At 43.7% G+C, this 144,179-nt stretch overlaps 2 protein-coding genes and 1 pseudogene across 4 annotated transcripts; 2 read left to right on the plus strand and 1 right to left on the minus strand.

The window, feature by feature from the left end:
- Positions 1-11,599: 11,599 nt before the first annotated feature.
- On the minus strand, positions 11,600-54,740 carry LOC101177327 (septin-7-like). The gene is made up of 14 exons (XM_030808404.1): positions 54,654-54,740; positions 54,382-54,586; positions 51,404-51,512; positions 50,672-50,686; positions 49,663-49,797; positions 43,478-43,595; positions 40,560-40,652; positions 38,149-38,245; positions 35,929-35,980; positions 24,748-25,058; positions 23,495-23,683; positions 21,955-22,052; positions 12,933-13,539; positions 11,600-12,669 (listed from the first exon to the last, which is right to left on the minus strand). Exons 1-10 carry the CDS (start codon positions 54,738-54,740, stop codon positions 25,034-25,036), a joined length of 936 nt encoding a protein of 311 aa, XP_030664264.1. The 3' UTR covers positions 11,600-12,669; positions 12,933-13,539; positions 21,955-22,052; positions 23,495-23,683; positions 24,748-25,033.
- On the plus strand, positions 18,657-20,403 carry LOC100579932 (annotated as a pseudogene).
- Positions 54,741-54,863: 123 nt separating the features above from the next.
- Positions 54,864-89,011, plus strand: LOC115833684 (general transcription factor II-I-like). 3 transcript variants are annotated; one of them, XM_030808401.1, is made up of 4 exons: positions 54,864-55,116; positions 61,464-61,522; positions 71,925-72,108; positions 88,681-89,011. In XM_030808401.1, exons 1-4 carry the CDS (start codon positions 55,073-55,075, stop codon positions 88,895-88,897), a joined length of 504 nt encoding a protein of 167 aa, XP_030664261.1. In that variant the 5' UTR covers positions 54,864-55,072; the 3' UTR covers positions 88,898-89,011. The 3 variants fall into 3 exon arrangements, with proteins under 3 accessions (XP_030664261.1, XP_030664263.1, XP_030664262.1); XM_030808403.1 differs by lacking the exon at positions 88,681-89,011 and adding an exon at positions 76,583-76,607; XM_030808402.1 differs by lacking the exons at positions 54,864-55,116; positions 61,464-61,522 and adding an exon at positions 62,965-63,036.
- Positions 89,012-144,179: the final 55,168 nt, after the last annotated feature.

Genomic DNA, 144,179 nt, shown 5'->3' on the forward strand with positions numbered 1-144,179 from the left:
TATCTATCATGCTTCCTCTTTTTTTCAAGGGATGCTCCCAGATAGTAACTTTCTAAACCTCTACGATTCAGTTACATGACTGCCTAGCTAGTTCCTATAGAGGTCCCTTACCATGGTACAAAGAAGATCCAAGGAGGGGACCCAGGAAGAGATGCATGGTGCTGGTGGATGGTGAGGCCCTATCTCATTGCCCCTGCACAAAGTTGGTTGAAGCCTGCCTAGAACTGGTCATGTCCACTGTGGCTGGAGTAAAAGCTAAAGCTAAGGAGATATTGAAATGGTGTCTGAAAGCTATCGGCTATAGCCTATATCTTGTTCACTGAGATCAACTCATGCCGTACAGTAAGTCCAATCAATCACAGACTCATTTTTAAGGGTAGGTCTGCTATAATTTCTGCAATGTCTTAGTACAAACAGCTATAGTCCTGGCTGCTGCAGCTGGTCTTAACACCATCATACTTAACCATCTCCCTCTTCCCTGATTCCTTCGTGTTTCCCCTCATGATTGGTCAGCATTTTAATCTAAGTGTTAAGCAGGTGTACTGGTTACCAACTTGTTTGAGTCTTATGGAGAACACCCCCACACACAAATTACATGAAGCACATTTATTATTTAGAGGCAGGCAGCAAGGAACAATAGAAGCCTAATATTCCTTGTGAGCTGATTCCCCACAGCTCAGGAAAGCTGCCCGGGGAGGATGGAGTCTTATTTACAAAGGGTCCGAGGGCTTCCAGAAAGCAGCCTGTCCAGGGACTTATAGCCCAGGGGTCATAGGGATTGCTGGGCTAATGCAGTGAAAGACATCTTGTTTCTAGGGTAGCTGGGGGATAAAGGTGAACAGAGCCTAGGTTGTTCTGGCCAGTCCTATACTATCTTAGGATATTGCATTTCCAGCACATTCCACTGTTAATTTTACGCCTGTAATCCCAGCACTTTGGGAGGCCGAGGCAGGTGAATTGAGGTCAGGAGTTCGAGACCAGCCTGGCCAACATGGCGAAACCTTATCTCTACTAAAAATACAAATATTGGTTGGGAGTGGTGGCATGCGCCTGTACTCCCAGCTACTTGGGAGGCTGAGGCAAAGGATAGCTTAAACTCGTGAGGCAGAGGTTGCAGTGAGCCAAGATTGCCCCACTGCACTCCAGCCTGGACAACACAGTAAGACTCCATCTCAAAAAAAGAAGAAAAAAAAAAGAGGAGAGAACTTGGTTGGTCCACTACCACCTGCAGAACTATTCTGCACTAAGTTTCTTCTTAGAGAGACGACCCAGACATTCATTAGTTAGGGTCTATGCCCTGATAAATTTGTTCCTTCCCTAAAATCCAGATCCTCTCACCTAATAAAGTCTGAGGTTGTGAAGATGGGAAGAAGAAATTCTAGAAGGGAGCTATTGAAAGTGATGGTGAGAGGGCTTTCTGCCACATAGTTCCTCCTGGCTTCTTTTTTCTCCAGGATTCCAAAATAGTTAAGAAAAAAATAGGCAACGCTACAGCCTTTTTAATTATAATTACTCTCATATGTTTTAAGAGACAGAGATACCACATAACCCAATGTTTCAACTTCTACCTATATCTATTTTACAATCCACGAATCTGCAATCTTAGTATTTGTGATGCTGAATATGCCAGGAATTCACAGCACTCACTTAACACTAGCAGAAGAGTTGTTATTCACATCTGATTGGTGGGTCACTTAACTCCGAAATCTATTCTAAGGGTCTGCTTTCTGGGAACAATTCAAATATCCATTTTTTTTTAGCCTGAGTTTTCCCAAACAATGAAGGCACAAGTAGCTTTTGTAGGTAATGGGATTCCTGGGAACAAGCATGCAGAGCAGGAGAAATAAAAGGGAAAGAATGAAAACCAACACAAGATTAAATGGGCCTGGTGGCACAGGCCTGCAGTCCCAGCTACTCAGGAGGCTGAACTGAGAGGATGGCTTGAGCCCCAGGAACTTGAGGCTGCAATGAGCTGTGATCATGCCACCGCACTCTAGCATGTGCAACAGAGCAAGACCCCGTCTCAAAAAAGAAAAAAAAATCACAAAAAAAACAATGAAAGCCAACACAAGAATGTATTATCAAGTTGGCTACCATTAATGCCAATTGTGCTTCATCCACAGGAACCTTCTGAAGAGACTTACGATGTGTGTTGTAGAACTGTTCACTGGGGATCAAACTCATGTAGGAAGCATTTAACCATGGATTCTCATTAATCCCTTGGTGAAGGGTGGCTTCCAGGGCAGTGAGTTCCCCATATTTTCCAGTGTAATCATTGGTGACTGTAAAAGAGTTTCATGTGGATATCTTCAGCAGTGGAATTTAAATAGTATACCATTATAGTATACTATATAAAGACATACTATACCATTTTTAGTATACTTTATATAGTATATACTATATAGTATACTATACAGTATACATTATATATACATACTACATATGCATACATAGTAGTATATAGTATATTGTATATATACTATATATTATATATACATATATAGTATGTTATATATTATATAATGTATAGGTGTATATAATATATATTATACTATATGGTATATATTATATAGTATATATTGATATATAAATATACTAAATATAATACATAGTATATATTATATTACTATATATAGTCTATAAGAATACTATATAATATATGCTATATATACTATAGTATATAGTATATATAATACTATATATACTATTATATAGTATATATTATACTATATATACTATTATATATTATACTATATATACTATTATATATTATATATATAATATATAGTATACTATATAGTTTATATAATATATAAATATACTATAAAATATACAATATAGGATATATTATATATAATATAGTATATATTATATATACTATATAGTATATATAATATATACTATAATATATAATATATAATATATACCATATAGTATATATAATATACAATATATACTATATTATATATTATATATAATATATAATATAGTATATATAGTAAATATATTATATATAGTATATATATAGTATATAAGGATATACTATATATATACTATATAAAGATGTATACTATATATTATACTCATACTTGGTGTTCCAATACGATGATTTTCTACTACTTCTACAGAGCTCAAAAGCATGGCTTTCCAACTCTGGTATACATAATAATCCTTTGAGGGAGTTTGTGAGAAGTTCCTGAGCCCCATTCTCCAAGGTTTTATTAGTTCATTCGGTTTGCATTCTGAGAAGCGCTTCACATGCTTCTGATGAAGGTTACTTTCAGCCTCACCTTGTTTTTAGAAACACTGTCTATGAGAATAATACAACTAGTGCCAAGCGATATCATGCTGTAATCTTCTGATCAGTCACTTGATAACTGATTTTTGCTTTTTCCCTTTCTTCCAGAATCTTTATATATCTAGGTTACTAGTTCCTTCTAATCTGGGATACACCAACTTCTTTCATATATAGAAGGCACAAAAATAACTTTGGAGCTTTTAAAATTTTCCCTAGATTGAGCTTACATTTTCAGCATACATCATTAGTGATATTCAGAGTTTTGAAAACCACCAAAAATAGGCAGAAAACAATAACTACAAGTATTTCATGAGGAAACACGCAGGAGAATTGATTGAAAAAAAAAAAAAACATTAAAAAGCGGCTAGATCCCCATATCTTCTCTCCCACCCAATCCACCCACCATCTACCCTCCACCATCTTTTCTCTCATGGCAACATGCACTGAAAATTGCTGCTGAACCATTTAATAGCAACAATGATTATTATTATTGCTAGGTTGCAAACATTCCCCACTATCTGGCCATGGCTATCAATCACTCTTCTACTTCAATCACATTCCTTCTGTATCCTCTCAAACCTCTCATGTTTTATAGAGGGACAAGTCACATATTAAAAAGCAATTCTTCATTCTCAGCGTATGTTATACATGGTCTTTGCTCTCGGATAAAATCTTTTGTTACAACTCTTTCTTCCAAGAGCTGAAGTTTGATTACCAGAAGTATCAAGGAATGATGTTATTAGTTTCTGTTTGAGATTAAAAGAATGTCTATTTTTAAAGTAGAGTGACCAAGTAATTTATTGTCCAAACTGCAAAGGCATAGAGAGTCAAAAAACACTATTAAAAATTGTACCAGCCGGTGCAATGGCTCACGCCTGTAATCCCAGCACACTGGGAGGCTGAAGCTGGCAGATTGCTTGAGCTCAGGATTTCGAGACCAGCCGGGCAACACAGTGAAATCCCATCTCTACCAAAAATTCAAAAAATTAGTTGCCTGTGGTGGTGCACTCCTGTAATCTCACCTACTTGGGGGGCTGAGGTGGGAGGATCCCTTGAGCCCAGGAGGTCAACACTGCAGAGAGCTGAGATTGTGCCACTACACTCCAGCCTGCGTGACAAAGTGAGACCCTGTCTCACACACACACACACACAAAATTGTACCATCATCACAGGTATAAACTGAGACTGTTTCAGGCAAACCAGAATGCATGTTCACCTAGTGGTAAAAGAAAACAACAAATTTGAAATGAGAAAATGTGAAATTCAACTATAAACTTGTTCCATTATGTTAATGAGAAGGCATCAATTAAAAAGTTTAAATAAAGGCTAAAATTTTCAAAGTATTTTCTTTTCTATAAGTGAAAATATCAGAGAAAGGCAGGGCTGTCACCATCAGAAACATATTCTTCTAGATAAAGATACTCAAACACATGTCAAATCTTTTACCAATAATGGAGATTGGATGAGTGTTCATTGTAGTCTACAAGTGACAGATTTACTGTAAATTCTTGCACGTTGAAAATATCAGAAGAAGAAAAATTGGTGAAATAAGCTATGTTAAACCCATCACATGATTCTGTCTGCAACTAAAATCTAGAGAATTTGGAAATGTAAGATTATTTAGAATATTCACACCAAACGTTATCTCTCCAACTATTTAAACGTATTGAAGTATAAGATAATGACTCATTTTATTAAGTGGTAACAACCTCTATGGTCATCAAACTGAACTACTTTATTATTATTATGGAATATAGAGTTTTTTAACAATTAAATTTTATATTTGTATCACTAATTGGTTGTGGTTATAGAATTAGCTTTTCCACATAACCTACTAGATATTGTAGAAAGTGTCATTGAACATCTATAATATTACAAATAATTCAATTAGAAAAATAATGAGGAGAAATTTAAAAATAATTATCAACATTTTCCACTTCCTTAAATATAATTTTAGAGGCTAAGTTTAACAGATACTTGTCACCAGTATTTTTGGTGTCAGTATTCTTATGTCAATAATCTGATATTCTGCCATATTTTGTTTTAATATTATTCTATTTTTCTCTTATTTCTATGTTTTGCTATAAGAAATATATTTTCTAAAGGCTTTAGTTTTCTCTTGTAAATTAAAACATTTATGCACATTTTAATGTTTTACCAGAATAAATGATACCTGTGTTTAGGACAAAATATCCAGAATTCTTTTACTTCTTTACCCTCATGACACATGCAACTTTTTTTCTAAGGATGACAATGAAAGGCTATATTTATTTTCTAGGAAATGTGTTTATGTTTATGATACACCAATATAGCCTCAAAATTTGGCAGTCTGCTTTAAATATATACCTATATAACCCCAACATATGCGTGGATATATACATACATCTTTTGAGTTATGAACTAAAACACAAGATGTACACCTGCCACCGTCTTTAATTCCAGCTCCTCAGAGGCAATCACTTTTATTCAACTCTTTCAGTTAATATGCTTATAATTCTGTTACTTGATTATTCAGTTTTAGCTATTATCACAATGAGATACCATCTCACACCAGTTAGAATGGCCATCATTAAAATGTCAGGAAACAACAGGTGCTGGAGAGGATGTGGAGAAGTAGGAACGCTTTCACACTGTTGGTGGGAGTTTAAACTAGTTCAACCATTGTGGAAGACAGTGTGGCGATTCCTCAAGGATCTAGAACTAGAAATACCATTTGACCCAGTGATCCCATTACTGGGTATATACCCAAAGGATTATAAATCATGCTACTATAAAGACACATGCACACGTGTGTTTATTGCGGTGCTATTCACAATAGCAAAGACTTGGAACCAACCCAAATGTCCATCAATGACAAACTGGATTAAGGAAACCTGGCATATATACACCATGTAATACTATGCAGCCATAAAAAAGGATGAATTCATGTCCTTTGTAGGGACATGGATGAAGCCGGAAACCATCATTCTCAGCAAACTATCACAAGGACAGAAAACCAAACACCGCATATTCTCACTTACAGATGGGAATTGAACAATGAGAACACTTGGACACAGGGCAGGGAACATCACACGCTGGGGCCTATCATGGGGTGGGGGGATAGGGGAGGGATAACATTAGGAGAAATACCTAATGTAAATGATGAGTTAATAATGGGTGCAGCACACCAACATGGCACATGTATACCTATGTAACAAACCTGCACATTGTGCACATATACCCTAGAACTTAAAGTATATATAAAAAAAGGTTTTAGCTATTATCTGTTATTTCTTTTTTTAAAAAAAAGATCAGGCTTTTTACGGCCACACACACACAAACATACACACAAACACATACATTTTCCCTCTCTCCTCTGACTCTTAAAGCAATTGAAATACACATTTTTGTTAGGTCAGTATTTATCACTTACATTAGTATAACATTGTGCATATTATACATAGTACAGTGTCCTGCAGTGAACCAATACATTATAATTATCTTTTTGTGTAAAACTTTTTCATTTCAGAGGAGGCAATATGGTCTTTTCCTTTATATTCCTCTATGTCTCTACCACTTATCCATCTTTAGTTACTCTTTGAGTAACTAAATCTCCTTCAGGTACATTTAAAGATTAGAAGTTTTTTCAGTGTTACTTTTTAAAAATTGGGTGTTTCTCATTGGAATCTCCTTACTTCAATTCACCTCTGGATTGACTGCTCTCCAAGCCTGTGTTATTTTCATTAGGGTTTCTTTTTCACCTCTCTGTTAGATCCCATCTATGGTATTTTCATGTTTCCTAACATTTCTTTAATCTGTTCACCCCTTTTTCCCTTTTCCTGTAATTTCTGAGATGATCACTTAATTTCATCTTTCACTTTACCACTTTAGATTTCAGCAGTATTCAAAGTGTTGTTTATTGTCTCCATTATAAATATTTAAACTGGGGCCAGGCACGGTGACTCAAACCTGCAATCCCAGCACTTTGGGAAGCCAAGGTGGGTGGATCACTTGAGGTCAGGAGTTCAAGACCAGCCTGGCCAACATGGTGAAACTCCCATCTCTACTAAAAATACAAAAATTAACCAGGCATGATGGCGGGTGCCTGTAATCCCAGCTACTAAGGAGGCTGAGGCAGGAGAATCACTTGAACCTGGAGGCGGAGGTTGCAGTGAGCCAAGATAAGACCCTGTCTCAAAAAAAAAAAAAAAATGAAAAATTTAAATTGTAAATGATATTTACACCTTAAGTTTTTCAATCTTTATGGTTACCTGTTTTTGTATTATAGAAGTAATAATTATATTGATTTTCTTTTTTTCTGGCAATAACTGTTTCTTAGAAATAAATTCCTTTTATTCATCAACTAAGTCCTCTTCATTAGGACTGTAGTGCCTCCCAAATGCTTGGTGCTGTTTCTCATATTATCACGCATATGTAGAAAGACCTGTGTTATGTACTTTATGGGAGATAAAATGGGTTATCTCAGAGTTAGAGAATCTCTGCTCTAACCTTCTAGGAACATTTTAAATGATACTAAACCAATGTTTCCCTATAGCAGACCTGGGCCTACTAACACATTCAGGAACTGTTGGGAGTGGCAGGAGCCATAGTCATTTGCAGCCTAGGAAGCTGCAGTTATGCAAGTGTCCTTGTCATATGTGACAAGGCAGCCAGAAGCTACCCAGGAGAAGGCCTGTGTTCCTTGAATGACTCAACCATTCCCTCTTATGAGACAGCTGTAGTAATGACTCCATTACTCATTAGCATGGCTTTCCCTCCAGAGTGACACTGTGAGATCTTTGGCATGGCTGTGCTGCTGTTGTTGTCTTTGGCACATCTTTGAGGTAGAGGAGGAAGCCAAACATGGTCCAGAACCATTTTTACCTTCAGCTCTGTGAGTTAAAGGACTTCCCAGTCCTTTCCTTCTTGCCTCACCCCATTATATTTTTAAAGGAATTCCTCTAAGTTGTCAGCATGGGCTGTTACCTTAGCAGATGTAAGTGCTGACATAAGCCTTTTTCCACATTTCTTTTTTATTCTTTTTTTTTTTTTTGAGATAGAATCTTGCTCTGTTGCCCAGGCTGGAGTGCAGTGGTGCAATCTTGGCTCACTGCAACCTCTGCCCCGCAGGTTCAAGCAATTCCCCTGCCTCAGCCTCCTGAGTAGCTGGGATTACAGGCACACGCCACAATATCTGGGTAATTTTTTTTTGTATTTTTAGTAGAGATGGGATTTCACCATGTTGGCCAGGCTGGTCTTGAACTCCTGACCTCAAGTGATCTACTTGCTATGGCCTCCCAAAGTGCTGGGATTACAGATGTGAGTCACCGCGCCTGCCTTTCCCACATTTCTACATCCAAATTATTTTCACAGAGAGCTGCAAGAAGGATAATTTAGAGCTGTGGACTTACTTGTTCCCATTCCTAATGGAAACCTAAAATAATTTCTATGGCAAGTATTCAGCTTAAAGTGGGTTTGAGTCGTGAGCAGATAAATTTATGGGAAGAGGGATAAGCATCAACATTTTAAACTGGCTGAGATTACTGTGTGATTTTTAAGGAAAGTATTCCTGTTCACTTTGGTGAATAAGGAAGACTAAAATTACAAAGTGTGTGTGGTTATCAACATGAGGATGCATTTTTGTTGAGCTAAAATAGCTCAGTCCATTGAAGACTTCTATCCACAGAGCCAAAAGTCACTGACAAGGCAATGGAAACTTGAGAGGCTTAACTTGTTTTTGAAGAGTTTGCAATAAAGGAGATAAAGAGAATTTTAGTAACTAACAATGGAATCCTTAAAATGATCCAAAACATGTAAGTTATTTTAGCAGTCTGCAGCATAAACTTTCAATTGTCATCCCATAAACTATTTTCTAAAGGTTGAAGAAAGGATTACAGCATTGCCATTGGTAGGTTATGTTTTCAATTCATCCAGAAAGAACTATATTGAGAATTGCTCTAAATCAACATTTGGCAAGAAATGTGGCCCATTAATCATAACAGGCTCCAAATGGTTTTGATGGCAAAACATTTGAGATGTCTATTCAGGTTACTTACTTGAGGAAGAATTATTAAGTTCCTGACTGTTAGTCGAGTACCTACAGTCTGTCGTAGTTGTTAATGGTTCTGGTGCTATAAATCTAAGAGAATTAGACTTAACTGTCACCTGGAAACTGCTTCTGAGAACTTCCTTACTAAAGTCATACCATGGAAAATTATGACCCAAATCCCCCACCATTACCATTTCTAACAGTCAAGCTCAGAATCTTTAGAAACTTTTAATAGGTTTTGAATTTCAATATGATAATATTATTCATTTTCAATTGAGCCATGCCAAGCTTACTTTTTGCAATTTAGCAGTAGGTAACCATACATGAATTGGAAGATTGCTATCTGTAATTACCCTAAATGCTCAATCTCTGCTTAAGTAAGACAGGCGTTCTATTTTGTAGTCAACTGATTTTACTCAGTATTTCAGAGAAGGTTTCCTTCACTGTCTTGCTTAGGATTTTATTTGGGGTAAATAAATTTTTTTTTATGAAATATCAAAAAAACTTCCTTGATAAAATATTAAGGGAAAACACTACTTAAAATGCGAACATAAACAATTTATCATTAAAATATACATTCTCAATAAATGTTTAATCTAAAAATTATCTTTATTTTTCATAAGCAAGAAATTTATATACTTCCCCTGGAAGAATACCATCATTAATCCAACAGAGGTTTTCAACCAGTGATTAGACCACCATAGGTACTGAGCTAAATTTCTGTTAGAGTAGGGATTGAACGGAGCAGGGTGGTCCAGGTATCAGCAGCAATCAGTCACTTGTGAGAGAAGTAGTGAGTGTCCTGATGCCAATTCAGCTTGTGCTGTGAGTCTTGGCTGCCCATATTAGTTTTCTGGGGCTGTCACAACAAAATGCCACCAACTGAGTGGCATAAGCAGCAGAAATTCTCTCACAATTCTGGAGTCCAGGAGTCCAGGATGAAGACGTTGACAGTAGGCTTCTTCTGTCATCAGAGGGCCACGAGAGAATATGTCATCCTTTTCTTATAGCCTCTGGCAGTTTGCTGCAATGCTTGGCATTCCTTGGCTTGTAGAAACTCTGCTTTCAGGTTCACAGGGCATTCTCCCCGCACACGTGTCTCTGAATTTTCCTCTTTTTATAAGGACACCAGTCCTCTTAGAGTAAGAGCCTTTCCTACTACACTGTAACCCATATTAACGTTACATCTGCAATGACCCTATTTCCAAAGAGTCATATTCTGAAGTACCAAGGGTTAGGACTTCCACATATAAATTTTGGTGGGACACAATTCAACTCATAATACTGCCCCCCAAGTTCATCCTGTGAACTTGGGCAGGTCACTTCATTCTAAGTCTCAGCTTCCTTGTTGGTAAATATAGTAAAACTAATAAATAGTACCAATGTCATTGGCGTATTTAAGAATTTATCTAGGCTACATCATGATTTAGTAAGAGATAGGGCCTTTAAGAAGATTAAGCCATGAGGGTTCCTTCCTCATGAATAATATTAGGTACCCTTATAATAAGACTTGACAAAGGAAGTTCATCTCTCTATTGCCCTCAGTTTTCTGCCATGTGAGGACACAACAAAAAGGCCATTCCCAGACACCAGAGCCTGTGCCTTGATTTTGGACTTCTCAGCCTCCAGAACTGTAAGAAAATAAGTTTCTGGGCCAGGTGCCATGGCCCTCTCCTGTAATCACAGTATTTTGGGAGGCCATGATGGATGGATCACCTGAGGTCAGGAGTTCAAGACCAGCCTGGCAAACATGGTGAAACCCCATCTCTACCAAAAATACAGAAAAATTAGCCAGGCATGGTGGCACTCGCTTGTAATCTCAGCTACCCAGGAGGCTGAGACAGGAGAATTGCTTGAACCCAGGAGGCAGAGGTTGCAGTGAGCCAAGATCACGCCACTGTACTCCAGCCTGGGCAACAAGAGTGAAAGTCTGTCAAGAAGAAGGAAAGAAAGAAAGAAAGAGAGAGAGAGAGAAAGAGAGAGAGAGAGAGAAAAAGAGAGAGAGAAGAAGGAAGGAAGGAAGAAAGAAAGGAAGGAAGGAAGGAAACAAGTTTTTGTTCGTTACAATATACCAGTCTTGAGTGATTTTGTAGCAGCCCCAAATAGACTACCATCATTTGATATGATCCATTTAAAACATAAGAAAAATAATCTGTGGAGGTGGAGGTCAGAGTTAGGATAATTGAAATGGGCAAAAGGCAGCTGTTGGTTGCTGAAAAATTCAGTATCTTGGTCTGAGTTTTGGTTATATATATAATAAGCCATAAGTTGAATAGGTTTCATGCGTTTTATTTTATATAAATGAAGGCTTAAACTTAAATACAAGAAAAAAAAAGAAGGTTCTCCTAGATACTTCCTATCCTCCAGTACATTCTCTCTCTTCCTTAGGGTTGTTTTGTTTTGTTTTGTTTTTGAGACGGAGTCTCGCTCTGTTGCATCCTGAAGATTATCAGGACTTCTATGGACTGGATGGTAGAGTGAGTCTAAGCGCCACATCCCTCCGTTGCTTCCTGTGGGTATGAGGGAAGAGAGGTACGTTTCTTGTCCCTAGGGAGGTAGGCTCGACCAGGAGGGGACCTGGTTCATTTCGGCCAGGCTGTCATGGCTTCCAGAGCACCTCGCCGCTATTTCCGTCGCTCAACAGACAGGCTGAGCTCTTTGGAGGAGTACGTGATGTTGGGTTTTGCTTTGCACTTCAGGAACTGCTGATACTGTAGCTTCTGAGGGAGCTGCAGGGATTTCCCGATTTCCTGAGTGCCTGTGTTAAAAGTTAGAAGTGGGATCTGCTGGCAGCTTTGAGACTGAGCATGACGGTGGAAACATCTAATTTTATTAGTTTTTGCTTGAAATGCAAAAGATGAGAAAAAAAAGTTCCCGTTTGCTCCACATATTTCTCTTAGAATGAAGCCAATTGAAAGTTAAGTTAACCCTGAAGAAATTCCCCCTGGCGTTTGCAAAGAGCTCCTTTATGCCTCACGTCCAGCTTGGCTCTAAAGGTCTCTAAAGAGCCTGAGAGCTGCTTCGGAAAGGCGGAGTCACAGTACAATCGGTGTTAACTACGTGTGCAGCCACCGTCGTCTCCTTACTCATATTACAGGTGCAGAGGCAGTATAGGTGGATCCCTCACAAGTCGAGTGGGTTGACCTCAGATTGACTTTAGAGATGGTTTGTGACCACCTGATAGATGGTAGCCATTACAGCATTTAGAAAGTGAGTAAAAGAAAGGATGCATACGGAGGCCCACACGCTTGCTTGGCTTCTGCAGATGGAGAGAGAGAGGTCGCTTTTCTGCCTTCTGAGTGTTGAGTAACTTTTTTTTTTCCTTTGCTGGCATGAAATAGAGCTGAAAATAAAAGCAGACTTTCTTTTAACAAGATAGTATTAACATGCTTGCAGAGTATTTCCCTGTGGATTTCTGCTTATCACAGTGATACCACAAAGAGCTCTAATCTGGAGGTATGGGTTGTTCCCTAGCTTAGAAGGAGGTCAATCCTGGAGAGTAAGTACAGTGAGGTACAAAAGGATCCTTTGGGATTGGAAGAATAAGCGTTCATTACTTTTATTTATTTAAAACAACAAAATGAACTTTCTCCAATACTGACTGACCTTGACCCCTGGAGTTCAGAGTGTTTGCATCTCACACCAGAAGCTTCCTCAGAGGACCCAAAGAAGTACTTTTTACTTCCACCAAATTTCAGCTGAGGTGACTGCTATCTTTTCATCATTTGCTGTGTGTTTGTAGTTAAATCGTTTAAGTTTCAGAGTTTGCGGATCTCCAATGGAAAAAGTGACCACCAGCACATCAAATAGTCAACCCCTGGCAGTGTAATCTTTTAGTGAAAGCTTGTAGGGCTTCTGCAACCTGGTTAGGGGGAGTTAGAAAAGGAAACAGAAAAGGACTTAAGCCTTTTAGCTTCTGATCTGAAATCAGACTTGGGCCACACAGTTCTATGGTTTCTGATGACTTCATTTACAGCTAGAAATAGGCTGGATGGCCAGGAATACTACTTGTTTGCCCCATGCGTGTTCCATGTTAGTGATTGATGGGACTGCTTAGAAAGAATAGGTGGATAATCCTAAGCAGCAAATAACCTCAAGTGAGTAAACATGAGTCACCTCTGTGTATGAGAGAGAAATGCAGAGGCCAGCACAATTCACCTTGACAGAAAATTCCAAAGTTGGGGAATATCATGGACCGCTTCTTCCTGGCGTCCTGGGGAAGAAAACAAAACCTGGAGGTACTGGGGATTGAGCCCAGGGCCTCATGCATGCTCTACCAATGAGTTCTACCCCCTCGGCAACCTAGATCCTTCAGAAAACCCTTTGGTGACCGCCAATATCTGAGCCTGCCCTCTGTGTCAGGATAATCATGATGTTTCCAATTCTGCGGTTAATTCCCTACATGAAGCGCTTCCTCTTTTAGGCACGGTTATACCAAAAGAAAGGTAGCTTAGCCTGGCATGGTGGTTTATGCCTGTAATCAGAACTTTAGGAGGCTGAGGCGGGTGGATCACAAGGTCAGGAGTTCAAGACGAGCCTGGACAAGATGGTGAAACCCTGTCTCTACAGAAAATATGAAAATTAGCCAGGCGTGGTGGCAGGCGCCTGTAATCCCAGCTACTCGGGAGGCTGAAGTACAGAATTGCTTAAACCCAGGAGGCGGAGGTTGCAGTGAGCCGAGATCATGCCAGTGCACTCCAGCCTGGGTGACAGAGTGAGACTCCGTCTCAAAAACAACAAGAACAACAACAAAATGTAGCTTAGTGGTAAAAATAAAGGCACTGTTCCTGATTTGTCGTCAGCCCAAGATCAACTCACCCCAAGGTGGGCTCTCCATCATGTTAGACTTCCTGGAGCATACTTCCATTCTATCATTTGAATGTGTCCTGGTATACGACATTCTCTTGCAAATTTTCTGATCACAATTTTCTGTAATCTTTTGACTCTTGGAAGCATGTTGGTGTCTCATATAGTCAAAAAATAAACCTGACTCAAGTGTGTGTGAAAATACCCTAAAATTGAATACAAATAGAGGCAAACTAAAATTGCATTGTGAAACAATAACATAATCCAACTGAAAAGTAACGAACTGATCTATGAAAATGGTTTATACAGTTTGTTGTTCTAATTGTAAGATTAAAAAGAATTGCAAACAAATCTTGAACTCTGTATCAGGGTTATTTTTGTAGAGCTAGGGCTGTAAGAATTCTGAGATTTTGTGTGAATTTCAGGATTGGGAAAATGAGTGTGTGTGAGCAGGTGTGTTGTTGGAACCAGACTGTCACTGTAAGAGAAAGAAGGTAAAGAATAGTCCTGTTGGTGTTGATGGGAATTGGAGGCATCAGTATGAAATTATACATATGTAATTTTACAGGCTGGGCACGGTGGCTCACGCTTGTAATCCCAACACTTTGGGAGGCTGAGACGGGCAGCTCCCTTGAGGTCAGGAGTTCGAGAACAGCCTGGCCAACATGGTGAAACCCCGTCTCTACTAAAAATACAAAAATTAGCCAGATGTGGTGGTGTGTGCCTGTAGTCCCAGCTACTCGGAAGCCTGAGGCAGGAGAATCACTTGAACTTGGGAGGCGGACATTGCAGTGAGCCAAGATCCCACCATTGAACGCCGGCCTGGGCAACTTAGCCTTTTCTCAAAAAACAAAAAAAAAAGTAAAATTTTCCTGCAGATCTGTCTGCTAACTAGGTCTAGAAGAAATACCTCAGAAACAATGAACAAAGATAATAATATTTTGATTTTCAAATACCATTCCCTACTAAAAGGCACCAGAGATACTAATAGAAAGTAGCTACTAGTGTCAACTACACTGACTCCAGGACTGGGCCAGGGAAACTACAAGGTAAACCTAAGATATCTTGCTGTGCCAGAATGATGGGGATGATTAAAAAGAACACAGAAGTGGGCTTGAAGGGAATCTCATTGACCAAATCTGACACACTTTGAGCATTAATGATGACAATAAATGATTATCAATCTTGGGAACTTAAATAAATAAATATGGAAGATGGGAAGATTTTCCTTACAGTGGTATGCCAGCTAATAAATGTGGAAGGAAGGATAAAATTTGAAAATCCCCATTAGAAAATTAGAAAATCTGGACACCATCAGAATGCTGATAAGTGCAGACATAATTTATAAGTCAATACTAAAAGTATAGGTAAAATTTTCATGAGGATCAGGATATTTATATAGTCTCAGAGTATTTCCCTAGAGCTTACTTATTGATTACAATGGGGAAGATGATACTTTTGCAGGGAAGAAATAGCAGCTACAAACTTAACCAAATGATCAAAGCTAACTTCACTAATAATGGGGAAAACTGACATCACATGCCTCTTGGTGTGATAGAGGATAACATGATTTTTGTGACATTTCTCCCAGTTTCCATAACCTTAATCTTATCATAAGTAGCACAAATTAAGAAACATTCCATAAAACCACTGGCATATACTCTTCAAAAACATCAATGTTGTGAAAGACACGATTGAGCAACTGTTCTAAATTAAAGGAGACTAAAGAGTCAAGACAATTAGATTCATATGTGTCTGTGAAATGGCTCCTAGCTTGAGAGAGAAATTTCTATAAAAGATTGTATTGATACAATTAGTTAAATTTTTAAAGATTGTATATTAGATAATACTATTTTATCAACGTTAAGTTTACTGAATTTGATATTGTTCTGTGTTAAGGAATTGATCTTGTTTTAAGAAATACACAATGATGAATGTAGGGATTAAAAAGATATAATGTCTGAAAATCATTATCAAATAGTTTATAGAAATAATCTTTGAGATATATATATCTCAAAGTATGTATATATATATATACTTATATATATGTGTATGTGTGTGTGTGGGTGTATATATATATGTGTGTGTGTGTGTATATTCCTGTTGGGAGCAAGCCCCCCAAAATCTGGCCATAAACTGGCCCCAAAACTGGCCATAAACCAAACCTCTGCAGCACTGTAACATGTTCATAATGGCCCTAATGCCCAAGCTGGAGGGTTGTAGGTTTACGGGAATGAGGGCAAGGAACACCTGGCCCACCCAGGGTGGAAAATCGCTTAAAGGCATTCTTAAGCCACAAACAATAGCATGAGCTATCTGTACCTTAAGGACATGCTCCTGCTGCAGTTAACTAGCCCAACCTATTCCTTTAATTCAGCCCATCCCTTCATTGCCCATAAGGTATACTTTTAGTTAATTTAATATCTATAGAAACAATGCTAATGACTGGTTTGCTGTTAATAAATATGTAGGTAAATCTCTGTTCAGGGCTCTCAGCTCTGAAGGCTGTGAGACCCCTGATTTCCCACTTCACACCTCTATATTTCTGTGTGTGTCTTTAATTCCTGTATTGCCCCTGGGTTAGGGTCTCCCTGACTGAGCTGGTCTCGGCATATTCCACTGTTGCTGATTGTTTGGTTGAAGAGGCAACATGTTCGGAAATGATCCCAAGATGTGGACAATATGTGCTTCTCAGGTGGTTCCCATTCCATTTTAAATGTTTCCAGGCGGGGACAAAGATACAAATTTCTCAGTATGTATTCAAATCTAACAGGTGTTTTATTCTATTTTCCTGGTTACACTCCCTGTTTGTGAGTCAATCAACTAAGGACATCTGAAGGAAACAGAATTTAATTCTCAGAGTCAGGAAGTGATGAGAGACTGCCTTGGTAGGGAAAGTAATAGGAAATTTGTTCTTTCTTGCATAAATAAAGAAGAAAAAGAAAGAAGAGACAGAGACAGGGAAAGAAATAGAAGGCATAACAATCCTAAATATGTATCCACCAAACAGCAGAGCTGCAACATATGTAAAGAGAAAAAAACAGTTAACTTTAAAAAAAATAGACAAATCCACAATTACTTTGGAGACTTCAAAACTTCTCTCATAATGATTGATAGAACAACTAAACAGAAAATCAGCAAGAATGTTGAAAAATTAGTCCGGGTGTGGTGGCTCACGCCTGTAATCCCAGCACTTTGGGAGTCTGGGGCAGGGGAATCATGAGGTCAGGAGACCAAGATCAACCTGGCTAACATGGTGAAACCCAGTCTCTACTAAAAAAATACAAAAAAAATTAGCCAGGCATGGTGCTGGGTGCCTATAGTCCCAGCTACTCAGGAGGCTGAGGCAAGAGAATGGCATGAAACCAGGAGGCAGAGCTTGCAGTGAGCCAAGATCACAGCACTGCATTCCAGCCTGGGCAACAGAGTGGGACTCCATCTCAAAAAAAAAAAAAAAAAAAAAAAAAAAGAATGTTGAAAACTCAAACTCAAAATCATCTTCAGCCACCAGAATTCAGTTAACATTTATAAAACAGTCCACACAAGAAGAGCAGAACACACATGTCAAATCCACACAGATTATAGGTCAAGGTAAAACATATCCTGGGCCATAAAACAAACCTCAACAAATTTAAAAGAATTAACCAATATGGTATGATCCCTGACCACAATGAAATCAAACTAAAAGTCGGTCACAAAAGACGACAGAAAAATATCCAAACGCTTGGAAAATGAACAACACACTACTAAACAGTTCATAAGACAAAGAGAAAGCCTTAGAAGACATCGAAAAATAAGTTAACCTGAATAAAACTGAAAATACAATATATTAAAAATTCCAAGACATCCTAAAGGAGTGCTGAGAGAGAAACATACAGCACTAAGTGCACACATTAGAAAAGAAAAAAGCCCCAAATCAGTCCTCTAAACTTTTACTTGAAGAAACCAGGCAGGAAAAAGAGCAAAATAACCCAAAGCAAATAGAAGAAAGGAAATAATAAAAAATAAAAGCAGAAATCAATGAAATGGAACACACGCACATACACAAAAAATAGAAAAACAAACAAAAATCTAGTTCCTTTCAAGGATCAATAAAAGAAGAACTCTAGCAAGATAGAAATTTTCAGCAGAGAGATGACACAGTTTACCAACATCAGGAATAAAAAGAGGAGATCACTGTAGACTCAGAGGACATCAAAAGCATAAGGGAGGCTGGGCGCGGTGGCCCACGCCTGTAATCCCAGCACTTTTGGAGGCTGAGGTGGGCGGATCATTTGAGGCCAGGATTTCCAGACCAGCCATGGCCAACATGGCAAAACCCCGTCTCTATTAAAAAGTCAAAAATTAACCAACCATGGTGACGCATGCCTGTAATCTCAGCTACTTGGAAGGGTGAAACATGAGAATCACTTAAACCCGGGAGACGGAGGTTGCAGTGAGCAGAGATGGCACCACTGCACTCCAGCCTCGGCGAAGAATGAGACCCTGTCTCACCAAACACAAACAAAAAAACAAACAAAAACCTCTATGGGGGGAGGGGAGGAGACCTCTTAGAACTAAAAACGTAATACAGCAAGGTCACAGGATAAAAGTCTACAGAAATAAATTATATCTCCAAATAACGGCAATGAACATGTGGAGAGTGAAATTTAAAATGTAATACCCTGTATTTCCTAATAGCTAGAAGAGAAAATTTGGAATATTCCCAATGCAAAGAAATGAGAACTATATGAGGCGATGGATTTGCTAATTCCCCGTATTTAATTATTATACATTGTACGCATCAAAACACCTCTCTGTGCCTCACAAATATGTGCAATCATTATGTGTCAAGTAAACATAATTTAAAAAATACATTTTTTAGGGCGGCGGTGGCGGCTCCCGGGACAGGGGCCTTTTGTTTGGAGTGGCTGCGTGTTTGTGTGTGGGCAGGGGCCGGAGCCACCAGGTAGTCGGCCTTCCCAAGCTTGCTCCGTCCCAGCCGCCCCTCGCGGGGGTGGGGGACCACCCTGTGGGCCGGGCATCCCCTCAGGCGCTGCCGCCCCGCCCAGCCTGAGGGGAGGAACCCGCGGGGCCTCACCTAGCGGCCCAGCCACCTCCGGAGTTGCAGCCTCTGCTTTCAGTGCTCCGGACCCGAGGCCGTCCCTTGCCCCTCGGGCCGAGGCCATGAAGATCGAAGATGTCAAGAAACCCTCTCTCCCATGGTTTGGCATGGACATTGGGGGAACTCTAGTAAAACTCTCGTACTTTGAACCTATTGCTATCACAGCAGAGGAAGAACAAGAAGTTGAGAGTTTAAAAAGTATTAGAAAATATTTGATTTCTAATGTAGCATATGGATCCACCGGCATTAGGGATGTACACCTTGAACTGAAAGATTTAACACTTTTTGGTCGAAGAGGGAACTTGCACTTTATCAGGTTTCCAACCCAGGACCTGCCTACTTTTATCCAGATGGGAAGAGATAAAAACTTCTCAACATTGCAAACGGTGCTATGTGCTGCAGGAGGTGGTGCCTACAAGTTTGAAAAAGATTTTCGCGCAATTGGAAACCTCCACCTGCACAAACTGGATGAACTTGACTGCCTTGTAAAGGGCTTGCTGTATATAGACTGTTGGTTTCAATGGACATGCGGAGTGTTATTGTTTAGCTAATGCCACAGAACCTCAGCAATGCCAAAAGATTCCTTTTAACCTGGATGATCCCTACCCACTGCTTGTAGTGAACACTGGCTCAGGAGTCAGTATTTTAGCAGTCCATTCCAAAGACATCTATAAACGAATGACTGGGACAAGCCTTGGGGAGGGTACCTTTCTGGGTTTATGTAGTTTATTGACTGGCTGTAAGAGTTTTGAAGAGGCTCTTGAAATGGCATTCCAAAGGTGACAGCACACAAGCTGGCCCATGATATTTCTGGAGGAGATCATGAAAGATTTGGTTTGCCAGGTTGGGCTGTAGCATCTAGTTTTAGGAATATGATTTATAAGGAGAAGCGAGAATCTGTTAGTGAAGAAGATCTGGCAAGAGGTACTTTAGTTACTATCACCAATAACTTCAGTTCTGTGGCACGAATATGTGCTGTTAATGAGAAAATAAACAGAGTTGTCTTTGTTGGAAATATTTTATGTGTGAATACCCTGTCAATGAAACTTTTGGCATATGCACCGGATTTTTGGTCAAAAGGTCAACTGAAAGCCTTGTTTCTAGAACATGAGGGATACTTTGGAGCAGTTGGTGCACTTCTTGGGCTGCCAAATGTCAGCTAAAGCACCAGGTCTCTCTCTCAGCTAACAAATGTCACCCAAGAGGAACTGAAACCAGAGGCATTATTACTGCATTGTTTGTCACTGGCAACCAAAGGATAAAAGAGTAGCATAAGCTGCTGAATGTTGCCATATTAAGGGAGAGAATTTAGTAACGTGAAAAAAAGAATAATTTTAAAAAGACAGTAACTGTATAATCTCTGACAAAAAGGAAATACTTAGTCATAAATCTAACAAAATCTGAATAATGCTGAAAAAGACACAATGCAATGTAAGGCGGGCGTGGTGCCTCCAGCCTGTAATCCCAGCACTTTGGGAGGCCGAGGCAGGTGGATCACCTGAGGTCAGGAGTTCAAGACCAGCCTGGTCAACATGGTGAAACCCCATCTCTACAGAAATACAAAACTTAGCCAGGTATGATGGCAGATGCCTGTAATCTCAACTATTCAGGAGGCAGAGGTGGGAGAATTGCTTGAACCCGGGAAGCAAAGACTGCAGTGAGCCGAACTGCACCATTGCGCTCCAGCCTGGGTGATAAAGCAAGACTCCGTTAAAAAAAAAAGAAACTCACACGATGTAATGTACAAAATGCTGAAGAAATAAGTTTAAAAAAGCCAAAAATACAAAAAAAAACTAAATAAATGGAGAGATGTACAGTGTTAAGAGTTTGCAAAACTCAACATGGTAAAGATGGCAGTTTTCCTCAAATTGACATATAGATTCAATGAAATTCTTATCAAAATCCAAGCAAGATTTTTATTCTAAAATTTATGTAGAAAGTTAAAGGAATTAGAACAGCTAAAATAATCATTAAGAATAAAAATATAAGGGGAAGAAACAGTCAACTTGACTTCAAGACTATTGTATTACATTGTTGTATGCTTGTATCATTGTATAAGAAAGGCAGGAAGCAAGTCCGGGCCCCCTGGCTCATGCCTGTAGCCTCAGTAACACTTTGGAAGACTGAGGCGGGAGGATTGCTTGAGCCCAGGAGTTGCAGATCAGACTGAGCAACAAAGGGTGATCCTGACTCTACCAAAAAGAAAAAGAAAAAAAAAAAAAAGCTGGTCACAGTGGGCTTGCGCCTGTGGTTCCAGATAATCAGGGAGGCTGAGGTGGGAGGGTCCACTGGGTCACTAGATGTTGAGACTGCAGTGAGCAGTGATACTACCACTACACTCCAGCCTGGACTAGAGAACAAGACTCTGTCTCAAAATTTTGTTTTTTTGTTTTTGAGACAGAGTCTTGCTTTGTCGCCCAGGCTGGAGTGCAATGGCGCGATTTCGGCTCACTGCAATCTCTGCCACCTCCCGGTATCAAGTGATTCTCCTGCCTCAGCCTCCCGAGTAGCTAGGATTACAGGCACCTGCCACCACACCCAGCTATCAACAAAAAATTTTTTTAATAAAAAAATTAAAAGAATGTCAACATTATGCCTTATACAAAAATGAACTCAAAATGGATCAAGGATGTAAACATAAAATGTAAAAGTATAAAACTTTTGGGAAAGAACATGGAAGAAAATCTTTTGGATCTAGGGCAAGGCAAAGAATTTTACAGTTGGCATGGAAACATGATCCAGAGATCTTGTAAAGCTGGTTCTTCTCTTCCTCTTTCTCTCTCCTGCTGTGTCATTTCCTTTGGGTGATGCTGAGGCTGGAAACAGGAAATGCAAATAGGAGAGCATTAAAGGCAACTAATTGGGTCGTGTCTTTAGTTTTTTTTTTTTTTTTTTGAGACGGAGTTTCTCCCCTCTTGTTGCCCAGGTTGGAATGCAATGGTGCAATCTTGGCTCACTGCAACCACCGCCTCCTGAGTTTAAGCAGTTCTCCTGCCTCAGCCTCCCAAGTAGCTGGGATTACATGCATGTGACACCACGCCCAGCTAATCATTTGTATTTAGTAGAGACAGGGTTTCACCTTGTTGGTCAGGCTAGTCTCGAACTCCTGACCTCAGTGGATCCACCTGCCTCTGCCTCCCAAAGTGCTGGGATTACAGGCGTGCACCACCACCCCAGGCTTGTTTTTACTTTTTATTTGATCAAGAAATGAGATAAAAATAAAGAAAAAAGAGAGAGAAAGAGAGGAAGAAAGAGAGAATGGAGGAGAGAGAAGAAATGAAAGAAAGTTGGAAGAGTTGAATCATAGTTCTTTGAGGAGTGGATTTGAGGAGTGAGTCAGAGAAAAGTGAAAAATAAAAGTACACAGAGTTGAACCCAGGGCCTCAAAAATGCAAAACACAAGCTCCTCTATCACTGTCATATAAAGAAAAATCCAAGCTAAAATAGGAAGAGACAATGTCAAAAGAAAGACTATTGCAATAGGAGAGCACCCAGCAATCTAAGCATCTCAAAATAAAACAGAAAACGCTTTTCTTTTCTCTTCCTTTTTTTTTTTTTTTTTTTGAGATGGAGTCTTGCTCTGTCACCCAGGCTGGAGTGCAATGGCACGATCTTGGCTCACTGCAGCCTCTGCCTCCTGGGTTCAAGCGATTCTCCTGACTCAGCCTCCTGAGTAGCTGGGATTACAGACGCAACACCACGCCTGGCTAATTTTTGTATTTTTAGTAGAGACGGGGTTTCACCATGTTGGTCAGGCTGGTCTCTAACTCCTGACCTCGTGATCCACTCGCCTTGGATTCCTAAAGTGCTGGGATTACAGGGGTGATCCCACCATGCCGGCCTACGCTTTTCTTTTAGAGGTAGGGAGGGCTAGGCAAAACTTTAGCAAAACTTTTAAAGGAAATAGGGCAAGCAAGGGGGATAGGACTAGCAGGGTCTGACACCGAGTGTCTCTCTTGTGGTCAGCCAAAGAGAATAAGCAGATAAGCGGCAGGGTCTGCTTTTTAGTGCTTACCCAGGCTTGGGCAAGCAGAGTTCAGGAGCCTGCAAGGAGAATAGTAGAAGAATGGAAGAAGTTTAGGGGCCTGACTAAAGTTTGGTTAAAACAAAGCAGAAAATAAAAAATGGTTTCCCCTTGGCCAGCACTTGGTCATCACTAAGCTACACACCTAACTCTTCACTGAGAGCACTTTGATTTTCTGAAGCTTTGAATCCTTCATGATTTGTTATTCGTGTTAACTGTAAAAGATGGACTTACCACTTTTTTTTCTGCATAGGGCTTGTGATGGAAGAAAAGTAGTGGAAATAAAAATCAGGTAATAGCTGCGTGCAGTTTACGTTGCAGTTCTAAGCAGATTAATTGTTAAAGCTTCAGTCTTCTCTTATGAGTAATAAGAATCAAGTCTTGATTTGGGGCGTTTCTGATTTCCTTCAGAAATATCTTACCCTAGGAGGCAAGGATATTAAAAGTAAGGTTTCCCCTGGCTAAATACTTTGTGTTTTTTTTTGCTCAACAAGATTTGACAAGATTTGTTGGCAAAAACTGACATTGGGAGAGACACAGAGAAACTCATTTAGCATTTTGTTAAGAAGGGTCTCCTTTCCAGGAGTGATGGCTCATGCCTGTAATTCCAGCACTTTGGGAGGCTGAGGTGGGCAGATCACTTGAGGTCAGGAGTTTGAGACCAGCCTGACCAACATGTCAAAACCCCATCTCTACTAAAAATACAATTTTAGTATTTTAGTACAAATACTAAAAATAAAATTTTTGTATTAGCTGGGCATGGTGGCAGGCGCCTGTTACCCCAGCTACTCAGGAGACTGAGGCAGGAGAATCGCTCGAACCCAGGAGACAGAGGTTGCAGTGAGCCGAGATTGCAACACTGCACTCCATCCTGGGTGACAGAGTAAGACTCCCTCTCAAACAAAACAAAACAAAAACAAACAAACAAACAGATGGTAAATCCAACCCCACCCCTGACATAATGCAACTACAAACCTCACTGGCTTTCCTAGGTGATTTAAGTTTTTGATTGAGAATAGGCAAGGAACCCCAAGAACAACTCTTCCCCCTCAGCAGGTGCCTGACCCTGGGACCTCCTGAAACTAGAGCAGTGCCTCGCAAACTTTAGCATCAGAGTCACTTGAGGGCTTATTTAAACACAGGAGCCTGAGCCACATACTCAGCAGTTCTGATTCAGCAGACCTAAGGTTGGGTCTGAAATTTATTATTCTGCTTGCAGCACCCTAATCCCCCACCCTTTGCTCTCCTGTGCAGTGTCCACTGTGGCTAATATGCCACTGTTTGCCTGGAGAGAACCAATGGATACCAGGAAATTAAAGAAGAAAAAGTATGAAACAAAAAGAAAATACATGGCATGTGTGTATTAACCTTCCTCCAAAAAATGTATCTCAAAACAGTTGTAATCAGATGGATCGAGAAAGAACATGAAACATTTGTTTGCTTTTTTTGACCAGAGGAAGTGCCCAACACAACTGTGATCTACTTACCTTTTACTCTGCATGTATTTTCCATTGTGACAAAACCTTTTCCTGTTTTTTTCATATGGGGCCTCGGTTTGCTGTTACCAGAAGTTCCCAGGCAATATTGGAGTGACTGAGGAAATACAGGAATATGAATATGAATCAGTCTTATGGAATATCTGTAGGGAATGTTGATCCGTATTGGTTTCTGCTTCTTGCATGTTGAAGGCCTCTAATTCCCTGACAGTCTTCGGCCATCCAGCGTCCTGCCACTCCCATCTCAAGCGACTAGAGAGCCACAGCAGTCCTTGTCTCAGTATTGGATCGCACTTGTGTCCCTGTGAAGGTCGACAGGGAGAGACTGGTGGAGAAATCAGCAGACAGATGTTTTCACTCTGCTCTTTTGCCTAGAAAACAAACATAACTAAAAAGAAAAAAAGATGCCCACGGGCATTTTTCTCCCTTCTTCGTCTTTGTGTCTCTTTAATCATTGTACAAAATGGAGGGCCTGGCGCGGCGGTTCATGCCTGTAAGTAATCCTAGCACTTTGGGAGGTAGAGGCGGGTGGATCACGAGTTCAGCAGTTCGAGATCAGCCTGACCAACATGGTGAAACCCCGTCTCTACTAAAAATACAAAAAAATTAGCTGGGCGTGGTGGTGGACGTCTGTAATCCCAGCTGCTTGGCAGGCTGAGGCAGGAGAATCGCTTAAAAATGGAAAGCAGAGGTTGCAGTGAGCCGAGATTGTGCCACTGCACTCTAGCCTGGGCAACGAGAGCAAAACTCCGTCTCAAAAACAAAAAAAAAAAAAAAAAAAAGGGAGCGAACGTAAACCTCCTGTGCACGCTTTTGTTTGGGGTCGAGAGACCCCCGTTGTGATCCCGTTCTTCTTTCCCCCTCGTTACTTTTTTGTCTTCCTTCTGCTGTCGCAATCGCCTTATGTGATGTTGAGGCTCACAGCATAGAGGTTGGAGATAGTTCAAGGCAATGCATTGGAGTACATTTTTACTCTCTATAAGTGCAGAAATAGGATAGAAAAATGTGAGGAGGCAGAGAACTGCCAGAGTAAAACCATCACTTGGAGGTGCCGGGGATCAAACCCGAGGCCTCACACATGCAAAGCATCCACTCTACCACTGAACTACACCTCCTTCCTAAAAGGCCTCTTTGTAATAATTTTCAGGAAGTAAATTTCATTTCCTTAGACTCTCTGTGAGCATGCTGGTAGTACTGGTCAGAACTATAGAGCATGGAGAGCTACTCTGAGCAGGAGATATTTGGAACTAATGGGGGATACAGATTCTTTAGAATACTGTGTAGGACTTGAAATGAAAAAAGATTAGAAAAGTGTCAGATAATAACCACAAGAAGTTTCCATTGTGGCTTCAAGACGTTGAGTTCTTAGGGTCTCCTTCTATTATGCTTGGCAAGAATCAAGTTCTGGTTTTCGTTTCTTTTGATTTCTTCCAGATATGACACAAAGCCATTGAAATTCAGCCTTTCCCTGCCTAAAATGCTTCATATTTGTTGTTTACTCAATCGGAATATCAAGGGTAAGATTTGGTGGAGGAAAGCCATAATCAGAACAAAACCTGAGAGCGCTGCACTCAGCATTTTTTCATAAGGGTCCCTAGCTGGCACGGTGTCTTACGCCTGTACTCACAGATATTCCAGAGGCTGAGGCACGAGGATTGCTTGAGCTTGGGAGTGGGTGGTTGTAGGGAGCTATGATTGTGCTACTACCCTCGAGCCTGGGCAACGTAGTGAGAAAAGCAAGCAAGCAAGACAAAGTGGGAGTAAGGGAGTGAGGGAGGGAGGAAGGGAAAGAGGGAAGGAAGGAAGGAAGAAGAAAGAGGGAGGGAGGGAAGGAAAGAAAGGAGAGAGAGAGAAAAGGAGATGGGAGGGAATTCATAAGGCATAAATGAAAAACAGCTTTGGGGGTGGAGGGGAGGGTTGAATTATGAGAGTAAGATGAAAGATAAATAGAAACAGGATTGAAGAGTAGTTCAGAAAAACAAACATGCTATTGCCAAAGACAAGCAGGTACAGAAAAGGGGAGGTTTTAACAACTTTTAGGAATGGGAGAAAGATTGAAAGATGGAGAATATGAGTTAGTTTGGCTCACGCTAAATTTAAAATATCTCTGGGGCACGCTTGTGAAGATATTACACAGAGAACTCAGGCAATTAACTCCGTCTCCAGCCTGGGATTTTTTTTTTTTTTTTTTTTTTTTTTTTTTTTTTGAGACAGAGTCTTGCTGTCTCCCAGGCTGGAGTGCAATGGTGCTATCTGGGCTCACTGCAGGCTCCGCCCCCTGGGTTCATGCCATTCTCCTGCCTCAGCCTCCCGAGTAGCTGGGACTACAGGTGCCCACCACCTTGCCCAACTAATTTTTTGTATTTTTAGTACAGATGGGGTTTCACTGTGTTAGCCAGGATGGTCTCGATCTCCTGACCTCGTGATCCACCCGCCTCGGCCTCCCAAAGTGCTGGGATTACAGGCGTGAGCCACCGCACCTGGCCTCAGCCTGGGATTTGTAAGCATTAGTAGTAGGAGACACATTACATGCAGGTGGATAAAGACTAAAAAGTATACTTTGAGATATGGGAATTACAAACCTATTCGTGATATTTGTAGGCAACGAACAAGTTTGCTCCTAAATAGTTCTCGAATCTTGGGACTTATCACATTGAGACCAGGTTCTTTGAACTATGTAAGATGAGAAGAAAACCCATTTCCCGGAACCAAATTTCTAGTGACTGTTAACTCTTTCTCATACTGGTTTGCCCACATATGAGCCTTTGCCAATGTTAATAAAATAACATTGATCCATTTTAAAAATGGCAGATTGCAAGTTGTATGCCAGACTTTTCAGTTGGCTGATGGGATTTCTAGAATAAAAGTAGGAAACACTGAGTAATAGGTTTCACTGAAGGAGAGACTAGAGAAGTGTTACACATAAAACTGATGTGTATTCATGTGTGTGTGTGTGCCTGTGTCTGTGTGCGTGTGCATGTAAATGCTGGGGAGGATTATCTTGACTCTTTGATGCCGTAAAAGCAATATTAGGACAGTTTGCAGAAACACTCCTTCATCCTTATGTCATGTCACACCCAGAGAAACCTGGCTGTCTATCAGATTCTTGGGAATTCACAATAAGAAAGTATGCTTTTTTGTTTGCCACAGAAAAGGTGGGAATTTAAAATAACTAAATATCCATATCTATCTTCAGACTATCTACCAACATGATTGAAACACTTTTTTTTTTGCGTATAATCTGTAGGATGAGCTCATTTAACACAGCATTCTTCTGAGGAATTAAACATTTAATTTTGAAGACAAAACACCCTCATGTCATACATACTCAGTTTTGAAAACCTAAAAATATATAAAGTATCTTTTTAAATCTGCACTGTCCAATATGATTACCATTACCACATTGGCTATTGAATGCTTGAAATTGCCCAGTCCAAGGTAAGATGTGTTGTAAGTATAAAATACATACCAGATTTCAAAGATGAAATATCAGTTTTTAATATAAAATAACTCACATAATTTTAAGATGGATTACTTAAAATAATGTTGTTATACAAGGCGATTTACATATATTATTAAAACTGGACACAAAAGATGGAAACAGTAAACACTGGGGACTACTAGGGAGTAGCCAGGAAGGGGAAAGCCTTGAAAAGCTAACTATTGGATACTATGCTCACTACCCGGGTGATGGGATTAATCCCACCCCAACCCCAGCATCATGCAATATACCCATGTAACAATCCTGCACATGTATTCTTTTGACTCTTGGAAGCATGTTAGTCTCACATAGTCAAAAAATAAAACTGACTCAAGTGTGTGTGAAAATACCCTAAAATTCAATACAAATAGAGGCAAATTAAAACTGCATTGTGAAAGAATAACATAACCCCATTGAAAGAATTTAAGAAAATGCTTTACGCAGTTCGTTGTTCTAATTGTAAGTACAAAAAGAAGAGGAAACAAATCTTAAACTCTATGTATGAGGGTTATTTTTTGTACAACTAAGGCTGTAGGAATTCTGAGATTTTGTGAGAATTTTAGGATTGGGAAAATGAGTGTGTGAGAATAAGCAGACTGTCACTGTAAGAGCAAGAAGGTAAAGAATAGTCCTGTTGGTGTTTATGGGAATTGGAGGCATCAGTAAGAAATTATACATATGTAATTGTATAGGCCAGGCACGGTGGCTCACGCTTATAAACTCAGCACTTTGGGAGGCTGAGAGACGTGTGGATCACTTCAGGTCAGGAATCGAGAACACCCTGGCCAACATGGCGAAACCCCACCTCTACTAAAAATACAAAAATTATTGGGTGTGGTGGCCACGCCTGTAGTCCCAGCTATTCGGGAGGCTGAGGTAGGATAATCGCTTGAATTTCGGAGGCAGACGTTGCAGCGAGCCAAGATCCCACCACTGCACTCCAGCCTGGGGTACTGAGTGAGACTCTTGTCTCAAAAAAAAAAAAAAAAAAAGTACATTTTCCCTACAGATCTGTCTGCTAACTGGGCCTGGAAGAAATACCTCAGAAACAATGAGCAAGATAACTCTATATTTTGATTTTCAAATACCATTCTCTACTAAAAGGAACCAGAGATACTAATAGAAAGTAGCTACTAGTGTTAACTACAGTGACTCCAGCAGGACTGTGCCAGGGAAACTACAAGATGAACCTAAGATATCTTGTTGTGCCAGAATGATGGGGATGATTTAAAAGAACACAGAAGCGCCGGGGTGGCTCACGCCTGTAATCCCAGCACTTTGGGAGACCTAGGCGGGCGGATCACCTGAGATTAGGAGTTCCAGACCCGCCTGGCCAATATGGTGAAGCCCCGTCTCTACTAAAAATACAAAGACTGGCCTGGCGTGGTGGCGCATGCCTCTAATCCCAGCTACTTGGGAAGCAGAGGCAAGAAAATCACTTGAACTGGGGAGGTGGAGGTTGCAGTGAGCCGAGATTGCACTACTGCACTCCAGCCTGGACAACACGGTGAGATCCGTCTCAATAAATAAATAAATATATAATAAAGTCCATGAGAAAAATCATTGTATGTGTGTTTAGGCGTAAAGAGAGAGGAGAATCATTGTGGCAAAATATTGGGACTTGCTAAACCTGAGTAACGTGGGTATGGTAGTTCTTTGTATAATTTTTGCAACTTTTCTGTAGGCTTGAGATAATTTCAAACTAAAAAAGTTTTTTAATTCTCCCTTCTCAAATTTCTTTTCCCTCTTCCTTCAAGGACTGTACTCTTCCATCAAGAGTAACATAGATGGATACTAAAACAGAAGGGTCAGTACCGCCTCAGGGGATTTAGATCCAGGTGAGGAGGTGAGAAAGTGGAATTCCCAACTCTTAGAAATGAAGACCCAGGAGCGTGGGTCGCTGCCGGTCCTTACCCTCGCTGGCACCTGGGCCAGTACCGTGGTCGCAAAACCCAGCATGGATTTCATCTTGGGGATGCTGTGGTTCCAGTTCTGACACTCAAGAAACGACGGGCGGAGAGGAGAATGAGGACCACCTGCGAAAAGAGCTCGAGAGGGAAGCAGGGACGTGGTGGGATGTGCACCTGCCGCAGTGGCAGCAAAGGTGGAGGACAAGCGAAGTGGGCAAGCGCCCGAGGCTGTCAGAGGATCTGGGTGGGCCAGGAGGCTGAGTGCAGCCCCGAAGCCCATCGCTGAGTTTCCTCGGTGTCCGCGATAAACGAGAGGGCTCATTCCCGGTAGAAGTGAGCTGAAAGCACTTTCCTGCAAGATCTCCCTCATTTTGCTCAAGGCAGTCGCGGCATTGAGAACGCGTCACAGCTCCTTTACTGGCTAGGGTACTGGGGAGCACAGGTACCCTTGAGTTTTGGTACAGACGAGTGGTATTGGTGGCTTCCGAGGAAACGACAGAGAAACCGCCTATTTCCAATCCCTACTGTTCGTGAGGGAGTGTTGAACCGGGAAGAGAGACCACCCTCCTGCTTAAGCACCTTTGTTACAGATAGGAAGTGTTCTTTGCCTTTGTTTTAGCTTTTCAAGCTTGGAATACAACTTATGAAAAACAAGAAAGGTAAGGCAGTCCCAGTATATTTTAAACTTAAGATGGTTTTCAGAAGTACTATCCTGTTTTTATGGAAGTCATGGTGTCCAGATTTCAACCTACCTAGCAGAGTGAAGCTCTACGAGTCTAATATCTTGGCTTTCTTCCACATCAGCAAGCCTCTGAAATTCAGGTTTCTTTCTGGACCGTATCACCTATACTTTTGCAGTGGGCTCCTATATTGCCTACATCCAACTCGTGGAAGCATGAACAGTGGGAAAAGCCAAGGTTACCACATAAAAAAAGATCCTTACATGAGACATGTGGAAATAAAGCAGCAGCTGAGGTGTGTGTAGAGGAAGAGACAAACGTGAAAATGTAGAAAGTGGATAGAGATTTTTTTCCAAGGAGGAAGAGGAATTGTCTGCTCACAACAAGGAACACTCCAACCCCACCCCTGACGTAAGGTGAATACAAACCTCACTGGTTTTCCTAAGTTTGAGTTTTTGATTGAGAATAGGCAGGGAATCCCAGGAACAACTCTTCCTCCTCAGCAGGTGCCTGACCCTGGGACCTCCTGAAACTTCTAGAGAAGTGCTTTGCAAACTTTAGCATCAGAGTCACTTGAGGGCTTATTCAAAAACGGGAGCCTGAGCCCCATACTCAGCAGTTCTGATTCAACAGACATAAGGTTGGGTCTGAAATTTATTATTCTGCTTGCAGCACCCTAATCCCCCACCCCTTGCTCTCCTGTGCAGTGTCCACTGTGGCTAACATGCCACCGATTGCCTGGAGAGAACCAATGGATACCAGGAAATTAAAGAAGAAAAAGTATGAAACAAAAAGAAAATACATGGCATGTGTGTATTACCTTCCTCTGAGAAATGTATCTCAAAACAAACATATGATTGGTCTGGAGGCACACACACAGCCAGTCCTCAGCTAAGCAGGTTTCACTGACAGTATCCCTCCTGGATGCTGGTTATAGATATTTTCACTGGACAAAAGAATCAAGTAAGGGCCCGTCAGCCTCATAGAGTGTATGTATCATGCCAGCCTGATAGGCTGGTGGACTAGGAACAAACATCATACTCTCTTGCCTCTCAAAGACACTTTAACTCAACAGGAAGTAAGTACAGAAAGAACAGCAGTTTTGAAACCATACACCATTGGAAACCCTAAAAGGTATCTTGAGTGCATAGGATTTCTTGGGAGTTTGTTGTGGGAAGTCAGGGACACCAAACGGAAGGACCAGCTGGAGCCGTGGCAGAGAAACATAAATTGTGAAGATTTTATTTTAATATGGACATTTATCAATTCCCAAATAATACTTTCATAATTTACTACACCTGTAATCTCTTAATCCTGTTATCTTCATAAGCTGAGGATGTGCATCACCTCAGGACCACTGTGATAACTGTGTTAACTGTAAAGATTGACTGTAAAACATATGTGTTTGAACAATATGAAATCAGCACAACTTGAAAAAGAACAGAATAACAGCGATTTTTAGGGAAGAAGGGAAGACAACCATAAGGTCTGACTGCCTGCGGGGTCGGGCAAAAAGAACCATATTTTTCTTCTTGCAGAGAGCCTACAAACAGACGTGCAAGTAGGGAAGATATCGCTAAATTCTTTTCCTAGCAAGGAATGTTGATATTAATACTCTGGGAAAGGAATGCATTCCTGGGGGGAAGTCTATAAACAGCCGTTCTGGGAATGTCTGTCCTATGTGGTTGAGATAAGGACTGAGATATGTCCTGGTCTCCTGCAGTGCCCTCAGGCTTACTAGGATTGGGAAACTCCACCCTGTTAAATTTGTGGTCAGACTGGTTCTCTGCTGTCAAACTCTGTTTTCTGTTGTTTAAGATGTTTATCAAGACAATATGTGCACGGCTGAACACAGACCCTTATCAGAAGTTCTACTTTTGCCCTTTGTCCTGTTTCCTCAGAAGCATGTGATCTTTGTACCTACCTACACCCTCTTCGTACACCCCCTCCCCTTTTGAAATCCTTAATAAAAACTTGCTGGTTTTGAGGCTCGGGTGGGCATCACAGTCCTACCGATATGTGATGTCACCCCTGGTGGCCCAGCTGTAAAATTCCTCTCTTAGTACTCTTTCTCTTTCTTTCTCAGCTGGCTGACACTTATGGAAAACAGAAAAAACCTATGTTGAAATATTGGGGGTGGGTTCCCCCGATATTTTTTCTTTTTTTTTTTGATACAGGGTCTCGCTTTGTCGCCCAGGCTGGATGGAGTGTGGTGGTACAATCTCAGCTCACTACAACCTCTGCCTTTCATGCTCAAACCATCTTCCTGCCTCAGCCTCCTGAGTAGCTGAGACTACAGGCATGCATCACCACGCCCAACTATTTTTTGTATTTTTAGTAGAGACGAGGTTTCGCCATGTTGCTCAGGCCAGTCTTGAACTCCTGAGCTGAAGCAATTCTCCCATCTTGGCCTCCCAAAGTGCTGGGATTACGGGTGTGAGCCACTGTGCCTGGCCTAATTTTAATTATTATATATTACATGCATCACTGAAAAATCATTAAAGGTTCTAAGGAAGAATACTTACGTGAAATGTTTGCATGAATGTGTAAAAGTAAGGTGAATTTACAACTGTTAAGCTATTTTTGTTAGTGTCATCTAACATTTTAGATAATGATTTTCCCTTTCACTAAAATCACTTTCACTTCTATATGACTACATAATTCTGATTTTTCCAGGTTATAAATGTCTTGATTTCCATTTAGTTAAATATGCTTTATCCTTTTATGATTCAACCCACTCCTCCATTCTCAAAATAATTTGGTAATTAGCAATACACTTTCCCCACAGTTTCAGGAATTTGTCTCTTCCATTTCCCATCGCTGATACTGTACCCCTCTTCTCCTCTTGCTTTCTTTCCCTATTTGATTTCTGAAACACCCATTTCCACTCACCAAAAATATCTGTATAGTTTTCCTCCTTTCCATTGTCTTCCTTGGTTTACCTGGAGTAAGTCTCTTAATTAGCAAAAACTTCTTTGAACTTGCCTCTTTCTTAGAAGAAAACACTATTCCTTTGACCTGCAAAATTTCAATTACTTGGGATTTACAGACATCTATCTGCAATACTGGTATTGTATTTCCTTCCAAATATTTATTAAATATCCACTAGATGCCTTTGTCATAAAGACATGAGCTAAATTAAATATACGTCTTTTTAATAATATATAACTTTAGAATTTTTAGGCATAAAAGTCTTGCTGGTCTGCTGTATTAATTCTTCCTGCAGGCATGGTCAGTTTGCTCTGGAATGCTTACACTAGGGAGGCCCCTCACTAGCTGCCAGGCTGTGAACTTTTGAATATTCAAAGTAGCCTCTGGGCCGGGTGGGCATGGTAGCTCACGCCTGTAATCCCAGTACTGTGGGAGGCCAAGGCAGGTGGCTCACTTGAGGTCAGGAGTTTGAGACCAGCCTGGCCAACATGGTGAAATCTCATCTCTACTAAAAATACAAAAATTAGCCAGGTGTGGTGGTGCACGCCTGTAATCCCAGCAACTCGGGAGGCTGAGGCAAGAGAATTGCTTGAACCTGGGAGGTGGAGGTTGCAGTGAGCCAAAATCATGCCACTGCACTCCAGCCTGGGAAACAGAGCGAGACTCCTCCTCAATAAAGTAGCCTCTGGCTCAGTAACTAGATTTCCCCTCTACGGCGTTTTAGGTATGTAGGCAACTATTGATTGTATACTTTTAAAATACACAAGTTATAGAAAACCACCGTGTCAAGCACTGGGCAAGTACCACAGAAGATTTAAAAACAAGAGGAATGCAATGGCAATTAGGATTTATTAAACATTCTCTACTTATATACTGTCATAGCAGATTATATTATTAATAGTTATTCTTTTGAAGTTCCACCTTAAGAATGGAAGAGGAAGAGAATAGTTCATAATAGAGCCTGAAGTTGTATTCTCAAAACCCAGAACCCAGAGGATGACCTTCTCAAGCATTTGCTCTTCTCTACTAAGTGAGGCCTGGTAACCCCAACTGCTGAATCAATCCTATCAGGTAGTTCCTACCGAAAACACCTGCTCCTTTGAAAATAAAGATCAATTACATGCCACTTTCTTTAATTTCAAAATTCACTCTCATCTCTACTGTATTTCTTAAGGTAGCAGTTTGACACTCTTAAAATTTCCCCCTCACTAATCACTTGTGAGAATAACCTTCTTCTTGTTCCACAATTTCCAATTATTATCCAGATTTATGTTACTACCTTTCTTTACACAGCTAAAGAGATTCTTATGTTTTGGGAAAGTGGGTAGAGGTATGAAAATGAATAGGTATCAACTTAAGACAGACATCTAAAGCTAAAGGATAAAGAGAGTATGTGGTAAAGATGTAGAGAAGCAAGAGAGAGAAGTGGGAAATGAGGAGTGAGGTAGGGAGAGGAAGGAGTGTGTCTCAACATGAAAACACTGAGGATTATTTTGATGCCCTTTCTGTTCCTTACCTACTAACATCTCTAGTCCTATTACACTATTTCTTCACGATTTCCTCTCTGCGGCTGCTTTTCTAATTCATTAGTAAGAGATCCTCTTTACTAGTCCTGGTCCTCTAATCAGGATGGCCTAAATGTCCTGTTCCCATAGGCTTTACGTCTCTTTTTCAGCAGGTGTGCAAGAAACAATTTAGGGATTTTTTTCTCACCTGGTAGGAAGATTGATTTTGTTTGCTATGTTCCAGTACATAAAATGTGCCCTACTCACCAGCTACCAGGCTGTGCAACTTTTAACATTCAAATTCTAGCTTTTGACTCAAAAACTAGCCTTCCCTTATATAGTTTTCACATGTTTTTTACATTAAGAGTCTCTTCTATTTCACTTTCCATAGTTATTTCAGTATTAAACCTCAATAGAAAGTATAATGATAAAGTAAAGAGACTAATTTTCCTATGCATCCCTAGACACACAAATTATTTTGTAACTTTTGCTCATGACTTCAAAACCTTGGAGAAAGAATCATCTACATGTAACGCCTACTTCATTGCTAGACTGATGATATAAATTTAAATTAGCTACATTTACAGAAGGCAAAAAGTAAATCTGTCCAACTCTTATTTAGGGAAAGAAAATCTTATGCTATTTCCATCATTGATTGCACTTACCTTATCAATGTATTTCTTAGAATTGTAAAATAACCATGTTCACCATTTTCAACTGTAAGAAAAAAATAGACCACATATATTTCCACTAAGCTCAGTCTTTTCAAAAAATATTTCACCGGAACTTGGGGGGTAAAAACAAGGAGGGGAAATGCAAAACAGCTTAGATCAATTTTTTTTGACATTTAACACAAACATACTACTCAACGTAAGGGCATGACAGAGAAGTGTACTATATTATTGCCTTATTGTAGTTTAATCCTCAGAAATAGATACATAAACCTAACAAATGAGCTCTCTGGAAACAACTTTGAAATTCTGTAAGGGGAAACCATGTATTTTCTCATTATTGGTAAAAAATATATTTATTCTATCATACATTTAAAAAATTCAGTGGTGTAAGTGAAGGGAGAATCACTTTAGAGAAAACCTTAAGGTAACCAAAATGAAAAAGGGAGCCAAGAACTTTAAGTTTCTTTACTTTTATTTTTAAAGAATGTATCACAAATACGAATATTACTTGAGAGTAGAGGGGTAAACAACAAAAGAGAGATGGAAATCAATTTATCCGTTGCCTATTTTTAAGCAGTATGTAAGTTCTAAAGCCTCAGCTCAGCAACTGAAAGTTGCCTGGGCATGGCAGAGGGAGCTGGGAAAAAGGTACAGGGGTCACTGGTGGGAAAATTGCCAATAAGGACAGTAACTTGAAACAATATCCTAAAAATTAAAGAACTGTTCAAAATAAACCAGGGGCAGTGGTGTGTGCCTATAGTGACGTGATAAGGGAGGAGCATGACGTGGGAAGATCACTTTGAGCTCAGGAGTTTGAGGCCAGTTGGGCAACATAGCAAGACCTTGTCTCTTAAAAAAAAAAAAAAAAAAAAAAACAAAGTTCAAAGATAATAGCAACAAACATAAAACAATCATGTCTCAATTTTGGTTTCGGCTTACTGTAATGCAGAAGATTAAATATCAGATTAAACAAATACAATAAACCTATTGCCAAGAGGAAGGACTTCTGAGGTTTGGTGTTATAACTAAGATTTTATTGGTATTTAAAACTCCTTACTTAACGCTTAATAATTCAGGACAGCAAGTTAAGAAACAAAAAACTCCTTACAAAACTAGTAAAGAGGATCTCTTACTAATGAAATTTTTTTACTCTAAATATGCGATGTCAAAAAGGGCGACTTTTGCACTGAGGAAAGGAGACTGTGAATGTTTTAACTGGGCTTATACATTTTTAAAATAATTCTTGAGGGTCCATGACCCATCTGACATTCCGTTAAAAGTGACTGGCCTTCTCTCCAAAATGTTTGATTCCAGGAGGTTCATTAGATTCCCTGGGAGCAAACTTTGGGCCCCAGGTAAAGAACCCCTGAATTTTAGGTATGTTTTCAAATAAGAAAACAGAAATAGATGTAATGATGAGGCAGGGATGCCAACCTGGGTCGGGCAAGTTGGGTATCTCTTATTTGAAATGCTTGGGACCAGAAGTGTTTTGAATTTTTTGGAATTCTGGAATATCCGTGTTACACTTACTGGTTGAGCATCCTTAATCCAAAAATCCAAAATTCAAAATGCTCCAGTGAGCGTTTCCTTTGAGCGGCATGTCAGTGCTCAAAACGTTTTAGATTTCGGAGCAATTCACATTTTGAATTTTCTCTTTAAGAATGTTCAACCTAGGAGGGGTGCGGTGGCTCACGCCTGTAATCCCAGCACTTTGGGAGGCTGAGGCAGGCAGATCGTAAGGTCAGGAGTTTGAGACCAGCCTGGTCAATATGGTGAAACCCTGTCTATACTAAAAATACCAAAATTAGCCAGGTGTGGTGGTGCGCGCCTATAGTCCCAGGTACCCGGGAGGCTAAGGCAGAAGTATCATTTGAACTCGGGAGGCAGAGGTTGCAGTGAGCTGAGATCATGCCACTACACTCCAGCCTGGGTGACAGAGCGAGACTCCATCTCAAAAAAAAAAAAAAATGTTCAACCTATACTACAACTTTAGGACTTAACACATACTTACCAGACTTAGTAGGATACAAGTTTGAAAAATATGAATATACTTAAGAGGAAAATGAGACTATAAGAACCTGAAATCAATACAGTCCTTGAAATCTAGGCTATATCAATACAGCATGCATACCATACTTCCTACTATAAATACAAATTTTTAATTACAGTTTTGAGATCCTATAGAAAGTCATTCACTGAAGAAAACCTTACCTTCAGCAACACTCCAAGGATACTGCCTTCCTCTGACCCTTTTGCCATTAACTTCAATGATAGTGTTACTACCCACCACAGCAAGAGGTAAACAGTACTATAAAACAAAGTATTCTTGTTCAAATACACCTCTGTAGTCCCCACAAATTCAAGAATAAAAAAAGTTACATTAATCAACAGATTAGCCAAAAAAAAAATTTGATAGAAACTTTTGATAGTTTCTGCATTAGTTTTTATAGGCCACTTAACAAATATTTAGTAAAATGACATCACATGATATTACCGAAAAGGTAAACAATAAATAAAATTAAATTTTCTTTTTTTTGAGACGGAGTCTTGCTCTGTTGCCCAGGCTGGAGTGCAGTGGCGTGATCTCAGCTCACTGCAAGCTCCGCCTCCCAGGTTCACGCCATGCCATTCTCCTGCCTCAGCCTCCCCAGCAGCTGGGACTACAGGTGCACGCCGCCACGCCCGGCTAATTTTTTGTATTTTTAGTAGAGACGGGGTTTCGCCGTGTTAGCCAGGATGGTCTCGATCTCTTGACCTCGTGATCCGCCCGCCTTTTCCTCTCAAAGTGCTGGGATTACAGGCATGTGCCACTGCACCCTGCCAAATTTCCTCCTTAAAGCTAAGAATATTCAAGAATACACTGGGCAAATTATTTACTAAAAATCACTACAGAAACTTGTCCCATACTTGGGAGGAAAAAGGTAAAAATATATTAGCATTGGCTGGGCGCGGTGGCTCACGCCTGTAATCCCAGCACTTTGGGAGGCCGAGGTGGGTGGATCACGAAGTCAGGAGATCGAGATCATTCCCGTTTCTACTAAACATACAAAAAATTGGCCGGGCGTGGCGGCGGGCGCCTGTAGTCCCAGCTACTCAGGAGGCTGAGGCAGGAGACTGGCGTGAACCTGGGAGGCAGAGCTTACAGTGAGCCGAGATGTGCCACTTCACTCCAGCCTGGGCGACAGAGCAAGACTCTGTCTCCAAAAGAAAAAAAAAAAAAAAAATATATATATATATATATATATGTGTGTGTGTGTGTGTGTGTATATATATGTGTATATATACACATATGTATAGAAAAGCATTTGGGGATTAAAAAAAAAGGAGGCTAATGACTAGCCTGCCTACTTAATCATGAACCAACTATAACAGTACCTAAAGCAGGGAATAGTATATTTGCTAAGCTCTAACCATGAACTTCAAATCCAGGTGACTGGATTTGTATGCATCCATGCATAGCACTTCACAATTCTGTGGCTCCCAGAAATATATAACCAGCCATTTCATACAACTGCAGAAATTCTTCACTGGCGAGGTATAAGCATTTCATTATTCCAAGGTATTTGCCTACATAATGCCATTATTCAGTATATCATTTTTAGGGCCAAAGTACTTAGAAAACCATGATAAATTAAACTACAGAAAATTATTTTGATGTAAATTTTTGGTTTGCTTTTATTGTTTTTAATTGAAACATAATTGGACATATTTGTGGGGTACAGTATGGTATTCTGATACCTGTATACAAATATGTAATGATCAAATTAGAGTAATTCGCACATTTATCAACTCACACTTATTTTTCAGTATTGGGAACATTCATAATCCTCTCTTCTAGCTATTTGAAAATAGAGACTAGGCCGGGCGCGGTGGCTCACGCTTGTAATCCCAGCACTTTGGGAGGCCGAGGCGGGCGGATCACGAGGTCAGGAGATCGAGACCACAGTGAAACCCCGTCTCTACTAAAAATACAAAAAAAAAAAAAATTAGCCGGGCGTGGTGGCGGGCGCCAGTAGTCCCAGCTACTCGGAGAGGCTGAGGCAGGAGAATGGCGGAAACCCAGGAGGCGGAGCTTGCAGTGAGCCGAGATTGCGCCACTGCACTCCAGCCTGGGTGACAGAGCAAGCAAGACTCCGTCTCAAAAAAAAAAAAAAAAAAAAGAAAATAGAGACTAAATTACTGTTAACTACAGCCACCCTACAATGTTACAGAATGCTAGAACTTATTCCTCCCATCTAGCTGTAATTTTGGTTGGCTTTTATAAAGACAAAAGAAATACATTTTTGTCTGGCAATTAAAACATAACAGAAGGAATTCTCTCCATTCCTTTCTCATCACTTACTTTTTAGGAGGGAAAAAATTAAATAATATGAAAGCCAGTTAATTAAAAACAATTTGAAATAAGGATTGTGTTATTCACCTCAGTAGTTTATACAATTCCTTATTATATATACTAGCTAATCTTCAAAGTTAACTATAAAGTTGAATTCAACATTAAATCTCCCTAGGCATTTTGTAAGCCAACTACTTAAAACACTGATACTTTTGATCTTTCCTGTGGACGTTGTAGTATGTTTTTAAGGTCTCAGATTACTTTAGTGTATGTACAGAGATGAACCTACCTTTATCTTTTTAACAATTTTATTTTCTTCTTCATCATCTGTTTCTGGAAATTCATATATTTTAATTTTATGTTCTTGGATTTCTTTCATTATGTAAAATGGAAGAAGCAGCCAAGGAGCACCATACATAATTAGTACATTAATAATTAGTACATTAGTCTTATGCTTATTACATGCTTCTTAGATTCCTATATGGCCCCTTGTTTCCAGATCCTTTACTGTTTTTTAATGATGCAAAATTATGATCTAAAATCAAAGTACTATGCTGGTCTTTTTTTTTTAAACTGTAAAGTTGATATATAAACACCAAATCCAATTACTTCAGAAGTATTAAAGTCATATAGCTACCATACCAAAAGAGTTCCAAAAAAGATGTAAAACTCCAGAAAGGGATTTCTGTGATTGATTTCCATGATAATGACTTTAGGTCATTTATTTACAATGACTGAGATTTTTCCCTTAGATATAAATCCCCAAGTGTCTTATTTAGTTGAACAAACAGGGCTAAACTCACCTAAAATTTTTAGTAGAATCTGGCAGAAGTAAAGTAAAACTAAGCACACCACTGCTCCCTGCACATTCATCAGAAAAATCCTTGCATGTACATGTGATACACACAAACTGAGGAGCAACAGTTACAAGATTAGGGAAGGACACAGGGAGAAAACACACCCTAGAAATCAAGAATTAATAAGGAGAATGCAGAAAACTAAAGGAGACAACTTAATAATAACATCAGGAAGGATCTAGTTCAAATTAAATTATCATGTCCAAAATCACTCCAAATTCTAAACAGAATATAGACATCCAAATAATTTCCAACTACCTATCCTTTCTTGGGCCCATAACAAACCAATGGCGAATATACCTAAAACTAGCTTCCCTGCCTATACTTATATTTTGGTGCAATTTTCATGGCAAAGGTTCCCAGTAGCTATAAAAGGACCCTGAACAAATTGTGTTACATGGTTACTATACTAGATAGAAGCAAACAGAAATAAAATTGTCACTGAAAAAAAATAGAACCACATATATTTTACAATTAGGGTATGTACCTACGTATATATATTAAAAAAAATAAAACAGAATAAATGAGGTGAAAATACATGATGAGAAAAACGAATAATAGTAGCTGGCTCTAAAACCAGTGGTTTTAGTCAGAGGTTGTATATTAAATGACCTGAGTACAACCACCAGAATGTGACCAATTTGAAAGAAGAGGTCACTTCATATTCATCTTTTTTATTTTATCAGTACAAATCCAAATTGAAATACATAATAAATGAAGAGAAATGTATTACATGATAGTATTTGAAACTTAGCACATTACAAACTAAAAATGGAAATGGGTAAGTGTAAAACAGAAAAATGCTAGATACAGTAAAAACGTACTCAAACATTCTGAAAATTTATATGAATTTAGCATAACTTCAAAGCAAATTTTAACAGGCTTTTAATAACAGGTTTCAAGGTATTCTGAAATTCATATTGAAAAAGGTGAAAAACAAAATATTTTGTTACAACAGTACTATATGGACAATAGAGATAATTACAATCTATTTTTAAATATTATACAAAGTTGCTGTGGTTTAAACAATATACTACTGGCCAAAAATAAAGACTACTGGGAGAGAGAAAGGTTCCAGAATTGACCCTGCATTTCATAAAATGTAATATATAATGAACCAAACACAATTAAATTAGAAATATGTGTGACTGTATAACTCAATATTACTGAGACAACTAGACATGAGTCTAGAGAAACAGTTTAGCGATCTTCCAGCTTGCTCAGTCATACAGCATGAGACTCTTAATTTTAGGGTCATGGGTTTGAACAATAACTTAAACTATAAATATCCTATAAAGTGCACTGAAAACAAACATAGGATATAAGCAGCAAAAGAAAAAATATAAAAAATACAGTGAAAATGAGAGAGAACTAAATACCCAGAATAAAAAGAACCCATATCAATAAATATGGGCAATACCAAGTACTACTGGTCAAACAGACAAAGGATTTGAACAGGTGTTTACAAAAAGGGGAAAAGAAAACTTTGTTTTTAAAATGTTCAGCCTTTCTGGAAAACAAAAGGAAAAGATAAAGAAATGATTAGGTACCACTTCATTCCCAAAAGGTTTTCAAAATAAAAATAACAAACAATGCTGGCAAAGTCACAGTGAAACAGATGTACGCTTTATAAGATGAATTTGTTTTAGTGGGGAAACACCATGACAAAATGGGGAGTGGGGGAGATAAAGACCCATAAAAATAATCACAGCCTTTGAAAGAATAATCCACTTCCTGGGAATTCATTTTAAGAAAATAATTCTAAAAAGTATGGGGAGAAATTGTCTGTGTGGGGGTGTTATTAAAGAACACTTAAGGCCGGGCGCAGTGGCTCAGGCTTGTAATCCCAGCACTTTGGGAGGCCAAGGCAGGTGGATCATGAGGTCAGGAGATCGAGACCATCTTGGCTAACACGGTGAAACCCCGTCTCTACTAAAAATACAAAAAATTAGCCGGGCGTGGTGGCAGGTGCCTGTAAGTCCCAGCTACTTGGGAGGCTGAGGCAGGAGAATGGTGTGAACCCGGCAGGCAGAGCTTGCAGTGAGCCGAGATCACACCACTGCACTCCAACCCGGGCAACAGAGCGAGACTCTATCTCAAAAAAAGAAAAAAAAAACACTTAAAATAACCATATTTAAAAACTGACAAAGAATAAGGATACTATGACAATGAGTAAGAGCTTTGAGGGGAAAACTAAGGCAGAAGATTCAAGAGTTATTTTTAATACAGCATAAATGACAATACAGTAAAGCAGTAAGAGGAATGGATTGCAACACATTATACTAAAAATAATAAAAACTGCAAATTATGAGAATGGTATAAGAAACCTGAGTTGACACATCCTGCTCACCTGTTTTTTAAACTGTTGGCATTCCTCTGGTGTGAGTGTGTCTGCTTTGGCAATAAGTGGGATGATATTCACTTTTTCATGCAAACGCTTCATAAACTCAATATCCAATGGTGTAAGTCTGAAATACACAGTATTTAATATGACTGAATTGATCAGTTTGGGAGAACAAGATTCTTCATATCCCCAATTAGATTTCAATTATCTTCAATTGGTCAACTGACTCTCAAATCTTCATACACAGCCCATATCTCACTGTTACGTTCCAGATTTGTGTTTACCCAGTAGATATGCTACCTGGGTGTTCCATGGGCTCCTTAAAATCTAAAGCTCATCTGAACCTCATTTTCTCTCTTCTATGCTTACTATCTCAGTGAATGGCACTACAGTCTACCCAATTACTCAAGTGTGAAACCTAGGATTCCTCCCCTCCTCTAATCCTCTTCCCATATATATAGTATGTGTATAGATGTATATATATATGTATGTATATCTCCATTTCCATTACTTTAGTCTAGGCCACCAAGACCTTTGGAATGAATAACTGTAATACAAACCATCCATACTGAAGTCAGAGTGGTCTTTCTAAATCCCAATCTTATTAAGTTATGCCCTGACCAAAAATCTTATTAAAGACCAGATGCCTTAACTAACTAGTATGGCTTACGAGGCTTGTGAAGACATAGATTCTCCAGCTGACCTCATCTCTTAGCATTCCTAGTCTTTCCTTTGCCTCCTACTTCCAATGTGCCAACCTTTTTGAACTTCTTACAATTCCTTGAAAGCACCATACTTTGACATCTGGCCATAGGCTACCACCTTGGCTGGAACACCCTCCATTATCATCCTGCTTCTCCTTGGCCTGGCTAATTCCTATTCATCCTCAGGACACTGGTTTATGATCCAATTTCCACTGGGAATCCTTCTCCAACCTAAGACTAGGCATATTTCTATGTGGTCACAATGCTTAATGTGCTGTACAGTAACTGCCTGCCTGCATACAGATGCTTCCTCACTAACTATGATTGCACTTAACAATTTTTCAAATTTTTGATAGTGTGCAAGCAATACGCATTGAATAGAAACCATACAACCATTCTGTATTTTACTTTCGGTATAGTATTCAATAAATTACATGAGATATTCAAAACATTATCACAAAATAGGCTTTATGTTAGATGATTTGTCCAACCGTAGGCTACGCTATCATGTTTAGTAGGCAAAGTGTATCAAACGTATCTTCAACTTACGATGGGTTAATGTAACTCTGTCCCAAGTCGAGGAGCATCTGTATTTGTTTCTCCCATCTTCTCACTGAAATACTCTTTGCAGCGAGGGCCTTGTCTCATTCATCTGTATCCTCAGGACCTAGCACGGTATCTAACACTCGTGAAGGTGAGAAAAAAGTAAGCTGCTGCGATTTTCCTTATGTCCTTTAGCAATTCTGAATGAGAACCAAAGTCCTCAAATCGAGAATACACTGTGGACTAAAATTTTATGTTTCACAAGAATGAATGAAGACACTGGAAATATTCTGAAAAGGACTACCATTCTAAAGTGGTATTCCTTAATTTTTATAAAAACATGAGAAAAATGAAATAAAGGTCTCATTCTGTTATTAACTGTATTGACTAATACTAATAATTGAATTGACTGACATTTTAAAATGAAGAAAGAGAAACTTATATATTAAAATTGGGGGGATCAGAGTCCTAAGACTAATAAGATAGTCCAGTCTTTTTACTAACAAAGATTACTGTATGTACTTCACTGTGGTAGTAAGGCTGACAGGCAGAAAGAGACAGTGAGGGGGAGAAAGCAAACATGGAGAATTAAGATAGTTGCCTATTCTAATTCTCCTTGTCTTAAATCCCTTGAAATTTGACACTGGCATTCAGAGAATAGGGAGCACAATGAAAAAGAGTGGTGGATGGAATAACACTGTTTATATTAATCTGTAAACTGTGTTCTCGCCTCAGTAGTGTTAACTAAACGAACCTATCCATTTCTATTTACTTTTTTGACAGGGTCTTGCTCTGTCACCCAGGCTGGAGTGCAGTGGTGCAGTCAAAGCTCACCATAGCCTCCAATTCTTCCACTTTCGACTCCTAAGTAGCTAGGACTACAGGAGTGTGCCTCCATGCCCAACTATTTTTTTTTTTTTTTTTTTTTAGTTTCACTCTTATTGCCCAGTCTGGAGTGCAGTGGCACAATCTTGGCTCACGGTAACCTCTGCCTCCCGAGTTCAAGTGATTCTCCTGCCTCAGCCTCCCAAGTAGCTGGGATTACAGGCATCTGCCACCATGCCCCGCTAATTTTTGTATTTTTAGTAGAGACAAGGTTTCACCATGTTGGCCAGGCTGGTCTTGAACTCCTGACCTCAGGTGATCTCCCTGCCTCAGCCTTCCAAAGTCCTAGGATTACAGGTGTGAGCCACTGCGCCCAGCCCCAACTAATTTTTTTATTTTTTGTAGAGACAGGATGTCACTATGTTGCCTAGTCTGAGGCCTCAAGCAATCCTCCTGCCTTGGTCCCCAAAGTGCTGGGATTACAGGTGTAAGCCACTGCATCTGGCCTGAACCTATCCATCTTTGAAAAAAAAATTAAGTTTTGCTTCTTTTTATTAATCATTATATAAAACACTAAGTAGAAATGCCATGAATTATTCAATCTCAGATTTCTAAATTATGGTTTTTCAATTTATACTCATGACTAATTTAAATTGCCACTGCCTTATTAAGCTATTATGTCAGATACAAGCCTGCTTATTAATCCAGTGACAAAAAAGTAGAGTTCAGTTAATCTAAAATTTTAATAAATCTTAAAGGCATTTAATATAAAGTATTAAAATCCAAATAACAAGATTTTATATTTAAACGCAAATCAATACTTGCTGAATACTTATTATAATATCCCAACTTTTAAAGAGAAAGATATTTAAAAATAAACATGATAAGGAAATTAGAGAAGTCAACTTCTTAAATATAACCAAAAGGTCAAAAAACATTGAAGTCAGTTTAAAAATTAAACTTTAGGGAGAAAAGGTAAACCTTGTAAAAGTCTCATTAAATTTCAGAAGCCTACAAAACGTCAGCAACAAAAAACATTTAGTTCACATGTATATTACATTCTGGTTGAGTTTTTTTCTTCTTTCCATTTAGTTTTATATTGGCTGGTCTTTTCATCAACAAATTTAGTTTTTAAATCTTGTTTTTAAGCAATAGAAAATCCTTTATCATTTCTAGAAGATAAACCCACACTAGAGAGAAAAGACTATTTAACCTCAAAGTCTACAGCATAATAAACAACTACAGGGTAAATGATAATTTTTTTTGTATGTATGTATGTATGTATGTATGTATGTATTTCTAAGGGAAAAAAATCCTGTATAAAACTCACTGGATGATACCAATTTTTCTAAAAGTGGTAATTAATACTTGAAGGATAAAATACTATTTTAAAATTCATGTTCCAAGTCAGTTTTTTACTTTAATAATAGTTACAAAATAGGGAACAATGCACATGAAGGAATAACTGAAATCATAAATTAGCCATGCATGCAGTTCATACTTTGTAGAGGGAGGTAGGAGGCACTGAAAGTACATGGTTGGACCAATTTATAATTACTCTAAAAACAAATCCCTCTAAAAAGGGAACCTAGGGACTACCCAGACAAGATGGAAAGGCTCTGATTAATGTATTAGACGGCATGGAATTTCAGTCTGTAGTGAGCAGGGTATCTGGAACTCTATACATAAAATTCTGTGTCATATTCTTTTTTTTTGAGGAGGAGGAGTTTCACTCTTGTTGCCCAGGCTGGAGTGCGATGGTGTGATCTCGGGTCACCGCAACCTCCGCCTCCCAGGTTCAAGCGATTGTCCTGACTCAGCCTCCCTAGTAGCTCGGATTACAGACATGGGCCACCACGGCCAGCTAATTTTGTATTTTTAGTAGACACGGGGTTTCTCCATGTTGGTCAGTCTGGTCTCGAACTCTCGACCTTAGGTGATCCGCCCGCCTCAGCCTCCCAAAGTGCTGGGATTACAGGCGTGAGCCACCGTGCCCGGCCTCATATTCTTTCACTTAATCCACAATATCATGTACCAATGGGCAAAACTTTGCTCCTTTCCTAAAAATAGTTAAAACTGAGAAATTATTCAAAGGTACATTTTATATATAAGATAAAGCACTTTTAAACATCTTACCCCTTGTGACAAATAAGAAATGGTGCAAAGCCACTAGATATCATTTGAATATAAAAATTTTTTTCTTTTAAAAAAGCTCTCATTTCCCATGCAATTTTAAGAAATAAAATTTTCCCCAAAGGGATGGGAGGAATGTGATTTCATGAGAATTACTAAACTTGGAGAGAGTCCAGATCTAAAATAATAAAATTGGTTATAAGCTGACAAATTTTATTGACTTAACTGCAGGTTAAGATTTCACTCAGCTGGCTTTCAGGAAAAGGCCCTGACAAGTTAAATGAGAAAGATTTAAAAATATAAATTCAAGAAGCTACATAAATACTCATAAAAGGTTATACAGTGTGCTGTATTTTTGAGATTACTTTTTTTGAGCCTTTTAAGTCAAAGAGTCAGTTTAGTGATTTAAATATGTAAACTGAGAACCCAATTAAATGATAGACTGGATTAAGAAAATGTGGCACATATACACCATGGAATACTATGCAGCCATAAAAAAGGATGAGCTGATGTCCCCTGTAGGGACATGATGAAGCTGGAAACCATCATTCTGAGCAAACTATCACAAGGACAGAAAACCAAACACCGCATGTTCTCACTCATAGGTGGGAACTGAACAATGAGAACACTTCGACAGAGGGTGGGGGAACATCACACATCAGGGCCTGTCATGGGGTGCAGGGATGGGGGAGGGATAGCATTAGGAGAAATACCTAATGTAAATGACGAGTTAATGGGTGCAGCAAACCAACACGGCACAGGTATACATATGTAACAAACCTGCACGTTGTGCACATGTACCCTAGAACTTAAAGTATAATAATAATAATAAAAACTGAAATTACCTCAACAAAAGGCAATGTGAAGTAGTTACAAACCTGTACTACGCAATCCTGCCTGAAGGTGGGAGTCTTCAGTTATGTAATGGTCTAGGGCACAGCAAAAAGAATAAATAAAAAAAGAGTATTAAACATAAAAGAAGAAACATTTTTACCCACTCCAATCTGACAGTGCAAACATGTAAGTATATAATTAAGGCTCCCTTATCCATCTAGAGTGATAATGGGCATTGACCCATCTACAAAAAAAAAAAAAAAAAAGAGAGCAAGAAGCCAAAAATAGAAGAGAAAGGTATACTTGAAGGAATTGGTTTACACTACTACTGTAATGTGAGTGTTAGATAACTTAATGCTGTTTAGCCTGATGCTACTACAGTTCTTTCAGTAGAGATGGTGGAGTTACAATTACCAGGTGGCTGAATTATGTATGCTGAGTTACTTACCCAAAGGAAAAGACTGAGGAAGAATAACTGGAAAAATCTGCAGTTGTCAATGACACATATATGTACTCAAAATAAAGGGGAAGTACAAAGAACAAAAAAAGGGAGTACAGGCTAACTATAACAGAACAATCACATCAGATTAATGTCTAGATTCTTAGGTCTTAGCCCTAATAAACAAAAAGTTAGTAATGACAATATGATACCTAAACAACATGTCTATGACAGCTAAGGTGAAACAGAAGCCAAATAGATTTATTGTAGAAAGAAATGGCACAAGAAAACACTGGCATGCAAGTGCTTTTGATAACCATCTCTTACAAGACTTATAATAAATAGCATCTTTGATTCTGAGTATGTCTAACTGGTATGGCTACTTCTCTTCATTTGGTCGTTCAATTAGTAGCAGAGTGGTCAACATGAAAGCTAAATTTGCCACATTGAGACCTCAAACCATGGTGGCAACACTATTTTATTTCCACGAAGCAGGGAAAATCCTTATGAATAAAGAACTAAGGAGTAAAATCACTTAGCTTATACAGGACTTAAAAAGTCTTTTCAACTAAGACATTTCTACATGAAATTTGGTACTTCATAATGGGTATAGCTGTATGTACTTCACAAACTTAAAGATTACTAAAATATGCACATACAGGTAACAGTAAGCAACAACAACCAAAAGGAATCAGAAGTATCAAGGTACTGACCGATGTCCTGAAGAAGCAATGAAGGATAAACAACACTGCACCCTGTTATCAGGCATCTGATATCTGTTCGTGCATGATTCTGCATTTAGGTAGTCCTCAAATTTACTATCAATGTAATCGATAACAGGCTGCCAGCTATAGAATGCAAATAAAGAAACAAGTTGCAATTCTACATATGAATTAACTGATGACTGTTAACGGAAAATAATCGATATTTTCAAATAGGCAAAATGAATTTACCAGTGGAAGATATGTCCAGTTATTCTATATAAAGATTCAAAAATATAAATTATGTTGAATAAATCTTTATTCATTACTTCAAAACGTTCCAAATGAAAGAAAATAAACTATTTATTGTTGAAACACAGCTAAATTATTAGCATATTATTTGCACTAAGTGTATTAATAACACACTTCATAATATGAAAACAATTATATTCAGGTTTAAATTTCAAATGAGAGATTACTTTAAATAATATAAAAACTTCATGATGAACTTAGGAGTTTTAATAGTTGACAGAAAAATACCTCAAAAACAATGTGAATTCAAACAAAAATAAAAATATTATTTATAAAATACTAAGATAATTACTTCAGACTAAAATTTCATAGTTGTTTTCTTCACTTAGGACTTATGGAAAAACTGAAGGTCTAAATATCAGGTTTAAATTAGGATTGAGATAGAATTTATACAAATGGATAAAATTAAAGCAAACAGTTTTAAATTTCTTACAATACTGAGAATTCTATCTAGCTACATTATTTTAGAGTATGTCTTAAAAACAATTTTATGATAGGTATTATCTCCATTTTATAGAAAAGTAAATGGGTTTAAAGAAGTTAAACAACTTTATACAAATAAGTGGCAAACTTCGTATATGAACCCAAGTCATGTTACTTGAAGTTAGGTGACCTTTGCTAAGATGAGAAGTGGCTACAGGCTGCTGTACCATTTAATAAGAAGTGCACATCTAGAGTCTATGCCCTTGCTCTACAAAGTGTGATCTACCATCCAGCAGCATCAGTATCACCTGGGATCTTGTTAGAAATGTAGAAATACAGCCCATCTCAGACCTACTAGAAGAACTAAATTTAACAGGATACCCAGGATTGGAATGCATAGCAAAGACTGAGAAGCAGTAAATTAGATCATATATACCTTGGGAGTCTTACAGAATTGCTATTGCCATTTAACTATGATATGGTATTATCCCACTGACTAATATAGAACACTGTATTTAAATAACAATAGCTTTTCTATAAATCATGTTTTCTCTACATCGTCCAACGCAATTTTCTGCAATGATGAAAATCTTCATATATGTGCTGCACAAAATGGCAGCCACTTGCCACATGTGGCTGTTGAGCACTTGAAATGTATCTGGAGCAAATGAGAAATTGCATTTTTAATTTAATTAATTTTAACTGATTTATACATATGGCAAATGACTATCATACTAGATAGCACAACTCCAGGGGAATTGGTTACTATGTCACAGTGTCATCTCTAGGAGAGTCCTTAGGACAAATTTGGAAAGTTCTAGTCAAGATAATTCTTCTGATTAACTGTACTTCTTCTCCTTTTTTTTTTTAATTTGATGAAGTCATATTTACCATCTTACACTGGCTAAGGGCAAGTTTGCATCTTACCTCTAAGGAAGCATAATAAAAGTTACAACATGTGCTTTGTGTGTATTAATATTGTTCCAGCTTATCATCAATTAACAATACTAATATCCATACCTGTACAGTCTTTTTAATTCTGTGAGAAGGATCTGGATACTCTACAGAATACAAATCTATGAGGAATAATGAGTTGATTAATGTCGACTTTCCCAATGCACATTTGCCTAAAAGAAATAAGGGAAAATATCTGTTAAACTCACCCACTTTACTCAACCTTAAATATTCAACAGATGCTAGAATCAAACAGGCTTTATGCAAGTACTTCTTGGTGAGACAATGAAATGACTTCAGAAAATATGCTACAAAGAATAAGTATCTTGTCCTCAGTTTCTTAGCTATGAAATTAAACTCATGTTTCCAAGGATTCTTTTCAGCCTTCTAATTATACCACTTATATTCATTAAAAATAATGTATCTAATAATCTACATTTTTAACAGTAATGTATTCCCAAAGAAAAAAGTCAGTCATTATTAAAAAACCCAACTTGGATTATATATCGCTGTTTCAGTGAAATAAAGTTTTTATTAATAGACAACAATGAATGAATAATAAACAAGAAATCATGCAGCTATAAAAAGCAAAAATCTGCTAATACAAAGAATAATTAATCACAATGAACATCTCCGTATAAAATTCTAAATCACAAAAAATACTTTCTAATTTAGCCACCCATCAGCCTAAATATAAGGGTGCTTCTCCACAAACCAGAATCCAAAAAATCTTAGGTAATTACTTTTTCTACTGCTTCTACTTGAGGTAGGAGGTAGACACGAAGGAAGCTAGGGCATGATTTCTACTCTGATCACATACTCTTTTTTGACTCTCCATGTCTAGTCCAATACACATAGTCTAGTGTATAGTAACCATTAAAAGTATACCAAAATATAAATGGCTTCAAGGTACACATAACCTAAGGTTAAAACAAATCGTAAATCATATTATGATAATTAACATGGCACAGAGTTAAAGTATTTATTGTTAATAATTCACTTAGCATAATAGGCATGTTTAGCCTAAGTAACTGATGTCACAATGCTTATATCTAGGAGGAATTCTTTTTACATTAGCTCTCAAGAGAGATAAGATCCTTTCCACGTGGTTTGGGCTTGCCCCTTTGACTGAGAGCATGCCACTTTTTACTAGAGGTTGATGTATGACTCAACTCAGAGTTGAGGATGGAAAGTGGGGATAATAGCACCTGCCTGTACCCTGGTATAGATCATATGATGTTGACTTATTTACTTGTGGAGTCAGGGTCTCGCTCTGTTGCCCAGGCTGGAGTGCAGTGGCACGATCATGGCTCACTGCAGCCTTGAACTCCTGGTGTGGTGGTGCGCACCTGTAGTCCCAGCTACTCGGGAGGCTGAGGCAGAAGAATCGCTTGAAGCCAGGAGGCAGAGGTTGCAGTGAGCCAAGATCATGCCACTGCACTCCAGCCTGGCGACAAAGCAAGACTCCATCTCAGGAAAAAAAAAAAAAATTAAATTAAAAAGTTCTAGTATCTAAAATGAGCAAAATCACTGGGCACAGTGGGTCACACTTGTAATCCCAGCACATTGGGATCCCAAGGTGGGTGGATCACCTGAAGTTAGGAGTTTGAGACCAGCCTGCAGTGAGCCAAGATTGCACCACTGCACTCCAGCCTGGGAGACAGAGTGATACTCCATGTCAAAAAAAGAATTAGCCAAGTGTGGTAGCAGGCACCTGTAGTACTAGCTACTGGGGAGGCTGACGGGGAAGGATTCCTTGAGCCCGAAGGTCAAGGCTGCAGTGAGCCATGATTGTGCCACCTCACTCCAGCCAGGGCAATAGAGCAAGATCCTGCCTCAAAAAAGAAAAAAAACACACACATACACGCAAACAAAACACATAACAGGACAGAACAGCATCATTTCCTTATCATTAGTTTGAAGAAGTGAATTGCCCGTAAAAGTTTCCATTTTCAAAAAAAGCATTAAAATATAGTGTAAGGCCAGGCACGATGGCTCGTTCTTGTAATCCCAGCACTTTGGGAGGCTGAAATGGATTGCCTGTGCCCAGGAGGTGGAGGCTGCAGCGAGGATCAAGGCTCAAGCGATCCTCCCGCCTCAGCTCCGCAAGCAGCAGGGACTACAAGCGCGTGCCACCATGCCCAGCTAATTTTTTGTATTTTTGTAGAGACAGGGTTTCACCATGTTGCCCAAGCTAGTCTGGAACTCCTGAGCTCAAGCGATCCGCCGGCCTCGGCCCCCCAAAGTGCTGGCATTACGGGCCTGAGCCACGGCTCCTGGCCCAATTACTTTCTTCAATCTGAGCATGAGCGCTGGAAGAAAAGCTCTCACTTACACATAATTTTTTAGAGACAGAGTCTCCCTCTGTCACACAGACTGGAGTGCAATGGCACAATTTCGGCTCACTGTAACCTCAACCTCCCGTGCTTGATTGCTTATATAATCTCGGCTCACTGTAATCTCAACCTCCCGGGCTCGATCGCATATATATAAATACATATATATATTTGTTTGTTTAGACGTTATCTCAGTCTGTCCAACAGGCTGGAGTGCAGTGGTCTGATCTTGGCTCACTGCAACCTCCGCCTCCCGGGTTCAAACAATTCTCTGCCTCAGCCTCCCGAGTAGCTGGGATTACAGGCGCCCGCCACCACGCCCGGCTAATTTTTGTGTTTTTAGTAGAGACAGGGTTTCGCCATGCTGGCCAGGCTGGTCTTGAACTCCTGACCTCGTGATCCACCCGCCTCAGCCTCCCAAAGTGCTGGGATTACAGGCGTGGGCCACCGCGCCCCGCCGATCGCTTATATTTTTTAAAAGATGTTTTCTTCGTTTTCTAGCCCCTTCTAACCCACTACAAAGTTTCAAAGGCTTAATGCTATCGCAAAGGGCCTTCAGAAGTCAAGCTCGGGGGTGCAGCTCCCTAATGAGGGGCAGCCTCAGAGGGGACCGACCTCGCCCAGGATGAGCAGCGCCAGGTAGCGGGGGGACGCTCCCGGGGGTCCCCGGGCCCTGGCTGGGGGAGGTGTTGTGGGGCGCACGTACCCAAGCTCAGGTGAGGCGAGTGCGCGGCCGCTGCTGCAGCTGGCGCTGGCCATTGAGGAGCTTCTGCGCCACCGTGCGATGGTGCCCGCCAGGTGCCGGCCGGTTGGCGCGTAGCGCCTGTTCGCGCAAAGTCTGGCCTTTGCTGCGCCCGGCCAAGTCGTAAATCCTCCTCGTAGCTTATAGGCGACGGCGGCCAGGCCGAAGCCTCCGGACACAAAAGCGCCAGTCCAGCGGCGGGTTACAGCCCGCCCGGCCGCCTGCAGTCAGCCGACCGCACATGCGCGCTCCTGGAAGCCCCCAGCAGCCCCTCCGCGAGTTCCGATTGGCTCCGCGTGAGAGGCGGTCCTTGGTGACGCCATAGAGGTGGGCCTTCGGCGACGTCACAGGCGCGGACGTTCGGCGACGTCACTGGGGCGGTACGGTGCCTGCAGTTGGGCAGTCTTCTCAGCGTGTAGCCTGGTAACCACGACCTCTCTGCCAGGTCCTGTGTGTTGCTGGCTGGAGAAGGGTAGTTGAAAACTCAGACCAAGCACAGTGTTTATGTTGGTCAAAACTAGAAGACTATGTCCAGGCGCGGCCGAGGCTGGAGGATCCCTTCAGGCCAAGAGCAACCTAGCAATATGGCGCGACCGGATCTCTGTAGTCCTACCTCAGCCCCCCAGCTAATTGAACCCCAAAGTTCGAGGCTCCAATGAGCTATGATCCCACCACAGCATTGCAGCCTGCCAGACTGAGGTAAACCCTGTCTAAAATAATAATAATAATAATAAAAAACTATCCAAGTGTGCAACAGGGAGGGACCGCTTAAATAAAACATGATGCTGGCTGGGCCCTGTAATCCCAGCATTTTGGGAGGTCGAGGCGGGAGGATGGATGGCTTGGGCTCAGGAGTTCGAGACCAGCCTGGGTAACATGACGAAACCCAGTTTCTACAAAAGATACAAAAATTAGCCAGGCGCGGTGCGCACCTGGCCAAATTTTTGTACCTTTTGTAGAGATGGGGGTCTGGTTGTGTTGCCCAGGCCCGTTTCGAACAACTGGGTTTAAGCGATCTTCTCACCTTGGCCATCAGAGTTGTCGGGATTGCAGGCATGAGGGACCACGCCCTGCTTGGGTTAGGCTATTTAATAACATAAAGTGCTCGTCCTGGCTCGTTGGCTGACGCCTGTAATCCCAGCACTTTGAGAGGCCGAGGCGGATGGATCACCTGAGGTCAGGAGTTCGAGACTAGCCTGGCCATGGTGAAACCCAGTCTCTACAAAAAATACAAAAATTAGCCATATGTGGTGGTGCATGCCTGAAGTCCCAGCTACTCGGGAGGCTGATACAGGAGACTTGCTTGAACCCAGGAGGCGGAGGTTGTAGTGAGCCAAGATCGCACCACTGCAACCCAGCCTGGGCGACACAGCGAGACTCCAGTTTGGCACCAGCCTGGGCAATGTGGTGAAACCCTATCTCTATAAAACAAACAAAAAACCGAGGTGTAAATGTGTCCACCTGTGGCCCTAACTACTTAGGAGGCTGAGGCAGGAGGATCACTTGAGGCCAGGAACTCAAGGCTGCAGTGAGCTATGATCATCCCACTGCTCTCCATCCTCAGCAATAGAATGAAAGCCTGTCTCTAGATAGCTAGCTAGCTAGATAATTGATATGTAGTTTTCTTTCTTTCTTTCTTCTTGTTTCTTCCTTTCTCCTTCCTTCCTTCCTTTCTTTGTTTTTTTTTGAGACAGAGTCTTGTTCTGTCACCTAGGCTGGGGTGCAGATCTTGGCTCACTGGCTCACTGCAACCTCTGCCTCCTGGGTTCAAGCAATTCTGCTGCCTCAGCCTCCTGAGTAGCTGGGAATTATAGGCACACGCCACCATGCCCAGCTAACTTTTTTTTTTTTTTTTTTTTTTTTTTTGAGACGGGTCTCGCTCTGTCGCCCAGCTGGAGTGCAGTGGCGCAGTCTCAGCTCACTGCAGCTCCGCCTCCCGGTTCACGCCATTCTCCTGCCTCAGCCTCTCCGAGTAGCTGGGACTACAGGCGCCCGCCACCACGCCGCTGTTTTGTATTTTGTAGAGACGGGTTTCACCGTGTCTCGATCTCCTGACCTCTATCCACCCGCCCCCCCAAGTGCTGGATTACAGCGTGAGCCACCGCCCGCCTTTTTGTATCTTTATAGAGATGGGGTTTCACCATGTTGGTCAGGCTGCTCTGGAGCTCCTGACCTCGTGATCTGCCCGCCTTAGCCTCCCAAAGTGCTGGGATTACAGGCATGAGCCACCTCGCCCAACCAATATGTAGTTTTCTATCAGAAATTTTTTTCCTAGATTTGAACATGTTTTTCTAAAGTAGCATTCAACACATCAGCATTTTACAGTGTTATTAGTTGTTAATATGATTATGTTTTTCTGAAATACAGTATCCTTTACAAAAGCAGTTTTGTCTTTCAAAGCACATAGATAGGTCCTCAGGTGAATTTGTCTGATGTTGACGACCTTGGTACCCTTTTGTCCACTTGATTGGAACAGTTAGTCAGTAATTTCAGGTCACTATTGGCCTTAGAGGAAGAGCCCAAAGGCAACAAACAAGGGCGCTGGTGTCCAGTTGCCTTCTAGAAGCATTTTCACCTTCCCTTAAGGTTTCCCTTGATGAACATAGAAGTACTGTATGTAGAATTGACCCAGTGCTGCCCTGGAAACTGTACATTAGGCCAAATTTACATTTCTTACCTTTATGAGAGGCACCCTGGTAGGCTAGTGGAGTTACACACGAAGTCTGATCTCAGCTGCACTGTCCAGAAATGCAGCACTGTCCAATGAAATAGCATTCTCTGAACCGGTTTCTTTAGCTGTAAAATAAGAATAACAAATATACTCATCTAAAAAGACAGCTTATTGTATCTGAGTGGTCTTTTATTTTCTATGAAACTTTAACACAGTATTTTCGTTGCCATACCACGTTTTTTGTTTTATTTATTTTTATTTATTTATTTATTTTTGAGATGGAATCTGTTTTTGTTTTTGCAATGGAGTCTCACTGTTGTCACCCAGGCTGGATTGCAGTGGCATGATCTCGGCTCACTGCAACCTCTGTCTCCCAGGTTCAAGTGATTCTGCTGCCTCAGCCCCCTGAAAAGCTGGGATTACAGGTGCCCAACACCACACCCAGCTAATTTATATATATATATATACATATCAGTAGAGATGGGGTTACATCATGTTGCCCAGGCTGGTCTCAAACTCCTGACCTCAAGTGATCCACCCACCTCGGCCTCCCAAATTGCTGGGATTTTCGGCATGAGCCACTGACCCCAGCTTGTTTTTAAAAAAGGATTTCTTGACCAGTCTCGGTGGCTCACACCTGTAATCCCAGCACTTTGGGAGGGAGAGGTGGATGGATCCACTGAGGTCAGGAGTTCGAGACCAGCCTGACCAACATGGAGAAACTCTGTCTCTACTGAAAATACAAAATTAGCCAGGCATGGTGGTGCTTGCCTGTAATCCCAGCTACTTGGGCCTGGTAATTGAACCCCTCAGCCCTGAGGATGAGAAATCTTGCCTCAGTTCTTCCCCAGGTGATCAGCCCAGGGATAAGGAAGGAGAGACCAGAAAAGAGGACCCATGAGAAGGGCCCCCTCCTGGAGTTTGAGGCCCACTCCCTCCTGCCCTGGCCTCTCCTCTGTCTAGGACTCCTCCCTGCTCTGCCCCATTCCTGGAGACATGATTCATGGGAGGCTGCATTTAAGTACACGCATCCCTAAGCCCAAAGTGGGCAGGCTCACCTGCAGGGTATCAGAGTAACATGGCAGGAAGGGAGGGTGAAGGCCACCCTGGAACCGCACCTCTCTGCCTCACATCACTCAGGTGCATTCCTCCCTCACCTCATTCAGGCAGCAGCATGAGTTCAATAGGAATGATACCCAGCTCCCTCTGCTGCCTCTTTTTAGTCTTGGGGCTACCATAACACTTTCCCTTCCCCAGCACTGCCAACCTGTTGGGACATTGGGCTTCCCTCTCCCAGGGTCCTGGGGACAGGCCCATCCCGTATCATACCTACAGAGAGACACTTTTTTCCCCAGATCAGCCAGGTTTCATGAGTTAAATGCAGACCTGAATCATACCAAGCTGAGATTGGGGTACACACTCTCCTCTACTGAAAAGTAGTGAGGGATTCCAACTTGGTGAGAGGGAGAGTGGGGCAGAACCAGACCAGACAAGAGTGCTCACCTGGAAAAAGCCTGCTATCAAAGGCCTTGGTGAGTGCTGGGTGTGGTGGCTCACTCCTCAGCACTTTGGGAGGCTGAGATAGGTGGATCACTTGAGGCGAGGAGTTTGAGCCCAGCCTGGGGAACATGGCAGAATCCCATCTCTACTAAAAATTCAAAACTTAGCTGGGCATGCTATGCTCCTGTAATCACTGCTATTCAGGAGGCTGAGGCAGGAGAATCGCTTGAACTGGGGAGGCAGAGGTCGAAGTGAGCCAAGATTGTGTCACTGCACTCCAGTCTGGGAGACAGAGTGAAACTGTCTCCAAAAAAAAAAAAAAAAAAAAAAAAAGAAAATGGCCTTGGCAGAAGGACCGGCCTGGCAGTGCCTTCCCTTGAGTTTCTCCTGGGTAGGCCCCTGCCATGAGGAGGCGCTTCCTTCTGCCTGTCCATGGCCCACAGCAAAGGAATGTGTGCTTCTAAGGGGTTTGGTGGGGCACTGTTGACAGAACTGAAAACCTTCTTCAGGTGGGTTTTTTTGTTGTTGTTGCTGTTGTTGTTGTTGAGATGGAGCCTTGCTCTGTCACCCAGGGTGGGGTGCAGTGGCACAATCTTGGCTCACTGCAACCTCTGCCCCATCCTGGGTTCAAACAGTTCCCATGTCTCAGCCTCCTGAGTAGCTGAGATTATAGGCATGTGCCACCACGCCTGGCTAATTTTTGTATTTTTTTTAGAAATGGGGTTTCACCATGTTGGCAAGGCTGGTCTCGAATTCCTGACCTCAAGTGTTCCACCCACCTCGGCCTCCCAAAGTGCTGGGATTACAGGCATGAGCTACCATTCCCAGCCCCTTCAGGTGGGTTTTGAGGCTTCACTACAATACTAGTTTCCCGTGGCTGCTGCAACAAATTACCGCACACTAAATGTCAGTGCTTTTTATAAGGTGAAACAGATTAGCTTGTGGGGCTTTTGTTGTGATGGTGATTTATTAGATTATTTAAAGACAGTAATGCTCAGGTGTTGTAAAATTATAAAAACAATCTTCACATTTCATAATTTTTTTTTTCAGACAAAGTTTCACACTTGTTCAGGCTGGAGTTGCTATCTCGGCTCACCACTACTTCTGCCTCCCAGATTCAAGAGATTCTCCTGCCTCAGCCTCCCAAGTAGCTGGGACTACAGGTGTGTGTCACCCCGCCCAGGTAATTTTTGTACTTTAGTAGAGACGGGGTTTCACCATGTTGACCAGGATGGTCTTGATCTCTTGACCTCGTGATCTGCCTGCCTCGGGCTCCCAAAGTGCTGGGATTACAGGTGTGAGCCACCCCTCAGCCCACATTTTATAACTTTAAAGCAGTATTAATGGTAATTGCCTTAGGGAAAGATACTTTTGTTGTGATATATAAGTATGATATTCAAGTATATTGTACAGCAAAGGACCTTAAACCTAAGTCAGCACTAATGTGTTATATGGTACACTTAAAACTTTAATACAAATATTAATGTTTAGCAAATTGACCTTAACACATAATGATAGCAAAAAAATGGAGCTGTTCTGATGATAGACCATTGGTTCTGTCTGATTTTAATACTCCCCATGCTCTTGACTTTTTCTTTTTTTCTTTGAAACAGTCTTGCTCTCTCACCCAGGCTGGAGTGCAGTGGTGCGATCTTAGCTCACTGCAACCTCCACCACTCAGGTTCATGTGATCCTCCCACCACAGCCTCCCTAGTAGCTGGGACTACAGGCGATTGCCACCACGCCTGGCTAATTTTTATATTTTTAGTAGAGATGGGGTTTCACCATGTTGGCCAGGCTGGTCTCAAACTCCTGACCTCAGGTGATTCACCTGCATCGGCCTCCCAAAGTGTTTGAGTTACAGGCACGAGCCACTGCACCTGGCTACCTCTTGACTTTTTATAGCTGTTATATTATTTTCATCTTAAGTAAATAGATGTTAGCTGAAATGATACAGTTCAGGAGAATCTTCTGCTTCTGTTACTAAAAAAAATTATTTTTATAAGTCCAATAAGGTTACGCTAATGTTTATGTTTGGAAAATATTACCTTTTCCGGCCAGGCTTGGTAGCTCATGCCTGTAACACTAGCACTTTGGGAGGCCGAGGTGGACGGATCTCCTGAGGTCAGGAGTTCAAGACCAGCCTGACCAACATGGTGAAACCCTGTCTCTACAAAAATACAAAAATTAGTAGGACATGGTGGCAGGTGCCTGTAGTCCCAGCTACTCGGGAGGCTGAGACAGGAGAATTGCTTGGACCCAGGAGGCGACGGTTGCAGTGAGCTGAGATCCTGGCACCACACTCCATCCTGGGTGACAGAGTGGGATGCTATCTCAAAAAAAAAAAAAATACCTCTTCCATTTAGTACTATCTGTATTAAATAATATTAGCTGGTATGTTTTTCTGGCTTTATAATGTGGTTCAGATTTCTGTAGAAACTCTGGCTGTATCTACATTGCCTTAAAGTAATGGGATATTTCTTTTGTTTTTTTCAGCTGGAGTTTCACTTCTGTCACCCATGCTGGAGTATGATCCTGGCTCACTGCAATCTCTGCCTCCCAGGTTCAAGCGATTCTCCTAGCTCAGCCTCCTGAGCAGCTGGGATGACAGGCACCTGCCAAAACGCCTGGCTAATTTTTGTATGTTTAGTAGAGATGGGGTTTCACCATGTTGGCCAGGCTGGTCTTGAAATCCTGACTTCATGATCTGTCTGCCTCAGCCTTCCAAAGTGTTGGGATTACAGGTGTGAGCCACGATGGCCAGCCTTTCTTTTCTTTTCAAAGCCACCCTTGGTGATGAAATGTAAAATATGCACCAGTGAATATTTGCTGAATATTGCCTAGTGAATATTAAGTATTTATTCTCACCTTTCAGACATGAACTTATGAATTCAACACATGAAGACTTACAACTTGATAAACCAGCTTTAGGAGGTAGGTCTTCAGTCTTAAATCAGATTAGAAGATTATGTGAAATAATTATTTAATGCTTAACAATGATTTTTTTAATGGTACCTTTCACATGAAATAAGATCCCTCTTACTTTTAATTATGTTCCAGGACAGGAGAATTCATGTTATCAAAATTCTAATACTCTTTAGAACAATAAACTCATTTTCTTTTTATTAACCCCTTATAAATACATGTAAATGTTGCATTTATGGGTAGACATAACTAAAAGCACAATAGTTGTCCTACTTTTGACATGCAAGATTTATCTGGCATAATGCATTGAACAGTTTATAATTGAAGTCTACACTAGTCAACTGAACAAGCATTCATCAAATGTCCACGATACCCAGGACATAAGAAGGTTCCTTTTAGAGTATGGAGCCATGCATATCATCTCTTAATTGTTAGATGTGTTTTGAAAGAAATAGAAATATAATTGATTTTCTTACTTGTTTTGGCTCTGGAGTGGAGTGCAGACAAAAAAGAATGGAATCACACTGTTTAGATTTACTGAAATGGAAGGATTGCCAGCAAGATCATATCCCTAGTCTTCCCCATAGCAAATGGCACCTGCTAACTGTTCACTGTTTTTTTTTTTTTTTTTTTTTTAGATGACGTTTTCCTCTGTTGCCCATGCTGGAGTGCAGTGGTATGATCTCAGCTCACTGCAAGCTCCACCTCCTGGGTTCAAGCAATTTTCCCTACCTCAGCCTCCCAAGTAGCAGGGATTACAGGCACCTGCCACCATGCCTGCCTAAGTTTTTTATTTGCAGTAGAGTTTGGGTTTCACCATGTTGACCAGGCTGGTCTGGAACTGCTGACCTCAGGTGATCTGTCCGCCTTGGCCTCCCAAAGTACTGGGATTATAGGCATGAGACAGCCTGTCCTGCCTGCTAGTGGTTCTTGAGCACACAGTTCTGCTTTTTCCTAGCTTTAACGAATGTCTGGTTTTTCCTTTTTTTGTGCAGTGTATGTAAGCATTGTTTCAGTAATAAATACAATCTGGATCTTAGAAATAATATTAGTCACAGGTGCCAGGTGCAGTGGCTCACGCCTGTAATCCCAGCACTTTGGGAGGCTGAGGCGGGTGGAGCACGAGGTCAGGAGATCGAGACCATCCTAGCTAACACGGTGAAACCCCTTCTCTACTAAAAATACAAAAAATTAGCCAGGTGTGTGTAGTCCCAGCTACTTGGGAGGCTGAGGCAGGAGAGTGGCATGAACCCAGGAGGCGGAGCTTGCAGTGAGCCGAGATTGTGCCACCGCACTCCAGCCTGGGCAACAGAGCGAGACTCCATGTCAAAAAAAAAAAAAAATTAGTCACAGGAAAGAAAAATACTGCCATTTTATAATAATAATATTTAATAACCTAAGTTATTAAACCCATTAGATTTTAAAAACTTGTATTCCTGTGATTTCGATAGTGAAGGAAGTATGGTATACCAGAATCACTAAATTATGAAAGATGGTGGATCAGCTTTTTGCAAAAAAATCTGGTAAGTCTGTTTTTTCCCCTTCAATTAAATTATATTACTGAGTAATGTTTTTTATAAAGATGTTTTATTTAGGAAAGTAACTACAATGAATAGTACTCAGCTCCAGTTTTCTCTTACTGTTTTGTTTTTGAGACAGAGTTTCGTTCATGTTACCCAGGCTGGAGTGCAGTGGCGTGGTCTCGGATCACTGCAACTTCCACCTCCCAGGTTCAAGCTATTGTCCTGCCTCAGCCTCCCAAGTAGGTGGGATTACTGGCACCTGCCACCATGCCCAGCTAATTTTTGTATTTTTAATAGAGATGGGGTTTCACCATGTTGGTCAGGCTGGTCTCGAACTCCTGATCTCAGGTGATCCACCCACCTCAGCCTCCCAACCTGCTGGGATTATAGGCCTGAACCACCACGCCCGGGCTCTCATACTGTTTTTTTTTTTTTTTTTTTCGAGATGGAGTCCAGGCTGGAGTGCAATGGTGCGATCTTGGCTCACTGCAACCTCTACCTCCTGGGTTCAAGCGATTCTCCTGTGTCAGCCTCCTGAAAAGCTGGGAGCACAGGCATGTACCAGCACACCTAACTATTTTTTTTTTTGTATTTTTTGTAGAGATGGGGTTTCACCATGTTGGCCAGGCTGGTCTTAAACTCCTGACCTCAGGTGATCCACCTGCCTTGGCCTTCCAGAGTGCTGAGATTACAGGTGAGAGCCACTGAACTCCGCCAGGAGTGGATTATTTTTATGGTTCACCTTTTAGACCATAGAGAATAACTTCCTGATGTTGCCATGGCATTTGTAAACTGCCATGGCATTGGTGGGAGTGTAGCAGTGAGGATGACCAGAGGTCACTTTCATCGTTATCTTGGTTTTGGCTGGCTTTTTTACTGCAACTCATTTTATCAGCAAGGTCTTTATGACCTGTATATTGTGCTGACCTCCTCCATCACCCTGTGACTTAGAAAGACTTAACCATCTGGGAATGCAGCTCAGTAGGTCTCAGCCTCATTTTACCCAGCTCCTATTTAAAATCGAGTTGCTCTCATTCAAATGCCTACGACAGTATTGCTGCTTTCTTTAAGGTTCCTGAAAGGGAGAGAGGAAATATTAGATTTTTCATGGCTGTGAACCACTGCAAGTATTGAGGAAATATTTACTACTTCCAGCCTTATAATCCTGCAGTCATTTGGCAGCTGTGAGTCAGGTGCGGGGTGGGTGGGGGAACTGCCCCATACATTCTGGAGCATTCAATCTGGTGGGGAAAGGTGTAGTAAGTAGGAGATATTTACTACATAAGGTGTTAAGGTCTGGGATAGAATTAAGTAGAATAAGGGGATGGGGAGGCAGGGGGTGTGATTGGGGCAGCCTTGATGATACGTGAGGAGCACATTCTGCAGTTGGCCTCACCTCTTTCTGAAACTTCCACTTTTTTCACTCTCAACTTCAACAATTGGTTCTTTTTTATTTTATAGAAAGTTTGTTAGAATTAGGTTTATATATTTTCTTTTTGAATTAACAGAATAATTTTATTTAACATCACTCTGTAGTGTGACTGAAAGCCTCTAATCCTTTACTGTTATTTGTTTATGGGCATATTTGTTTTTACAGCTATGATAATTATTTTATTTTGTGTGGTTTCTCAAAAACACGTGTTTCTTATATCAAAGAGTCTGTATACTAGAGTCTTTCAGATTTGGTGCTAATAACATTAAGTAAGAATTTAAGACAAGTCTTGAGATGTTAGAGGAAAGCCAGTCTAAGAACAAATAAATTAATTATTAATTTATTTATTTTGAGTTGACATTTAAGTTGAGGTGTGGAGGTGGAGGAGACAGTTGGATAAATGAGTTTAGAAGTAAGGAGAAAGATCTGGGAATAGATATAATTTTGGATTTTATAGTGGTGTTTTGATAGCAATTGTTGATATCGCTAAAATAATTCATCAGTGAGCTCCCTGACAGCTCCCCGACCTTTCTTTTTAAAGAAACAGGGTTGGCCGGGTGCGGTGGCCCATGCCTGTAATCCCAGCATTTTGGAAGGTGGATCACATGAGGTCGGGAGTTTGAGACCAGCCTGACCAACATGGAGAAACCCCATCTCTACTAAAAATACAAAATTAGCTGGGTGTGGTGCTGTGTGCCTATAATCCCAGCTACTCGGGAGGCTGAGGCAGGAGAACTGCTTGAGCCCAGCAGCTGGAGGTTGCAGTGAGCTGAGATCACACCATTACACTCCAGCCTGGGCAACAAGAGTGAAACTCCATCTCAAAAAAAAAAGAAACAGGGTCTTCTTCTGCTGTCTGGGCTGGACTAGAACTCCTATGCTCACGTTATCCTCCTGCCTCAGTCTCCAAGTAGCTGGGGCTACAGGCACATGCCAGCATGTCCAGCTTTGAGCCACTCCCACCCATCATGTTGCAAAATATTTAAATGTTACATACAGAGGTGGGAGGGAGATGTGCATATAAGCAGCACCATGTAAATTGCTTGAATCTTTTTTTTAGAGTTCTGTTTGGATGTGGCTTCAGAGCAGGGATTAGTCAATTCATTTTTACTTTCTTTTCTTTTCTTTTTTTTTTTTTTTTTTGAGGTGGATTCTCACTCTGTCACCAGGCTGGTGTGCAGTGGCAAAATCTCAGCTCACTTCAGCCTCTGTCTCCTGGATTCTCTTGCCTCAGCCCCCTGAGTAGCTGGGATTACAGGTGCCTGCCACCATACCCTGCTGATTTTTTGTTTGTTTGTTTGTTTTTTGTATTTTTGGTAGAGACAGGCTTTCACCATGTTGACCAGGCTGGCCTCGAAATCCTGACTCATGTGATCCACCTGCCTCAGCCTCCCACAGTGCTGGGATTGCAGGTATGAGTCACAGCACCTGGCTGTTTTATTTTACATTTTTAAATCACAATTTTTATACCTATTCAAAAGTAGAGAAAATAGTACAATGACCACTAAAATACCCATTCCTCAATTTCTGTGATCTTTAAGATTGTCTCACATTTTGTTCTATTCCTTTACCTCCCTTTGCAGGAATATTGCAAAGCACATCAGTCATCACATCATTTTATCTGTTCAGTGTGCATCCCCGAACAGCATTTATGTATTCCTACACAGCCAGTATCTCATCACATCTGACAAAATTGACAATGATTTTTTTGGTGTCAGCTCATATGCAGCCCTTAGTTGAGTTTCCTCACTCTTTTCTTTTCTTTTTCTTTTTTGTTTTTTTTTGAGACAGAGTCTTGTACTGTCACCCAGGCTGGAGTACAATGGCGTAATCTCGGCTTACTGCAGCCTCTGCCCCCTGTGCTCCAGTGATTCTCCTGCCTGAGCCTCCTGAGTAGCTGGGATTACAGGCACATGCCACCACACCTGGCTAATTTTTCTATTTTTAGTAGAGACGGGGTTTCACCATATTGGCCAGGCTGGTCTTGAACTCCTGACCTCAGGTGATCCTCCCACCTCGGCCTCCCAAAGTGCTGGGATTACAGGCATGAGCCACCACACCCAGCCAAGTTTCTCACTCTTACATGGACAGTATCTCATTTTCTCATTATCTGAAAAATTTTGCTTTAAATCTGGATCCAAAAAATCTTCATGTGCTAACTTTGGTTGTTATGCTTCTTGTAATCTAAACTGGCCTCTGCTTACTTTTTTTATTTCCCATTCCATGAATTCTGTGTGCAAAATTTTATATATATATATATATCTTGCTCACGAGGTTGAAGGGGTAAAGAACATTGATCTTGTTGTTTCAGTGTAGTTGAAAGTTTAGCCTGAAATGTGCCAGTTTGCAGCAGCAAATGGAGGAGGGTTATTACAGTCTTGAACAGTTCGTAGCAAAAGGCTGCTTCCAAATAGTATTTGCAGGCCACGTGCAGTGGCTCATGTCTGTAATTCCAGCCCTTTGGGAGGCAGAGATGGGTGGATCATTTGAGGTTAGGAATTTGAGACCAGCCTGGCCAACATAGTGAAACCACGACTCTACTGAAAAGTACAAAAGTTAGCCAGGCATGGTGGTGGGCACCTGTAATTTTTGCTACTCAGGAGGCTGAGGCAGGAGAATCACTTGAACCGAGGAGGCAGAGGTTGGAATGAACCAAGATCATGCTACTGCACTCCAATCAGGGTGATGGAACAAGACTCCATCTCGAAAAAGAAAAAAAAAATAGTATTTAAGTGTATTCTTTATTGTCTGTAATGATTTTCTTTCTCTCTCTTCTTCCTAAGGATATTGAAAAATAGAGTTCAATCTTTTAAGATCTTAGAGTTATTAAGTTTGTCTTGGGACCAGGGCACTTAAATTTGCCAAAATTAGGCTGTTAATGATGGGTAATTTTTGTTTATTTATTTATTTATTTATCTGTTTATTTATTTTTGAGATGGAGTCTCGCTCTGTCACCCAGACTGGAGTGCAGTGGTGCAATCTCTGCTCACTGCAAGCTCTGCCTCCCAGGTTCATGCCATTCTCCTGCCTCAGCTTCCTGAGTAGCTGGAACTACAGGTGCCTGCCACCACACCCAGCTAATTTTTTGTATTTTTAGGAGACATGGGGTTTCACCGTGTTAGCCAGGATGGTCTCAATCTCCTGACCTCATGATCCTCCCACCTCGGCCTCCCAAAGTGTTGGGATTACAGGCATGAGCCACTGTGCTTGGCTATTCTTATTATTATTTTAGTTTTTAAAATTTTTATTTCTCAGCCTTGGGATTCCGATATGTAAAAATGCAAGTATCTTCAAAGATAGAAAACATATACAGTTATCATTAAAATGGGAGAACTCAGAATACACAATCATGGAGCAGTGCCCTCCACCAGCCCCCCAGCTAGCTACAGCTGCAAGCATGATTCTCATGCTCTCTTGTACCCAGTGTTCAACTAGTGACACAGCTTCTTCACTCATGGGGAAGGACCATCAGCAAATGGCACTCAAGCATGGGGGCTTGAGAAAGATCCCACACACTCGAGGCCATGTTGGAGACATTTCATGAAAGGATTAGGTGGGTTACTCCTGGCTTTCTGCCCCAGGTTTATCAAGACTGATATTAAAGTAAATGCATTGTAAGCCACACATACAAGTTGTGGAGTGAAATAAACAGAGTGATTTTTTTGTTTGTCCTGTTTTATAGACTAATTAAATTGTGGCCTTGGATTGGGGGTAGGATTTTGTGATTATTATTATTTTTATTATACTTGAAGTTCTGGGGTACATGTGCAGAACGTGCAGTTTTGTTACATAGCTATACACACGTGCCATGGTTGTTTGCTGCACCCATCAACCCCTCATCTACATTAGGTATTTCTCCTAATGCTATCCCTTCTTTAGCCCCCAACCCCCCAACAGGCCCCGATGTGTGATGTTCCCCTCCCTGTGTCCACGTGTTCTCATTGTTCAACTCCCACTTATGAATGAGAACATGCAGTTTTTGATTTTCTGTTCTTGTGTTAGTTTGCTAAGAATGATGGTTTCCAGCTTCATCCATGTTCCTGCAAAGGACATGAACTCATCTTTTTTATGCCTGCATAGTATTCCATGGTGTATATGTGCCACCTTTTCTTTATCTGGTCTATCATTGATGAACTTTTGGGCTAGTTCCAAGTTTTTGCTATTGTGAATAGTGCCACAATAAACATACTCACGTATGTGTCTTTATAGTAGAATGATTTATAATCCTTTAGGTATATGCCCAGTAATGGGATTGCTGGATCAAATGGTATTTCTGGTTCTAGATCCTTGAGGAATTGCTACACTGTCTTTCACAATGGTTAACCTAATTTACACTCCCAACAACTGTGTAAAAGTATTCCTATTTCTCCACATCCCCTCCAGCATCTTCTGTTTACTGACTTTTTAATGATCACCATTCTAACTGGAGTGGTTTTGATTTGCATTTCTCTAATGACCATTGATGATGAGCTTTTTTTTTCATATGTTCTTTCACTGCATGAATGTCTTCTTTTGAGAAGTGTCTGTTCATATCCTTTGCCCACTTTTGATGGGGTTGTTTTTTTCTTGTAGATTTGTTTAAGTTCTTTGTAGATTCTGGAAATTAGCCCTTTGTCAGATAGACAGATTGCACAAATTTTGTCCCATTCTGTGGTTTGTCCCATTCTGTAAGTTGCTTTTTCACTCTGTTGATAGTTTCTTTTGCTGTGCTGTGCTCTTTAGTTTAATTAGATCCCATTTGTCAATTTTGGCTTTTGTTGCCATTGCTTTTGGTGTTTAGTCATGAAGTCTTTGCCCATGCCTATGCCCTGAATGGTATTGCCTAGGTTTTCTTCTAGGGTTTTTATGGTTTTAGGTTGTATGTGTAAGTCTTTAATCCATCTTGGGCTAATTTTTGTATAAGGTGTAAGGAAGGGGTCCAGTTTCAGTTTCTGCCTATGGCTCAAGGAGTTTTCCCAACACCATTTATTAAATAGGGAATCCTTTCCCCATTGCTTGTTTTTGTCAGGTTTGTCAAAGATCAGATGGTTGTAGATGTGTGATGTCATTTCCGAGGCCTCTGTTCTGTTCTATTGGTCTATATATCTGTTTTAGTACCAGTACCATGCTGTTTGAGTTACTGTAGCCTTGTAGTATAGTTTGAAGTCAGGTAGCTGATACCTCCAGCTTTGTGCTTTTGCTTAGGATTGTCTTGCCTACGTGGGCTCTTTTTTGGTTCCATATGAAATTTAAAGTAGTTTTTTCCAATTCTGTGAAGAAAGTCAATGGTAGCTTGATAGGGATAGCATTGAATCTATAAATTACTTTGGGCAGTATGGCCGTTTTTACAATATTGATTCTTCCTATCCATGAGCATGGAATGTTTTTCCATTTATTTGTGTCTTCTCTTATTTCCTTGGGCAGTGGTTTGTAGTTCTCCTTGTAGAGGTCCTTCACATCCCTTGTAAGTTGTATTCCTAGGCATTTTATTCTCTTTGTAGCAGTTGTGAATGGTAGTTCACTCATGATTTGGCTCTCTATCTATTATTGGTGTATAGGGATGCTTGTGATTTATGCACATTGATTTTGTATCCTGAGACTTTGCTGAAGTTGATTATCAGCTTAAGGCGATTTGGGGCTGAGATGATGGGGTTTTCTAAATAAACAATCATGTCATCTGGAAACAGAAATTTGACTTCTCTCTCCCAAATTGAATACCCTTTATTTCTTTCTCTTGCCTGATTACCCTGGCCAGAACTTCCAATACTATGTTGAATAGGAGTGGTGAGAGAGGGCATCCTTGTCTTGTGCCAGTTTTCAAAGGGAATGCTTCCAGTTTTTGCACATTCAGCGTGATGTTTGCTGTGGGTTTGTCATAAATAGCTCTTATTATTTTGAGATATGTTTCATCAATATCTAGTTTATTGAGACAGTCTTTAGCATGAAGGGTGTTGAAATTTGTCGAAGGCATTTTCTGCATCTGTTGAGATAATCCTGTGGTTTTTATCATTGGTTCTGTTTATGTGATGGATTACATTTGTTCATTTGTGTATATTGAACCAGGCTTGCATCCCAGGTATGAAGCTGACTTGATTGTGGTGGATAAGCTTTTTGATGTTGCTGGACTTGATTTGTCACTATTTTATTGAGGATTTTCACATCGATGTTCATCAGGGATATTGGCCTGAAATTTTCTTTTTTGTTGTGTCTCTGCCAGGTTTTATCTGGGTGATGCTGGCCTCATAAAATGAGTTAGGGAAGAGTCCCTCTTTTTCTATTGTTTAGAATAGTTTCAGAAGGAATGGTACCAGCTCCACTTTGTACTTCTGCTGGAATTCAGCTGTGAATCTGTCTGGTCCTGGACTTCTTTTGGTTGGTAGTCTATTAATTACTGCCTCAATTTCAGGACTTGTTACTGGTCTGTTCAGGGATTTGACTTCTTCCCGGTTTAGACTTGGGAGGGTGTATGTGTCCAGGAATTTATCCATTTCTTCTAGATTTTCTAGTTTATTTGCATAGAGGTGTTTATAGTATTCCCTGATGGTAGTTGGTATTTCTGTGGGATCAGTGTTGGTAGCCCTTTTGTCATTTTTTTTATTGCATCTATTTGATTCTTGTCTTTTCTTCTTTGTTATTCTGGCTAGTGATCTACCTATTTTGTTGATCTTTTCAAAAAATCAGCTCCTGGATTCATTGAATTTTTGAAGGGTTTTTCTTGTCTCCTTCAGTTCTGCCCTGATCTTAGTTATTTCTTGTCTTCTGTTAGCTTTTGAATTTGTTTCTTCTTGCTTCTCTAATTCTTTTAATTTTGATGTTAGGGTGTCAGTTTTAAATCTTTCCTGCTTTCCCTTGTGGGCCTTGAGTGTTATAAATTTCTCTCTAAACACTGTTTTAAATATGTCCCAGAGATTCTGGTATGTTGTGTCTTTGTTCTCATTGGTTTTGAAGAACATCTTCATTTCTGCCTTAATTTTGTTATTTACCCACTAGTCATTCAGGAGCCTGTTGTTCAGTTTCCATGTAGTTGTGTGGTTTTGAGTGAGTTTCTTAATCTTGAGTTCTAATTTAATTGCATTGTGGTCTGAGAGACTGTTTGTTATTATTTCCATTATTTTGCATTTGCTGAGGAGTGTTTTACTTCCAATTATGTGATCAATTTTAGAATAAGTGCGATGAAGTGCTGAGAAGAATGTATATTCTGTGGATTTGGGTGGAGAGTTCTCTAGATGTCTATTAGGTCTGCTTTGTCGAGAACTGAGTTCAAGTCCTTCATATCCTTGTTAATTTTCTGTGTCGTTGATCTGTCTAATGATGGGTCATTTATAGTTGCCTTTGCTTTAAGTCTGTTTCAATAGTTAGTAAATATGTTTCTAGAGTTTTTCCAATTAAAAAAAATTGACCTGCACCTTGCTTTGGATTGTAGTAAAATCTGATTTCAACACAAACGTAATCTTCTGAATTACTTTGGTTTTTTCAGCTGAAGCCTTGGGGAGCACTGAAGCCAAGGCGGTACCATACCAAAAATTTGAAACACATGTGAATGAGCTGAATGTGGAAGGACTACCGGAAAACATTCCTTTCAGAAGCCCCTCATTACATGGAATCCCAAGGCTCAAAAACATCTTTCAAGTGGGCAATCGAATTAAGTTTGTTATTAAGAGGTAAGATGATAATCTGCAGAAACAAATCCATTGTCTTCCCCAAGGAAAGATTAATTTGACCAAGATGGGCCTTTTGTTCCCCTCTTATCATGACTTCTTTATATTAAAATTAACATTTAGATTCATTTATTGAACAAACATTTATTTAGTATGAGCATCAGATGTGCAAAATTGGTTCTAGCAAGAACCCTGTCCTTGGGAGGCTTAATACTCAGAAAAATGCAATGAAGAGTTATTGAGCATTTTTGGGGGAGAAGGCAAGGATGGCACACCCAGATCAGTCACTTGTGCATCCAGAAGGGAGGCAGTGTGTTTCAAATATGAGTAAAGGCAGAGAGGAGTCAAATATGCTCACATATTCACATACATTGCCCATTCTGTGTGGAGTGAGGAGTGCCATGTGGGCATGGTGGGATTGCTTAGATAGACTTTTGTGGCCAAATGGAGGAAGGCCTTGGCTCCTACAAAAGCAGTGGCAGTCATTAAATTGTCTCATAGCAGTTTCCTCTTAAAATAATTTGGATCTGCCCTTTAGAAAAGTTATTCTGGCTTGATTTTGAAGGGTAACACGTGAGTAGTTTGAGTGTTGGGGGGTAGGAACAGAAAGCCTCTCTCTACTCATGGAAGGAATGTTGAAGTGGGTAGAGTCTTGCTTACTGATTGAGGTTGTGCATCTGTGTATATTCGTTGGGACTGAGTTATAAGGGAGAGGAAAGTTTTAAGATGATACAGCAAGCTGCTTCTGGCTGTGCTGTGGGACAGTTCATCTAAGATTCAGAAATATAATTGGGCTGGTTTGGGGGAAAAGTGACTTTTGCATATTTATCTTACAAAAAAGATGACTTTGGAGACATCCAGGTGGTCTCACCTGAATGTCTGAAAATTGCTATTTTCAAACTTCAAGTCACCAAAATGATTTTTTTCACTGTAAAATGAAGGCAGAATGTATTATGTTTAAAAATTGGCTGGGCGCAGTGGCTCATGCTTGTAATCCCAGCACTTTGGGAGGCTGAGGCAGGTGGATTACCTGAGGCCAGGAGTTCAAGACCAGTCTGGCCAACATGGCAAAACCCTGTGTCTACTAAAAGTACAAAAATCAGCCAGGTGTGGTAGTGTGAACTTGCGGTCCCAGCTGCTCGGGAGGCTGAGGCAGGAGAATAGCTTGAACCTGGGAGGCGGAGGTTGCAGTGAGTCGAGATTGTGCCACTGCACTCCAGCCTGGACGACAGAATGAGACTCCATCTCAGATAATAATAATAATATTTAGCAGTGCAAAGCTGTGTGAGAAAGACCTGTAAATATCTTCTAAATGTTTTATTATAATATTAATATCAACTGTTTTTCACAGACCAAAACTTCTTACTCTCAATACAACTGAAGTTACTCAGCCAAGAACAAATACAAGTGAAATATTTGTGAAATCCTTTTTAAAAGCACAGGTTAATCTTGAAGCTTTTAAAAATTAATCTTTTACACGATGGAACTGCTCCTTCCTTCACCTCCCCAAAAAACCTTTTGCAGAAGCTCAATATAGGCACTCTGTGATTTATCAATATGAACAGATGCAGTGTAGGGATAACCCAAGGTTTTTTTTTTTTCTTTCTTTTTTTGATACAGAGTCTCACTCTGTCACCCAGGCTGGAGTGCAGTGGTGTGATCTCGGCTCACTGCAACCAGGCTCAAGCAATTCTCCTGCCTCAGCCTTCCAAGTAGCTGGGATTACAGGCTAAGTTAGCCATGCCTGGTTGAGTTTTTTATTTTGTGTAGAGACGAGTTTTCACCATATTGGCCAGGCTGGATTCAGGTGATCCTTCTGCCTGAGACTCCCAAAGTGCTGGGATTACATATGTGAGTCACCGCACCTGGCATTAAGCTTTGAATTTTGACCGGTGGTATCCAACAGAAATACAACATGTGCTGCAAAGGCAAGCCACATACATAATTTTATATTTTCGAGTTCAACCTGAAATCATTATAAATACACAATGAAGTATTTCACATTCTTCATTTGCATATATTCTATTTGTTGACAATTGGTGTGTCTTTCATACTCACAACATATTTCAGTTTGAAGTAGCCACATTTCAGCTGTTCAGGGATAGCAGTTACTATTTGCCTTTAGACCTTAATGTTTATTCATGTGTGCCCTGTTCCTAAAATGACAAATACTGTAATTCTGGCCTGCACACGAATATCACAGCCTAACAGAAAAAGATCCAATAAGTCTCTGTTGAACAAATAATGTTATTTTCTTTTTGCGGGGAATGAAGTTTTGCTCTTGTTGCTCAGACTTGAGTACAATGGTGTGGTCTCAGCTGACCGCTACCTCCGCCTCCCAGGTTCAAGTGATCCTCCTGCCTCAGCCTTCCGAGTAGCTGGGATTCTAGGTGCATGCCACCATGCCTAACTAAATTTTGTATTTTTAGTAGAGTTGGGGTTTTGCCACGTTGGCCAGGCTGGTATCGGACCCCTGTCTTCAAGTGATCTGCCCACCATGGCCTCCCAAAGTGTTAGGATTACAGGCGTGAGCCACCGTGCCCAGCCTAGTTTCTTTATTAGAGCTCTAAGTGTACCTTTCTTTGCCATCTTTTTGTTTGCCATTATGCATTGTCAGAGTAAGTGACCACAATTTGTAGATCATCCATTACCTTAGGAACTTATGTTGCCAGGAACTAATAAATGGCTATTTAGTTTGAACTTTTGTATTGTCAGGAAATAAGTGTTGGGAATCAAATATGAATTATGTGTGTATATTAGGTGTTTACAAATTTGTGCAGTTAATCATTCTCATGAATGCTAAGGTAAATACATGTTCTCAAGTTGGGTTAATGGGTGTATCCTAAAATACGGCTCCTTCAGCTTTCAAAATACCTTGGGGCAATTACTTAGGTCAGTCAATGTGCCAAATAGATTTTGTGTGGATTATGGCATGGAAAGTGGTTGAGAAATTCTGTAGTAGCGTAAGAAAATTATCCTTGTCCAAGAGTTCTGCAATGGAGAAGACAAAACTCAGTGCTTAACTCATAGGTTAAGCATGGTTTTCATTTTTTTTTTTTTTTTTTTTTTGAGACAGAGTCTCGCTTGGTCACCCAGGCTGGAGTGCAGTGGCATGATTTCAGCTCACTGCAACATTTGCCTCCTGGGTTCTAGCAATTCTCCTGCCTCATCCTCCTGAGTAGCTGGGATTACGGGTGCATGCCACCATGCCTGGCCAATTTTTGTATTTTTAGAAGAAATGGGATTTCACCATGTTGGCCAGGTTGGTCTCAAACTCCTGACCTTGTGATCCACCCACTTCAGCCTCCCAAAGTGCTGGGATTACAGGTGTGAACCACCACACCTTGCCCTCAGCATGCTTTTGATTTAGCCAAAGAATCAAAGCATTGGTGAAGAATTGAAGATTGGAAGTTACACATTTCTTTCTAAGGGAAGTAATAGAGAAAGAAAAATATTCCTGGAGGTAGATCTTCAGTTTGCATTATTCTGAAGATGATGAAACCTGTAGAAAACTTCATTTCTGAAGACGAAGCTCAAATTCAAGGTTGTGAGGAGTGCAGTCACCATTTTTGTTAGGGGCAGTTGTGACAGTTATTGCAGAAAGTGAGAATGCGAAACTTGTACTATATAAAGAATGTGCAAGTGTCGAAGAAGACACTGCAAGGATTGGGTGCTGGAGCAGTGCTGGACTTGCCATCATCACCAGAGTACAGCAGGTGTCACCAGAAGGAGAATCTTCTTCTTGCCATCACTAACAGCACTTGACTCTGTCCCACTCATAAAAGATCTTGGAAGGAATTAAAGGTGCTTGGTGGTTCCTCATTTTAACATAACCTTACTTGGCCTGACTGTGGACCATGCATTAGTGTTTGGACAGGACAATTAAAATCACAGAGCACATGACAAAAGAATTTTGTGGCCATCAGAACTGTCTCCTTAAACACACCATGGGTGCACTGTGTCCTCAGCTTGGTGAAAGGTAGATGTCAGGTGGTGAAGCCAGGCACATGATGGAGCCTCGAAGAGTGGGAGGTGGCACCTGGCTGTGTGAGGAGGGCGTGAAGTCATCCATGGGAGGAACAGATGCCAGCAAAGGAGGTGAGGATGTGCAGAAGAGGAGGCTGAGCAGCAAGTGAATAGAAGCGCTCAACCTCAGAGGAGGAGAGTCCCATGTCTTTATTGGTAGTATTCTAATGTGTTCATACTGGAGTTATTTTCTGTGGCTGAATGGTTCAACTACAGAAATGGGTGTGGGGTGGGGAACAACTCCTACTAAACCTTTGAGATGCTGAGTTTTCTTTTAAAGTAAAGGACATATTATAAGATTTTCTGAAACTGCCGACCTTTAGCAATATTTTCAGACCTTCTCCAACATTTTCCTTTGTCAGCAATCAGAGATGACCTCCACACTGAGGCGAATCTTCCACTCCCCTTACCCTTTTCCTTTTGTCTCTCTTTCCCTCCTTTCTTCATCCAGTAACTCCAGTTAGCCTCCATTGTCTCCGAGCTGCCTTTTGTCCTCATCCACAACTCCTCCACACAAGCTCTGAACACCTGTCCATGTAAGTGACATCCTGTATGCCTTTATTTTTATTTTATTTTATTTTTGAGACAGAGTCTTGCTCTGTTGCCCAGGCTGGAGTGCAATGGTATGATCTCGGCTTTCTGCAACCTCTGCCTCCCAGGTTCAAGGGATTCTCAGGCCTCAGCCTCACAAGTAGCTAGGACTACAGGTACGCACCACCATGCACACCTGATTTTTGTAGTTTTTGGTAGAGATGGGGTTTCACCATGTTGGCCAGGCTGGTCTTGAACTCCTGACCGCAGGTGACCACCCACCTCAGCCTCCCAAAGTGTTGGGATTACGGGTGTGAGCCACGGTGCCTGGCACATGATTTACTATTTATAAGAACATGAGCTTACTACTTGTATAACATTTATCCCTGTATTTTAGTTGGAAGTTACTGAGGTGGTATGAGGTTTGGTGACTACATCTGGCCTCTCAGGGAAATGGCCAAGTTGTTCAGATTTTCAACTGTATTATATGAAGTTGCTTGTCAGCTTCATTGCTTATTACTGTGAAATAAGTTATAAAGGGAATTTTTTTTATAAAAAGAAATAGATTCAGGCTGAGTGTGGTAGCTCATGCCTGTAATCCTAGCACTTTGGGAGGCCAAAGTAGGTGTATTACCTGAGCTCAGGAGTTTGAGACAGCCCTCAGCAACATGGTGAAGCCCTGTCTCTACTAAAATACAAAAAAAAAAAAAAGATAAGCTGGGAATGGTGGTGGGTGCCCATAGTCCCAGCTACTGGGGTGGCTGAGTCATGAGAATTGCTTGATCCTGGGAGGTGGAGGTTGCAGTGAGCTAACATTGTGCCACTGCCAGCCTGGGTGACAGAGCAAGACTCTCAAAAAAAAAGAAAAATGAGAAATAGATTTACTCAGGGGAGAGAATCCATTGTTCCTTTGTTAGTAAAACATGTCTAGTACCACACGCTTTTTGGTTTCCTAATAACCTATCAAACTACAGGGCTTTTGGCTTTGTAATATATTCAGTTCCACATTTATTCATTCAAGAATTGAAGACATTTTATATCTCCATTATATGCCAAGCACTGGGTGGGGACAGTAGGTGACAGAGATGAACAAATCCCTGATCCCAGGATTTCACAGTGGATGTTGGAATTTAGTGCCATTTAGCTTCATTCGATTCTGCAGTAGTCCCAAGATTTTCCAAGATCATCCTGTCCTCCAGTGCCTGGTTGATTCAACTTCAGTATATATCCCAGAGTCTGTCCTTCTTCACTCCTCACTGCTGCCACCCTGGACCTATCTGCCATCATCTCTCACCTGGATTATCTCCACAGTCTCCTAACTGGTTTCCTTGTTTCCATGCTTGCCTCTTTCAGTCTACTGTCTCTCTCTCTTTTTTTTTTTGAGATGGAGTTTTGCTTTGTCACCAAGGCTGGAGTGCAATGTTGTGATCTTGGCTCACTGCAACCCTCACCTCCTGGGTTCAAGTGATTCTCCTGCCTCAGTTTCCCTAATAGCTGGGATTACAGGCATGAGCCACCAGGCCTGGCTATCTTTTTTTTGTATTTTTAGTAGAGACAGAGTTTTTCCCTGTTGGCCAGGCTGGTCTTGAACTCCTGGCCTCTAGTAATCTGCCTGCCTCGGCCTCTCAATGTTGGGATGACAGGCATGAGCCACCGCACCCACCCAGTCTACTCTCAGTACAACAGCTAGAACAATCCTTTTACAGTGGAATTCAGATCATGTTTATCCCTCGGTTCAAATTCTCCAGTGGCTTTGTTTTCTACATTATCTGGTCCCCTACTACCTATCTCACTGTGCTTCCTGCTGCTCTCCTGCTCTTAATCCTCTTTATAAACACTGAGCTCATGGTGTTTCCTTTAACATGCCAGGCATGCTTGACCTTGTCCTGTCTCTGGGCCTTGCTGTTCCCTCTGCCTGGAACATTCTTCCCCTTATGTCTGCATGGCTCACTCTCACTGCTTTGGATTTTGGCTCAAAAGTCACCTTATCAAGGGTCTCCAGGCTGCTCTGCATAAAATATATCCTCAACTCATATTTCCTATTTGATACTTGACTCCTCTTCCTCTTTCACTAAAATGTAAGCTCCATGAGGGAAGGGATTTTTGTCTGTTTTGCTCTGTTGTATACCTAAATACCTAGAAGGTGCTCAGTAAATATTTTTTGGTTGAATGACTTAGTCTATTATTGAATCAGTCAATGTCCTCTGTAGCAAGGACTTCTCATATCAGTAGTGCATATCTGTATGATAGCTGGTGTAGGGAGGGACATGGTCAGAATGGCTCTGTGTGGAGTAATTTTGCATAGCATAATCCCAGCAGGCTCCTATTGGGGTTCAGCCACAGTTTTAGCCTTACTAGTATCACTTTTCTTTTTTTTTTGAGGTGGATTTTTGTTCTTGTTGCTCAGGCTGGAGTGCAATGGTGCGATCTTGGCTAACCACAACATCTGCCTCCCGGGTTCAAGCAATTCTCATCCCTCAGCCTCCAGAGTAGCTGGTACAGGCATGCACCACCACACCTGGCTAATTCTGTAAAAATAGTAGAGACAGAGTTTCTTCATGTTGGTCAGGCTGGTCTCAAACTCCCCACCTCAGGTGATCTGCTCACCTCGGCCTCCCAAAGCGCTGGGATTACAGGCGTGAGCCACTGCACCCAGTGAGTATCACTCTTTAATCATAAAGTCAGAGTATGTTAAGATTGGAAGGGATATGGGAGACTATTTGGTTCACTCTTCTCATTGATGAGAGAATAACAGAGCATTGAAAAGTAAGGTAATTATTCACAATCGTAAAGCTATATGGGTCAATCTGAAATTAGCCTTCTTACATCAGATTCTGTAGCCTTTCCTACATGTGTTCTCCCCAGACTGAGACAGTTCATGGGCCTTCAGGTTTGACAGTTTTCTCTCCAGTCTCCAAACAAGAGCTTTTATCTGGAGATTCTAGGTTAGCATAGATGGACGATGACCCTGCAATGTGTAGAAAATCCCAAAGGTTGACCACTGTCAGTGGGAACCACCCCAGATGTGTCAGGAGCACCACAGGCATGCTCACTCCTCCATTCACTGGAGCTGTGTAGGGTGGAAGGGAAACCCAAATCAAGACCTGCTACTGCTTTAGTTCTTTTATTGCATGTCACAATCCAATGCGTCTCCATTTAAATTCAGATTTTTTGATAGATGGTCAGACCAGCTGCAGGCCCTTTGGGCCAGAAGTCTTGATCTTTTATTTTAACTTTATTATTATTATACTTTAAGTTTTAGGGTACATGTGCACAATGTGCAGGTTTGTTACATATGTATACATGTGTCATGTTGGTGTGCTGCACCCGTTAACTCGTCATTTAGCATTAGGCATATCTCCTAATGCTATCCCTCCCCCCTTCCCCCACCCCACAACTGTCCCCGGTGTGTGATGTTCCCCTTCCTGTGTCCATGTGTTCTCATTGTTCAGTTCTCAGCTCTGAGTGAGAACATGAGGTGTTTGGTTTTTTATCCTTGTGTTAGTTTGCTGAGAATGATGGTTTCCAGCTTCATCCATGTCCCTACAAAGACATGAACTCATCATTTTTTATGGCTTCATAGTATTCCATGGTGTGTATGAGCCACATTTTCTTAATCCAGTCTACCATTATTGGATATTTGGGTTGGTTCCAAGTCTTTGCTATTGTGAATAGTGCCGCAATAAACATACATGTGCATGTGTCTTTATAGCTGCATGATTTATAATCCTTTGGATATATACCCAGTAATGGGATGGCTGAGTCAAATGGTATTTCTAGTTCTATGTCCCTGAGGAATCTCCACACTGGCTTCCACAATGGTTGAACTAGTTTACAATCCCACCAATGGTGTAAAAGTGTTCCTGTTTCTCCACATCCTCTCCAGCACCTGTTGTTTCCTGACTTTATAATGATCGCCATTCTAACTGGTGTAAGATGGTATCTCATTGTGGTATTGATTTGCATTTCTCTGATGGCCAGTGATGAGCATTTTTTCATGTGCCTTTTGGCTGCATAAATGTCTTCTTTTGAGAAGTGTCTGTTCATATCCTTCACCCACTTTTTGATGGGGTTGTTTTTTTCTTGTAAATTTGTTTGAGTTCATTTCCTGTTCACTCTGATGGTGGTTTCTTTTGCTGTGAAGAAGCTCTTTAGTTTAATTAGATCCCATTTGTCAATTTTGGCTTTTGTTGCCATTGCTTTTGGTGTTTTAGACATGAAGTCCTTGCCCATGCCTATGTCCTGAATGGTATTGCCTAGGTTTTCTTCTAGGGTTTTTATGGTTTTAGGTCTAACATGTAAGTCTTTAATCCATCTTGAATTAATTTTTGTATAAGGTGTAAGGTAGGGATCCAGTTTCAGCTTTCTACATATGGCTAGCCAGTTTTCCCAGCACCATTTATTAAATAGGGAATCCTTTCCCCATTGCTTGTTTTTGTCAGTTTTGTCAAAGATCAGATAGTTGTAGATGTGCAGCATTATTTCTGAGGGCTCTGTTATGTTCCGTTGGTCTGTATCTCTGTTTTGGTACCAGTACCGTGCTGTTTTGGTTACTGTAGCCTTGTAGTATAGTTTGAAGTCTGGTAGCGTGATGCCTTCAGCTTTATTCTTTTGGCTTCGGATTGACTTGGCAACGCTGGCTCTTTTTTGGTTCCGTATAAACTTTAAAGTCGTTTTTTCCAATTCTGTGAAGAAAGTAATTGCTAGCTTGATGGGGATGGCATTGAATCTATAAATTACTTTCGGCAGTATGGCCATTTTCATATTGATTCTTCCTATCCATGAGCATGGAATGTTCTTCCTTTTGTTTGTGTCCTCTTCTATTTCGTTGAGCAGTGGTTTCTAGTTCTCCTTGATGAGGTCCTTCACATCCCTTGTAAGTTGGATTCCTAGGTATTTTATTCTCTTTGAAGCAGTTGTGAATGGGAGTTCACTCATGATTTGGCTCTCTGTTTGTCTGTTATTGGTGTATAAGAATGCTTGTGATTTTTGAACATTGATTTTGTATCCTGAGACTTTGCCGAAGTTGCTAATCAGCTTAAGGAGATTTTAGGCTAAGACAATGGAGTTTTCTAGATATACAATCATGTCATCTGCGAACAGGGATAATTTGACTTCCTCTTTTCCTAATTGAATATTCTTTTCTTCTTTCTCCTGCCTGATTGTCCTGGCCAGAACTTCCAACACTATGTTGAATAGGAGTGGTGAGAGAGGGCATCCCTGTCTTGTGCCAGTTTTCAGAGGGAATGCTTCCAGTTTTTGCCCATTCAGTATGATATTGGCTGTGGGTTTGTCATAGATAGCTCTTATTATTTTGAGATATGTCCCATCAATTCCTAATTTATTGAGAGTTTATAGCATGAAGGGTTGTTGAATTTTGACAAAGGCCTTTTCTGCATCTTTTGAGATAATCATGTGGTTTTTGTCTTTGGTTCTGTTTATATGCTGGATTACGTTTATTGATTTGCGTATGTTGAAACAACCTTGCATCCCAGGGATGATGCCCACTTGATCATGGTGGATAAGCTTTTTGATGTGCTGCTGGATTTGGTGTGCCAGCATTTTATTGAGGATTTTTACATCGATGTTCATCAGGGATATTGGTCTAATATTCTCTTTTTTTGGTTGTGTCTCTGCCAGGCTTTGGTATCAGGATGATGCTGGCCTCATAAAATGAGTTAAGGAGGATTCCCTCTTTTTCTATTGATTGGAATAGTTTCAGAAGGAATGGGACCAGCTCCTCCTTATACCTCTGGTAGAATTGTGCTGTGAATCCGTCTGGTACTGAACTTTTTTTGATTGGTAGGCTATTAATTATTGCTTCAATTTCAGAGTCTGTTACTGGTCTATTCAGAGATTCAACTTCTTCCTGGTTTAGTCTTGGGAGGGTGTATGTGTCCAGGAATTTATCCATTTCTTCTAGATTTTCTAGTTTATTTGCATATAGGCGTTTATAGTATTCTCTGATGATAGCTTGTATTTCTGTGGGATCAGTTATGATATCCCATTTATCTTTTTTTTTTTTGCACCTATTTGATTCTTCTTTGTTATCTTCTTTATTAGTCTTGCTGGTGATGTATCAATTTTGTTGATCTTTTCAAAAAACCAGCTCCTGGATTCATTGATTTTTTTACGGTTTTTTTGTGTCTCTATATCCTTCAGTTCTGCTCTGATCTTTGTTATTTCTTGCCGTCTGCTAGCTTTTGAATGTGTTTGCTCTTGCTTCTCTATTTCTTTACATTGTGATGTTATGGTGTCCATTTTTTATCTTTCCTGCTTTCTGTTGTGGGCATTTAGTGCTATAAATTTCCCTCTACACACTGCTTTGAATGTGTCCCAGAGATTCTGGTATATTGTGTCTTTGTTCTCACTGGTTTCAGAGAACATCTTTATTTCTGCCTTCATTTCATTATGTACCCAGTAGTCATTCAGGAGCAGGTTGTTCAGTTTCCACTTCTAATTTCTATTATTTTCCATTTGCTGAGGAGTGCTTTGCTTCCAACTATGTGGTCAATTTTGGAATAAGTGCGATCTGTTGCTGAGAAGAATGTATATTCCGTTGATTTGTGGTGGAGAGTTCTGTAGCTGTTTATTAGGTCCACTTGGTGCAGAGATGAGTTCAAATCCTGGATATCCTTGTTAACTTTCTGTCTCATTGGTGTGTCTAATGTTGACAGTGGGGTGTTAAGTTCTCCCATTATTATTGTGTTGGAGTCTAAGTTTCTTTGTAGGTCTCTAAGGACTTGCTTTAGGAATCTGGGTGCTCCTGTATTGGGTGCATATGTAGTTAGGATAGTTAGCTCTTCTTGTTGAATTGATCCCTTTACCATTATGTAATGGCCTTCTTTGTCTCTTTTGATCTTCATTTGTTTAAAGTCTGTTTTATCAGAGACTACGATTGCAACACCTGCTTTTTTTTGTTTTCCATTTGCTTGGTAGATCTTCCTCCATCCCTTTATTTTGAGCCTATGTGTGTCTCTGCTCGTGAGATGGGTCTCCTGAATACAGCAGACTGATGGGTCTTGACTCTTTATCCAATTTGCCAGTCTGTGTCTTTTAATTGGAGCATTTAGCCCATTTACATTTAAGGTTAATATTGTTATGTGTGAATTTGATCCCGTCATTATGATGTTAACTGGTTATTTTGCTCATTAGTTGATGCAGTTTCTCCCTAGCATTGATGCACTTTCCGATTTGGCATGTTTTTGCAGTGGCTGGTACCGGTTGTTCCTTTCCATATTTAGCACTTCCTTCAGAAGCTCTTTTAGGGCAGGCCTGGTGGTGACAAAATCTCTCAGCCTTTGCTTGTCTGTAAAGTATTTATTTCTCCTTCACTTATGAAGCTTAGTTTAGCTGGATATGAAATTCTGGGTTGAAAATTCTCTTCTTTAAGAATGTTGAATATTGGCCCCCACTCTCTTCTGTCTTGTAGTTTCTGCGGAGAGATCAGCTGTTAGTCTTATGGGCTTCCCTTTGTGGGTAACTTGACCTTTCTCTCTGGCTGTCCTTAATATTTTTTCCTTCATTTCAACTTTGGTGAATCTCACCATTATGTGTCTTGGAGTTGCTCTTCTCGAAGACTATCTCTGTGGTGTTCTCTGTATTTCCTGAATCTGAATGTTGGCCTGCCTTGCTAGGTTGGGGAAGTTCTCCTGGATAATATCCTGCAGAGTGTTTTCCAACTTGGTTCCATTCTCCCCATCACTTTCAGATACACCAATCAGACGTAGATTTGATCTTTTCACATAGTCCCATATTTCTTGGAGGCTTTGTTTATTTCTTTTTACTCTTTTTTCTCTAAACTTCTCTTATCACTTCATTTCGTTCATTTGATCTTCTGTCACTGATGTCCTTTCTTCCAGTTGATCAAATCAGCTACTGAAGCATGTGCATTCATCACATAGTTCTCGTTCCATGGTTTTCAGCTCCATCAGGTCCATCAGTGTAGAGAATTTAAGGATTTGTCTACACTGGTTATTCGAGTTAGCCATTCATCTAATCTTTTTTCAAGGTTTTTAGCTTCTTTGTGATGGGTTTGAACTTCCTCCTGTAGCTCGGAGAAGTTTGATCATCTGATGCTGTCTTCTCTCAACTCATTGAAGTCGTTCTCTGTCCAGCTTTGTTCCATTGCTGGTGAGGAGCTGCATTCCTTTGTAGGAGGAGAGGTGCTCCAATTTTTAGAATTTTCAGCTTTTCTGCTCTCTTTTTTCCCCAACTTTGTGGTTTTATCTACCTTTGATCTTTGATGATGGTGACGTACACATGGGATTTTGGTGTGGATGTCTTTTCTGTTTGTTAGTTTTCCTTCCAACAGTCAGTACACTCAGCTGCAGGTCTGTTGGAGTTTGCCAGAGGTCCATTCCAGACCCTGTTTGCCTGGGTATCAGCAATGAAGGCTGCTGAAAAGCTAATATTGCTGAACAGCAAATGTTGCTGCCTGATTGTTTCTCTGGAATTTTCATCTCAGATGGGTACCTGATCATATGAAGTGTCAGCCCCTACTGGGGGTGCCTCCCAGTTAGGCTACTCAGGATTCAGGGACCCACTTGAGGAGGGAGTCTGTCTGTTCTCAGATCTCAAACTCCATGCTGGGAGAAGCACTTCTCTCTTCAAAGCTGTCAGACAGGGACATTTAAATCTGCAGAGGTTTCTGCTGCCTTTTGTTCGGCTATGCCCTGCCCCCAGAGGTGGAGTCTACAGGGGCAGGCAGGCTTCCTTGGGCTGTGATGGGCTGAACCCAATTTGAGCTTCCCAGTCACTTTATTTACCTACTTAAGCCTCAACAATGGCGGGTGACCCTCTCCCAGCCTCACTGCTGCCTTGCAGTTTGATCTCAGACTGCTGTGCTAGCTATGAGCGAGGCTCTGTGGGCTTGGGACCCTCCGAGACAGGCGTGGGATATAATCTCCTGGTGTGCCGTTTGCTAAGACCATTGGAAAAGCACAATATTAGGGTGGAAGTGACCCGATTTTCCAGGTGCTGTCTGTCACACCTTTGCTTGGCTAGGAAAGGGAATTCCCTGACCCCTTTCACTTCCTGGGTGAGGCAATGCCTCACCCTGCTTTGGCTGACACTTGGTGCATTGCACCCACTGTCCTGCACCCACTTTCTGACAATCCCCAGTGAGATGAACCCTGTACCTCAGTTGGAAATGCAGAAATCACCCATGTTCTGTGTCACTCATGCTGCAATCTGTAGACTGGAGCTGTTCCTGTTCAGCCATCTTGGAACCACTGCCCACATTATTTTTGTTTTGTTTTGAGTTGGAGTCTCACTCTGTCACCCAAGCTGGAGTGCAGTGTTATGATCTCGGCTCACTGCAAGCTCTGCCTCCTGGGTTCATGTCATTCTCCTGCCTCAGCCTCCCAAGCAGCTGGGACTACAGGCACCTGCCGCCATGCCTGGCTAATTTTTTGTATTTTTAGTAGAGACAGCATTTCACTGTGTTAGCCAGGACGGTCTCGATCTCCTGACCTCATGATCCACCCACCTCAGCCTCCCAAAGTGCTGGGATTACAGGCGTGAGCCACCACACCTGGCCAATGAAACATTATTATTGGAATAATATAGTTCATAGATTTTAATGATAAACTTGGGGGATGTGTTAGTTGCTATCATATTCAGGTGAGTAGAACACATACGTGGAAACAAAAATTGAAGAAGCTTGAAATGAGGCAGAAATGTATATCTTCTTTACATCAAAGAATTCTGGATGTAGGTAGTCCAATATGGAGGGAATAATTCCCTACTCACCAAGGACCCAAACTCTCCGTATCTTTACACTCTACAATATTATTATATGTCTTCAATTCTTAACATTGCTTCATGTTCCAAAATGGCTGCTGAATCTACAGCCTTTATATCTGCTTTGCAGGCAGGAGAAAGAGGGAAAAACAAAAGGAAACACCTCTTAGCTGAGTCAGCATTACTTGTAGAAACTTCCTAGAAGAAACACCCTACTAGCTAGATACGTGGAGCATGGAAAATGTAGTCTTTTAACTAGACAGCCTAACCAAAATATTGGTGGGAATTACATCCTAACCAACATGTTGGTTCAGGAATATGGCTATTGATTAGGCAGCTTCAGCCTCTGTCAAAGGAGTAAAGTAGTATTTTTATGAAGCCAGAGAGGAAACACTTTGAAGTCTCTTGGCCTCTTTCAATCATTGTCTTTTTCTTACATAAATAGTTTCTTAATGCAAATACTTGGTTCTTTTTATGTTATGAGAGAATCATCCTATGAACAGGTAATATGTCGTGCAAGATGACATATTGCTGGCTTCTGATAAAATGGTACTGCCACCCTCAACATGGGTAGTGAGATTGAATGGACACTGGGAAGGCTCATCAGACCAAAACCACTCATAATGTATTGCCTGAAGTGTCCATCATAAAAGTTATTGCTTCTGCATCAAGATGATGTGCTTTTAAAAAAAACTCACTTAAACTGAGTATGTCTTAACCATTATGCCATTCAATTCCATTAATCCATTTATCTGTATTAGTTTATCAAATATCGTCATGGAAAATATAGTGCGAGGCTCTGAGGGAATAGAAACGGGTTAGGTACATTTCCAAGAGGTAGATGGGAGAGAAGTTGAAGGCAGGGTGTGAAAACAAGGATGAATTTGGGAGAATCCACCTACCGAGACAGAGTATGTAATAATAATTTCATTTCTGAATAAATGAATGAATGAAATAAAAATACATGCACAGAATAAATTCTCAATAAACTTTTCTGGTCGACTATCAGATAAATGCACGAAGAGACAGATGAATGTATGAATAAATCCTCAAAGGTGAATTTTATCAATGATGATTCTTTTATTTCTTCATGCCACTATCCTTGCTGGTATGTGTGCTTCCTATAGCCATCATTGAGAGTTACTGATTATGCTAAATATTAGAGTAACAAATACAAAAAGGACACTCAGAACCATAGATCACATCCCAAACTAAGGGATGGAAGCACCCATGAGGCTGGCCAGAGAAGTAACCATTGGGTTATTACTATCAGCTTTAACATGTAATTCTTTCATCCAGCACTGAAACAGAGAGACACTCAAAATATAAACACTCAGCATAAGACTAACAAAGACTTTCCTCTCTTGACTGTGATCAAATGGGTGTTTTCAACTTAACTGTGCAGTATATCATAACTTTGAGTAGGACTTCCTTTTGTGGCCTGGAGGCTGCATAGAATAATAGTTAAACATGTAAGTTATGGTTTCAGGAAAATTTGAATTCAAATGCTGCATCTCCACTTACTAGTTCCACAGCCTTGAGCAAGTTACTTAACTGTTTCACATCTAAGCTCCCCCATCTTTAAAATGGGAGGAATGCTATTGCCTACCTTGTAAGTAATTGTGAGGATTAGTTGAGGACTCAATGATATCAGCCACAGTTATTAGTCGTTATGTGCGGGGATCATGAGGGACTGTATACGCCAGAGTTCTTCTGAGAAACAGAACCATTAGGAGACATATATGAGAGAGAGACTTATTTCAAGGAATTAGCTTATGCAACTGTGGGAGCTAACCAGTCTACATCCGTAGGGCAAGCTGGCAGGCTGGAAATTCAGTTGTGTTGGTGTTGCAGTCTTGAGTCGGTAGGCTGGGAACTTGGGCGGGATTTGTATGTTGCAGTCGTGAGTCAACATTGCTGCTTTCTTGGGAAATCTTCAGTCTTGGCTCTAAAAGCCTTCAACTGATTGAATGAGGCCTACCCACATTATGGACACAAATATGCTCTACTTAAAGTCAACTGATTTAAATATTAATCACATCTAAAAATATTTTCATAGCAACATATAGACTGGCATTTGATGAAACAACTAGGTGTCATACCCTCACCAAGTTGACACATAAAATTGACTATCACAGGGACACAATATATATGCCCATCCACACCCACGTTCTTCGCACAGAAACAAGACACAAGAGCTGCAGATTGGAAAGTGCAACTCTAAACTGTATGCCAGATAAAGACTAGAATGGAAGCTGTGGTTTGTATTTGCAGGATTCAACGGTTTCAGGTACTCCCACCCTCAACCCTCTGGCAGGTAGATTCACAATCAACCCAGGCAGTGGTGCCACATAAGACTTACAGCATGGAGAAGCTGGCAAGAACTCACATTTCTGCTGATGAGTTAACATCAGTAGAGGACAAAAAGAAAGAGCTAGTATTTTTTTCTGAAACTTTCCAACCAGATAAGGCCCTCTCCTTGCTAAGGTAGAGAAAGTGATGCCACAGGTGAAGCCCCACTGTTTCTGTCAATTGCACCCTTTCACAGAAAGGAACTATCATGAGCCAAGAAGAAACATTTCCCTCAGTATCCTCCTCTCCTCACTACCGCCATTGTTTTTTATCACCAGCAGGCTGTACTGTTTATATTTCTTGTTGGGACCCTCAGAGACTTAGCCTCTGAAATTGAAACTCTGGAGGGTTCTGAGGCTTCCAAAACCTAAGGAAATTTTCCAAGACATATCGAGAAGTACAATCCTATATTCAACCAACAGCATATTTCCCCTATCCTAGAAATCACCCTCCTTCCTCATCCCCACAAAACTTCAGTTGGGAACCAGCTGGAGTTTATAGCACCAGGCTTAGTGTGGATCTCTTGACACCTCTGAAACAAGTTCCCCGTCACATGGGAAAACTGCTCTGTCCTTCCACACCAGTCCTTGGAGCCTCTGCCAGCTTGATGCTGAAGAAGCCAGACATCCCCCAGGTAGGGGACAGCTGAGACTCCCAGAAGCTTCATCATCATCGGGATGGTGAGCCCCAGCATATTCATCATCGGGGTGGTGATTACCAAAAGATTCATCATTGGGGTGGTGACTCCCAGAAGCTTCATAATTGGGGTGGTGATTCTCAGAGGCTTCATCATTGGGTTGGTGATTCCCAGAAGCTTCATCATTGCGGTGGTGAATCCCAGAAGCTTCATCATCAGGGTGGTGTCTTCCAGAAGCTTAATCATTGTGGTGGTGATTCCTAGAATCTTCATCATCGTTGTGGTGACACCCAGAAGCTTCATCATCATGGTGGTGAATCCCAGAAGCTTCATCATCGGGGTTGTGACTCCCAGAAGCTTAATCATTGGTGTGGTGATTCCCAGAAAGTTCATCCTCGGGGTGGGGACTTCCAGAATCTTCATCATCATTGGGGTGGTGACTCCCAGAAGGTTCATCATCATCGGGGTGGTGACTCCCAGAAGCTTCATCTTCATCGCCGTGGTGACTCCCAGGAGCTTCATCATCATCCGGATGGTGACTCCCAGAGGATTCATCATCATCGGGGTGGTGACTCCCAGAAGCATCATCATCGGGTTGGTCCTTCCCAAAATCTTCATCATCGGGGTGGCGACTCCTAGAAGTTTCATCATCAGGGTGTTCATTCCCAGAATCTTCATCATCGGGGTGGTGAATTCCAGAAGCTTTATCATTGGGGTGGTGACTCCCAGAAGCTTCATCATCGGGATTTTGACTCCCATAGGCTTCACCGTCGGGTTTGTGATTCCCAGAAGCTTCATCATCCCAGTGGCGAATCCCAGAAACTTTATCATCGTGGTGGTGACTCTCAGAAACTTCATCATCGGGTTGGTGATATCCAGAAGCTTCGAAATCGGCATGGTGACTCCCAGAAGCTTCATAGTCGGGTTGGTGACTCCCAGGAACTTCATAATCAGGGTGGTGATTCTCAGAAGTTTCATCATCGTGGTGGTGACTCCCGGAAGCTTCATCATCAGGGTGGTGACTCCCAGAAGCTTTATCATCATCAGGGTGGTGAATCTCAGAAAATTCATCATCATTGTGGTGGTGAATACCAGCAGCTCCATCATCGGGGTGCCGATTACCTGAAGCTTCATCATCGGCGTGGTGACACCCAGGAGCTTCATCATCGCTGTGGTGAATCTCAGAAGCTTCCACATCGGGGTTGTGACTCAGAAGCTTCATCATCATCGGGTTGGTGACTCCTGAAGCTTCATCATCAGGGTGGTGATTCTCAGAAGCTTCATAATCGTTATGGTGACTCCCAGAAGCTTCATCATCGGGGTGGTGACTCTCAGAAGCTTCATCATCGGGGTGGTGATTCCCAGAAAGTTCACTGGGGTGGTGACTCTCAGAAGCTTCATCATCATCTGCGTGTTGACTCCTAGAAGCTTCCTCATCATTGGGGTGGTGACTCCCCGAAGCATCATCATCATCGGGGAGGTGACTCCCATGAGATTCATCATCATCGGGGTGGTGACTCCCAGAAGATTTATCATCATCAGGGTGCTGACTCCCAGAAGCATCATCATCGTGGTGGTGTTTCCCAAATCTTCCTCTTTGGGGTGGCGACTCCCAGAAGTTTCATCATCAGGGTGTTGATTCCCAGAAGCTTCATCATCGGCTAGTGACTCCCAAAAGTTTCATCATCGGAGTTTTGATTCCCAGAAGCTTCATCATCGGGATGGTGAATTGTAGAATCTTCATCATTGGGGTGGTGAATCCCAGAAGTTTTATCATCGGAGTGGGGACTCTCAGAAGCCTTATCATTGGGGTGGTGACTCCCAGAAGCTTCATCATCATCGGGGTGGTGACTCCCAGAAGCTTCGTCATCGGGGTGGTGACTCACTGAAGCTTCATCATCGGGGTGGTGACTCTCAGAAGCTTCAACATCATCGGGATGGTGATTCCCAGAAGCTACATCATGACCACGGTGGTGAGTCCCAGAATCTTCATCATCGGGGTTGTGAATCCCAGAAGTTTCATCATCAGGTTGGGGACTCCCAGAAGCCTTATCATCGGGGTGGTGACTCTCAGAAGCTTCATCATCATCAGGGTGTTGACTCTCAAAACCATCATCTTCGGAGTGGTGATTCCCAGAAGCTTCATCATCAGGGTCGTGACTCCCAGAAGCTTTATCATCGGGGTGATGAATCCCTATAGCTTCATCATTGGGGTGGTGATTCCCAGAAGCTTCATAATCGGGGTGGTGTTTCCCAGAAGTTTCATCACCATGGTGGTGAATCCCAAAAGCTTAATCATTGGGGTGGTGATTCTCAGAAGCCTCATCATCATGGGGGTGGTGACTTCCTGAAGCTTCATTATCAGGGTGGTGATTTCCCGAAGCTTCATCATCGTTGCGGTGATTCCCAGAAACTTCGTCATTGGGTTGGTGACTCCCAGAAGCTGCATCATCAGGGTGTTGACTCCCAGAAGCTTAATCATCGGGGTGGTGATTCCCAGAAAGTTCATCCTCGGGGTGGGGTCTCCCAGAATCTTTGTTATCCTCGGGGTGGTGACTCCCAGAAGCTTCATCTTCATCACCGTATGACTCCCAGAAGCTTCATCATCATCAGGGTGGTGACTCCCAAAAGATTCATCATCATCGTAGTGGTGATTCGCAGAAGCTTCGTCATCGGGGTGGTGACTCCCAGAGGCTTCATCATCAGGTTGTTGACTCCCAGAAGCTTCATCATCGGGATGGTGACTCCCAGAAGCTTCATCATCATCGTGGTGGTGACTGCCAGAAGTTTCATCATCATCGGAGAGGTGACTCCCAGAAACTTCATCATCATAGGGGTGGTGATTCCCAGAAGATTCATAATCATCGGGGTGGTGACTCCCAGAAGCCTCATGATCATGATCGTGCTTCGCAAAATATTCATCACTGGGGCGGTGACTCCCAGAAGATTCATCATCGGGGTGGTGAATCCCAGAATCTTCATGATCGGGGAGGTGATTCCCAGAAGCTTCATCATCAGTGTGGGGACTCCGAGAAGCCTTATCATTGGGGTGGTGACTCCCAGAAGCTTCCTCATCATCGTGGTGGTGACTGCCAGAAGTTTCATCATCATCATGGAGGTCACTCCCAGAAGCTTCATCATCATAGGGGTGGTGATTCCCAGAAGATTCATAATCGTCAGGGTGGTGACTCCCAGAAGCATCATGATCATGGTGGTGCTTCACAAAATATTCATTATCGGGGTTGCGACTCCCAGAAGTTTCATCATCAGGGTGGTGATTCCCAGAAGATTCATCATCGGATAGGTGTCTCCCAGAAGCTTCATCATCGGGGTTTTGACTCCCAGCAGCTTCATCATAGGGGTGGTGAATCCCAGAATCTTCATCATCGGGGAGGTGATTCCCAGAAGCTTCATCGTCCGTGTGGGGACTCCCAGAAGCCTCATCATCAGGGTGGTGACTTTCAGAAGCTTCACCATTATCGGGATGGTGACTCCCAGAAGCTTCGTCATCTGGGTGATGACTCACAGAACCTTCATCATTGGGGTGCTGTCTCCTAGAAGTTTCATCATCATCATGGGGTGACTCCTAAAAGCTTAATTATTGTCAGTGTGGTGACTCCCAGAAGCTTCATGATCATCAGGGTGGTGACTCCCAGAAGATTCATCATCATCAGGGTGGTGACTCCCAGAAGCATCATGAGCAGGGTGGTGCTTCCCAAAATCTTCATCATTGGGGTGATGACTCCCAGAAATTTCATCATCGGGGTGGTGATTCCCAGAAGCTTCATAATCGGGGTGGTGACTCCCAGAAACTTCATCATCATTGTGGTGACTCCCAGAATCTTTGTCATCGAGGTGGTGTCTCACAGAATCATCGTCATTGGGGTGGTGTCTCCCAGAAGCTTCATCATCATCTTGGGGGTGACTCCTATAAGCTTCATCATCATCGGGGTTGTGACTCTGAGAAGCTTCATCATCATCGCGTAGGTGACTCCCAGCTTATTCGTCATCGAGGTGGTGTTTCCTAGACGTTTCATCAGAGGGGTGATTAATCCCAGAAGCTTCATCATCACGTTGTTGACTCCCAGAAGCTTCATCATCTGGGTGGTGAATCCCAGATGCTCTGTAATCACGGTGGTGATTCTCAGAATCTTCATCATTGGGGTGGTGATTCCCAAAATCTTCATCATCGGGGTTGTGACTCCCAGAAGCTTTGTCATTGGGGTGGTGAATCCCAGAAGCTTCATCATTGGGGTGGTGACTCCCAGAGGCTACATCATCAGGGTGTTGACTCCCAGAAGCTTCATCATCTGGGTGGTGACTCCCAGAAGCTTCATCATCATCGTGGTGGTGTCTGCCAGAAGTTTCATCATCATCGGGGAGGTGACTCCCAGAAGCTTCATCATAGGGTGGTGATTCCCAGAAGATTCATTATAATCGGGGTGGTGACCCCCAGAAGCATCATGATCATGGTGGTACTTCCCAAAATATTCATCACCGGGGTGGCGACTCCCAGAAGTTTCATCATCGGGGTGGTGATTCCCAGAAGATTCATCATCGGGTAGGTGTCTCCCAGAAGCTTCATCATCGGGGTTTTGACTCCCAGCAGCTTCACCATCAGGGTTGTGAATCCCAGAATCTTCATAATCGGGGAGGTGATTCCCAGAAGCTTCATCATCTGTGTGAGGACTCCCAGAAGCCCAATCATCGGGGTGGTGACTCCCAGAAGCTTCATCATCATTGGGGTGGTGACTCCCAGAAGCTTCATCATCAGGGTGGTGACTCACAGAACCTTCATCATTTGGGTGGTGTCTCCCAGAAGCTTCATCATCGTGGAGTGACTCCTAAAAGCTTCATCATCATCAGGGTGGTGACTCCCAGAAGCTTCATCATCATCAGTGCAGTGACTCCCAGAGTCTTCATTGTCATCACGGTGGTGCCTTCCAGAATATTCGTCATCCCGGTGGTGAATCCTAGAAGTTTCATCATCGGGGTGATGAATCCCAGAAGCTTCGTCATCGGGTTTTTGAATCCCAGAAGCTTCATCATCAGGGTGGTGACTGTCAGAAGCTTCATCATCATCACAGTGGAGACTCCCAGAAGTTTTGTCATCAGGTGGTGATTCCTACAATCTTCATCATAGGGATGATGATTCTGAGAAGTTTCATCATCAGGGTTTTGACTCCCAGAAGCTTCATCATCTTCGGGTTGGTGACTCCCAGAAGCTTCATCGTCATCGGGTTGGTGACTCCCAGAAGCCTATCATCATCAGGGTGGTGACTCCAAGAAGATTCATCATCATCGGGGCGGTGACTCCCAGAAATTTCATCATCAGGGTGGTGATTCCCAGAAGCTTCATGATAGGGGTGGTGACTCCCAGAAACTTCATCATCGTTGTGGTGACTCCCAGAATCTGTCATCGAGGTGGTGACTCACAGAATCATCATCATTGGGGTGGTGTCTCCCAGAAGCTTCATCGTCGTCGGAGGGGTGACTCCTGAAAGCTTCATCATCATCGGGGTTGTGACTCCCAGAAGCTTCATCGTCATCACGTAGGTGACTCCCAGATTATTCGTCATTGGGGTTGTGAATCCTAGACGTTTCATCAGCAGGGTGATGAATCCCAGAAGCTTCATCTTCTGGTTGGTGACTCCCAGAAGCTTCCTCATCGGGGTGGTGACTCCCAGAAGCTTCCTCATCGGGGTGGTGACTCCCAGAAGCTTCATCATCTGGGTGGTGACTCCCAGAAGCTTCATCTTCGGGGTGGTGGCTCCCAGAAGCTTCATCATCAGGATGGTGATTCCCAGAATCTTCATCTTCGGGATGGTGACTGCCAGAAGCTGCATCATCGTTGGGATAGGGACTCCGAAAAACTTCATCATCAAGGTGGTGACTCCCAGAATCTTCATCATCTGGATGGTGACTCCCAGAACCTTCATCTTCGGAGTGGTGACTCCCAGAAGCTTCATCATCAGGGTGGTGATTCCCAGAAACTTCATCATCGGGGAGGTAACTCCGAGAAGCTTCATCATCAGTGTTATGACTCCCAGAAGCTTCAACATCTTCGGGGTGGTGACTCCCAGAAGCTTCATCATCATCAGGGTGGTGACTCCCAGAAGATTCATCATCATCGGGGTGGTGACTCCCAGAAGCATCATGAGCAGGGTGGTGCTTCCCAAAATCTTCATCATTGGGGTGTTGACTCCCAGAAATTTCATCATCGGGGTGGTGACTCCCAGAAGCTTCATAATCGGGGTGGTGACTCCCAGAAACTTCATCATCATTGTGGTGACTCCCAGAATCTTTGTCATCAAGATGGTGACTCACAGAATCATCATCATTGGGGTGGTGTCTCCCAGAAGCTTCATCATCATCGTGGGGGTGACTCCTAAAAGCTTCATCATCATCAGGGTTGTGACTACCAGAAGCTTCATCATCATTGCGTAGGTGACTCCCAGATTATTCATCATCTGGGTGGTGTATCCTAGACATTTTATCATGGGGGTGATGAATCCCAGAAGCTTCATCACCGGGTTGTTGACTCCCAGAAGCTTCATCGTCTGGGTGGTGACTCCCAGATGCTCCGTAATCGTGGTGGTGATTCCCAGAATCTTCATCATTGGGTTGGTGATTCCCAAAATCTTCATCATCGGAGTGGTGACTCCCAGAAAGTTCATCATCGGGGTGGTGACTCCCAGAGGCTACATCATCAGGGTGTTCACTCCCAGAAGCTTCATCATCTGGGTGGTGACTCCCAGAAGCTTCATTATTGGGGCGGTGACTCTCTGAAGCTTCATCATTTGGGTGGTGACTCCCAGAAGATTCATCATCATCTTGGTGGTGACTGCCAGAAGTTTCATCATCATCAGGGTGGTGACTCCCAGAAGCTACATCATCATCGGGATGGTGACTCCCAGAAGCTTCATCATAATCAGGGTGGTGACTCCCAGAAGCTTCATCATCATCGGGGTGGTGACTCCCAGAAGCTTCCTCATCATCAGGCTGGTGACTCCCAGTAGATTCATCATCATCGAGGTGTTGACTGCCAGAAGCATCATGATATGGGTGGTGCTTCCCTAAATCTTCATCATCGGGGTGGCGACTCCCAGAAATTTCATCATCAGGGTGATGATTCCCAGAAGCTTCATCATCAGGGTGGTGACTTCCAGAAAGTTTGTCATTGGAGTGGTGACACACAGAACCATCATCATTGGGGTGGTGTCTCCCAAAAGCTTCATTATCATCTGGGGAGTGACTCCTAAAAGCTTCATCATCATCAGGGTTGTGACTCCAAGAAGCTTCATCATCATCAGGGTGGTGACTCCCAGAATCTTCATCATCATCGCTTTGGAGACTCCCAGAATATTCATCATCGCGGTGGTGAATCCTAGAAGTTTCATCATCGGGGAGTTGAATCCCAGAAGCTTCATCATCGGGTTGGTGACTCCCAGAAGCTTCATCGTTGAGATGTTGAATCCCAGAAGCTTCGTCTTCGGGGTGGTGACTCTCAGAAGCTTCATCATCATCGAGGTGGAGACTCCAGAAGTTTCGTCATCGGGGTGGTGATTCCAGAAACTTCATCATCATTGTGGTGACTCCCAGAAGCCTCATCAGTATGGTGACTCCCAAAAGCTTCATCATCGCATTGGTGAATCCCAGAAACTTCAACATCTGGGTGGTGATGCCGTGATGCTTCATCATCATCGGGGTGGTGACTCCCAGAAGATTCATCATCATCAGGGTGGTGACTCCCAGGAGCATCATGATCAGTGTGGTGCTTCCCAAGATCTTCATCATCAGGGTGTCGACTTCCAGAAGCTTCAGCATCGGGGTGGTGATTCCCAGAAGCTTCATCATCGGGGTGGTGACTCCCAGAATCTTCATCTGTGTGTTGACCACCAGAAGCTTCATCTTCGGGATGGTGAATCTGAGAATCTTCATCATTGGGGTGGTGACTCCCAGAAGCTTCATCATCGGTGTTGGGACTCCCAGAAGCCTCATCATTGGGGCCGTGACTCCCAGAAGGTTCATCATCATTGGGATGGTGACTCCCAGAAGTTTCGTCATCGGGGTGGTGACTCACTGAACCTTCATCATTTGGGTGTTGTCTCCCAGAAGCTTCGTCATCACTGGGGAGGTGACTCCTAGAAGCTTCATCATCATCAGGGCGTTGACTCCCAGAAACCTCATCATCATCTGCGTGGATAGTCCCAGAATCTTCATCATCATCGTGGTGGTGACTTCCACAATCTTCGTCATGGGATTGGTGAATCCTAGAAGTTTCATCATCGGGGTGAGGAATCCCAGAAGCTTCATCATTGGGTTGATGACTCCCATAAGCTTCATCATCGGGGTGGTGAATCCCAGAAGCTTCATCATCGCAGTGGTGATTCCCAGAAACTTCATCATTGGGGTGATGATTCCGAGAAGTTTCATCATTGGGGTTTGGACTCCCAGAAGCTTCTTCATCGTTGGGTTGGTGACTCCCAGAAGCTTCATCATCATCGTGGTGGTTACTCCCAGAAGCTTCATCATCATCAGGGTGTTAAGTCCCGGAAGCTTCATCATCATCGTGCTGGTGACTCCCATTATCTTCATCATCATTGGGATGGTGACCCCCAGAAGCTTCATCTTTGGGGTTGTGACTCCCAGAAGATTCAACATCATTGTGGTGGTGACTCCCAGAAGCATCATGATCAGGGTGGTGCTTCCCAAAATCTTCATCATCAGGGTGGTGACTCCCAGAAGATTCATCGTCGGGTTGGTGATTCCCAGATGCTTCATCATTGGGGTGGTGACTCCCAGAAGTTTTATCATCAGTGTGTTGACTCCCAGAAGCTTCATCATCAGGATGGTGAATCCCAGAATCTTCATCATCGGGGTGGTGACTCCTGGAAGCTTCATCATCGGTTTTGGGATGCCCTGAAGCTTCATCATCAGGATGGTGAATCCCAGAAGCTTCGTCATTGGGTGGTGACTCACAGAACTTTTTCACTGGGGTGGTGTCTCCCAGAAGATTCGCCATCATTTGGGGGCTGATTCCAAGAAGCTTCATCATCATCTGGGTTTTGACTCCTGGAAACTTCATAATCATAGGGGTAGACACTCACAGAATCTTCATCATCAACACGGTGGTTACTCCCATAAACATCATGGGATTGCTGAATCCCATAAACATCATGGGATTGCTGAATCCTAGAACTTTCATCATCAGGGTGATGTATCGCAGAAGATCCTTCATCAGGTTGGTGACTCCCAGAGGCTTCATCTTCGGGGTGGTGAATTCCAGAGGCTTCATCATCGGGATGCTGACTCACAGAAGCTTCATCATCACGATGGAGACTCCCAGAAGCTTCATCGTCTGGGTGGCGATTCCCAGAAGCTTCATCATCGTAGGGATGGTGACTCCAAGTAACTTCATCATCATCAGGGTGGTGACTCCCAGAATCTTCATCATCATCGGGGTGGTGACTCCCAGAAGCTTCATCATCATCAGGCTGGTGACTCCCAGTAGATTCATTTTCATCGAGGTGGTGACTCCCAGAAGCATCATAATCAGGGTGGTGCTTCCTTAAATCTTCATCATCGGGGTGGCAACTCCCAGAAATTTCATCAAGGTGATGATTCCCCGAAGCTTCATATTCGGGGTGGTGACACCCAGAAGCTTCATCATCAGGGTGTTGACTCCCAGAAACTTTGTCATCAGAGTGGTGACTCACATAACCATCATCATTGGGGTCATGTCTCCCAGAAGCTTCATCATCATCTGGGGAGTGACTCCTAAAAGCTTCATCATCATCATAGTTGTGACTCCAAGAAGCTTCATCATCATCAGGGTGGTGACTCCCAGAAAATTCATCATCATCGCGTTGGAGACCCCCAGAATATTCATCATCCGGGTGGTGAATCCTAGAAGTTTCATCATCACGGAGATGTATCCCAGAAGCTTCATCATCGGGTTGGTGACTCCCAGAAGCTTCATCGTCGAGATGTTGAATCCCAGAATCTTCATCTTCGGGGTGGTGACTCTCAGAAGCTTCATCATCATCGCGGTGGAGACTCCCAGAAGTTTCATCATTGGGGTGGTGATTCCAGAAACTTCATCATCGTTGTGGTGACTCCCAGAAGCCTCATCATCAGTGCGGTGACTCCCAAAAGCTTCATCATCACGTTGGTGTATCCCAGAAACTTCAGCATTCGGGTGGTGATGCCGAGTAGCTTCACCATCATTGGGGTGGTGACTCCCAGAAGCTTCGTCATCGTCAGGATGGTGACTCCCAGAAGATTCATCATCATTGGGGTGGTGACTCCCAGGAGCATCATGATCAGGGTGCTGCTTCCCAAAATCTTCATCATCAGGGTGTTGACTCCCAGAAGCTTCAACATCAGGGTGATGATTCCCAGAAGCTTCATCATCGGGGTGGTGACTCCCAGAATCTTCATCATCTGTGTGTTGACCACCAGAAGCTTCATCATTGTGATGGTGAATCCCAGAATCTTCATCATTGGGGTGGTGACTCCCAGAAGCTTCCTCATTGGTGTGGGGACTCCCAGAAGCCTCATCATCGGGGCCATGACTCCCAGAAGGTTCATCATCATCGGGATGGTGACTCCCAGAATTTTCATCATCGGGGTGGTGACTCACTGAACCTTCATCATTTGGGTGGTGTCTCCCAGAAGCTTCGTCATCACTGGGGAGGTGACTCCTAGAAGCTTCAACATCATCAGGGCGTTGACTCCCAGAAACTTCATCATCATCTGCGTGGATAGTCCCAGAATCTTCATCATCATCGTGGTGGTGACTCCCACAATCTTCATCATGGGATTGGTGAATCCTAGAAGTTTCATCATCAGGGTGAGGAATCCCAGCAACTTCATCATCGGGTTGGTGACTCCCAGAGGCTTCATCGGGGTGGTGAATCCCAGAATGTTCATCATCGCAGTGGTGATTCCCGCAAACTTCATCATTGAGGTGATGATTCCAAGAAGTTTCATCATTGGGGTTTGGACTCCCAGAAGCTTCTTCATCGTCTGGTTGGTGACTCCCAGAAGCTTCATCATCATCGTGGTGGTTACTCCCAGAAGCTTCATCATCGTCAGGGTGTTAAGTCCCAGAAGATTCATCATCGTCGGGTTGGTGACTCCCAGAATCTTCATAATCATTGGATGGTGACTCACAGAAGCTTCATCATCGGGGTGGTGACTCCCAGAAGTTTCATGATTGGGGCAGTGACTCCCCGAAGTTTCAACATCGGGGTAGTGAACCCCAGAAGATTCATCATCATCAGGGTGGTGACTCACAGAAGCTTCATTATCGGGGTGGTGACTCCCAGAAGCTTCATCGTCATCAGGATGGTGACTCACAGAAGCTTCGTCATCATCAGGGTGTTATGTCCCAGAAGCTTCATCATCGTGTTGGTGACTCCCAGAATCTTCTTCATCATTGGGATGGTGACTCCAAGGTGCTTCATCATCATCATGGTTGTGACTACCAGAAGATTCAACATCATCGGGGTGGTGACTCCCAGAAGCATCATGATCAGGGTGGTGCTTCCCAAAATCTTCATCATCGTGGTGGTGACTCCCAGATGTTTAATCATCGGGTTGGTGATTCCCAGACGCTTCATCGGGGTGGTGACTCCCAGAAGTTTCATCGTTGGTGTGTTGACTCCCAGAAGCTTCAATATTGGGATGTTGAATCCCAGAATCTTCATCATCGGGGTACTGACTCCTAGAAGTTTCATCATCGCTTTTGGGATGCCCTGAAGCCTCATCATTGGGGTGGTGAATCCCAGAAGCTTCGTCACTGGGGTGGTGACTGACAGAACCTTTTTCACTAGGGTGGTGTCTCCCAGAAGCTTCTCCATCATTTGGGGGGTGACTCCAAGAAGCTTCATCATCATCGGGGTTTTGACTCCCGGAAACTTCATAATCATAGGGGTTGACAGTCACAGAATCTTCATCATGAATGCGGTGGTGACTCCCATAATCTTCATCATGGGATTACTGAATCCTAGAACTTTCATCATCAGGGTGATGTATCCCAGAAGATCCTTCATCAGGTTGGTGACTCCCAGAGGCTTCATCTTTGGGGTGGTGAATTCCAGAGGCTTCATCATTGGGGTGCTGACTCTCAGAAGCTTCATCATCATCATGATGGAGACTCCCGGAAGCTTCATCATCAGGGTGGTGATTCCCAGAAGCTTCATAATAATGGTGGTGACTCCCAGAAGCGTCATCATCGGGCTGGTGACTAACAGAAGCTTCATCATCATTGGGATGGTGACTCCCAGAAGCTTCATCATCATCGGGGTGGTGACTCCCAGAAGCTTCATCATCATCGGGGTGATTACTCCCAGAAGCTTCATCATCATCAGGCTGGTGACTCCCAGTAGATTCATCATCATCGAGGTGGTGACTCCCAGAAGCATCATGATCAGGGTGGTGCTTCCCAAAGTCTTCATCATCAGGGTGGCGACTCCCAGAAATTTCATCGTCAGGGTGATGATTCCCCGAAGCTTCTTAATCATGGTGGTGACTCCCAGAAGCTTCATCATCAGGGTGGTGACTCCCAGAAGCTTTGTCATCGGAGTGGTGACTCACAGAACCATCATCATTGGGGTGGTGTCTCCCAGAAGCTTCTTCATCATCTGGGGAGTGACTCCTAAAAGCTTCATCAATATCAGAGTTGTGACTCCAAGAAGCTTCATCATCATCAGGGTGGTGACTCCCAGAACATTCATCATCATCGCGTTGGAGACTCCCAGAATTTTCATCATCCAGGTGGTGAATCCTAGAAGTTTCATCATCGTGGAGATGTATCCCAGAAGCTTCATCATCGGGTTGCAGACTCCCAGAAGCTTCATCTTTGAGTTGTTGAATCCCAGAAGCTTCGTCTTCGGGGTGGTGACTCTCAGAAGCTTCATCATCATCACGGTGGAGACTCCCAGAAGTTTCATCATCGGGGTGGTGATTCCAGAAACTTCATCATCGTTGTGGTGACTCCCAGAAGCCTCATCATCAGTGTGGTGACTCCCAAGAGCTTCATCATCGCGTTGTTGAATCCCAGAAACCTCAGCATCCGGGTGGTGATGCTGAGAAGCTTCATCATCATCAGGGTGGTGACTACCAGAAGCTTCGTCATCATCGCAGTGGTGACTCCCAGAAGATTCATCATCATCGGGGTGGTGACTCCCAGGAGCATCATGATCAGGGTGGTGCTTCCCAAAATCTTCATCATCGTGGTATTGACTCCCAGAAGCTTCAACATTGGGGTGGTGATTCCCAGAAGATTCATCATCATCGGGGTGGTGATTCCCAGAAGTTTTATCATCGGGGTGGTGACCCCCAGAATCTTCATCTGTGTGTTGACCACCAGAAGCTTCATCATCGGGATGGTGAATCCCAGAATCTTCATCATTGAGGTGGTGACTCCCAGAAGCTTCATCATCGGTGTGGGGACTCCCAGAAGCCTCATCATTGGGGCCATGACTCCCAGAAGGTTCATCATAATTGGGATGGTGACTCCCAGAAGCTTCTTCATCGGGGTGGTGACTCACTGAACCTTCATCATTTGGGTGGTGTCTATCAGAGGTTTCATCATCATTGGGGAGGTGACTCCTAGAAGCTTCATCATCATCAGGGCGTTGACTCCCAGAAACTTCATCATCATCTGGGTGGATAGTCCCAGAATCTTCATCATCATCGTGGTGGTGACTCCTACAATCTTCATCATGGGATTGGTGAATCCTAGAAGTTTCATCATCGGGGTGAGGAATCCCAGAAGCTTCATCATCGGGTTGGTGACTCCCAGAGGCTTCATCATCGGGGTGGTGAATCCCAGAATCTTCATCATCGCAGTGGTGATTCCCACAAACTTCATCATTGGGGTGATGATTCCAAGAAATTTCATCATCGGGGTTTGGACTCCCAGAAGCTTCGTCATCGTTGGGTTGGTGACTCCAAGAAGCTTCATCATCATCGTGGTGGTTACTCCCAGAAGCTTCATCATCATCAGGGTGTTAAGTCCCACAAGATTCATCATCATCGGCTTGGTGACTCCCTTAAGCTTCATCATCTTTGGATGGTGACTCCCTGACGCTTCATCATCAGGGTGATGACTCCCAGAACTTTCAACATCAACGTGGTGTTGACTCCCAGAAGCATCATGATCAGGGTGGTGCTTCCCAAAATCTTCATCGTCAGTGTGGTGAGTCCCAGAAGTTTCATCATCGGGTTGGTGATTCCCAGATGCTTCATTATCGAGGTGGTGACTCCCAGAAGTTTCATCATTGGTGTATTGACTCCCAGAAGCTTCATCATCGGGATGGTGAATCCCAGAATCTTCATCATCGGGGTGGTGACTCCCAGAAGCTTCATCGTCAGTTTTGGGATGCCCTGAATCCTCATCATCGGGGTGGTAAATCCCAGTAGCTTCGACATCAGGTTGGTGACTCACAGAACTTTTTCACTGGGCTGGTGTCTCCCAGAACCTTCGCCATCATTTGGGGGTTGACTCCAAGAAGCTTCATCATCATCGGGGTTTTGACTCCCAGAAACTTCATAATCATAGGGGTGGACACTCACAGAATCTTCATCATCATCGCAGTGGTGACTCCCATAATCTTCATCATGGGATTGCTGAATCCTAGAACTTTCATCATCGGGGTGATATATCCCAGAAGATCTTTCATCAGGTTGGTGACTCCCAGAGGCTTCATCTTCGGTGTGGTGAATTCCAGAGTCTTCATCATCGGGGTGCTGTCTCTCAGAAGCTTCATCATCATCACAATGGAGACTCCAAGAAGCTTCATCATTGGGGTGGTTATTCCCAGAAGCTTCATAATAACGGAGGTGACTCCCAGAAGCGTCATCATCGGGGTGGTGACTCCCAGAAACTTCGACATTGGTGTTTTGAATCCCAGAAGATTCATCATAATGGTGCTGACTCCTATAAATTATATCATCGCGGTGATGACTCCCAGAAGCTTCTTCATCTTCAGGGTGGTTACTCCCAGAAGCTTTGTCATCTGAGTGATGACTCCCAGAAGCTTCATTATTGTCAGGGTGGTGACTCCCAGAAGCTTCATCAGAATCGGGGTGGTGACTCCTGGAAGTTTCATCATCGGGTTGGTGAATGCCAGAAGCATCATCATGGCGATGGTGACTCCCAGAAGCTTCATCATTGGGGTGGTAACTCCCGGAGGCTTCATCATCGGGGTATTGACTCCCAGAAGCTTCATCCTCGGGGTAGTGATTCCCAGAAGTTTCACCATCGGGGTAGTGAATCCCAGAAGCTTCATCATCATCAGGGTGGTGACTCCCAGAAGCTTCATCATCGGGATGGTGACTCCCAGAAGCTTCATCATCATCGGGTTGGTGACTCCCAGAAGCTTCGTCTTCATCGGAGTGGTGATTGCCAGAAGATCCATCATCACGGTGGTGAATCCCAGAAACTTCATCATCGGGGTGATGACTCTCAGAAGCTTCATCGTCATTGGGGTGTTGACTCTCTGAAGTTTCAACATCGGGGTGGTGATTACCAGATGCTTCATCATCAGGGTAGTGACTCCCAGAAGCTTATCAGAGTGGTTACTCCCAGAGAATTCATCGTCGTGATGGTGATTCCCAGAAGCTTCATCATCGGGGTGGTGATTCTCAGAAGCTTCATCATCGGGGTGGTGATTCCGAGAATCTTCATCATTGGGTTGGTGCCTCCCAGAAGCTTCATCATTGCGGTGGAGAATCCCTGAAACTTCATCATCGGGGTGGTGATTCTCAGAAGTTTCATCTAGGTGATGACTCCCAGAACCTTCATCATCGGGGTTTTGACTCCCAGAAGCTTCATTATCTTCAAGGTTGAGACTCCCAGAAGATTCATCATCATCGGGGTGGTTACTCCCAAAAGCTTCGTCATCAGGGTGTTGACTCCCAGAAGCTTTTTATCATCAGGGTGGTGATTCCCATAAACTTCCTGATCATCGGTGTGATGAATACCAGCAGCTTCATCATCGGTGTGGTGATTACCTGAAAATTCATCATCGGGGTGGTGACTACCAGAAGCTTCATCATCACAGTGGTGACTCCCAGAGGCTTCAACATCGGGTTGGTGATTCCCAGAAGCTTCATCATCGGGGTGTTCAATCCCAGAAGATTCATCATCAGGGTGGAGACTCCCAGAAGCTTCATCATCTGGGTGGTGACTCCCAGAGGCTTCGTCATCTGGATGGTGATTCCCAGAAGCTTCAATATCGGGTTGGTGACTCCCAGAAGCTTCATCATCGGAGTGGTGACTCCAGAAGCTTTATAATCATCGGTTTGGTAAGTCCCAGAAGCTTCATCGTCATTGGGGTGGTGAGTCCCAGCAGCTTCATCATAGGGGTGGTGATTATCAAAAGATTCATCATCGGGTTGGTGACTCCCAGAAGCTTCATAATTGGGGTGGTGACTCCCAGAGGCTTCATCATCGGGTTCTTGATTCCCAGAAGCTTCATATTCGGGGTGGTGAATCCCAGAAGCATCATCATCCGGGTGGTAACTCCCAGAAGCTTCATCATTGAGATGGTGATTCCCAGAAGCTTCATCATTGAGATGATGATTCCCAGAAGCTTCATCATTGAGATGGTGATTCCCAGAAGCTTGAAAATCGGATTGGTGACTCCCAGAAGCTTTGTCATCAGGATGGTAACTCCCAGAAGCTTTATCATCAGGGTGGTAACTCCCAGAGGCTTCATCATTGGGTTGTTGATTCCCGGAAGATTCATTATCGGGGTGGTGACTCCCAGAAGCTTCATCAATGGGGTGGTGATTCCCAGAAGCTTCATCATGTGTACAGTGATTCTCAGAAACTTGATCATCAGGGTGGTGACTCCAAGAAGCTACATCATCGCGGTTGTGAATCTCAGAAGCTTCATCATCGGTTTGGTGAATCCCAGAAGTTTCATCATCGGGGTAGCATTCTCAGAAGCTTCAGCATCTGGGAGGTGGCTCCCAGAAGCTTGATAATCGGAGTGGTGACTCCCAAAATATTTATCATCGGGATCCTGAATCCCAGAGGCTTCATCATCGTCAGGATGGTAACTCTCAGAAGCTTCATCATCATCGGGGTGGTGACTCCCTGAAGATTCGTCATCGTTGTGGAGACTCCCAGAAGCTTCATAATCGCAGTGGGGACTCCCAGAAGCTTCATCATCGGGGTGGTGACTCCCAGAAGCTTCATCATCAGGTTGGTGATTCCCAGAAATTTCATCTTTGGGATGGTGACTCCCAGAAGCTTCGTCATCATCGGGGTGGTGACTCCCAGAAGCTTCCTCATCATCAGGGTGCTCATTCCCAGAAGGGTCATCATCATCGGGGTGGTGACTCCCAAAAGCTTCATCATCATCAGGGTGGTGACTCCAAAAGGCTTCATCATCATTGGTGTGGTGACTCCCAGAAAATTCATCATCATCGGGGTGGTGAGTCCCAGAAGCATCATCATCGGGGTGGTGCTTCCCAAAATCTTCCTCATCAGGGTGGTGACTCCCAGAAGTTTCATCATCAGGGTGTGGATTCCCAGAAATTCATCATCGGATAGTGACTCCCAGAAGCTTCATCATCGGGATTTTGACTCCCAGAAGCTTCATCACTGGGATGGTCAATCCCAGAATCTTCATCATCTGGGTGGTGAATCCCAGAAGATTCATCATCGGGATGGGCACTCCCAGAAGCCTTATCATCGGGGTGGTGACTCCTAGAAGCTTCATAATCATCAGGGTGGTGACTCCCAGAAGCTTTATCATAGGGTAAGTGATTCACAGAAGCTTTATCATCATCGGGGTGTTGAGCTCCAGCATCTTCATCATGGGGGTGGTGATTACCAAAAGCTTCATCATCGGGGTGGTGACTCCCAGAAGCTTCATAATCGGGGTGGTGAATCCCAGAGGCTTCATCATCAGGCTGGTGATCCCAGAAGCTTCATCATCGGGGTGGTGACTCCAAGAAGCTTTATCATCAGGGTGCTGACTCCCAGAGGCTTCATCATCATAGGGATGGTGACTCCCAGAAACTTCATTATCATCCTGGTGGTTACTCCCTGAAGCTTCATCGTCGGGGTCGTGTCACAAAGAAGCTTCATCATCGGGGTGGTGACTCCCAGAGGCTTCATCATCTGGGGGGGGGACTCACGTAAGACTCATCTTCATCATGGTGGTGACTACCAGAAAATTCATAATCGGTGTGGTGACTCCGAGAAGCTTCATCATCATCTGGATGGTGACTCCCAGAAACTTCATCATCATTGGTGTGTTGACTTGCAGAAGCTTCATCATCGGGGTGGTGATTCCCAGAAGCTTCATCATCGAGGTGGTGACTCCCAGAAGTTCATCATCGGGGTGGAGACTCCCAGAAGCTTCATCATCTGGGTGGTGACTCCCAGAGGCTTTGTCATCTGGATGGTGATTCCCAGGAGCTTCATTATCGGGTTGGTGACTCCCAGAAGCTTCATCATCAGGGTGTTGACGACCAGAAACTTCATCATCGGGGTGGTGATTCTCAGAAGATTCATCATCGGGGTGGTGACGCCCAGAAGCTTCGTCATCGGAGTGGTGATTCTCATAAGATTCATCATCGGGGTGATGATGCCCAGAAGCTTCATCATCGGAGTGGTGACTCCAGAAGCTTTATAATAATCGTTTTGGTAACTCTAAGAAGCTTCATCATCATTGGGGTGGTGAGTCCCAGCAGCTTCATCATAGGGGTGATGATTACAAAAGATTCATCATCGGGTTGGTGACTCCCAGAAGCTTCATCATCAGGGTGGTGACTCCCAGAAGCTTCATGGTCGGGTTGGTGATTCCCAGAAATTTCATCTTCGGGGTGGTGACTCCCAGAAGCTTTGTCATCATTGGGGTGGTGACTCCCAGAAGCTTCTTCATCATCTGGGTGCTGATTCACAGATGCGTCATCATCATCGGGGTGGTGACTCCCAAAAGTTTCATCATCATTGGGGTGGTGACTCCAAAAAGCTTCATCATCATTGGTGTGGTGACTCCCAGAAAATTCATCATCATCGGGGTGGTGAGTCCCAGAAGCATTATCACCGGGGTGGTGCTTCCCAAAATCTTCCTCATCGGGGTGGCGACTCCCAGAAGTTTCAACATCAGGGTGTGGATTCCCAGAAATTCATCTTTGGGTAGTGACTCTCAGAAGCTTCATCCTCGGGATTTTGACTCCCAGAAGCTTCATCTTTGGGATGGTGAATCCCAGAATCTTCATCATCGGGGTGTTGAAACCCATAAGATTCATCGTCAGGGTGGACACTCCTAGAAGCCTTATCATCGGGATGGTGACTCCCAGAAGCTTCATCATCATCAGGGTGGTGACTCCCAGAAACTTTGTCATCGGGGTCGTGAGTCAGAGAAGTTTCATCATCGGGTTGGTGACTCCCAGAGGCTTCATGATCATCAGGGTGTTGTCTCACAGAAGCTATATCATCACCGCGGTGGTGACTCCCAGAAACTTCATCATCGCGATGGTGAATCCCAGAAGTTTCATCATCAGTGTTATGAATCCCAGAAGCTTCATCATCGGGTTGGTGACTCCCAGAGGCTTCATCATCTGGCTGGTGAATCCCTGAAGCTTCATCATCGGGGTTGTGACTCTCAGAAGCTTCATCATCATAGGGGTGTTGAATCTCAGAAGCTTCCTCATCAGGATGGTGATTCCCAGAAGCTTCATAATCGGGGTGGTGACTCCCAGATTCTTCATCATCAGGGTGGTGAATCCCAGAAGCATCATCATCGGGGTGGTGCTTCTCAAAATCTTCATCCTCAGATTGGCTACTGCCAGAAATTTCATCATCGGGTTGATGATTTCCAGAAGCTTCATCATCTGGGTAATGACTACCAGAAGCTTCATCATCTGGATTTTGACTCCCAGAAGCTTCATCATCGGGATGCTGAGTCCCAGAATCTTCGTCATCGGGGTGGTGAATCCCAGAAGCTTCATCATTGGGGTGGGGACTCCCAGAAGCCTTATCATCGGGGTGGTGACTCCCAAAGCTTCATCATCATCGGGGTGGTGACTCCCAGAATAGTCTTTATCGGGGCAGTGATTCATGGAAGCTTCATCATCGTTGTGTTGACTCCCAGAAGCTTCAGCATCATCAGGGTGGTGGCTCCCAGAAGCTTCATCATCACCGCGTGGTTACTCCCATAATCGTTATCATTGGGGTGGTGAATCCCAGAAGTTTCTTCATCGGGGTGATGAATCCCAGCAGCTTCATCATCGGGTTGTTGTCTCCAAGAGGCTTCATTATCGGGTTGTTGAATCCCAGAAGCTTCATCATCGGGGTGGTGAATCTCAGAAGTTTCATCATCACTGTCATGACTCTCAGAAACTTAATCATCGGGGTGGTGATTGCAAGAAGCTTCATCATCGGGGTTTTGAATCCAATAATTTTCATCACCAGCGTGGTGACTTCCAAAATTTTCCTCATCGGGATGGTTATTCCCAGAAGTTTCATCATCGGGGTTGTGAATGCCAGAAATTTCATCATCGGGGTGTTGACTCCCAGAAGCTTCATCATCCTAGTGGTGTATCCCAGAAGCTTCATCATCAGGTTCGTGATTCCCAGAAGCTTCATCATCTGGGTGGTGAGTCCCAGAAACTTTGTCATCGCAGTGGTGAGTCTCAGAAGCTTCCTCATTGGGGTGGTGATTCCCAGAAACTTCAAAATCGGCGTGGTGACTCCAAGAAGCTTCATCATTGGGGGTGGTGACTCCCAGAAACTTCTACATCAGGCTGTTGATTCTCAGAAGTTTCATCATCTGGGTGGTGACTCCCAGAAGTTTCATCATCAGTGTGGTGACTCCCAGAGGCTTTACTATCATCAGGGTGGTGATTCCCAGAAACTTCATGATCATCGGGGTGGTGAATACCAGCAGCTTCATCATCGGGGTGGTGATTACCTGAAGATTCATCATCGGCGTGGTGACTACCAGAAGTTTCATCAGGGTGATGACTCCCAGATGCTTCAACATCGTTTTGGTGATTCCCAGAAGCTTCATCATTGGGGTGTTCAATCCCAGAATATTCATCGTCAGGGTGGTGACTCCCAGAAGCTTCATCAATGGGGTGTTGTTTCCCAGAAGCTTCTTCATTGGGGATGGGACTCCCAGAAGATTCATCGTGGCGGTGGTGAATCACAGAAGACTCCTCATAGGGGTGGTGACTCTCAGAAGCTTCATAATCACCAAGGTGTTGAATCCCAGAAGCTTCATAAATGGGGTGGTGAATCCCAGAAGCTTCATCATCGTAGTGGTGAATCCCAGAGGCTTCATCATCGGTTTGGTGATTACCAGAAGCTTCATCAACCGGTTGATGACTCCCAGAAGTCTCATCATCGTGGTGGTGCCTCTCAGAAGCTTCATAATCGGGGTGGTGACTCCCAGAAGCTTCATCATTGGGGTGGTGATTCCCAGAAGCTTTATCATCATCGGGGACATGACTCGCAGAAGCTTCATCTTCATTGGGGTGGTGAGCCCCAGCATCTTCATCATCGTGGTGGTGACTACCAAAAGCTTCATCATCAGGGTGGTGACTCCCAGAAGCTTCATAATCAGGGTGGTGATTAATAGAGGCTTCATCATCGGGTTGGTGATTCCCAGAAGCTTCATCATTGGGGTGGTCAACCCCAGAAGCTTCATCGTCAGGGTGGTGTCTCCTAGAAGCTTAGTCATTGTGGGGGTGATTCCCAGAATCTTCGTCATCGTTGTGGTGACACCCAGAACCTTCTTCATCGTGGTGGTGAATCCCACAAGCTTCATCATCGGGGGAGATGTCATTCCCAGAAGCTTAATCATCGGGGTGGTGATTCCCAGAAAGTTCATCCTCGGGTTGGGGACTCCCAGAATCTTCATCATCATTGGGGTGGTGACCTCCAGAAGCTTCATCATCATTGGGGTGGTGACTCCCAGAAGCTTCATCATCATCACCATGGTGACTCCCAGAAGCTTCATCATCATCGGGGTGGTGACTTCCAGAAGATTCATTATCATCCGGGTGGTGACTCCCAGAAGCATCATCATCGGCATCGTCCTTCCCAAAATCTTCATCATCGGGGTGGCAACTCCCAGAATTTTCATCATCGGGGTGTTCATTCCCAGAATCTTCATCATCAGGGTGGTGAATCCCAGTAGCTTCATCATCAGGATTGTGACTCTCAGAAACTTCATTATCATCAGGTTGGTGACTCCCTGAAGTTTCATCATCAGGTTGGTGATTCTCAGAAGCTTCATAATCGTTGTGGTGACTCCCAGAAGCTTCATCATAGGGATGATGTTTCCCAGAAAGTTCATCATCGGGGTGGTGACTCTCAGAAGTTTCTTCATCATCCGGGTGATGACTCCCAGAAGCTTCCTCATAATCGGGGTGGTGACTCCCAGAAGCGCCATCATCATTGGGGAGGTGACTCCCTGAAGCTTCATCATCATTGGGGTGTTGACTTCCTAAAGCTTCATCATCATCAGGGTGGTGACTCCCAGAATCTTCATCATCATCAGGGTGGTGACTCCCAAAAGATTTATCGTCATCGGGGTGGTGACTCCCAGAAGCATCATTATCGTGGTGGTGCTTCCCAAATCTTCCTCATCAGGGTGGGGACTCCCAGAAGTTTCATCTTCAGGGTGTGGATTCCCAGAAGCTTCATCATCGGGTAGTGACTCCCAGAAGTTTCATCATTGGGGTTTTGAGTCCCAGAAGCTTCATTATCGGGATGGTGAATTGTAGAATATTCATCATTGGGGTGGAGAATCCCAGAAGTTTCATCATCGGGGTGGGGACTCCCAGACCCCTTATCATTGGGGTGCTGACTCCCAGAATCTTCATCATCATCGGGGTGGTGACTCCCAGAAGTTTCGTCATTGGGGTGATGACTCACTGAAACTTCATCGGGGTGGTGACTCCCAGAAGCCACATCATCATCGGGATGGTGATTCCCAGAAGCTACATCATCACCACGGTGGTGACTCCCAGAATCTTCATCATCGGGGTGTCGGATCCCAGAAGTTTCATCATCGGTTGGGGACTCCCAGAAGCCTTGTCATCGCGGTGGTGTCTCAGAAGATTTATCATCATCAGGGTGTTGACTCTCAAAACCATCATCATCAGGGTGGTGATTCCCAGAATCTTCATCATTGAGGTGTCGACTTCCAGAAGCTTCATCATCGGTTGGTGACTCCCAGCAGCTTCATCATTGGGGTGGTGATTCCCAGAAGCTTCATCATCGGGATGGTGACTCCCAGAAGTTTTATCACCGTGGTGAATCCGAGAAGCTTCGTCATTGGTGTGGTGACTCACAGAGGCTTCATCATCCTGGGTGTGGTGACTTCCTGAAGCTTCATTATCAGGGTGGTGATTCCCAGAAGCTTAATCATCGTTTGCAGTGATTCCCAGAAACTTCGTCATCAGGTTGTTGACTCCCAGAAGCTTCATCATCAGGGCGGTGACTCCCAGAATCTTAATCATTGGGGCGGTGATACCCAGAAAGTTCATCCTCGGGGTAGGGACTCCCAGAATCTTTGTCATCCTCCTGGTGGTGACTCCCAGAAGCTTCATCCTCATCTAGGTGGTGACACCCAGAAGCTTCATCATCATCGCTGTGATGACTCTCAGATGATTGATTATCATCAGGGTGATGAAACCCAGAAGCTTCATCATCATCGCCGTGATGACTCTCAGATGCTTCATCATCATCAGAGTGGTGACACCCAGAAGCTTCATCATCATCGCCGTGATGACTCTCAGATGCTTCATCATCATCAGAGTGGTGACACCCAGAAGCTTCATCATCATCGCCGTGATGACTCTCAGATGCTTCATCATCATCAGGGTGGTGACTCCCAAAAGATTCATCATCATCGTAGTGGTGATTCCTAGAAGCTTCATCATCAGGGTGGTGACTCCCAAAAGATTCTTCATCATCATAGTGGTGATTCCTAGAAGCTTCATCATCGGGTTGGTGACTCCCAGAGGCTTCATCATCAGGATGTTGACTCCCAGAAGCTTCATCATCGGGGTGGTGACTCCCAGAAGCTTCATTATTGGGGTGGTGACTCTCTGAAGCTTCAGCATTGGGGTGGTGACTCCCAGAAGCTTCATCATCATCGTGGTGGTGACTGCCAGAAGTTTCATCATCATCGAGGAGGTGACTCCCAGAAGCTTCATCATCATAGGGGTGGTGATTCCCAGAGATTCATAATAATCGAGGTGATGACTCCCAGAAGCATCATGATCCTGATGGTGCTTCCCAAAATATTCATCATCGGGGTGGTGACTCCCAGAAGTTTCATCATCGTGGTCGTGATTCTCAGAAGATTCATCATCAGATAGATGTCTTCCAGAAGCTTCATCATCGCGGTTTTGACTCCCAGCAGCTTCATCATCAGGGTGGTGATTCCCAGAATCTTCATCATCAGGGAGGTGATTCCCAGAAGCTTCATCATCGGTGTGGGGACTCCCAGAAGCCTCATCATCGGGGTGGTGCTTCCCAGAAGCTTCATCATCATTGGGGTGCTGACTCCCAGAAGCTTCGTCATCGGGGTGGTGAGTCCCAGAAACTTCATCATCAGGGATGTGATTCCCAAAAGCTTCATCATCGGTGTGGGGACTCCCAGAAGCCTCATCATCGGGGTGGTGACTCTCAGATGCTTCATCATCATCATGGGGTGACTCCTAAAAGCTTCATCATCATCAGGGTGGTGACTCCCAGAATCTTCATCATCATCAGTGTAGTGACTCCCAGAATCTTCGTCATCATCATGGTGGTGACTGCCAGAATATTCGTCATCCCGGTGGTGAATCCTAGAAGTTTTGTCATCAGGGTGATGAATCCCAGAAGCTTCATCATCGGGTTGGTGACTCCCAGAGGCTTCATCATTGGGGTGTTGAATCCCAGAAGCTTCATCATTGGTGTGGTGACTCCCAGAAGTTTTATCACCGTGGTGAATCTGAGAAGCTTCATTATTTGTGTGGTGACTCACAGAGGCTTCATCATCCTGGGGGTGGTGACTTCCCGAAGCTTCATTATCAGGGTGGTGATTCCCAGAAGCTTAATCATCATTGCAGTGATTCCCGGAAACTTCGTCATCAGGTTGTTGACTCCCAGAAGCTTCATCATCGGGGTGGTGACTCCCAGAATCTTAATCCTTTGGGCGGTGATTCCCAGAAAGTTCATCCTCGGGGTAGGGACTCCCAGAATCTTCGTCATCCTCCTGGTGGTGACTCCCAGAAGCTTCATCCTCATCTGGGTGGTGACGCCCAGAAGCTTCATCATCATCGCCGTGATGACTCTCAGATGATTCATCATCATCAGGGTGGTGACACCCAGAAGCTTCATCATCATCGCCGTGATGACTCTCAGATGCTTCATCATCATCAGGGTGGTGACTCCCAAAAGATTCATCATCATCGTAGTGGTGATTCCTAGAAGCTTCATCATCAGGGTGGTGACTCCCAAAAGATTCATCATAATCGTGGTGGTGATTCCTAGAAGCTTCATCATCGGGTTGGTGACTCCCAGAGGCTTCATCATCAGGATGTTGACTCCCAGAAGCTTCATCATCAGGGTGGTGACTCCCAGAAGCTTCATTATTGGGGTGGTGACTCTCTGAAGCTTCAGCATTGGGGTGGTGACTCCCAGAAGCTTCATCATCATCGTGGTGGTGACTGCCAGAAGTTTCATCATCATCGAGGAGGTGACTCCCGGAAGCTTCATCATCATAGTGGTGGTGATTCCCAGAAGATTCATAATAATCGAGGTGATGACTCCCAGGAGCATCATGATCCTGGTGGTGCTTCCCAAAATATTCATCATCGGGGTGGCGACTCCCAGAAGTTTCATCATCGTGGTCGTGATTCCCAGAAGATTCTTCATCAGATAGGTGTCTTCCAGAAGCTTCATCATCGCGGTTTTGACTCCCAGCAGCTTCATCATCAGGGTGGTGAATCCCAGAATCTTCATCATCAGGGAGGTGATTCCCAGAAGCTTCATCATCGGTGTGGGGACTCCCAGAAGACTTATCATCAGGGTGGTGCTTCCCAGAAGCTTCATCATCATTGGGGTGCTGACTCCCAGAAGCTTTGTCATCGGGGTGGTGAGTCCCAGAAACTTCATCATCAGGGATGTGATTCCCAGAATCTTCATCATCGGTGTGGGGACTCCCAGAATCCTCATCATCGGGGTGTGACTCTCAGAAGCTTCATCATCATCATGGGGTGACTCCTAAAAGCTTCATCATCATCAGGGTGGTGACTCCCAGAATCTTCATCATCATCAGTGTAGTGACTCCCAGAATCTTCGTCATCATCGTGGTGGTGACTGCCAGAATATTCCTCATCCCGGTGGTGAATCCTAGAAGTTTTGTCATCAGGGTGATGAATCCCAGAAGCTTCATCAATGGGTTGGTGACTCCCAGAGGCTTCATCATAGGGGTGTTAAATCCCAGAAGCTTCATCATTGGGGTGGTGACTCTCAGAAGCTTCATCATCGTCATGCTGGAGACTCCCAGAATTTTCATCATCGACGTGGTGATTCCCAGAAGCTTCATCATCATTGTGGTGACACTCAGAAGCTTCATCATCCGGGTGGTGACTCCCAAAAGCTTCATCATCAGGTTGGTGAATCCCAGAAACTTCATCATCCTGATGGTATCTCTGAGAAGCTTCATCATCGGTGTTTTGAATCCCAGAAGCTTCATAATCAGGGTGATGACTCCCATAAATTTCATCAATCCTTTGAGGACTCCCAGAAGCTTCTTAATCATCAGGGTGTTGACTCCCAGAAGCTTCGTCATCCTGGTGGTGACTCCAAGCAGCTTCATCTTCGTCTGGGTGGTGACTCCCAGAAGTTTCATCATCATCTGGGTGGTGATTCTTAGAAGCTTCATTATCGAGTTGGTGAATCCCAGAAGCTTTATCATCGGGGTGGTGACTCCCAGAAATTTCATCATTGCGGTGGTGACTCCCAGCAGCTTTATCATCGGGGTGGTGACTCCCAGAAGCTTCATCATCAGGGTAGTGACTCCCAGAAGTCTCAATATCGGGTAGTGATTCCCAGAGGCTTCATCTTCATCGGGGTAGTGACTCCCAGAAGCTTCATCATCATCTGGGTGGTGAATCCCAGAAGATTTATCATTGGGGTGGTGAATCCCAGAAGTTTCATCATCGGTGTGGTGAGTCCCAGAATCTTCATCATCGTGGTGTTGTCTCCCAGAAGATTAATCGTCATTGGGTTGGTGACTCCCAGAACTTCATCCTCGGGATGGTGACTCCCAAAAGCTTTATCATTGGGGTTTTGACTACCAGAAGCTTCATCTTCAAAGGGTTGGTGACTTCCAGAAACTTCATCATCGTGATGATGATTCCCAGAAGCTTCATCATCGGGGTGGTGATACTCTGAAGTTTCATCATTGGCACGGTGATTACCAGAAGATTCATCATCGTTGTGTTTACTAGCAGAAGCTTCAGCATCGTGGTGGTGACTCCCAGAAGCTTCATCATCGGCGTGGTGACTCCCAGAAGCTTCGTCATCACAGTGGTGATTCCCAGAAACTTCGTCATGGGCATGATGATTACGAGAAGTTTCATCATCAGGGTTTTGACTCCCAGAAGTTTCATCATCTTCACGTTGGTGACTCCCAGAAGCTTCATCATCGTCGGGTTGGTGACTCCCAGAAACTTCATCATCATCAGGGTGGTGACTCTCAGAAGATTCATCATCATCGGGGTGGTGACTCCCAGAATCATCATGATCAGTGTGGTGCTTCCCAAAATCTTCATCATCGGAGTGGTGAATCCCAGAAATTTCATCATCTTGGTGGTGATTCCCAGAGGCTTCATGATCCGGGTGGTGACTCCCAGAAAATTCATCATCGTTGTGGTGACTCCCAGAATCTTTGTCATCGAGGTGGTAACTCACAGAATCATCGTCACTGGGGTGGTGTCTCCCAGAAGCTTCATCATCATCGGGGGGTGACTCCTAAAAGCTTCATCATCATCAGGGTTGTGACTCCCAGAAGCTTCATCATCATCGCATAGGTGAATCCCAGATTATTCATCATCGGCATGCTGAATCCTAGACCTTTCATCAGCGGGGTGATGAATCCCAGAATCTTCATCATCAGGTTTTTTACTCCCAGAAGCTTCATCATCTGGGTGGTGACTCCCAGAAGCTTCATCAACATTGTGGTGACTCCCAGAAGCTTCATCATCAGGGTGGTGACTCCCAGAAGCTTCATCATCAGGGTGGTGGCTCCCAGAAGCTTCATCATCAGGGTGGTGATTCCCAGAAACTTCATCATTGGGGTTGTGACTCCCAGAAGCTTCATCATCATCAGGATGGGGACTCCAAAAAGCTTGATCATCGAGGTGGTGACTCCCAGAATCTTCATCATATGGGTGGTGACTCCCAGAAGGTTCATCTTCGGAATGGTGACTCCCAGTAGCTTCATGATCAGGGTGGTGATTCCCAGAAACTTCATCGTCGGGGTGGTAACTCCGAGAATGTTATGACTCCCAGAATCTTCGGTGTTATGACTCCCAGAATCTTCAACATCTTCAGGGTGGTGACTCCCAGAAGCTTCATCATCATCAGGGTGCTGACTCCCAGAAGGTTCATTATCGTTAAGGTGGTGGCTCCCAGAAGGTTCTTCATCATCTGGGTGGTGACTCATAGAAGTTTCATCATCATTGGGGTGGTGACTCCGAGAAGATTCATCTTCATCAGGTTGGTGACTCCCAGAACTTCATCCTCGGTGTGGTGACTCCCAGAACCTTTATCTTCTGGTTGGTGACTGCCAGAAGCTTCATCATCGGGATGTGATTCCCAGAATCTTCAACAGCGGGGTGATGACTCCAAGGAGCTTTATTATTGGGGATTTGACTCCCAGAAGCTTCATCATCATTGGTGTGGTGACACCCAGAAGCTTCATCATCGGTTTGGTGAAATCCAGAAGCTTCATCATAGGGTTGGTGGCTCTCAGAAGCTTTATCATCGTGGTGGTGATTCCCAGAAGCTTCATCATCAGCATGGTGACTCCCCGAATCTTCGTCATCGGGGTGTTGACTCCCAGAGGTTTCATCATCGGGTTGGTGATTCCAAGAAGCTTCATCATAGGGGTGGTGACTCCCAGAAGTTTCATCATCTGGGTGGAGAATTCTAGAAGTTTCAGAATCAGGGTTGTGACTCCCAGAAGATTCATCATCACGGTGGTGAATCTCAGAAGGTTCGTCATCATGGTGGTGACCTCAGAAGCTTCATCATCATCGGCGTGGTGAGTCACAGAATGTTTATCATCAGAGTAGTGATTCCCAGAAGCTTCATCATCAGGTTGGTGACTCCCAAAAGTTTCAACAACAGGTTGGTGACTCCCAGAAGCTTCATCATCAGGGTTTTGACTCCCAGAAGCTACATCATCATCGGGGTGCTGACTCTCAGAAGCTTCATAATCATCAGGGTGGTGACTCCCAGAAAAGTCATCATCATCTGGTTGATGACCCCCACAAGCTTCACCATCATCGGGGTGATGATTCCCAGAAGATTCATCATCGGGGTGGTGACTCCCAGAAGATTCATGATCGGTGTTGGGATGCCCAGAAGCCTCATCATCAGGGTGGTGACTCCCAGAAGTTTCATCATCTGTGTGTTGACTCCCAGAAGCTTCATCATCGGGATGGTGAATCCCAGAATCTTCATCATCGGGGCGGTGCCTCCCAGAAGCTTCATGATTGGTGTTGGGACACCCAGAAGCCTCATCATCGGGGTGGTGACTCTCAGAAGTTTTGTCATCGGGGTGGTGACTCAGAGAACCTTTATCACTGGGGTGGTGTCTCCCAGATGCTTTGCCATCATTTGGGGGGGTGACTCCTAGAAGCTTCATCATCATCGGGTGTTGACTCCCAGAAACCTCATAATCATAGGGGTGGACACTCACAGTATTTTCATCAACAACGCTGTGGTGATTCCCATAATTTTCATCATTTGATTGCGGAATCCTAGAACTTTCATCATCGGGGTGATGAATGCCAGAAGATTCTTCATCAGATTGGTGACTCCCAGAGGCTTCATCATTGGCGTGGTGAATCCCAGAGGCTTCATCATCGGGGTGGAGACTCTCAGAAGCTTCATCATCATCGTAATGGAGACTCCCAGGAGCTTCATCATCGGGGTGGTGATTCCCAGAAGACTCATAATAGCGGTGGTGACTCCCAGAAGATTTATCATCAGGATGATGACTCCCAGAAACTTCATCATCAGTGTTTTTGAATCCCAGAAGCTTCCTCATCAGGGTGCTGACTCCCATAATTTTCAACATCGTGGTGATGACTGCCAGAAGCTTCTTCATCACCAAGGTGGTGACTCCCAGAAGCTTCGTCATCGGGTTGATGACTCTCAGAAGCTTCATTACCTTTGGGGTGGTAACTCCCAGAAGCTTCATCAGAATCAGGTGGTGACTCCCAGAAGCTTCATCATCAGGGTGGTGACTCCCAGAAGTTTCATTATCGGGGCAGTGACTCCCAGAAGTTTCAACATCGGGGTAGTGACGCTTAGAAGCTTCATCATCAGGGTGGTGAATCCCAGAAGCTTCATCATCATCAGGACGATGACTCCCAGAAGCTTCATCATCATTGGGGTGGTGACTCACAGAAGCTTCATCATTATCGGGGTGGTGACTCCCAGAAGCTTCATCATCATCAGGCTGGTGACTTCCACTAGATTCATCATCATCAAGATGGTGACTCCCAGAAGCATCATGATCATGGTGTTGCTTCCCAAAATCTTCATCATCGGGTTGGCGACTCCCAGAAATTTCATCATCAGGGTGATGATTCCCCGAAGCTTCATAATCGGGGTGGTGACTCCCAGAAGCATCATGATCAGGGTGGTGCTTCCCAAAATATTCATCATCGGGGTGGCGACTCTGAGAAATTTCATCATCAGGGTGATGATTCCCCGAAGCTTCATAATTGGGGTGGTGACTCCCAGAATGTTGATCATCAGGGTGGTTACTCCCAGAAACTTTGTCTTCGAAGTGGTGACTCGCAGAACCATCATCATTTTGGTGGTGTCTCCCAGAAGCTTCATCATCATCTGGGGTTTGACTCCTAAAAGCTTCATCATCATCAGGGTTGTGACTCCAAGAAGCTTCATTATCATCAGGGTGGTGACTCCCAGAATCTTCATCATCATCGCTTTGGAGACTCCCAGAATATTCATCATCGGGGTGGTGAATCCTAGAAGTTTCATTATCAGGGAGATGAATCCCAGAAGCTTCATAATCGGGTTGGTGATTCCCAGCAGCATCATCATCGAGGTGTTGAATCCCAGAAGCTTCATCTTCAGGGTGGCGACTCTGAGAAGCTTCATCATCTCGCGGTGGAGACTTCCAGAAGTTTCATCATCGGGGTGATGATTCCAGAAACTTCATCATAGTTGTGGTGACTCCCAGAAGCCTCATCATCAGTGTGGTGACTCCAAAAGCTTCATCATCACGTTGGTGAATCCCAGAAACTTCAATATCCGGGTGGTGACTCCGAGAAGCTTCATCATCATCGGGGTGGTGACTCCCAGAAGCTTCGTCATCATCGGGGTGGTGACTCCCAACAGATTCATCATCATCAGGGCGGTGACTCCCAGAAGCGTCATGATCAGGGTGTTGCTTCCCAAAATCACCATCGTGGTGTCGACTCCCAGAAGCTTCATCATTGGGGTGGTGATTCCCAGAAGCTTCATCACTGGGGTGGTGACTCCCAGAATCTTCATCATCGGTTTATTGACCACCAGAAGTTTCATCATTGGGGTGGTGAATCCTAGAATCTTCCTCATTGGGGTGGTGACTCCCAGAAGCTTCATCATCATCAGGTTGGTGACTCCCAAAAGATTCATCATCATCGAGGTGGTGACTCCCTGAAGCATCATGATCAATGAGGTGCTTCCCAAAATCTTCATCATCGGGGTGTCGACTCCCAGAACCTTCATCATCAGTGTGGGGACTCCCAGAAGCTTCATCATCGGGGTCGTGACTCCAGAAGCTTCATCATCATCGGGGCGGTGACTCCCAGAAGATTCGTCATCGGTGTGGTGACTCACTGAACCTTCATCATTGGTGTGGTGTCTCTCAGAAGCTTCGTCATCATTGGGGAGGTGACTCCTAGAAGCTTCATCATCTTCAGGGTGTTGACTCCCAGAAACTTCATCATCATCTGGGTGGATACTCCAGAATCTTCATCATCATCATGGTGGTGACTGCCAGAATCTTCATCATGGGATTAGTGAATCCTGGAAGTTTCATCATCGGGGTGATGAATCCCAGAAGCTTCATCATCGGGTTGTTGACTCCCAGAGGCTTCATCATCGCGGTGGCGAATCACAGAAGCTTCATCATCGCAGTGGTGATTCCCAGAAATTTCATCATCAGGGTGATGATTCCGAGAAGTTTCATCATCGGGGTTTGGACTCCCAGAAGTTTCATCAATGGGATGTTTAATCCCAGAATCTTCGTCATCATGGTGGTGACTCCAACAAGCTTCATCTTCAGTGTGGGGAATCCGAGAAGCCTCATCTTCGGTGTGGTGACTCCCAGAAGCTTCATCATCTTCGGGGTGGTTACTCCCAGAAACTTCATCATGGGAGTGGTGAATCCCAGAAGTTTCATCATCGAGATGATGAATCCCAGAATCTTCATCATCGGGATGGTGACTCCCAGAGGCTTCATCATCTGTTTGGAGAATCCCAGAAGCTTCATCATATTGGTGGTGATGCTCATAATCTTCATCACCATTGCGGTGGTTACTCCCAGAAGCTTCATCATCGGAGTGGTGATTCTGAGATGCTTCATCATTGTGGTGAATCGCAAATGCTTCATCATCAGGGTGGTGATTTCCAGAAGCTTCTTTGTCTCAGTGGTTACTCCCAGATGCTTCATCATCAGGGTGGTGAATCCCAGAAACTTCATCATCGGTGTGGTGATGCCAATAAGCTTCATCATCGGGGATTTGAATCCCAGAAGCTTCATCATCCGGGAGGTGACTCCCATAATTTTCATCATCGCAGTGATGACTCTCAGACGCTTCTTCATCAGCAGAGTGGTGACTCCCAGAACCTTCATCATCGGGTTGGTGAATCCCAGAAGCTTCATCATCAGGGTGATGCCTCCCAGAAGCTTCAGCATCAGAGTGGTGACACCCAGAAATTTCTTCATCCTGATGGTGACTCCCAGAAATGTCATCATCGGTGTAGTGACTCCCGTAAGCTTCTTCATCGGGGTAGTGAGTCCCAGAAATTTCCTCATCATCAGGGTGGTGACTCCCAGAAACTTCATCATCATCAGGATGGTGACTCTGAGAAGCTTCATTATCATCTGGGTGGTGTCTCCCAGAAGCTTCATCATTGTGGTGGTGATTCTCTGAAACTTCATTATCGGGGTGGTGATTCCCAGAAGCTTCATCATTGTGGTGGTGAATCCCAGAAGCTTCGTCATTGTGGTGGTGAATCCCAGAAGCTTCATCGTCGGGTTGTTGACACTCAGAAGCTTCACCATCATCAGGGTGGTGACTCCTTGTAGCTTCGTCAACGGGATGTTGATTCCCAGAAGCTTCATCATCGTTGTAGTGACTCCCAAAAGCTTCATCATTGGGGTGGTGACTCCCAGAAGCTTCATCATTAGGTTGGTGATTCCCAGAAACTTCATCATTGGGTTGGTGAGTCTGAGAAGCTTCATGATCGGGGTGTTGACTCCCAGAAGCTTCATCATCTTCGTAGTGCTGTCACCCAGAAGCTTCACCATCAGCGTGGTGTTTACTCCCAGAAGATTTGTCATCATTGGCGGGGTGACACTGAGAAGCTTCATTATCATTGGGGTGGTGACTCCCAAAGCCTTCATCATCATCAGGGTGGTGACTCCCAGAAGCTTAGTCATCATCGGGGTGGTGATTCACAAAAGATTCATCATCATCTGGATATTGACTCCCTGAAGCTTCGTCATCATCGGGGTGGTGATTCACAAAAGATTCATCATCATCTTGATATTGACTCCCTGAAGCTTCATCATCGTGGTGATGATTCAGTTAAACTTCATCATCGCTGTTGTGACTCACAGAAGCTTCATCATTGGGGTGGTGATTCCCAGAAGCTTCTTCATTGGGGTGGTTACTCCCAGATTATTCATCATCATCGTGGTGTTGATTCACAGATGCTTCGTCATCATTGTGGTGGTGACTCCCAGAAGATTCATCATGGTCAGTGTGGTGAGTCCCAGAAACATCATGATCGGGGTTGTGCTTCTCAAAATCTTCATCATCGGGGTGGTGACTCCCAGAAGTTTCATCATCAGGGTGGTGATTCCCAGAAGCTTCATCATCGGGGTGGGGACTCCCAGAAGCTTCATCATCGGGATTTTGACTCCCAGAATCTTCATCAAGTTCGAGGTGGAGACTCCGAGAAGCTTCATCATCAGCGGGGTGGTGACTCCAAAAAGCTTCATCATCATCGGGGTGGTGACTCCCAGAAGATTCATCATCATCGGGGTGGTGACTCCCAGAAGCTCCATCGTCATAGGGGTGGTGGCTCCCAGAAGCTTCTTCCTTGGGATGGTGACTCCCAGAAGCTTCATCTTGGTGGTGATGAATCCCAGAAGCTTCATCATCATGGTGGTGACTCTCAGAATCTTCTTCATCATCGGAGTGTTGATTCCCTGAAGCTTCGTCATCGGGGTGGTGATTCCCAGAAGCATCATCATCGTGATTACTCCAAGAAGCTTCATCATCGGGGTGGTGATTCCCAGAAGCTTCATCATCGGGGTGGTGACTCTCAGAAGCTTCATCATCTGAGTGGTGAGTCCCAGAAACTTCGTCATCGGGTTGGTGATTCCGAGAAGCTTTATCATTTGGGTTGTGACTCCCAGAAGCTTAATCATCTTCAAGATGGAGACTCCCAGAGGCTTCATCATCATCGGGGAGGTGACTCCCAGAAGCTTCATCATCATCGGTGTGGTGAATCCCAGAAGCTTCATCATCATCAGGGTGGTGAATCTCAGAAGCTTCATCAACATAGGGGTGGTGACTCCCAGAAGTTTCATCATCATCGGGGTGGTGACTACCAGAAGATTATGAATTATCTGGGTAGTGAGTCCCAAAATCATCATCAGCGGGGTGGTGTATTCCAAAATCTCCATCATCAGAGTGCTGACTCCCAGAAGTTTCATCATCGGGGTGGTGATTCCCACAATCTTCATCATCGGGTGGTGACATCCAGAAGCTTCATCAATGGGGTGTTTACTTCCGGAAGCTTCATCATTGGGATGATGAATCCCAGAATCTTCGTCATCAGGGTGGTGATTCCCAGAAGCTTCATCATCAGTGTGGGGACTCCCAGAAGCCTCATCATCGGGGTGGTGACTCCCAGAAGCTTCATCATCATTGGGATGGAGACTTCCAGAAGCTTCGTCATCGAGGTGGTGACTTACAGAAGCTTCATCGTTGGGGTGGTGTCTAAATGAAGCTTCATCATCAACGGGGTGGTGACTCCCAGTAGATTCATCATCATCAGGGTGGTGACTTCCGAAAGCTTCATCATCATCCTGTTGGTGACTCCCAGTACCTTCATCATGAGGGTGGTTTATCCCAGAAGTTTCATCATCTGGATGATGAATCCCAGAATTCCAAAATCATCTGATTGTTCACGCCCAGAAGCTTCATCATCGGTGTGGTGAATCCCAGAATCTTCATCACTGTGGTGGTGAATCTGAGACGCTTTATCATCATCGCTCTGGTGACTCTCAGAAGCTTCTTCATCGGGGTGGTGATTCCCAGATGCTTCGTCATCATTTTGGTGACTCACAGAAGCTTTGTCATCTGGGTGGTGAATCCCAGAAGTTTCATCACCGGGGTGGTGATTCAGAGAAGCTTCATCATCGGGGTTATGAATCCCAGAAGCTTCAACATCTGGGTGGTGACTCCCATAATTTTCATCATCGCGGTGGTGACTCTCAGGAGCTTCTTCATCATCAGGTTGTTGACTCCCAGAAGCTTCGGCAAAGGGCTGGTGACTCCCAGAATCTTCATCATCGTTGGGTGGTGATTCCCAGAATCTTCATCATTGTTGGGTGGTGATTCCCAGAATCTTCGTCATCATCGGTGTGGTTACTCCCAGAAGCATCATCATTGGGGTTGTGACTACCAAAAGCTTCATCATCGCGGTTGTGTTTCCCAGAATCTTCATCACTGGGGTGGTGACTCCCAGAAGCTTCATCATCGGGGTGGTGCCTTCCAGAAGGTTCATCATCATCAGGGTGGTGACTCTAAGAAGCTTCATCTTTATTTGGGTGGTGACTTTCAGAAGCTTCATCATCATGGTGGTGACTCCGAGTCTTCATCATCATCGGGGTGGTGACTCCCAGAATCTTCATCATCGGGGTGGTGACTCCCAGAAGCTTCATCATCGGGGTGGTGACTCCCAGAAACATCATCATCTGAGTGTTGATTCTCAGAAGATTCCTCATCAGGGTGGTGAGTCCCAGAAGCTTCATCATTATGGTGGTGACTCCCAGAAGCTTTATCATCATCGTGGTCGTGACTCTCAGAAGCTTCTTCATCATCGAGGTGGTGAGTAACAGCAGCTTCATCATCGGGATGGTGAGTCCCTGAGGATTCATCATCATCAGGCGGTGGCTCCCAGAAGTTTCATCAGCGGGGTGGTGCTTCACAAAATCTTCATCATCGCAGTGGTGACTCCCAGAAGTTTCATCATCGTGGTGGTGATTCCCAGAAGCTTCATCATTGGGTGGTGGCTCCCAGAAGCTTCATCATCGTGGTGGTGATTCTCAGATGCTTCATCAACGGGTAGTGATTCCCAAAAGCTTCGTCATCGGGATGGTGCCTCCCAGAAGCTTCATCATTGGGGTGGTCACTTCCTGAAACTTCATCATCAGGGTGGTGATTCTCAGAAGATTCATCATCGGGGTGGTGAATCGCAGAAGCTTCCTCATAGTGGTGGTGAATCCCAGAAGCTTCATCATCATCGGGGTGGTGACTCCCTGAAGGTTCATCAAATGGGTGGTGAATCCCAGAAACTTAGTCATCGTTGTGATTCCTTGAAGCTTCATCATCGTGGTGGTGACTTCCAGAAGCTTCATAATCATGGTGGTGACTCTCAGAAGCTTCATCATCATCGGCGTGGTGACTCCCTGAAGTTTCATCATCGGGGTATTGATTCCCAGAGGGTTCATCATCGTTGTGGTGACACACAGAATCTTCGTCATCTGGGTGGTGATTCCCAGAAGCTACATCATCGGGTTGGTGACTCCCAGATGCTTCGTCATAGGGGTGGTGATTCCCAGAAACTTCATCATCGGGGTGGTGACTCCGAGAAGCTTCATCATCGGGGTTTTTACCCCCAGAAGCTTCATCATCTTCGAGATGGGGACACCCAGAAGCTTCATCATCATTGGGGTGGTGACTCCCAGTAGCTTCATCGTCATTGGTGTGCTGAATCCCAGAAGATTCATCATCATCAGGGTGGTGACTCCAAGAAGCTTTATCATCTTAGGGGTGGTGTCTCCCAGATGCTTCATCATCATCAGGGTGGTGACTGCCAGAAGCTTCATCATCATCCGGGTGGTGATTCCCCAAAGCTTCATCATTGGGGTGCTGATTCCCAGAAGCTTCATCATTGGGGTGGTGACACCCAGAAGCCTCGTCATCATCAGGGTGGTGACTCCCTGAAGCTTCATCAACTGGGTGGTGATTCCCAGAAGCTTAATCATCGTTGTGGTGACTCCCCGAAGCTTCATCAGCGGGGTTGTGATTTCCAGAAGCTGCATAATCATGGTGGTGAGTCTCCGAAGCTTCATCATCATCGCCGTGGTGACTCCCTGAAGTTTCTTCATCGAAGTGATGATTCCCAGAAGCTTCATCATCAGGTTGGTGACTCCCAGTTGCTTCATCATAGGGGTGGTGATTCCCAGAAACTTCATTATCAGGGTGGTGACTCCGAGAAGCTTCATCATTGGGATTTTTACTGCCAGAAGCTTCATCATCTTCGAGATGGAGACACCCAGAAGCTTCACCATCATCCGGGTGGTGACTCCAGGTAGCTTCATCGTCATCGGAGTGTTCAATCCCAGAAGCTTCATCATCATCGTGTTGGTGACTCTCAGAAGCTTTATCATCATAGGGGTGGTGTCTCCTAGAAGCTCCATCATAATCGTTGTGGTGACTCCCAGAAGATTCATCATCATTGGGGTGGTGATACCCAGAAGTATCATTAGCGGGGTGGTGCTTCCCAAAATCTGCATCTTCGGGATGGTGACTCCCAGAAGATTCATCCTCGGGATGATGAATCCAAGAAGCTTCATAATCGTTGTGGTGACTCGCAGAAGCTTCTTCATCAGGGTGTTGACTCCCAGAAGCTTCATCATCGTGGTGGTGATTTCCAGAAGCTTCATCATTGGGGTGGTGACTCTCTGAAGCTTCATCATCGGGGTGGTGACTCACAGAAGCTTCATCATCATCGGGGTGCTGAATCCCAGAAGCTATGTCACCAGGGTGGTGACTCCCAGAGTCTTCATCATGGGGTTGGTGATTCCCAGAAGCTTTATCATCCAGGTGGTTATTCCCACAAGCTTCACCATCGGGGTGGTGACTCTCAGAATCTTCATCATCGGGGTGGTGATTCCCAGAAGCTTCATCATCGTTGTGGTGACTCCCAGAAGCTTCATCATCAGGGTGGTGACTCCCTGAGCTTCATCATCATCGGAGTGGTGACACCCAAAAGTTTCATCAACATCGTGGTGGTGACTCCCAAAAACTTCATCATTGATTTGGTGAATCCCAGAAGATTTATCATTGGGATGGTGACTCCCAGAAGCTTCATCATCGGGTTGGGGAATCCCAGAAGCTTCATCATCAGGGTGGTCACACTCAGAAGTTTCGTCCTTGATGTGATGACTCCTGGAAGCTTCATCATCATCAGGGTGGTGACTCCCAGAAGTTGCAACATTGGGGTGGTGAATCCAAGAAGCTTCATCATCATCGGGATTGTGAATCCCAGAAGCTTCATCATCATCGGGTTGGTGACTTCCAGAGGCTTCATCATCGGGTTAGTGACTCCGAGAATCTTCATTATCAGGGTTTGGATTCACAGAAGCTTCATCACTGGGGTGGTGACTCCCAGAAGCTTCATCATCGGGGTGGTTACTCCCAGAAGCGTCATCATCATCAGGCTGGTGACTCCCAGAAGCTTTATCATCGGAATGGTGCCTCCCAGAAGCTTCATCATCATCAGGGTGGTGACTGCCAGAAGTTGCATCATCGTGGTGTTGATTCCCAGTTGCTTCATCATCATCAGGGTGATGATTCCAAGAAGATTCATCATCAGGGTGGTGGTTCCCAGAAGCTTCATTGTCAGGGTGGTGATTCCCAGAAGCTTCATTTTCGTGGAGTTGACTCACAGTGGCTTCTTCATCGGGGTGGGGACTCCCAGAAGCCTCCTCTTCGGGGTGGTGACTCACAGGAGATTCATCATCATCAGGGTTGTGACTCCCAGAAGCTTCATAATCGGGGCTGTGACTCCAAGAAGCTTCATCATCATTGGGGTGGTGACTCCAAGAATCTTCATCATCACTGGGGTCATGACTCCTAGAATCTTCATCATCGGTGTGGTGAATCCCAGAAGCTTCATCATCGGGGTGGTGGCTCCCAGAAGCTTCATCATCGGGTGGTGACTCCAAGAGGATTCATCATTGGGATGGTGGTTCCCAGAAGCTTCATTATCGGATTGGTTACTCCCAGAAGCTTCATCATCTGGGTGGTGACTCCCAGAATCATCATCATCTTAGTGGTGATTCTCAGAAGATTCCTCATCAGGGTGGTGACTCCCAGAAGCTGCAACATCGTGGTGGTGACTCCCAGAAGCTTTGTCATCATCACAGTGGTGACTCCAGGAAGCTTCTTCATCAGCGGGGTGGTGACTAACAGCAGCTTCATCATTGGGGTGGTTACTCCCTTTGGATTCATCATCTTCGGGGTGGTGACTCCCAGAAGTATCATCACTGGGGTGGTGCTTCACAAAATCTTCATCATCGCGGTGGTGATTCCCAGAAGTTTCATCATCGTGGTGTTGATTCCCAGAAGCTTCATCATGGGGTGGTGACTCCCAGAAGCTTCATCAACGGGGTGGTGATTCCTATATGCTTCCTTAACGGGTTGGTGATTCCCAGAAGCTTCATCATTGGGTTGATGCCTCCAGAAGCTTCATCATTTGGGTGGTGACTTCCAGAAACTTCATCATCGGGGTGGTGTTTCTCAGAAGTTTCATCATTGGGGTGGTGAATCCCAGAAGCTTCCTCATGGCGGTGGTGAATCCCAGAAGCTTCATCATCAGGGAAGTGACTCTCAGAAGCTTCATCATCATCGTGGTGGTGATTCACTGAAACTTCATCATCGAGTTGGTGATTCCCTGAAGCTTCATCATTGTTATGGTGACTCCCAGAAGCTTTATCACCGGGGTGGAGACCCCCAGAAGCTTTATCATCATGGTGGTAATTCATAGAAACTTCGTCATCTGGGTGGTAGTCCCAGAAGCATCATCATCGGTGTTCTCAATCCCAGAAGCTTCATCATCTTCAGGGTGGTGACTCCCAGAAGCTTCATCATCATAGGGGTGGTGGCTCCCAGAAGCATCATGATTCGGGTGGTGCTCCTAAAATCTTCATCATCGGGGTGGCGAATCCCAGAAGTTTAATCATCGGGGTAGTGATTCCCAGAAGCATCATCATTGGGCTGGTGACTCTCAGAAGCTTCATCATCGGGGTTTTGACTTCCAGAAGCTTCATCATCTTTGAAGTGGTGACTCCCAGAATCTTCATCATCAGTGTGGTGACTCCCAAAAGCTTCATCATCATTGGGGTGGTGACTCCTAGAAGCTTTATTATCATCAGGGTGGTGACTCCCAGAAGATTCATCATCATAGGGGTGGTGACTCCCAGAAGCTTCATCATCAGGGTGGTGACTCCCTGAAGCTTCATCATGATGGTGGTGAATCCCAGAATCTTCATCATAGTGGAGGTGACTCCCTGAAGCTTCTTCATCGGGGTGGTGATTCCCAGAAGATTCCTCATTGTTTTGGTGATTTCCAGAAGCTTCATCATCGGGGTGTTGAATCCCAGAGACTTCATCATCTGGGTGATGATGCCGAGAAGCTTCATTATCGGGGTTTTGACTCCCAGAAGCTTTATCATCCCAGTGGTGACTCCCAGAAGCTTCATAATCGGGATGGTGACTCCAAGAAACTTCATCATTGGGGTGGTAAATCCCAAAATCTTCATCATCGTGCTGATGACTCCCAGAAGCTTCATTATCATCAGGATGGTGACTACCAGAAGCTTCATCATCGGGGTGTTGACTCCCAGAAACTTTATCTTCATCCGGGTGGTGACTCCCAATTCCTCGTCATCATCGTGTTGGTGACTCCCAGATGCTTCATCATCATCGGGGTGGTGACTCCCAGACGCTTCGTCATCATTGAGATGGTGACTCCCAGAAGCTTCATCATCATCAGGGTAGGGACTCCAGAAGTTTCATAATCATCGGATTGGTGACTACCAGAATTTTGTCCTCGGGTTGGTAATTCCCAGAAGTTTTATCATCGGGGTGGTGACTCCCAGAAGCTTCATCATCGGAGTGTGAATCCCAGAATCTTCATAATCGGGGTGGTGACTCTGAGAAGCTTCATCATTGGGGTTTTGACTCCCAGAAGCTTCATCATCGGGGTGGTGACTCCCAGAAGCTTCATCATCAGGGTGGTGACTCCCAGAAGCTTTAATATCATTGGGGTCGTGAAGCACTGAAACTTAGTCATCATCAGGGCGGTGAAACCCAGCAGCTTCATCATAGGGATGGTGATTAACCAAAGCTTCATCATCGGGGTGGTGATTCCCAGAAGCTTCATCTTTGTGGTGGTGACTCCAAGAGGCTTCATCATTCGGGTGGTGATTCCCAGAAACTTCATCATTGGGGTTGTGATTCCCAAAAGTTTCATCATCGTGGTGGGGACTCCCTGAGCTTCATCATCAGCGGGGTGGTGACACCCAGATGCTTCATCATCATCATGTTGGTGACTCCCAGAAGCTTCATCATCGGGTTGGTGAATCCCAGAAACTTCATCATCGGGATGGTGAGTCCCAGAAGCTTCATCATCGGGGTGGTGAATCCCAGAAGCTTCATCATCAGGGTGGTGACTCCCAGAGGGTTCATCATTGGCGTGATGACTCCCAGAAGGTTCATCATCATCACGGTTGTGACTCTCAGAAGTTGCATCATCGTGATGGTGTCTCCAAGAAGCTTACTCATCATCAGGATTGTGATTCCAGAAGCTTCATCATCATCGGCTTGGTGACTTCCAGGAGCTTCATCATCGGGTTGGTGACTCCCAAAATCTTTATCATCAGGGTGGGGATTCACAGAACTTTCATCATTGTAGTGGTGACTCCCAGAAGCCTCATCCTCAGGGTGGTGACTCCCAGAATCTTTTTCATTGGAGTGATGACTCTCGGAAGCTTCATCATCATCGGGTTGGTGATTCCCAGAAGCTTCATAATCTTCGGGGTGGTGACTCCCAGAAGCTTCATCATCATCGGGGTGGTAACTGCCTGAAGATTCATCATTGGGCTGGTGATTCCAGGAGCTTCATGATCGTTGTGGTGATTCTCAGAAGCTTCATCATCGGTATGTTGACTACCAGAAGCTTCATCATTGGGGTGGTAACTCCCAGAAGCTTCATCATCGGGGTGGTGATTCCCAGAAATTTCATCATCTCAGTGGTGACTATGAGAAGCTTCGTCATAGGTTTATGGCTCCCAGAAGCTTCATCATCCTTGAGGTGGAGACTCCCAGAAGCTTCATCATCTTTGGGATGGTGACTCCCAGAAGCTTCATCATCATCGTGGTGGTGACTCCAAGAAGCTTCATCATCATTGGGGTGGTGACTCAAAGAAGGTTCATTATCATTTGTTAGGTGACTCCCAGAAGTTTCATCATCATCTGTGTGGTGAGTCCCCGTAGCTTCATCATCATCGGGGTGGTCTCTCCCAGAAGATTCATCATCATCTGGTTAGTAATTCTCAGAACTTTATCCTCGGGGTGTTGACTCCCAGAAGCTTTATCATTGGCATTTTGACTCCCGGAAGCTTCAGCATCATCAGGGGGATGACTCCCACTAGCTTCATCATCGGGGTGGTGATTCCCAGAACCTCTATCATCGGGGTTGTGAATCCCTGAAGCTTCATCATCAGAGTGGTGATTCCCAGAGGCTTCATCATCGTTATGGTGTCTCCCAGAAGCTTCTGCATTGGGGTGGTGACTCCCAGAAGCTTTATCATCATTGGGGTTGTGACTCCCAGAAGATTCATCATCATCTGGGTTGTGAATCCCAGAAGCATCATGATCAGGGTGGTGCTTCCCAAAATCTTCATCATCAGCATGGGGACTCCAAGAAGCCTCATCATCAGGTTGGTGACTCCCAGAAGCTTCATCATCAATGGTTTGTTGACTCCAAGAAGCTTCTTCATCGGGGTGGTTACACACATGACTTTCATCATTGAGGTGGTGTCTTCCAGAAACTTTGTCACCACTGGGGCATGACTCTTAGATGCTTCATCAGAATCGGGGTGGTGACTCCCAGAAGATTCATCATCGTGGTGTTGATTCAGAGAAGCTTCATCATCAGTGTGGTGATTCCCAGAAGCTTCATCATTGGGGTGGTGACTCCCAGAAGCTTCATCATCAGGGTGCTGATTCTCAGAAGCTTCATCACCAGGGTCTTGATTCCCAGAAACTTCATCACTGGGGTGGTGACTCACAGAAGCTTCATCATTGTTGTGGTGATTCCTAGAAACTTCATCATTGGGGTCGTGATTCTCAGAAATTTCATCATCTGGTTGGTGACTCCCAGAAGCTTCATCATGGCTGTGGTGAATCCAAGAAGGTTCATCATCGGGGTGGTGACTCTTAGAAGCTTCATCATCATCAGCTTCATTATCACATGGGTGGTGACTCCCAGAAGCTTCATGATTATCGGGGTGGTGACTCCCAGAAGATTCATCATCGGGGTGGTGATTCCCATAAGTGTCATCAGAGGGGTGGTGCTTCCCAAAATCTCCATCATCGGGGTGGTGACTCCCCGAAGTTTCATCATCAGGATGATGAATGCTAGAAGCTTCATCATCAGGTTGTTGCCTCCCAGAGTTCTCATCATTGGTGTGGTGAATTACAGAAGCTTCGTCGTTGGGGTGGTGACTCCGAGAAGCTTCATCATCGGGGTTATGAATCCCAGAGGCGTCATCATCAGGGTGGTGACTCCCATAATTTTCATCATCACGGTGAGGACTCCCAGAAGGTTCTTCATCATCAGGGTGGTGACTCACACAACCTTCGTCATTGGGGTGGTGACTCCAAGAAGCTTCATCATCGTCGGGTGGTGACTCACAGTAGCTTCTTCATCAATGGTGTTTTGACTCCCAGAAGCTTCATCATTGGGTTGGTGAATCCCAGAAGCTACATCAAAGGGGTGGTTACTCCCAGATGCTTCATCATCGGGGTGGTGACACCTAGAACCTTAAACCTTGGGGTGGTGACTCCCAGAATTTTCATCATCGGGGTAGTGATTCCCATAAGCTTCATCATTGGGGTAGTGACACCCAGAAGCTCCATTGTCATCAGGGTTGTGACTCACCAAAGCTTCATCATCGGGGTGGGGACTCCCAGAAGTTTCTTCCTCATCAGGATGGTGACTCCCAAAGCTTCATTATCATCGGAGTGGTGACTCCCAGAAGCTTCATCATTGAGGTGGTGATTCCCAGAATTTCATCATCAGGGTGGTGACTCCCAGAATCTTCATCATTGCGATGGTGAATCCCAGAAGTTTCATCATTGGGGTGGTGACGGTCAGAAGCATCATCATCATCGGGGTGGTGACTTCCTGAAGCTTCATCAACGGGGTGATGATCCCCAGAAGTTTCATCATCATTGTGGTGACTCTGAGAAGATTCATCATCAGGGTGGGGACTCCCAGAAGCTTCATCTTTGTGGTGCTGATTCCCAGAAACTTCATCATTGGGGTTGTGACTCTGAGAAGATTTATCATCGGGGTGTTGATTCCCAGAAGCTTCATAATCTTCGGAGTGGTGACTTCCAGAATCTTCATCATCACTGGGTTGGTGACTCCCAGAAGCTTCATCATCATCAGGTTGTTGACTCCAAGAAGCTTCATCATCATCGGGGTGGTGACTTCCTGAGGATTCATCATCGGGTTGGTGATTCCCAGGAGATTCATCATCGTTGTGATGACTCCCAGAATCTTCATCATCAGGGTGTTGACTCCTAGAAGCTTCATCATCGGGGTGTTGATTCCCAGAAATTTCCTCATCTGGGTGGTGACTCTGAGAAGCATCATCATCGGGGTTATGACTCCCAGAAGCTTCATCATCTTTGGGGTGGAGACTCCCAGAATATTCATCATCATCAGGGTGGTGACTCCCAGAAGCATCATCATCATTGGCATGGTGACTCCCAGAAGCTTCATCATCTTCGGAGTGGTGATTCCCAGAAGCTTCATCATCAACGGGGTGGTTACGCCCAGTTGCTTCATCATCATCCAGGTGGTCACCCCAAGAAGCATCATGATCGCGGTGGTCACTCCTAGAAGAATCATGATTTTGGTGGTGCTCCCATAATCTTCTTCATCGGGGTGGCGAATCTCAGAAGTTTCATCATCCTGGTGGTGATTCCCAGAAGTTTCATCATCAGGGTGGTGACTCCCAGAAGATTCTTCATCAGGGTTTTGACTCCCTGAATCTTCATCATCTTCGAGGTGGAGACTCCCAGAAGCTTCATCAGCATTGGGGTGGTGACTCCCAAAGCTTCATCATCATCGGGGTGGTGACTCCCAAAGCTTCATCATCATCGGGGTGGTGACTCCCAGAAGATCCATTATCATCGGCCTGTTGACTCCCAGAAGCTTCATCATGATAGGTGTGGTGACTCCCAGAAGCTTCATCAGGGTCGTGACTCCCAGAAGCTTCATCATGTCACTGGTGAATCCCAGAAGCTTCATCATCTGGGTGGTGACTCTCAGAAGCTTCTTCATCATTGGGGAGGTGAATTCCTGAAGCTTCATCATTGGGATGGTCATCCCCAGAAGCTTGATCATCGTTTTGGTGACCCCAGAAGCTTCGTCATCGAGGTGGTGAATCCCAGAAACCTCATCATCAGGGTGGTGACTCCCAGAAGTTTCATCATCATCAGGTTGGTGACTCAAAGAAACTTCATCATCATCGGGATTGTGACTCCCAGAAGATTCATCATCATCGTGTTGGTGACTTCCATAAGCTTCATCATCGTGTTGGTGTCCCCCAGAATCTTCATCATCAGGGTGGGGATTCACAGAAATTTCATCATCGGGTGGTGACTCGCAGAAGCTTCATCATCGGGATGGTGACTCCCAGAAGCTTCATCATCATCAGGGTGGTTACTCCAAGAAACTTCATCATCATCGGGGTAGTGACCCCCAGAATATTCATCATGGGGGTGGTGAATCCGAGAAGCTTCATCATTGGGTTGGTGGCTTCCAGAAGCTTCGTCATTGAGGTGTTGACTCCCAGAGGATTCATCATCGGGATGATGATTCCCAGAGGCTTCATTATCGGGTTGGTGACTCCCAGAAGCTTCATCAACGCGGTGGTGACTCCCAGAAGCATCATCATCTGAGTGGTGATTCTCAGAAGATTCTTCATCAGGATGGTGATTCCCAGAAGCTTCATCATCTTGGTGGTGACTCCCAGAAGTTTTATGATCATCGAGGTAATGACTCCCAGAAACTTCATCATCATCGTGGTGGTTACTACCAGCAACGTCATCATCGGGGTGGTAACTCCCAAAAGATTCATTATCATCGGTTTGGTGAGTCCCAGAAGTATCATTAGCAGCGTGGTGCTTCCCAAAATCTTCAACATCGGGGTGGTGACTCCCAGAATATTCTTCATTGTGCTGGTGATTCTGAGAGGCTTCATCATCGGGAGGTGACTCCCAGAAGCTTCGTTATCGGGGTGGTGATTCTCAGAATCTTCATCATCAGGGTGGTGTTTCCCAGAAGCTTGATCATTGGGTTGGTGACTCCCAGATGCTTCATCATCACAGTGGTGATTTTCAGAAGTTTCATCATCAGGGTGGTGATTCCCAGAAGCTTCATCATCAGCGTGGTAACTCCCAGAAGCTTAGTCATCAAGGTTTTGACTCCCAGAAGCTTCTTCATCTTCGAGATGGAGACTCTCAGAAGCTTCATCATCATTGGGGTGGTGACTCCCAAATGCTTCATCATCATCGTTTTGGTGACTCCCAGAGCTTTATTATCATCAGGGTGGTGTCTCCCCAAAGCGTCATCATCACAGGGGTGGTGACTCCCAGAAGCTTCATCATCAGGTTGTAGAACCCCAGAAGCTTCATCATGGCGGTGGTGAATCACAGAAACTTCATCATGTGGGTGGTGACTCAGAAATTTCTCCATCATCTGCAAGGTGAATTCCTGAATCTTCATCATCAGGGTGGTGATTCTCAGAAGCTCATCATCATTTTGGTGACTCTCATAAGCTTCATCATCGGGGTGGTGATTCCCAGAAACTTCATCATCTTGGTGGTGTCTCGGAGAAGTTTCATTATCGGGGTTTTGACACCCAGAAGCTTCATCATCAGGGTTTTGACTCCCAGAAGCTTCATCATCATCAGGGTGGTGACTTCCAGAGGCTTCATCATCATCATGTTGTTAAATCCCAGAAGGTTCATCATCATTGGAGTGGTGACTCCCAGAAGCTTCTTCATCATAAGGGTGGTGTCTCCCAGAAGCTTCATCATCATCGGGGTGGTGACTCTCAGAACATTCATCATCATCAGGGTGGTGACACCCAGAAGTGTCATCAGTGGGGTGGTGCCTCCCAAAATCTCTATCATCGGGGTGGTGACTCCCAGAAGTTTCATCATCGGGGTGGTGATTCCTAGAAACTTCATCATCAGGTGGTGACTCCCAGAAGCTTCATCATTGGTGTGGTGATTCTCAGAAGATTCATCATCGGGGTGGTGATTCCCAGAAGCCTCATCTTTGGGGTGGTGACTCCCAGAAGCTTCATCATTTGGGTGGTGACTCCCAGAATCTTCATTTTTGATGTGGTCATTCTCAGAAGTTTCATCATCAGGTTGGTGACTCCCAGAAGCATCATCATGGCGGTGGTGAATCCAAGAAGGTTCATCATCTTGGTGGTGACTCTCAGAAGCTTCATCACCATCAGGGTGGTGACTCCCTGCAGCTTACCACAAGGATGGTGACTCCAAGAAGCTTCATGATTTTTGGGCTGGTGACTCCCAGAAGATTCATCATCATCGGTTTGGAGACTTCCATAAGTATAATCAGCGGGGCTGTACTTCCCAAAATCTCCATCATCAGGGGGGAGACTCCTAGAAGTTTCATCATCGGGGTGGTGATTCCCAGGAGCTTCATCATCAGATGGTGACTCGCAGAAGCTTCCTCATCGGCGTGTTGACTCCCAGAAGCTTCATCATCGGGATGGTGAATCCCACAATCTTCATCATTGGGGTGGTGACTCCCAGAAGATTCATCATAGGTTTGGGGACTACCAGAAGCCTCATCATCGGGGTGGTGACTCCCAGAAGATTCATCGTCATCGGCATGGTGACTCCCAGAGGCCTCATCATAGGGGTGGTGACTCCCAGAAGCTTCATCATCATCGGGGTTGTGACTCCCAGAAGTTTCATTATCATCGGGTTGGTGACTCCCAAAGGCTTCATCATTGGGGTGATGTCTTAAAGAAGCTTCATCGTGTCGGGGTGGTGACTCCCAGAAGCTTCATCATCAGGGTGGTGACACCCAGAACTTTAATCATCGGGTTGGTGACTCCCAGAATTTTCATCATCAGGGTAGTGACTCCCATAAGCTTCATCATCGGGGTAGTGACTCACAGAAGGTCCATCGTCATCAGGGTTGTGACTCACCAAAGGTTCATCATTGGGGTGGGGACTCCCAGAAGTTTCATCATCATCGAGATGGTGACTCCCAGAAGCTTCATCATCATCGGGGTGGTGACTCCCAGAAGCTTCAGCATTGAGGTGGTGATTCCCAGAATTTCATCATCAGGGTGGTGACTCCCAGAATCTTCATCATTGCGGTGGTGAATCCCAGAAGCTTCATCACTGGGGTGGTGACAGTCAGAAGCTTCATCTTCATCGGGTTGGTGACTCCCTGAAGCTTCATCAACGGGGTGATGATTCCCAGAAATTTCATCATCATTGAGGTAATTCCCAGAAGATTCATCATTGGGTTGGGGACTCCCAGAAGCTTCATCATTTGGGTGGTGATTCCCAGAAACTTCATCATCGGCGTTGTGACTCTGAGAAGCTTTATCATTGGGGTGTTTACTCCCAGAAGTTCCATAATCTTTGTGGTGGTCACTGCCAGAAGCTTAATCATCATCAGGTTGGTGACTTCCAGAAGCTTCATCATCATCTGTGTGGTGATGTCATGAGGATTCATCATCGGGGTGGTGATTCCCTGGAGATTCATCATCGTTGTGATGACTCCCAGAATCTTCATCATCGGGGTGTTGACTCCTAGGAGCTTCATCATTGGGGTGTTGACTCCCAGAGGCTTCATCATCGGGGTGTTGATTCACAGAAATTTCATCATCTGGGTGGTGACTCTGAGAAGCATCATCATCGGGGTTATGACTCCCAGAAGCTTCATCATCTTAGGGGTGGTGACTCCCATAAGATTCATCATCATCTGAGTGGTGATGCCCAGAAGCATCATGATTGGGGTGGTCACTCCCAGAAGCATCATGATCGGGGTGGTGCTCCCAAAATATTCATCATCGGTGTGGTGAATCCCAGAAGTTTCATCATCGTGGTGGTGATTCCCAGAAGTTTCATCATCGTGGTGTTGACTCAGAAGATTCTTCCTCAGGGTTTTGACTCCCAGAAGCTTCATCATCTTTGAGGTGGAGACTCCCAGAAGCTTCATCATCATCAAGGTGGTGACTCCCAGAAGATTCATTATCATCGTCGTGGTGACTCCCAGAAGCTTCATCATCATAGGGGTGGTGACTCCCAGAAGCTTCATCAACAGGGTCGTGACTCCCTGAAGCTTCATCATGTCGGTGGTGAATCCCAGAAACTTCATCATCCGGGTCGTGTCTCTCAGAAGCTTCTTCTTCATCGGGGAGTTGAATTCCTGAAGCTTCATCATCGGGTTGGTGATTGCCAAAGCTTGATCGTCGTTTTGGTGACTCCCAGAATCATCATCGGGGTGGTGAATCCCAGTAGACTCATCATCAGGGTGGTGACTCCTAGAAGTTTCATCATTGGGTTGATGACTCCCTGAAGGTTCATCATCATCAGGGGGTGACTCCCAGAACTTGCATCATCGGGGTGGTGACTCCAGAAGCTTCATCATAATCGGGATGTGACTCCCAGAAACTTCATTATCATTGGGGTGGTGACTCTCAGAAGCTTCATCATCGGGGTTGTGATTCCCAGAAGCTTCATCGTCGTGGTGGTGTCACAAAGAAGCTTCATCATCGGGGTGGTGACTCCCAGAGGCTTCATCATCTGGGTGGAGACTCACAGAAGCCTCATCATCATCATGGGAGTGACTACCAGAAATTTCATAATCAGTGTGGTGACTCCGAGAAGCTTCATCATCATCTCGGTGGTGACTCCCAGAAACTTCATCATCATTGGTGTGTTGACTCCCAGAAGTTTATTCATCTTCGAGAGGGAGACTGCCAGAAGCTTCTTCATCATCGGGGTGGTGATTCCCAGAAGTTCATCATCGGGGTGGAGACTCCCAGAAGCTTCATCATCGGCGTGGTGACTCTCAGAGGCTTCGTCATCAGGATGGTGATGCCCAGAGGCTTCATTATCGGGATGGTGACTCTCAGAAGCTTCATCATCGGGGTGTTGACTGCCAGAAACTTCATCCTCGGGGTGGTGATTCTCAGAAGATTCATCATCGTAGTGGTGAATCCCAGAGGCTTCGTCATCGGGGTGGTGATTCCCAGAAGCTTCATAATCGGGGTGGTGACTCCCAGAAGATTCTTCATCATCGGGGAGGTGACTCCCAGAAGCATCATCATCGGGGTGGTGCTTCTCAATATCTTCATGATCGGGGTGTCGAGTCCCAGAAATTTCATCAGTGGGGTGTTGATTCCCAGAAGCTTCATCATCTGGGTATTGACTCCCAGAAGCTTCAGCATCAGGATTTGGACTCCCAGAAGCTTCATCATCGGGATGCTGAATCCCAGAATCTTCATCATCGGGGTGGTGAATCCCAGAAGCTTCATCATCGGGGTGGGTACTCACAGAAGCCTTATCATCGGGGTGGTGACTCCCGGAAGCTTCATCATCATCTGGGTGGTGACTCCCAGAATCTTCTTTATCGGGGCGGTGACTCATAGGAGCTTCATCATCGTTGTGTTGAGTCCCAGAAACTTCATCATCATCAGGTTGGTGGCTCCCAGAAGCTACATCATCACCGCAGTGATGACTCCCAGAATCTTCATCATCGGGATGGTGAATCCCAGAAGTTTCATCATCAGTGTGATGAATCCCAGAAGCTTCATCATCGGGGTGGGTACTCACAGAAGCCTTATCATCGGGGTGGTGACTCCCAGAAGCTTCATCATCATCTGGGTGGTGACTCCCAGAATCTTCTTTATCAGGGCGGTGACTCATAGAAGCTTCATCAACGTTGTGTTGAGTCCCAGAAACTTCATCATCATCAGGTTGGTGGCTCCCAGAAGCTACATCATCACCGCAGTGATGACTCCCAGAATCTTCATCATCGGGATGGTGAATCCCAGAAGTTTCATCATCAGTGTGATGAATCCCAGAAGCTTCATCATCGGGTTGGTGACTCCCAGAGGCTTCATCTTCTGGCTGGTGAATCACAGAAACTTCGTCATTGGGGTTGTGACTCGCAGAAGCTTCATCATCATTGGGGTGTTGAATCTCAGAAGCTTCATCATCATTTGGGTGGTGGCTCCCAGAAGCTTCATCATCACCGTGGTGTTGACTCCCAGAATCTTTATCATTGGGGTGGTGAATCCCAGAAGTTTCTTCATAGGGGTGATGAATCCCAGCAGCTTCATCATCGGGTTGTTGACTCCAAGAGGCTTCATCATCGGGTTGTTGATTCCCAGAAGCTACATCATCGTGGTGGTGACTCTCAGAAGTTTTATCATCGTGGTGGTGACTCTCAGAAACTTCATCATTGGGGTGGTGATTCCAAGAAGCTTCATCATCGGGGTTTTGAATCCAAGAAGTTTCATCATCAGGATGGTGACTCCCAGAATTTTCATCATTGGGGTGGTGATTCCCAGAAGTTTCATCATCAGGATGGTGAATCCCAGAAATTTCATCATTGGGTTGTTGACTCCCAGAAGCTTCATCATCCTAGTGGTGTCTCCCAGTGGCTTCATCATCGGGTTCGTGATTCCCAGAAGCTTCATCATCCGGGTGGTGAATCCCAGAAACTTTATCATGGTGGTGGTGAGTCTCAGAAGCTTCATCTTTGGGGTGGTGACTCCCAGAAACTTCATCATCAGGCTGTTGATTCTCAGAAGTTTCATCGTTAGGGTGGTGACTCCCAGAAGGTTCATCATCAGGGTGGTGACTCCCCGAAGCTTTACTGTCATCTGGGTAGTGATTCCCAGAAACTTCATGATCATCGGGGTGGTGAATACCAGCAGCTTCATCATCGGGGTGGTGATTACCTGAAGATTCATAATCGGCATGGTGACTACCAGAAGCTTCATCATCAGGGTGGTGACTCCCAGAAACTTTGTCATCGGAGTGGTGACTCACAGAACCATCATCATTGGAGTGGTGTCTCCCAGAAGCTTCATCATCATCTTGGGAGTGACTCCTAAAAGCTTCATTATCATCAGAGTTGTGACTCCAAGAAGCTTCATCATCATCAGGGTGGTGCCTCCCAGAATCTTCATCATCATCGCGTTGGAGACTCCCAGAGTATTCATCATCCATGTGGTGAATCCTAGAAGTTTCATCATCACGGAGATGAATCCCAGAAGCTTCATCATCGGGTTGGTGACTCCCAGAAGCTTCATCGTCGAGATGTTGAATCCCAGAAGCTTCATCTTTGGGGTGGTGACTCTCAGAAGCTTCATCATCATCGCGGTGGAGACTCCCAGAAGTTTCATCATCGGGGTGGTGATTCCAGAAACTTCATCATCATTGTGGTGACTCCCAGAATCTCATCATCACTGTGGTGACTCCAAAAGCTTCATCATCGCGTTGGTGAATCCCAGAAACTTCAGCATACGGGAGGTGACTCCCAGAAGCTTCATCATCATCGGGGTGGAGACTCCCAGAAGCTTCGTCATCATCAGGGTGGTGACTCCCAGAAGATTCATCATCATCGGGGTGGTGACTCCCAGAAGCATCATGATCACAAAATCTTCATCATCAGGGTGTCAACTCCCAGAAGCTTCAGCATCGGGGTCATGATTCCCAAGAGCTTCATCACCGGCGTGGTGACTCCCAGAATCTTCATCATCGGTGTGTTGACCACCAGAAGCTTCATCATCAGGATGGTGAATCCCAGAATCTTCTTCATCAGGTTGGTGACTCCCAGAAGCTTCATCATCGGTGTGAGGACTCCCAGAAGCTTCGTCATCGGGGTGGTGACTCACAGAACCTTCATCATTGGTGTTGTGTCTCTCAGAAGCTTCATCATCATTGGGGAGGTGACTCCTAGAAGCTTCATCATCATCAGGGCGTTGACTCTCAGAAACTTCATCATCATCTGGGTTGATACGCCCAGAATCTTCATAATCATTGTGGTGGTGACTCCCACAATCTTCATCATGGGATTGGTGAATCCTAGAACTTTCATTATCGGGGTGATGAATCCCAGAAGCTTAATCATTGGGTTGTTGACTCCCAGAGGCTTCATCATCGGGGTGGTGAATCCCAGAAGCTTCATCATTGCAGTGGTGATTCCCAGAAACTTCATCATCAGAGTGATGATTCCAAGAAGTTTCATCATCGGGGTTTGGACTCCCAGAAGATTCCGCATCTTTGGGTTGGTGACTCCCAGAAGCTTCAACATCATCGTGGTGGTTACTTCCAGAAGCTTCATCATCATCGGGGTGGTAATTGCCAGAAGCTTCATTATCATCCTGTTGGTGACTCCCAGAATCTTCATCATCATTGGGATTGTGACTCCCAGAAGCTTCATCATCATCAGGGTTGTGACTCCCAGAAGATTCAACTTCATCGTGGTGGTGACTCCCAGAAGCATCATGATCAGAGTGGTGCTTCCCAAAATCTTCATCATAGGGGTGGTGACTCCCAGAAGTTTCATCATCGGGGTGGTGATTCCCAGAGAATTCATCATCAGGGTGGTGACTCCCAGAAGCTTCATCATCGGGATGGTAAATCCCAGAATCTTCATCACCGGGGTGGTGACTCCCAGAAGTTTCGTCATCAGTGTGGGGACGCCCAGAATCCTCATCATCATGGTGGTGACTCCCAGAAGCTTCGTCATTGAGGTGGTGACTCACAGAACGTTTATCACTGGGGTGGTGTCTCCCAGAAGCTTCGCCATCATTTGGGGGGTGAATCCTAGAAGCTACATCATCATCGGGGTGTTGACTCCCAGAAACTTCATAAT

The sequence above is a fragment of the Nomascus leucogenys genome, unplaced genomic scaffold, assembly GCF_006542625.1.
Source record: "Nomascus leucogenys isolate Asia unplaced genomic scaffold, Asia_NLE_v1 Super-Scaffold_573, whole genome shotgun sequence".
NCBI lineage: Eukaryota > Metazoa > Chordata > Mammalia > Primates > Hylobatidae > Nomascus > Nomascus leucogenys.

Excerpts from the sequence above, each read along its gene's own strand:
- LOC101177327 (XM_030808404.1), bottom strand. The coding sequence starts at position 54,740 with ATGGCGTCACCAAGGACCGCCTCTCACGCGGAGCCAATCGGAACTCGC. Across the intron at positions 43,596-49,662 it reads ATTGCTTCTTCAGGACATCG|ACTTACACCATTGGATATTG; the intron begins GTCAGTACCTTG and ends TGTGTATTTCAG. Across the intron at positions 38,246-40,559 it reads AAATTGTTAAAAAGATAAAG|TACTGTTTACCTCTTGCTGT; the intron begins GTAGGTTCATCT and ends TTTGTTTTATAG.
- LOC115833684 (XM_030808401.1), top strand. The coding sequence starts at position 55,073 with ATGAGCTATGATCCCACCACAGCATTGCAGCCTGCCAGACTGAG. Across the intron at positions 61,523-71,924 it reads TGATAAACCAGCTTTAGGAG|CTGAAGCCTTGGGGAGCACT; the intron begins GTAGGTCTTCAG and ends TGGTTTTTTCAG. Across the intron at positions 72,109-88,680 it reads ATTAAGTTTGTTATTAAGAG|GATTCAACGGTTTCAGGTAC; the intron begins GTAAGATGATAA and ends TTGTATTTGCAG.